This window comes from Xiphophorus maculatus, chromosome 6 (assembly GCF_002775205.1).
Source record: "Xiphophorus maculatus strain JP 163 A chromosome 6, X_maculatus-5.0-male, whole genome shotgun sequence".
Lineage (NCBI taxonomy): Eukaryota > Metazoa > Chordata > Actinopteri > Cyprinodontiformes > Poeciliidae > Xiphophorus > Xiphophorus maculatus.
The window spans coordinates 15,220,267-15,344,305 of NC_036448.1; the positions used below are offsets into that span (position 1 = coordinate 15,220,267).

Here is a 124,039-nt window from a genome sequence, read left to right on the forward strand (position 1 = left end):
TTCATTTCCGTTATATTGCAGCATCAGGTTTGAGAAATCACAGGCATTATTTGACTGATTCATACAGCTGGTAAATGTATTTGCAAAAAGACAACATGTTGGGCAATGTCACAAATGAAATTTTCTGAAAACTCAAGACAATCCTACATGGCATTTCTCACAAACAAAGTCTCTGAGGCAGATTTATTTATTTTATTTTTTTTCACAAATGTATCTTAACAACAAAAAAAGATGACAATGCTGAACTCCCACATGGGAGTCCTGGAAGATTGATTTCCTCTTTCTGTCAAAATGAAAAAAAGTCTACTTTGAAAGATGAAAAGAAATAGGCTCAAACCAAAAAAGTCTGAAACACTTTATTTTCCTTAAGAAAAAAAATGGTGGGTCATTGTGAGGGTTGTGTGCAGGCAAAAATGGGCAAAAAGCTCACCTTGGATTGCAAGAACACCACCAGTAGTATTATACCAATGTCTGTGCGTCTCTGAGGATTTCAAGTGCCGCAAAGGATCCCTGATATTAGAGAACTTTCAGAGAGGGTGTTAGTGTGAAGTGTGAGACAGCGCAGAATGGGATTTAACCTTGACTTTAATAGGGCCTCTTGGGGATGCATGTGTGGGAGCTCACTGCTTTTCTTACTGTTTTTTTTACATAAAAACTTGGAGCACAGTACAGTGGCTCTACACTGCGACAGAAGTAAACGCATTACAGGTCAGCAGCATGTTTAATAGACAGAATGCTCCATTTAAAAGCTGAGTAGATGTTTCTTCCAATCATATCCAATAACACTAAACTATTTTAGTAACAACTACTTTTATCCTTAACTATCATTATGTTCTCTGCAGCACTTTGGGTTTTCACCCCTTTCCCCATTTCTTTCTCTATAGTTTTGAATGTCTTGACCCCACAGTGGACACAGGTCACAGGGTGGTTTAATATTTAAAAATGTTTTCTTTTATGTCGTCTAAAGAACATAGAAAGTGTAAGAAAATATTTGGTCATAATAACCCCAAATCAGTTTTTCTTCTAGGCTGCTTCATATTTCATAGTGTTTCATCAATTTTCTGTAAAAACAGGGGAGATTCGAATAGTTTTCAATTTAGTTCTGCTTGTTTGGGAAGCACCAGTTTATGACAAATTTATTCCAAAGACACTTTTACTAGATAAAAAGGTCCAATTTATATCCAGTTATTCAGAAAAATATAATAAAACCTGTCCAGTTCATACGAGTACAATACATCAGAATGCAGTTTAACCCTCCTGTTATGTTCCGAGACAAATTGACCCGTTTTAAAGTTTAAATTTTTTATTAAATAGTTGGAAGTTTTTTTTCTTTTGCATGAAGCTTTTTATATTTGTCTTAATAGGTGCACATATAAATTGAAAATGTATTCACTTTACACATTTGCACCACCCCCTGCGTCTACTTTTTACATAGATACTGTTCGGGTCAATTTGACCCGGCAGTCAAGTTAAAGTGCAAAAAAAGATTAAAAAATGTCCAATTCTATATGTTTCCTTGTAGCTATGAACCATATTTCACCACACACACACAAACATAACACACCACACACATACATGCACACCCCGACACACACAAGCCCACTTTCTCACTACTCTCTTTACTTCACTAGGAAACGGCGAGAAAGAAGGCGTTCATATGACTTTTGAAGGGAATCTTTTCTGTTCCTGTAGACAAACTCCACCCACACTGAGTGACACTCAGCAGAAGTGGAGGGAAACATAAATACTCTCTGCATGACTCATTTATCTTGATTTTAATCAGCGGGTCCATTTGACCCTGAACAGTATTTGTGTCTCAAGTTCAAATATAAAGATAACCCATTGAAAAAAAAAAAGTGTAATATAAAAAAATTACCATAGATCAATTTCAAGGAAATTATTGTTTTTTTGTGTCTAGGTTTTTATCAGTGGACATAAAAAAAAATGCAAATTCCATTTTTTATGTAAAAATGAGTAAAGGAGTAGGTTGTCATCACTGACCCTTAATTTCTGAGAAATAAAAAAACATCATTGCACAAATAATGATTGGAATGGTTAGTATTGTAGTTAATTACAGATACAAAAATGTTTTGGTGGAATATTTTGGTTTCTGAAACTATTGCATGATTAAACACTCGCCGGGTCAAATTGACCCACGAACATTATTGCTGTACCTCAGAAACGAACATAATAGGAGGGTTAAATTAAATGCAGTACAGTTCAAATTATGTGATAAATACATAGACCTGGCAGTGTTTGTGACCTTGTTGTCTATACGGTGCCTTGCAAGTATCGACATCTCAAAATGACTACAATCACATAAAATCTGAATATAATAATTTGGAATTTGTGATTGTAAGATCTTATAAAAAGTTTGGAAATCCTTGTTGCAAGGCACATTACCAAACCATTTGGTGTTTGCTTGTGATTCCAACACTTTTAATGCCTACAAGCAGATGATGGGTGATCCACAGTGAACTTTGTCTCTGTTCTTAACTGCATCACCGCATAAACAATAAGCTGCAGCCAGCAGAGAGCCAGCAGTCCTAAAGAAGAGCCAATTCTTCATAGGAATCTTTGATGATGAAAGTGTTGAGGGAAAATTAAGCCAGAGAGACTCAGAGAAAAAGGGAAATTAGTCTTTCTCGCCTCTCTAGTTTAATATGTTCTGCATTTTATTGCAAAATGTTGGTACTAAAGTATGAAGCAAAAAATAGTTTTCTTTGCTTCCTCGCTTTTGTTTTTAAACTTTTTTTCTCCTATGATTTGCTTTTTCTTTGTGTGTTGTCCCATGAGATTATTGCATAACACCCAGCCTCAGATGTCATGAAACGTTTCAGAAAAGTATATCTTTAAAATCAGCTAAACTGCCTTCTTGACAATCCACACCCTGAGTGTAGTAAACAGCAGTTTTATTCCTCCAGGAGGAAAGTCTTGACTAAAACCTGGTCATCCTGTGCTGAACCTTTCACTGTTCCACCATTTGCACAAACTTTCTTAGAGCAACCCCCATTACTACACCCCCTTTTCGTTCTCTGTCCCCTATTTTCTTCTAACTCTTTGGATATGTTCCCCTATGATTATAAATAGATTCTAATTAGCTCTTCCAGCCATGGGCAATAGAATTGTTCATCACTGCACTCAGAAGACTTCTTACTTTAAAGCTTGTGTAAAAGCCAAAAGAGTATCAAACCCCCTCAGCTTCAATTTCTTTCTTTTTTTTTCGTAGAGCAGTGATTAATTTTCATCAGTACAGAAAACAATATCTTCCTTGTATTTTGAGAGTAGTCTTAGGTCAACCAGACCAAGTGAGGAATAGTCACACAAACTCAGAAGTTGACATTTAAACCACTTTTTAGTTTAGTCGGTGTCTGATGATCACTTACCTGGTAAATTTAGCTTTTTTTTTCATTTCCTCTCTATGCTTTAATAATTTTAAGTCCAAATTCAGCACTTGCTTATACAAAAAAAAAAAAAATCTATAACCTGATTCACAAAATTTCACATTTTTGATGATGTTCCCAAAATAAACCCCTAGAGATAAGAAGCCTATTAGGCTTAACCATTTTTCCAGGAATATTGTAATATGATCACGCCCACATCTCCACATTACACCAGAGGACAGTCGCCTGTGACGTCTTCTTAATGCTATACTGAGATCTGGTAGGTTTTTTTTTGTTTGGGAGTAATTCAGCTGTAAATACTTGAAAGAAGGAGCAATTCTCAAGATGAGGAAGAGCGTAACAGTAGGCTAAGGCTTCATCTCTGAAGCCCTACTCCTTTCCTCATCTTGTCAGTGCTGACTTCTGTGAGCAGTTTGCACCAGTATCTCATTTTCTCAGTTCATTACACATCAAAATTAGCCTCAAAGTCTCAGTCAGGATTGGGTCCTTCAGCCTCCTACGTAAATAACACAGGCAGTCAGACTAAATGTGCTGCTCTGCAAATTCAAACCAAAAATGCTCTGCTATCTAGCTAATGACTCATCTTCCTGATAATATGCCTTTTTATAATTGCAAAACATCTCGTGTCCCTTGAAATTCTTTGCTTTTTTACATTTCAGCTTTAAATTTTAATGTGTTTCTGTGGGGTTTGTGAGACAGTGTAGCTCATAACAGTGACATCAAAGGAAAATGATACACTTTTCCACATTTCAGGAAAAAAACGGTCTGAAAGGTGAGATATGTTTTCAGTATTGTTTAATGTGACACCGCAAAATACAATCAGGTACAACCATTTGTGTTTATACACATGCCAAGCCTTGCACATGTCACAGAGAACTGTCTGATCCATAATCCAAAACAAGAAAGAGAATCACGCCCAGGTGGGAAAATCTGTTGACAGAAGCATCGTCCCTGCTCTCTACAAGTCTGGCATTCATGAAGAATACCCATAAGCAAGTTTAGATTAAGGTTTAAAAATAAGTCATGTAGTCAGGACAACAACCTGTGGAAGAATGAGTTGTAGCAAAAAGACAACACCGTGGCCCATATACCAGCACTTCACATTACACACACAGTTTCAAATTTGAAACATGGTGGTGATGACAATTTATGTCTCTGGAAAATTCCCCAAAAGGAATTTCAAGTGTAATGTCTGCAAAAGGTGGTTCTCAAGGACACCTCATAAAAAATTTTGATTTTATTTTTGGAAGATTTTCGAAAATTACGTGTTATCAGCAGACTACATGTTCTGCTTTTTGCTGCTCTATATTTTTAAATCCAAATTATATGCATGAAAACTTGCGATTGTAATGTGGAATTCACTGAAAACAATTTTAAGGGGTGCAAAACCTTCTAAATGGAGGGTTTTCACCACATGCTGCTGAAAAGTAGTAATTCAGCTGTTGGCTAGAACTTTGACTGAGAATAGGTAACATTATTCAAATAATTGAGTTAATAAGCAATTGGGACTACTCAAGTATAAACCCTTTTAAGTCTTTATGAGGAGACATTTTCTTCTACCAATGGTCACACCAATAAAAAATACATTTGGGATACAGAAAAATGCGGGCTTAATTGAAAGCATGTTTAACACCAGCTTAAAGGTGTTAAATATGAGACTGGCACCAAGCCTCATAAGTACATATATTTACAGATTTATTAAATATGACCATAAAGATGGAATTGAACAATACATGTTCCTCTACTCACAAAGAGCTTAACCAGCATCTGGTTTCATATTTCTTGACTCCTTTATTATATTATCATCTGTTTAGCAGGCAGCTGGCCTTTTATTCTGCAACTGCCTTTTACCCTACCTTGAGTACCATTAGTATTACATCTCTAAAACACACCCATTATAGAGAAACGTGAACATGGAAAACAATCTGTGGTTTATGAATCTAACATTAACAGAATTTTCTTTCTTGTTTAAGAGCAGATACTCTTTCAAGATGCTACTCTTTCTGTTTGTTACATTTTTGTGCAGTCCACTTAGAGACTTTCATTCTCTCATCCTGTATGTAATGCTGTATTAATAATGTGCTTTTACTGATGCCTTTAAACCATCCTTTCTTATAGAGTGGAATTATGATAGCTTTATTTTGGATTGTCTCTAGTCAAACTAATGCATGCAGTCAAAATACATTTTCATGGGGGCACAGAACAAAAAAAAGGAAAAGACTAAAACACGACAATATCTCTTCCTTTAATATATTAAGTGAGCCAGTTCTGCAGGTTTCAGATCTAAAAGTGTTTTTTTTTTATCCTTGTTAAGATACAACTGTGAAGGTACAAAATGAAATTGGTCCAATTAGTTATGATTTCTGTGTCACCACATATCATCATAAGAAATTGATTTGCCATAATCTCTTCAGCACATATTACAGTAGAGGCCAGGACCAACGCTACAGGGGCTTAGGCCTCTGCTGGCCCTTATCTAGAACTGTCCATGAACACCCGCCAATGAATGAATCAGTGCATTTTAAAACTTTACACCCACATGGTGACTTGCAAGGCCACAAAAATGTGGGCCACTATCCTCACAAAGTATTTCTTTTAATCTCTCAGTCACTGTATTCTTTTAAAAATGTCCTTACTGCTGATGGCCAAAGGGCATCAATTAGTCTCAACAGCTTGAAAAGAGCTGCTTGAGTGTCTACCTATGGTACCTGGGTGTAATGATTGTGATTGTGCTTTAGCATACTGAACTGAAGGGACTTGTTTTTGAAAGCAAAATGTGCTTGCCTGTTATATTTCAAACATGAACAATTGCTTAAATTGACTAAAAGAGTACAAACTCTTTTGGGCACCTGAATTTCAACGAGCAATTGAAATTATTGAAGTACAGCTCAGTAAAAGCAAATTAACTTTAACATCACTGGTCTTTACTAGCTTCTAATTAAGACTGCACAATTTAAGTCTTTAAAATGTCACAAATATTCGCACACATGCCTCTCAAATACGAAAAATATTTCTCTTTTAGACCAGGATCTTAGACCTGGACAGGAAACTGCCTGGCTTAATTTTTCGTATTACATAGCAAAGAGTAATGTGATATAGCTTCTGTTTCAACAGTGGTACAAAGTAGAGTCATACTGCCCTCTGTCTGCTGTGAACCCAAACTGCACTCTAAATATATACAAAAAAAAGTGTTCAGTGTGTTGGTTTAGAAATTAGAACATATTTGAAGCTATATTTATATACAATCACATTTGATATTTTACGTCATATATCCCATTTGGATTTATAGGAGAATTTCACTGCTTTTATTAGTCTATCCTCCTTCAAACTTTGATTCAGAATTGCAGTTTCCTAATCTTCCTTTTTAGTATTTAAACAAGCTCAGTATTAAACTTTGCCATTTTGTGCATTTTTAATGACCCCACTCAGTTGCACATTCCTTTAGAACAGAGTTTACTATTTTTAATAACTGCACATAATTTTATGGTGCAATTTTCCACATACGGCTACTCTTTATCTTGCTTTTATATATCTTATATTATTATCTTCGTGTGAATCTGTATGCTTTGAGTGCCCGTCAGATTTGCTGTTATTGCACCAGACATAATCCCTATTGTACAATAAAAGACATTTCTGTTTTTATTCTTATTTGGACAACTTTGTTTTCTTAATAAATACAATTATTGTAAAAATGCATTTTGTAGTTACTCAAGCTATCTTTGTGTTATATTCAAATTTGTTTGTTTATTTGACACATAAAAGTGTGACTTACTTATACATAAGTAGCAGAGCTTTAATTCTCAGCTTTTACGTCATACACATTGTGTGAAAATGTATACTTCCTTTGGCTTGTGACTTTGCTGCTGACTTTCCCCATTGAGGGCCAACAAAGACTATTTCTATTTTATTCAGTGCAGACTGAATAATTAACTCAGTGGTTGTTAGTGGTGTAAACACACACTACCACACATATCATAACTCAGAAAGTGAGACCAGTATGTCTAGAGTCAAGAAACACTGGTGACCAGCAACTTGCGGATGTGACTAATAGAGTCTGATACACACACCCACACACACACACACCCACACACACAAACACTATTTTGTTATAGGTATGCTCAAAATGAGGGATTGCTGCAAAGTCAATGGCCCAACAAGTAATTTTCCTCTGACTGTGGAGTGCCATGAAACTTTTTTTTTATATATATAAATCGACATTAAATAGTTCACTGAACTGAAATCTTAGTCTTATTAGAAGAATTTATAGCAAGCGCATATTATTACTTTATAGCAAATGAGGCTTGCTTCTTTCTCTAAAAATTATAACATTCATCCATCTTCTTACACCTTTGTCCCTAGTGGGGTAAGGAGATGTGCTGGTGCCTATTTCCAGCAAGACATTTCGGGCAAGAGGCGGGTTACACCCTGGACAGGTCGTCGGTCCATCGCAGGGCAACACAGAGACAGACAGGACAAACAACCATGCATGCACACCAATTAGAAACCAATGAGAAACCAATTAACCTTACAGTCATGTTTTTGGACCGTAGGAGGAAGCTGGAGAAAACCCACGTATTCACAGGGAGAACATGCAAACTTCATGCAGAAAGACCCCAGGCTGGGAATCGAATCCAGGACCTGCTTGCTGCGAGGCAACAGTATTACCAACTGTTCTTGCTAATTGTATTTAATCTATGGTTGAAGAAGCTAGTGAAATAATGTTATTTATTTATTTACTTGCATTTATTTTAAAGGTTATAAAGGTGTACATGTCTACATGAACTTTTTCATATTTTGAAAATATGATAAATTTGCCCCAAGCTCCAATATATTTGAGTATTTTCATAATGTGACTGTAGTGGAAAATCTTAAGACTACTACATGATTATGAGTAAAACAATGCATAACAGTATAATGATATTTGTGTAATGCAGGTGCTCATGAAGCTACTTCTCGGGCCTTGCTATTTCAATAAAGTTATTAAATTGTTTCTTCTATGCACCCTCATGCTGTGCTTGACTCCCCTAGTGAAAGAAGATACGTGTGTTTGCTATCTGTTCTGTAACCAAGTAGATTATCAAACTATGTGAATGGAATGAAACTCTCCCTATAAAACTGTAAGCTGTGTTCTGCTCGAGGCTCTTTCTCCTAACTGCGATCAGTGAGCAGAGACTTCGAACGCTGCAAAGCCTTCGAATAAATACTGATTAAGAATATATTTTTTCTTTGGTTCTTTGGGTTTTGAAACAGTATTTCCTCACTCTTTGTTAAAGAAAAAATTCCACAACATGACCAATGCAAAGTAGTGTACAATTTTGAAGAAAAAAGCTGTTTCTTTTTTTTTTTTACTGAAAAATTTGTCGTGCATTGTAAAATGTAAGTCTGAACTTTGACTTGGTCATTGTAACACAGAAGTATGCTTTGATCAACTACACGATTGTAGCTTTGGCTATGCGTTTAAGGTTCTGGTCCTATTAAAAGGTGAACCTCAAACACAGCCTCAAGTATTTCACTGCCTGCAAAATTCTGCAAATGTTTTTCTTTCGGGATTACCTTGTGCTGTCTCCATACATCCTCTCTAACTCTGACCACCTTCCTTGTCCATTCTGAAAAAAAAATCTGTCTCCACAGCATGATGTTCAGGGACATGTATGGTGGTAATTTTCTGCCACTCATATCGTGAGTGTACTTGTAACGCATCAGTTTGCACTTTTCTTTTTGCCAAGGTAAAATTTTTGAAAAGTTGAGTGGAATGATTTTATGAAGCACTGCGCCTGAAGATGTTATTCAACTACCTTGTATTACCCAGTAGGGGGAGCTCTTAGTTTGGCCTAAAGATACCTAAGCTCAACGCTAAAACAAATTATGTATGTTTGTATTTATAATATTCTTTTCTTCTGGCGTGACTCAAAAAAGAGGTATGTGAGGTTGCGAGGAGCCCATAAAAAGAGTAAAATGAACGTAAATAAACAACACCCTCCGCTCTAGCTCATATTATGTGCAGCTGAAAGCCAACCCCTGGGGACTTTTACGAAAGTTAACCCCTGCATGTACAGAGTATACAGCCTATATATGTCTGCCTGGTTGCAAGCTACCTTTACTTGCAATGCAATGCCTGCTGTGTATGTGCGTGTATGTGTAAGTGTAAGTGTGTGAATGGGGGTTGGGTGTGTAGAGGGGACAGAGAGGAAGAAAAGGCACAAGGGAGCAAGCTGAACCCCAATTTGTTCGTGATTTAAACGTCCATGTTTGTCGCGAAAAAAATAACCCCTTCGTGTTTTATTGTAATCACCAATGCCGACAGTTGGATTCACTTCTGGCAGCTGCTGCTGGAATATTTTTGCATGAGCTGGAGCGTTAACTATTCGCAGTCCAGTTCCGACAAGGGTGAAATCCACAATCCGTCTTTTCATGTTTTCCCATGCCATTATTTTATTTACTAAATGCCCATATCACTCCGCAGGGTCAGAGAGTATTTTGAAGAAATTGTGAAACGGTCTGCTTCCTATTATTTGTTGTCTCGTCTTATCGACAGATGAATACATTTGCTAAATATTTTAAACGCGTATTTTTTGACCATTTAAATCGACCTAAAAATAATCGTCCGGTGTAGTTCTGCTTGGACGAGGTGGGTCTATTTTGTTGGGAGCCTAGGGAGGCTGTGCTTCGGTGCCACTTATCATTAGATATGGCCACCGTTATAGAGTACACCGAAGCGTCATCTTCAACTTGGTTTTGTCATGTTTATTGCTGATATTTCTACTCGGTCCGTGGGGCAGACTGAGTGTCATTTTTAGGGAAGCCAATGTTTGCTTTTGCACATTTTTGGAGCCGGTTGTTACTGCGTGGCAGGCTGGTTACGAGAGTCTTCTAACTGGCCGCTTGGTCCCGCAGCTTGTCGCAGCTGAAGAAAATAGAACCAGTTGCCAAGCCAGCGGTCCGTACCCAACATTTGCTTCAGCCGCAGCCATACTTTCCCCGAGGATTCGCATTTGAAGTTTACGGGAAGCTGGCTCATAGGGCAGCCTGAATTTCGGATTTGAGGGCGTTTTGTATGTTGGTGGAGGAATTGCTGCTGGCCGTAGACTTGGGTGGCTAACAGCAACTAGCTGTATTATAACCCGAACTCGACAGCTGTCATTGGAGAAAGGAAAGTGATCCCCCGCAAATGAGCGAGCCAGCGAAGTGCTTTTCCTTTGGATTTACATCAGCTGATTTTCCATCAAATGGGCAAAGTTGGGAATACCATTGCAACGCTGGGATATAATGATATGTGCTGTGCATTTTTGAGAACTGCAGTGTTGTTTCATTGGAGAGAGGCTAGCTAGCTCCATTAGCTCGCTAGCTTGCTGGCAAATAAAAGTACGACGTTTCATCCCCCCAGTATTTTGGGACATGAAGAGGATAATTCTCTGTCCATAGGACTGGAAGGTAAGATGTAATCTGAACTTTCTTTCCTATCGCTGTTGGCTTGATTTCTGTAATGAATTTTACCTTTTTGAAGTGAGTCTGAGCCAACATCATCATCCTCCAGTCTGATGGAAGGGAGGAGGGGGGATTTGTCGCCGCCTCGGCTTTTCATGACTCAGACTATTGAACGGAACGTTAAATGGAAAGGTTCATTGGTGCTATATAAACCGAAAATGGGGGTTTATTCCGTTTCACACAGTGTAATACATGAACAACCACACACAACAATCCCAAGTTGTCCAAGAGAAGTAGAAATCAGATTTAGCGTCGTTGTGTAATGTAGCATTTTCACTTTTAGAGGGGCATTGTAGTTCTTTGGAACAGTTCCGTTCCATTGAATAGACCGAGCCTTTGTGTGCTGGGCACAATTCCGGATCATTGCCTTCTTTTCGATTGGTCGTTGATTATATGGAAAAAAAAGTTACACGTTATGCTTCCCGTCCTATTCAGAGATGAAGAAAAACGCGTTGGTGTGAAATGTTTTGTTGTGGGTTGTAGTTCGGATGAGTTGGTGAACTATCTTCATCCACTGGTAACCTGTTTGCTCCTTTAGCCTCTTTTCAGAGTTGTCTTCCTGAAGCTAAATCCAATCAGCTGTGTATGGGCGGCTAAGACATGGTGGATCGGTTTATACTTTTGCAATTTTAGTTACATTTGGTCGATGTCAGTGTCTGTTTAGTCTGTATGACCGAGGAAAGGCGACAGAGTTCCTACACAACAGGCTAGCTCTAGCTGTAGTTAGCTCCTGTGCAGCTGCTTTGTGCCCAAGATGTGGGTTAACAAAAGCTAACGTTAGCATGTTTTAATTTGCACCCCTGCTGCCCATAACCGCTCAAAAAAAAGAAAAAATCTATGCATTGCATGTCCCACCACTGCATGTCGGAATGTTCACATCTAGTGTTGTTTTTTGTCTTGACTTCTACTCGAAAATATCTGTAATGCTACCATTTTTGAGAACTGTCTCCATACAGTGCCTCGCCGGGTAGTAACCACCTGTTTCTTAAAACATGTCCATATCAATAATTTTGTAATATGTATATTATACCATAGCAAATCTCAGGTAAAAATATTTCGTAGAGTTTGGCTACTGGTCTAGGCGAGTAGTAGAGGCAAATCCAGCTGTGAAAGATGCTTTGGCTGTGTAATAATTGCTCTTTCAACACTTCTCATTATTATGACTTAATGTCAATAAAATTTTGTTTTCTCTAATGTTTAGTTCTGCGTGATTTTGTCCCATTCATCCGTTTATAATCTAATTTCATATCCACATATTGTCATTTCATCAATTTTCTACATTGTCTTAATTATTGAATCCCTATAAGTGCATATCAGCAAATAAGAATATACTTGAAAAGTTAATTTGTTTTAGTAATTCTATTAAAAAAGAAACAGACTATTTTAACCATTTATTTATATTAGGTTTGATTGTAAAGGCTTAAAGCTAATTAAACCTCGAAATTATAGCTACTCAGAATGCTGGAATATTAAAATCAATTTAAAGAAATGTCTTTAATACAAAAATGTTATGTCATAGCCTACGTAATCATGCAGAAGACTGCTGACCCAACAGTTGTCCAGCTCACTTTCACTGACACCATGTCTATAGATGGTAAGCCACAAAAGATAATTGCCAAAGAAGTTGGCTGTTCAGAGTGCTGTATTTTATATTTTATTGTATACTAGCTTATTGGAAAGTTAAATTGAAGAGAAAAATTTTGGTAGAAAATATTGCACAACCTTGAGACAGAAGTTTTGGAGAGGTTCAGCCAGCACACGCCAGCATTTTCAGGACGTATCCTACATTCCAATCAAGAAATTGTTGCATTCAGCTTCAGAAAGAGTCTTATCTGAACGAAGGAGAAAAAGACCTGAGTTGTTGCAAAGTGGCCCGAAGTCATTCTTTTCAGATTAAAATAAAGAGCAATTTTTTATTATAATTTCAGTTGAAATTTGTGATCCCAGAATCTGAAGGAAGGGAGGCTCAGAATCCATTTTGTCTGAGGTCCAGTGGATAGTTTTTAACTCTGTGATGATTTGGTGATCTGACTGGTGTTGCAGAAGTGCTAGCTGACATTAAAGGAAGCTTGGCTTCCTTAAAACTTCAGCAGAGCTGTAGATTGAAGTTTCCAGAGAAATTAAATTTTTGTTAGCTGTAAAACACAATGAAAAATATCTGAAACGTATTCATTTTAGTTGTCATAAAATTATTCAAATCCCATGTATAATGTAACTTGCCTATATTCAGTACTTTTCCTGAGCACCTTTTATGATATGCAATTTCCATTTATTTTGGTTCTGATTTCTGTTGGGCTAGTCGACACTTATGAAATATGACAGATTATAATCCCATATCTAACCAAAATAGCTCCAAGTGGCCTCAAGCTACTAGAGAATATTTATTGCTGTCAGATAATTACTTTTCCATTATGTAGATTGTAGAAAATCGCTTGAAATCCTTAGTTGTCAAAGTGGGTACACAAAGGACCCCTGTGTTGTACAAACTGGTGTACAGGTGGTATCGAGCATCCCGTTTTAGACTGCTACATTTAATACCCCCACAAAAAGTTGGGTATAAAACAATCAAAATGCATTTGTATGAAATAGCTAAAGGGCAAATGACGTGTACCCTGAAATATTTTTGCCATTGATGTAGAAATGAAACTGTAATTAAATGACTGCTTTTGGTAAAAGTACCAGTTTTATAATAATACGTTATTTAAACAGAAATCTATAACATCAAATGAGTTTTCAAGTGCTTATTGTGCTGCATAGTAGTAGAGTTGCAGAGCTATAAATGGTTGGGTTATTAATGTGGCTAGCTCTTCCGGTAGCCAGCAAACCAACCATCTTGTATGAAAATGGCATTCCATTAAGGAAGGTGATGGATGTCCCTCTATTTGTTTCCACAACTTCACTGTTTCTTTCATAGCTCTGCAGCAACAGGTGGGGCAAGGGTAGCACTGTTATTCCATTCTCCACATAGTGAAAACTACAATCACCCCTATACTTTGTTAAAAAAAAGACTAAACCATTGGAACAATATCTTCAAAATACTTAAGGCATTTAAATCGTACCTCTTTTAAAACCTTTGTGTACTTTTGTAATTGTAATGCATCAATTTACAACACTTTTTGCCACAGCACCTTCAGATGTCTTAAAGTAAAAAAGAAGGGAGTCTTGTCAGAATAAAGTTTAGTGATGAAACAGTGATGAAACTTGAGCTTTAAGTTTTCTTTCAAAATAGTATAAAATCTTGGTTCAGCTAGCAAAGATTGAATTTGTTGTAGTTTCACCATTATGAGAAAAATATTTTTTGCGACAGTAGCCCTTTATTGTTCGCGTTTTGAAAACAGACCCCATTTTTCACAAAATGATTTGGTGGACAGTAACAGTCAAATTTGTACACGTTTCTCCTGTCTGACTTGTGTGTATTGGTTGCTTATTCTTTATATTTATATATTTACAATGCACGAATACTTTAATCTGGAGATATTACATTTTCATAGTTCATGTAGCAATTTTCTTCTGTGTACTTTCTGTCTCCACCAGTGACATCAGAGAATGCATCACAGCTGATGTGTTTAAATAGTGAAACATTTAAATAAAATATTGCTTTATGACTCAACCTAAAACTTTGGTCTTTTTTATATGTAATTGCTCTTTACTAAAAACAATCTTGTTTGGTATGTGCTAGTTATTGGATCAACTTTCGTAAAAAGAATAAAATCTTTTGAGAAAATGTGGTTTGGCAGAAGTTTGAAGCACATTGTTGTATTAAAAGGATGTTAATATGCAAAGACCAGTTTTTTTTTTTAAATTTGTTCTTTTTGTTATTTTTTTGGTTAACCCTGGAAATGGTTCCAAGTACTTTGATTAAACCATGTTCACAGTAAACAAAAAAGTCAAAATATTCAGTCAGCTCTGTCCTTGGGCATTTAACAGCTAATAAAGCATTTTTGTAACTAGTTGCACTATGTCCTTTGGTGATCTGAAAAATGATTAAATGGTTTCAAAAAAGATATTTGAGAAAATTTACAATACTGTGCTGTGCAATAAAGAACATGTTACTCTGTAGTGATTCTGTTTGCACCCAGAAGGTCGGTCTTGTAATCAGGTTTTTTTGAAACCACCTTCATTTCAGTGCAGGCAACTTTGTTTTTTTTTTCCCCCATTTTATTGCACTGACTGTATCTTTGGCAACATATTGAATCGGGCCTCAGATCGTTTTTAGCAAACTAGTAGGGAAGCTGTACTTCAACAAAATTACATCATCTGCTGCAACTCAGCCCCTCACCTGCATCTCACATCCCTTCAAAGTTTGACAAGCTGACGTTTTCATTGTTTGTTTTTTTTTGAGTTAGCATTCTTACTCTACACTCTGTCACAGTACGACAGTGTACAAATTAGTTGCATTTAAAACATTTCAGATAAATCTTTATTTGTATTAAGTAATTCAATTCTGTAAGTAAAATGTATGTATTTACTAAAACACAGTGATATGATAGTCCTATAAAGAGATACTGCCTCAAAACAGTATCTCTATTTTCACATGCCGTCCTCACCTTGAGGTGCCATCATTATTTTGTGGACCAGTCTCTCCTGTAGCAGACTTACCCTTACCTTTCCCCACCCAACATTATGCTACTTATGAAAAATAAATAATGCTAAATAAATAGCACTTTTACTTTAACTCGTCAGTTTCTGTGGCAAAATAAGAAATGTCCGGTGTGGACATGAGACTCCACCAGGCCTACTACATGACAAAGTAAACATGAATTCCAGTCGATTCCATTTTAGAGTCGTTTCTGTATATCTTATTACATTTAGGACATAAAGTAACACTGCCTTAGCAACAGTGTTACGTTTATAATGTTAATGGTTTAGAAAATTTTATTTTAGGCCAAGTTTGGCTTTATTAATGTCAAAAGTAATATTAGTTTGGACTACAGCACAGATTGACAAGATTACATTGTCTGTTTTGTAAAATGAGTTGAATGTACCGTATTCAAAACCTAAATGTGTAGTTTAATTCCATGAATCTATAGCACCAAATTCTATCTTGCAGTACTTTTACTGTAAGTACTGTAAGATAGCAGTACTTATGAGCAGTACATATGATCAGAGTATGATCCTGATCATATTCAGTTATGGAATTAGTTTTACTTTAAATTTAATGTTAAGTAATCTAATTCTAACACGGTCCATATAGTTGCATTGTGATCCAGTTATCTACAGTGCAAATTTTTTTAACGTTTTTTTTTTTTTTTGGCTCAGCCGGCCTTTATTTGAGAGTGGTTAGACAGGAAAGGCTAATGGTAATGAGAGAGGGGGAAGACATGTGGCAAAGGTCATCAGGCCGAGACTCAAATCTTTGTCGTCTGTGTCGAGGACTAAGGCCTCCATATTTGGGTTGTACTTTACTCCTGTGCCTCCACAGCACCCCGATAGTGCAATTTGATCCTAATTATGTAATGGTAAAATTTAAAGTCAACTGATCATAAAGTGCCAATTTTGACTTTGGCAAAAGTCAAAATTAAAGTAAAAAATAAAGTGGCAAAGTTGCCTTTGGTCAGTATGTCCTTTAGCTGCCTGAACTTTCTTTTATATACTTCTGCTCTGGCTACTTTTGTTGACCTCTCTAAGACAAGAGGTCAACCAACATAATTTTGCCTCTTAAGCGTTTCACACATGATGCCAGGATGCGTCATACACTTGGCCTAATTTGAAAGGTGATTTCTGAAAATTGATATTCCTCAAAGTGTAATGTCCTTTTTTAAGAAAGCCATTGTGTGCATCACTGTAAACTTACAATTTAGATTATAGTAACAAACAAATGCAAACATAAGGTTAAAATATATGGGAGAATAATAGTGTATTAAAAAAACCCAACTTCATCGGAAAACTCAGAATTCTGACTTTAATCTCAGAAATCTGACTTTCTGACTTTAATCTCAGAATTCTGACTTTAAAGTCAGAATTCTTTTTTTTTTCGGTGGCCCTAATCCTCTTCCGTACATATGGGACTTTATAGCAAACTGGCTGAACAACTGGGCTCCAAACTTATCAACAGTCTCTTGTGAAACACAGGTTAATGTCGACTAATGTAACATTGCATACTCCTGAAATGCACATTTTCATTTTAAATGTTCTTTAAATAGCTAAAATAAGTATTAAACATTCGAAGCTGGCCATTTTTTTTTCATGCTGAACAAAACTTTGTTGCATTACCAACCTTCAAGACATTAGCCTCATTCATATTTCAGAATAATAAAAAAAAGTCAGCTGAAGACTGCATGCAGATGAACATACACTTATTATTTAAGCATGATTAAAATTAAGTAGGTTTAAGACATTTCTTCTGTTTGGTTGGTTGGTTTTTAAAGGTCATACAGGCCTGGGCAACATTGCTGCCTATGGGATGTTTAAAGACCTAGGACAAATTTGCTACAGGATAACTAATTGCATATCATGGACCTATATCTGAATGTCACTATATGAACAGCTCTGGTAATCATCACAAAAATCAAGTGAATTATTTTGAATAGTACATATTTCTGTAATACAGTATACATTTACTCAAAGTGTTTGAAATGCCAGTTTTTTAAACCCTACATGTTCTATAAATCATTTGAAAACTCACTATCTATGACATAAAGTACATTTCAAGGGAAAAGACAAAAATAAAAAGAACAACATGGGTAATGAAATATTTGTTGAACTGTTAAGTCCCAGACTTTCACTCTTCGAGTCTTGAGCTGTAAGTACCGTAGTAGTAAAATGTTTTTAGCCTAATCAAAAAAAACAAAAAAATCATCTCCTAGTATGGTTTTAGCTCGTATGCATTCTTTATTTAAAGGTTGCAAAGCATCAAAAATAATTGTATTGTACAGTAAAAGTTAGTAAAAATGTATACTGCATTACGTAAATATTATGGCATTGTGAAAGCAGCCATCAAGAATTTAAAAAGTAGAGAAAATAATAGTGACATAAAGAGACATTCTAAAAACTCAAATGTGTCCTGCAGAAAAGCTATTTTTCTAGATTGGGAATTTTAGAGAAATTAAAAAGAAAGCACTAAAGGATTAGCAAGAACTTCTGACTATGTGGTTGATTGTGGTTGACAGCGCTTAGATCCGCCTCCTGGCTCTGATTGGTTGATTCCAGTTAGCACTGGGAGAAAGCAGAGAAGCTAGATTTTTCACAGATTTTCTATCTCATACCATACTACCACAAGGTCACATGGTGACGGTTTCCAAAATATGTAAAAGTTACATACTCCATCTTTAAGAGCATAAAGTTGATCCATTTCCCAAAAGGCTGTTTCTACTGCGCACATTGTCAGTTGAAGCACCAGAAACCTCTAACAAAACATTAATAACAAGCAGAAGGCCTGAGTATTAACCATCATGTGCAGTCTGCTGCCTCCTTCTCTACCACCTGCTATATGTGACATTTGTAATTAACAACTGGAATGTAAGTTTAAGCAAGTACTGTTTTATTAACATTACGTGATTGCAAATATGGTGAAATAAACAGTAATTGCATATGTCAAAGTACATGCTGAAGTACAGCAGCAGTTTTTTTTCTGTTCAAACGCTGGTGTTAAACAAGAAGAAATGTATATTTGCACATTTAGATTTTTTTTTTTACCCCTCCAGGGGGTCTTTTGTGGGCTCTAGTGTCCCTTATATGACAGTAGGCTGACAGGAAACGGGGAAGGAGAGGGGGGAAGACATGCGGCAAATGTCGTCGGGTTCGGGAGTCGAACCCGTGACGGCCGCGTCGAGGACTCAAGGCCTCCAAATATGGGTCGCGCTAACCCCTACGCCACCATGGCACGCCCCCACATTTAGATTTTATAACTTTGTTTCTACTTTGTGCAAATGGATCTGTCTTACACTTCTGCAGGTTTGCCTCCAAAATAAATTTTTACAGAAATTTGTTCAGTACACTGACTGTATTAGATGGCTGTTGTTCCCTCAGTATATTACCCAGCCACACTAGTCGACACTCGATGCTTAGTAACAGAGAATTTGCTCGTCTTCCTGGGATGTAATTAAAACTTCTCTATACTGTTTTATCACACTTGTTTTTACGCCCTTGAATCCAACAATCTCCAACCATTGCGGTCCTCTTATGTGCCATCAATGAGGTGGAGAGCTTCTTCCGTACTATCAAGATGGCAACAGAGCACCCGGGTGTAGGAGTGACGTATTGCGGGAACTGTCTATTCCAAATGGTGTGGCACAAAAACACTGAACATCACTGGAAGTGCACCAAACCCACAGTAAAATATTGTGGTAGCATGTCATCTTTTAGGATCACCTTTGTTTAGGTAGATCTTGATTATTTATATAAAGCAGAAGTTGAACATTGATTTTATTTTGCATCATCTTGCGGGCCAAACATGAACCAAATTCAACAGCGAAATTGCTTCATGAGAGGACATTTGAAGGTTTTAATTGCCTCGTTAAAATTCAGAAGTAAATCTGACCGGAGATCTGTGAGGTCACCTAAAGAGCTGTAGGCAAGAAATGTAAATAACTGTATAGATCAGAGAAACTAATTGCTTCAAGGGTCACCATAAATGTTCAAAATGTTGTCTAATCTGCATATGGATGTTTAAATTAGTGTAATTTTGTCTGCCTTTGGGAAGGGGTACTCCACATATACACTTTAATCTTAAAATTCAAGTATGTACACTCATTCACTTGATACATTTTACTATAAAAAGAAAAAAAAAGATGCACATCCTATGATTTAGCAGCTTATGGAATCAACTTTATGATCTTCACTTTCACATTCCTGTTGAAGTTTCTATTGTCAAGCCCATTTGTCTTGACAGTGTTGCCTCAGTTCATTGAGTTTGTTTATTCATAGCCTCCTGGACATCCAGTCACAGCATTCCTGTCTGGTTTAGTCCTGGACTTTGACTGGACCACTGCAACACCTTGGTTATTTTCTTTTTTCACTCCTATTGTTGTAGATTTGACGCTATTTTTAGAGTCAGAATCTTGTTGCGTGACCCTTTTTAGGCAAGGTTATGTTGTTGAACAGATAATTGTCACTGAGGTGTAGAATACATGCAGGAACTGGTTCACCGTTCTTTGGTTTTAGGGATAAATGCATTTCCACCAACTGGGAAAAGTCCCTTCATGTTCTGATGTTCTTAAAACTACTACCTTTTAATTAATAAACCCGCAGAATGTTTTTTTGTTTGTGTGTTTTATAGCCAATGTTTGTTACATTTCATAGTTGAATTAAAACAAAGTTTGCATGCATTAGTTTTAATATGTTATAGCTCTTGGATATTAAACCAGAAATGGCTAGACCAGATTCCTCAGAAAACAATAAATTGTTATACAGCAAACTAGGAGGTATAATTAATTTATCCAAGTAAAAAAAAAATCTGAGATTAAAATCTATTAAATATATTAGCAAGACCTTGTATATTGAGGAATCAACGCTGAAACTTAAACAATATACTAAAAGTCTAATTGTTGCAGCTTGTTCTCTGTGGTGAAGCTTTTATATTTTGGTTTTTTTACTACTGCTGTCTAGCTTTATGTTTATAGGTTTTCAGATGTTTTAATCTAGATAAATATTTATTAAGTCAAAAAGCGCGACATACTGAAAGCGAAGAGTGGTTTTGGACAACAGAGAAGGTCATTGGGACTCCACTCCCTGCCATCCAGAACATTGCACACAGACGCTGTTTAGCCAGAGCTCACCAGATCCTCTCCGATTCCACCCACCCTCTCCTTGGTTTGTTCATCTAGTTGGCATCTGGCAGGAGTTTCCGCAGCATCCGCTGTAGAACAGCCAGACTCAGAAATGGGTACCTCCCATTGGCCATCATATTGCTCAACACCAATAATTCCCCTGACTAAGACGGTCTGACAAAGCTACGTTATACATATTTAGCAATGCATTGTTTGTATGTATTTATAGGCACACCTGTGATTTTTCTGGGGGGTTTTTCTCAAGGGTCACCATAAATGACCCTTGAGACCCATTTCGTTGCCTATTTCTCTATTGTCTTTCTGCAACAGCAATAAAATAAGTCTGTCTCTGACATCTGTTTAAAAATAATTTTATCTATATTTTTTTAAAGAATCAAAAAGGTAAAACAGAACTGCTTTTAGGTTTGACATTCACCCTTCTTGTTATCTACCTTTAGTTTTACACTCACTCACAGCCTGAAGGAACCACAAACATGTCTCAACATGCATCATGCTGTTTTTTCTAAAATCCTTCATACACCTGTGCTTACTGTGACTTTTATTTTCACAAGAATTGAAAAAAGTTTGGTTCCTCCAACTGTAAGAACATCCACCCCAAATATTGTTGTTACTGTGAGCCTGAATTACTTCTGTAATTTTCACTTGTCAGGCCAGGGATCTGTTGGAGCTGATGAAGCCTAAAATTGTCAGATTTTAGTTGCCAGCTGGTGCATCTCTAGTAAAATTATGTTGCAGTGGTGATGAAAACTGCCTAATTATGTTGACTTTTACACAATGTCTTTTAATGCCAATCATTTACACTCTACCATTATGCTTAAGTGCATCTACTTTAAGGCCTTAATTGCATGTTTGAGATTAGTGTAAAAGCATGAACCAAATCTAATGTTTTACGACAGTCATTAAAAAATATTCACAGTTTTTTGCATCCTCAAAGTAACATTAAAATTTGTGGTGGTGAAAAATTATACAGAGGTAATGCTTCCTGGTTCGTTGGCTTTTGGGGTATTGTGTGGTATGTATTTTCCACACAGTGGCAAAAACATTGCTTTGCTTTAGTATATTGAGGCTTGTATCTGTGTGAATAGATTTATTTTATCTTGTCTTGCTATTTTCTTACATACTATTTGAAATTCCAGTGATTTTCAAGTAGTATATTTAGACCTACGTAGAATTAGGTCTAATTATATGGTATGTTAGCTTCCACTTTCCAATTTTTAAAACCAACTTTACTTCTTATTGTTTCAGAATGTCATCAGAGGATAAAACTGTGGAGACCTCTGACCAGGGACCCTCGCCGTCGTCCAGCAGCGTAGGGACCACGTCCACAGGAAGTCCTGCCAATGCAGACAAGCGACCACGTGGCAGGCCGCGCAAGGATGCTGCTGCGGCCGCCGTCCTACCACAACTACCACCCCTATCAACTGCTAAAAGCAAGAAAAAGTAGGTGTCTATTGTACTACCAGTGTTCAAAGAAGTAACTTTACGTTTAGATCCTCTTAAGAAATGGCTTTCTCATCAAAATGATGGAGCCGCTGTGTCAAATGGAAAAGGAGTTTAGCAGTAGTGTCAATATTTTGTTCAATTGGTGGTTAATTTTGGTTGCATGCCTGGAAGTCTCCCAATTAGTGTGGATAAAGTATTGTTGGAATAGATTCTAGTTCAGATTGACCTATGTTTTATCTATATGTAATTACTCTCATTTTTTCCCTTTCCTATTTCCTATTGGGAATAATAATAGAGGAAATTTTCTTCTGGACAATGTTTTCCATTAAGTCTTGGTTAACCTTTTTTGACAGATATGCAGCACTTCAAATTTCAGGCTTGATCTGACAATAAAGATAGATCGTATTGCACTTATGGGTTGCATAAGTTTGTAATGGGATAAAATAGGTAGCTTTGGAAGAAGCTTTCAAAAATTCATACCGATCTTTGGCAGGTCAACACATTTTGACACACTCTGGATATGCTTGTGATATGAATTTTGAAAGCAAATATACTTTACTGCAGAAAATGTGAAGCTTTTTCTGTGATTTGATGATTTGCATGGCATCAAGAATGTGTAAATATGAGTTCATAAAACTTCATGTGAAAAGTTGTAGCTTCTTTATTTCCAGTAATTCCAGTTTAAATGATTTTCATGGGGTACTGGTAGAGTGTTATGTCTCAGTCTGACTATCATAGCGCACACTATGGACTAGGACTGCTCTGTAAAATGATGCCGTCTAGCTTCTTAACTCCTAAGTCTGTCCTCTCAATCAATCTTAATACCCTGTTCCCAATGGATTGCTTAACCTGTAAGCATGCAGATGATGTGTCAATGGCCCAGTGGAAAGACAACTTTAAACAGAGTTAAGTTGCTTGATCTTGATCATCTGAAAATAAATTGTCATTCAGCAAATATGTACTTGCTTCAGTTCCATTTGTAATGATCACTGTTGCTGTCTTAGTTGGAGACACATTCAGCTCAATGTTCACGTCTGTCCAACCTTCCATTGTCTAAACCTTGTGGTCATGTGGAGCATTAGATTTTGATCTTATCTCAAAGCCATTTTATCTGCAGTTAGGAAACTCACGTCACATTTTAAAATATACAATATGTAACAAGGAGGATGTTGGATATTGTTCTCATAAACCTGGTTGTTGGAAATTACTCGATTTGCCCACGCTTCATCTGCTGACCGGTCCATTTCAGAGCAGCATGATCCTGGTCTGGTTTTCCAGGCAGCACTGTGCTTGCTGGGACTACTTACCACAGCATTATTTTCACCTTTTTTTTTCTCTCCCTGTGGTGGGACTGTGGGGAGGGTGGGGGGGATTTGTGCACGATATAGGATTGAGCCCTAGTCCTGAGTGTTTTTCAGTGAAATAACTGGCAGTCTGAACACTGAAATCTGATGCTTCCAGTGTAGTTACATATAATTACAGCTGAATGTTGTGTGGGAGACTATGTAAAAATATAAAAATATAACCACAGTTTACTACGTTATGGCATACTGTACTGTTTTTTTTTCTTTTATGTGGCAAAATTTGTATTGAGTTAATTTGCAATTAAAATCCATACAGATTACATCCGATAAAAACTAAGGAGGATTTGTGAGCGGTGTGCAAAATGGAAAAACACAGAGGCTATATTAAAACGATGGCAATTGAATCCATAAATATTTGGACATATGTACACAATTATAGCATCAAATGTTAAGATCTAGAAGATCATGATTTTTCACTTTTCTTTTATGAACCTCTGACAAGTTGTTACTACAGCAGGGTCTAGTCATTGTTTGTTTTTACCATGACTATATTGTGATTTTGAGTTCATTTATTTATTTATTTTAATACTCCTTTATTGCGCAAAGCCAATAGTGGTGTTATTTCTTGTTATGAAGCTAGATGTTTTTTTTATTTGGGGGTGAGGGGGCGATTGTCTTTTAAGGCCTGCTTACAATGGTGCACTGGTGGAGGGATTCAACATGGGGCTTATAACAGAATGACATTCCTTATAGAGTCGTAATAGTTGCACTTAAAAAAAAAATTCATGAAGGAAAATTTATCTAGTTTTCTTTGAAGATGGACCTAAAATAATTATTTTTAAGAGCTAATGTGGCATCCTCAGTTTGTGAAATACAAAGCTATATAGACTTGTTCTCAGAAATTACAACTGGAATCTAAATGTTTCTACTCAACAGCCAGTAAAATATGAAACAAGTTTTATAAAAGGTTCTGAGGCTTCTTGCTTTACATTTTGTTTTTGCCACCTTAGAAACATAAAGTCACAGTTATCAATAAGGTGGATATTTTTGTATATGGTCGGCAGAAGACAATAAAACAAATGTACACATATTTTCTCATTTGTAGCCTGTATAACTTACGTCATTTTAGCCTGCAATATTTCACTATCACAAAGGTTGACTCTGAGCACTCTTTAAATTACGCATGCCCTGATGTGCAAATTAAGTCTGATATTGATACCCAATATTAATACTGCTGGTGTGCTGATAACCAGTATTTATATTTGTTGTAATATTAACACTGGCATACAGTGGTGTGAAAAAGTATTTGCCCCCTTCTTGAATTTCTAAATTTATGCATGTCTGTCACATGCAGTACTTTGGATGAAATTGCCATGTATATTCTGACAAAAATTTGATTAACTTTTTAAAGGGGCAGTATTATATAAAATTGACCTTTTTGAGCTTTACATCATGTTATAATGTTATTCCCTCATCAGAAACATGGAGTGTTGCCTAGAATCTTTCATGCATGTTTGAGAAATCCTTTAATCTCTCGTGTCAGCCATTCAGCTTGGGGAAGACCTAGCAACACATTTGAGGATGAAGCTCCTCCTCCGAACTGCAGTTTCTAACCCAAACTTCTTGTCCTCTCTCACGACTCTCCCACTCAGCTCCTTCAGACTATCCAGCCGCAATTGGCAAACACCTGGTGGAACTGTGCATCTGCTGAGCTCATTAAGGAGCTATATCTCAGTTAAACTCTGGTTTAAAAAGTTATTAAAGGGTTAATATAGGAGCGCTGTTGTGATGACTTTCTGAAGGGCCTCTGTCTCTTTATTTATTTATTTGTTTTTTTTAAGAGAGAGGCCCAATTTCAAGGTGTTAGTTGATGAAGTCAATTTTCTTAATTTTGTAACAACTGAAAGTAAAATAGGAAATTGATTGTGCTATGAAATGGTACTCTGGGCCTGGAAAATAAACATTATTTCCCCTCTAATATCTTTCACTGCCATAGAAATATGCTATAGAAATAAATTCGTCAATTTAAATTCAAAAATACTTTATTGGTCCAAAAAGAAAATTAAATGTTATAACTCATTTAATTAAAGAGTTATTGTAGATGGTGATGGTTGTGGGCAGAAAAGATGTTCTGTCTGTGTTACAATGAATTTTAAGATCAACATTAAAATACTAAAATCTTGTTTACCGTAGTTGCCTATTAGTGGTTCTACAATAAATGTTTGAAATAATTTTAACTAAATCTACAATAAAACTGGAAAGAAACTTTAATATACAAGAACATTTTAATGAAATAAAGTTGACTGGTGTGTTTATGTTGGGGAAAGAATTGTGCTTTAAAGGTCACAGAAGGCTAAACGAGCCTCTCAACAGGGGCTAAATGACTTGTCTGTGTGTAATTTTTATTTTATTTTTTTCAGAACAATGGGAGTTTCAACCTCACCAAGATATTCATTTTCAGTGGTATGACTCAAGCTTTTTGGTAATTATGTTTTCAGACAAAGTTTCCTTGAGGCTCCTTCTGTCATTTTTGTGATTAAGGTTTGCTTCCCATGGAAGTCATTTAGAGGGAGGGGTTGATTTGGCGTATAGCCATTTGTGATTTTTCTCTCCAGTGGCACTGAAGATTACCCCACCACCCCCAGTCTTTTCTTTCTCTTAATTCTGCGTATCTTCCTGAGCACATAAGAAACATTCCTTTCACTTGGACTGTTTTGGCTCTCCCCATATATCATGCTAACAGTGGATGATTTTTAGTGTTGTATTTATAATTGTTGTCTCAGTATTCTCACCTTTACCATAAATGGTGTTTCCAGAATTAGCTTGGCTGATTCTTTGGTGGTAGTTGCTGAGGGTATTTGTACTGTTTATTAAGAAGTGCGTTAGTGTGTTAAAATCTAATATGCAAACTGTAGTGCTGTATTGTTGATTAATATACACCTACCTATTCTTTTTTTTGTTTTTTCACTTTCAATTACACTACGACCAGAGTAATCTGTTATGTTACTTTCCTTGATCAACACAAAGTAGTGTACAGTTAGTAAATTAGTTTTGGAAAATTTTCATAAATAAATCTCTTTAAATGTGCTGTGTATTTTATTCACCCTCCTTTTAGTTGTCTACCTCTAAATAAATCTTAGGTCAAGTAATTGCCTTCAGAAGTGACCTGGTTCTTAAATATAGTCCACCCATGTGTAAACTAAGGGTGTATTCACACCAGCCCTGTTTAGTCCGCTTTAGTTAAACTCTAGTTTGTTTGCCTAGAAAATTCAGTTCATTTGGGTTCAGTTGAAGTGAACTCCGGCGCGGTTCGAGTTCATATGTGAAGAGACCGTTCCCAAAGCAGGAAGGTAACTATAGCGCAGGGCATTCTGGTCAAATCAAAACAAAACAAAGCCGTTTGTCTAGCGTTAGTGGGAGAAACGGTTCGTAGTCTTTTACAAAAGTGAAATCTTAGAAAATGATGGCACTCCAATTTTGTTTACATTTCGTGAGGAAGGACGTTGCTCTTATTCTCTTCTTCAGAGGTTTCTGTGTCATTTCCTTCCGAGATACACCGCTACCACAGGCGAGGAAGACAAACAGGTTTTGCAAAAGGTTACATTAGTTTGAAACGGTACTGTGTGAAAGCAAACAGCAATGTCTGAAAATGTATCAAATGTTGGAATTTTGGTCCCTAGTCGAACCTCCCCTTTATTGGGTATGAAACATCCTCAATCATAGCGTAGATGCGTCTGTTCTGCTAAGCCCCAGAGGATTGTTAGAGAATGTTATTGTGCCAACATCATCATGAAGACCATGGAACAGCAGACACCTCAGGGATATGAAGTTGTGGGAAAGTTTAAAACTTTGAACGTCTTACAGATCATTCCTCAATTCATCATCTCAAAGTGCAAAGTGTATGGGTTTTACTTTAAGCCTACCAAAATGTGGCTATTCCTATAAAAAGAACTTAATGGGGCCTCTTCAGAGGAGAAGCCACTTGTGGCTGAAATTATTGAACATGTTATTGAACATAAGTTCTATTGATATTGTTCAAGTGTCAATCACCTTCAGTTACCAGAATAGTTCACTTTTACCTTATATTAATTAGTCAAGTTTGTTGTGAAGGAAGGCAAGTTAGTCAGGTTTTTGGGGCGACTAGTACAATGCAGCACTTTTTTGCTTTGAATTTGAAATGTAAGACCAGTGATCAGATGGATCAAGTGCCTTTATTGAAAGCCTGATTATTTACTGCCAAATGACTGAAATAGAACGGTTCTAAAACGGCACCTTGAGCAAAAGCCTTTGCAAAATGTATTTGATGACATTTTTATCTCAATAACTAGAATTCAAAAAGTTTTTCTGTAGAAATACTTTTTTTGAAACACTTGTGACTTGCTTTATATCTGTTCATAAATAAGAACTGCATGAGTGTGTATTTTAATCACACTCATGCCCACACTCGTGCATTTTAATGTGTGTTTTAAACACACACACATTACTATCTTTTTGCCTACCCAGCTTTGTCGTATTTGTGGTTGTATCTTGGGTGCAGTGCATTATAAATTAATAGAATAATTCTGTTTATAACTAGCTGTGGATTATGCATAAAGGCATCTTTTGATTCTCACAAGTTTCCACTGTGCTGCTGGAAATATTTTATGTGGATACTTTCAGTGGTGGTTTGTGGTGTTTTCTATCTTGTTCATGTTGATGATAACTATTGCATCCCCTGTCACTACTCAGTCTCTGCCTTGCCCTGGGCTCTATTGCCTCCATTAAATCACCTTGGAAACTGTGGCTATATTTAACTAATTCATAACCACACCATCAGCTTCACTTCATTAGCCAACCTTTGTTTTTCTTTTCTTTCCCCTTTTGATTTCCTCTGTTTGTTTGTGTCTCTTCCTTGCTGTAGGGGTCGCACCAGGGGAAGGGTTGTTGTGGATGAGGAGGACAGCATGGATGGTACAGAGATAACGGAGACCACAGACCCTCAGGATGCAGGTAAGACTTTGTAGTCCCCCTTCTTGATCTATTATGCACACATTGGTTTTAATAAGCTTCTACATCCAGGCAGCCCTTTGCCAAGAGTGCATCAAAAAGTGTGTCAGTAAAGGTAGCAGAGTCCCCTCACCAGTACTGTGGTGAGGGGTGAGAACTATGAGTGAGAGCTTTTTCTTAGCACCCCATGCTTCGTCTTTAGGGCTATAATTGAAAGGGTTTAAATGGAACTGCGATGCTGCTTTGGGTGTGCATTTTTTCTTCTCTCTCCACTTCCATCATTCCTCTTGCTCTGAGATTGGCATTGAGGTGCAGTGGGAAAGAGCCCAAGGCTAATGCCCTCTAAAAGCTTTTTAAAATCCCATCAGTCTCCTCAGACCCATTTATGTGCTTTTTTATGTGTACATCACATCACATGACCAGGCCTTCCATTCTCATACATCTTAGTGCTTCGCTGTTCTGTGCCTGAGATATTGGGAAATTCTGAATCTGTGAACTGGCTTGTCTTTTGTTTTACCTCAAACCACAGTCATTTTTTATTTAGCGAACAAAACAGTTGTTTTCTTTTTTTCTTTTCTGTCTGTGGGCTTTAAAAAAATCAAGAACTACAGTGATGTAATAAATAAGAATATATTTGAAAAAGTACATTTATTAGAAAGTGAAATGCATTATAGAGGTTTTTTTTATTCAATGATGTATTTCTAACATTTATTTCTGCTATGTTTTAATGCAGTTTATGAATACCCTAAATTCAGTTTCTCAAAATTTACCCCCTCCACACTAAGCCACAGATGGATTTTGCTCTGGATGCTGGCTGTTCAGAATGCTTAATGCCAGCATAGGCAGGGTTTCCATTAAATAACAATTATCAATGATTGCTTTTAAGCTCAACCAATTGAACTAGATCCCCTCCCTCCCAGATTTCACTAAATCCACGTTGAAATGCTGTTATAGGTGCTGATGTTCTTTGCAGGAAGAGGGGCCCCTAGATCAAATTCTCCTCAAGGTCCCATACAACCTTGGACCGGCCCTGCATGATGAGCTAGACCCGCTGCACTTTGCATCTCCCTGCTGGATACAGAGGGACAAACAGGGAGATTGAATTTATGAGACCGAGCGTTTCCATTTTCTGACTGTTGAGTTTTTAATAAGCGCTACAGAGACTATTTGTTTTGGCTGCTACAGCTTTAAGGAACAAGTTTTTTTTATTTGGAATCACAGCAAGTCCTGGTGTATTTTCTTTAAAAAAATAAAATAAAATCAAGCAACGCTTAGCCTGGCAGTTATAGCTTGGCAGCCCACCAGGCTTATAATACACACGGGGAAACCCTCATAGTAATAGAAAGTTGGGTGGAAGGAAAAAAAAATGCTCCATAAGCAACAGTAATGACTGCATGCGTAAGGGGATCATGAAGGAGAGGCTATTTAAATGTTTGTGGGAGATTCACAAGAGAGTGAGTTTGGCTTGAGTCAGAGATTTAAGAGGCACCACATAGATGTATTCAGGACATGGGCCACAAATCTCACATTCCATGTGTTAAGCTACTCCTGATCCACAGACAGAACCAGAAATGTCTGAACCAGGCTAAAAAGACAAAGGATTGGATCAGTGATTTGGGATGCCATGTTATCTGTTGGTGTTGGCCTACTGTGATTAATCGAGTCCAAAGTCAAACTCAGCCGTCTACTAGGAAATTTAGAAAAATTCATTCTTCCCTCTGCAGACAAGCTCTGTGGAGCTGCTCATTTAATTTCTTGGCAGGGCTTGGTGTGTACCCATGCTGCCAAAAGCCACCGTGCTTGATTGTCCAGATTAAAGTCAAAAGGAGGAAACCAGCCCCAATAATGCAGATGAGCTAAAGGCTGCTATCAAAGTACCCTGGGCTTCCTAAACACTTAAGCTGTGTCAAAGGCTGATCGCCTCTATGTCACCGCATTGATTCTGGAATTCAAGCAGAAGGTGCCCTGACCAAGTGTTGAGTGCATAAGCTGTACAATAGATGAACATAGTTTTACTTTTAAATAAATTACGGAAATAACCTTTTGTTAATATTGTTCTTTATTGAAACGTACCTGTATGTAAAAGATATTTGAATATTAATGTCAAAAACTGTTATCTAGTTTCCTGCACAACTCTTTAACTGTCTTAATTGTTAAGCTATTTAGATGTAGAGATCTTTAAATTGTCAGTGTGAAATTTCACATGATGTCACTGAATGTTTGCTGCATTGACCTAGTTAAATGTTACTTCTAAGTAATAATACAGTTTTTCAGGTTTTTTGAATTGAGTCATTATGCAATGGTAATGAACACGGGATATTGTCAGTCTTGACATGACTTGTGAATAAGCATTACTACTTGAGGAATGTTTGTTTTCTGTGCCTCACTTGTGGGTTAGCTGTAATCAATGCTTGAGGTTTTTACCTCAAATCTGACTTCAGTGCAATTAACCTGCAATAGTATTGGTATGTCTTAATATGTATATTTGTAAACCATGATAAGTTATTAGTAGATATTTGACTAACTAATTTCTTGGTTTTGTTGTTTATTTCCACAGAAACACAAATCCAGCCAGTGGAGACTGTGGAAGTGGAGACCACTGAGGCGCCAGAGGAGGAGAAACGCTCTTCCCCTCTGGCCCAGAGCCCCCCAGCAGAGAGTTCAACAGGACCATCTGTCCCAGCAAGTGGAGAAATCAAAAGCAGGTCAGTAGCACTAAACTTTGCCTGACCCACAGTTAATATTGGTTATATGTATGTGAATAAAAGAAACGTGTAGTTTGTCCAGTGAAGAATATTGGTTTTTGTCTTGCTCGTGTACACACGTGTGGAAGTCATCGGGTGGTGGATGCAGTCTGCTCTTCCCAGGTGTCACTTTGTTAAAGGCTGTAATCAATCTCGTAGCGTGTCTCTACCATTGATGTTAGTGACTGAGGTCAGATCAGCAGCGTCTCCTGGGATCTTATTACCAGCCCAACTTTGTCATTTGAACGATGGCTTTCTTCTTAAGAAATCTGAAACATTTTCATGTCCAGATGTGTGTACGATTATGTTTTTCGGTTCAAAGTGGAAAAAGAGAGCCATTTAAATGCCTTTTTGCCAGAAGTGAGAAAGTTTAAGTTCATGCTGACATGCATTGTTTTGTATTTATTCACAGTAGGTTTACAATTAAACATTAACATTTTCTTGATTTCAGGGAGCGTCTCTGTGCCTTCTGTTACTGTGGTGGTCGTAGCCTTCTGGGTCAGGGGGAACTACAAGTATTCAGCACCACATCTCTGCATGAAACATCTGTCAGCCATAATGGTGAGGAAAGCTCGACAAGCGACGGCAGTGATGGCGACGTAACTGCTCAGCCAAAAACGGCTGTTGACGACACCTCAGGAGAGAAGGAAACCAAGTAAGCCCATCTTCGAAATGTTTTTGTTTAAAAGATTAATCAGAGAGGTAGAAAAATGAACCAAAAACTGTAAGATTTTTGTAAATCTTTAATCTGCCGCTACTGATTTTTGTTAAATTAAGTTTGTGATTTTGAGCTATAGATAAAAAAAAATATCTTTCTATATATGAATTTAAAATATTGTAACATTAAAATGTATGTAGGTACATAAAACTAGATTTTTTGCCAAAGCAACGCAAAGCTACACAGCTGTCTCCCTCTGCATCACTAAAAATATGAAACTATAGTAAAGCCTTATTGATTATTGGACAATAATCAATAATCAAAACCCCAGACCCTTAGTTTTAGCATAATTCCTCAACTTTCCTGAAGACAGATTGACAGAAATTGACTCTTCTAAGGATAAAATTGAATATCCTTGCTATAATATGTTCTTCATTCCTGTTATCTGCTGAAGGTTTTCCACGTTCAAAAAGTAGCAGTCTGAAGAATCTGCTAACACACCATCCATGCCTGAAAGGAAAATTCTGCTTACTTTTCCACTTCAGTTTTGCTTTCAGTTTCACTATGGGAATCACTTCAGCATGACTGGCGATTCCCAAAGTGAAACACCACACTCTGTTATCAAAGAAGCAGGGATTACGCTATGTAACCCTGTGGTCTTCTTCCCTCTGTAACTTCTTCTTCACTGACTATTGTTGTTAGAGAGAGATTGGATCCTCATTTTCCAAATGGCTGGTCACTGCTGTCTCTGACTTTCTTGAACAACAGCCTAGTATATTTGGTGACTTTAATAAACTGAATTCTGGTTTTCTCAGTTCCTGATATTGTCATGAAAGTAGAGTGGTTTGGTCTGGCAGTCTGCCAGGAAGTAGGTACCTTTTATGTTTTTTTTTTTAATTATCATGATGGACAGACACGGTGCAGTTGTAAGAAAGGTGAATATAATTACATAATTAGGCTGTAAACAATAAGGCGTCTTATCATGAGTGTGCAATCTTGTCAAAAACAATCTTTTTAATTATTTATTATTTTGTCTGTTGATTGAAATGAAGGCCCCTTTGAAACGCTAATGCTTTTTCATTTATTTTCTGTGTTGTATAACTTAAAGAAACATCCTTTTTAATCCTTGTATGACTCAGGGCAACCAGACTCTTCATTCACTACAATAGATGGCCTTTTACTTTCCCTCATCTCAGTTTTCTTGTCTCCTTATTTCAGCTTTTGAAAGTCTACGTATAATCATTTCGCTTTGAATGGTTTTAAACTTCCTTTCTGTAATAAATTTCACCTCCTCCTCCCCCCCAGTGGGTCTGAAACCTGCCATGAAGAACCAGACTCTGCCAGTCGATTTTGGGATGAGCTTTCTCACGTCGGCCTTCCACAAGGTCTTAAAGTCCAGTCTCTTTTTGAGTCAGGTAGGATTGGCGATACTGTAACTTACCGTAATTTTTTTGAACCAAGCATTTTATTTTTCCCTGTTAATGAAACTTTGTATTTGAACCCCATTTGATTGCTAGTTTTTGCCTTAGAGGCTTTTATTTTGTATTTTATCACTTGAAATTTTCTAGGGCAATGTTGGGCACATCAGAGTTGTGCCTTGTGGTCTGACGGTGTTTGTGAGGGCGAGGGACAATCTCTTCTTAACGTGGACAGAGCCATTGACTCAGGGAGCACAAAGGTAAGTGGAGGGAGAACATCTGTAGACTAATGGGTGTTAACACCATCTTAATGTGCCAGGGCAGCAGGGAGGGACTGCTTCATTGAGGCACAGAAAAGCGGCTGGATCAGGCTGACTGGTAAAGGTCAGAGAGGCAGCGTGGATCTCTCAGCTGTGAAATGGAAAAGGTCATGCCACTCAGCAGCACACAGCTCTCGTAGCCGGTTGGCTGTGTCTGGTAGCAGTGTTGCTGCTCAAAGTTCTCTGATTGTTTGCAGCCCATCGGTCCAGCAGCTGAATAGCAATTCTGCCACTTGATCTCCACTGCGGCTATTAGTTCACACTCATGGAGTTGGCGGACAATAGAAGATGCTTGAGATTTTGTTGTTTTGCTCTTAAGGCTAAAATCCAGATTCATATTTTTTTCGAGAAATGTTGAAGGATCTAAACCATCCTCCCTTTTTTTTTTTAAAGTCAGTATTAGTCACGATCTTTAGTGAAGCTGGTATAATTATTATGCTTTTGCAGACAAAGACTGTTTTTACAAAACGCTATGTTATTTTTCTTTGTCTCTACAGCACTGTGCATACTGTAAGCGCCTTGGAGCCTCCATTAAGTGCTGTGCAGAAGGATGTGCTCAACTCTACCATTACCCCTGCGCAGGGGCAGCTGGAACATTTCAAGATATTAGAAGTCTTTCACTCCACTGCCCAGAACATATTGAATTGGCAATTCTCAAATGTAAGTTAAGAAATTGCATAATTAGATGAAGAATATCATGTGCTAGATATTTACCGATGTGCCTGTTGTGTTTGGTTTGATAGTTGTAGACGATGTAAATTGCGTGCTGTGCGATAGCCCAGGGGACCTACTAGACCAGCTCTTCTGCACCAGTTGTGGTCTGCATTACCACGGGATGTGCCTGGACATAGCAGTGACCCCTCTAAAAAGGGCAGGTTGGCAATGCCCAGAGTGCAAAATCTGCCAGACATGCAAGTGAGTCACTTTAACCTCCCACCTAAATGAAGCCTTACAAAGAATCTGTCTCTTTCACTGGTGGTCCTTCTTAGTTTCTGCACCGCTCCCAGGCATGATGCACGTTGTTTTGTTTGCCTCTGTGGCTGGTGAAAAACTAACTGAGAAGCTTAATTCATGTAACCTCTGACCTTTATATAAACTGCCCATTGAGGCTTAAGTCTTATATTTGTATAGAAAACCCAAATGTTTTTTTAGTTGTTTAGCACACTTTATCATATCTTGTGCAATAAACTGTCAATTGCACAAGATTCAACATTTTCTGAAATTTTGTATTAACATTAAGCTTGTAAAGAGCCAGCCATTCATTAATGCTAAGTACTGCAAGTTTAGAATAGAAATATCCTCTATTGTCCCGTAGTGGGGAAATTCAGGTGTATCAACAGTAAAGTGATGGGTAAATTGAAACATTTAAATTCACACAAAGAACATAATAACAAAAATTCAGAAATAAGAGGTTCCATAGCAAAGGCACATTTAAAGCATAAGAAAAAAAAAATACTGTGAAGTTACATTCAAATATATTGTAAGAAACGTGAAACCGAATTGGATCATTTAAAAATGAAATGTACAAACGGTGCTTGTATATTTGTGCATAAAAAACAGCAAACTAAAGTGGGCAAAAAATAGGATATAAACACTTTCTGATTCAGTTGTTTAAAAATTTGCAACAGCAGGAATGTAAACAGCTTTTTGAGCTCGTTGGAATCAGTTGCCGCATAGAAGGTCCTGCAAATATCTAAAGCAGTATTTATGTATTCATGTCTTCCAAACTAGTGTTGGCATTTGTCTGTTGTTGTAACTGTTTGTCTTTCGACCTAAAAATCATAACAAAGTGGCACAAACTCACAATGTCCATCCAGATCATGTCTACCTGATTTTAGTGAAGTTTTGAAATATGGCTCGATGAAAGAAAATACTTTGAATATGACAAAAAGTTCTGTTTAGGACGTCTCAAATCTTACACAGTATCACTTCACTCTTTGTTTTCTGTATTTCCTGTAGGAACCCAGGAGAGGACACTAAAATGCTGGTGTGTGACATGTGCGACAAAGGCTACCACACCTTTTGCTTGCAACCGGCTATCGACTCTTTGCCAACCAATGGGTGGAGGTGTAAGGTAGGACTCATCCTAAACTTCTCAGCCCCGGACTGATAAAAAAAAGAAGTTATTTTTAATTGTAACATAACTGTAATGAAAGCAGTGAAACTTGATACACATTGTCAGAGCGGGAAATTATTGTGGTTGATTTAAATTGTTGTTTGTACATAATGGTACTCCATTTTCCTCTTTTTTTTCTTTTTTTTTTCCTTGCAGAGTCATGTTGTGTTCAGTGTGTGTAGATGGGAAGAAAATAAATACACCAAGGCTCTGTTGCTGGGTAGAGTGACTTAGACCCAAAGGAATATGCACATTGTGTGTGAAAGAAATGACTCGGAGCAGCTGATCCCTTAAAGGTTTCAGTTCAGCCTCCGCGCCAAAAGATAGTACAAAGTGTACTTGCATGTACAAGCACAAGTGTTATGTTAGAGTAGGTCACAGAGAAGGAAGCAGCAGGTGAAGAGTTCCCCCACATTTGGCTTCTATGCTTGACTCAGCACAGAACCATGCAGCTAACACAAATCGTTGATGCTCACATCTCCTCAGCATGAGCGCCTGTCTCCATATGTGTGTCAGTTTTGTTCTGAGTTGTGTGGTCTTTCTGACATACAGATCGGAGAAAAAAAAGTAATCTTTCCGGTTTATTGCTGGAAAGATGCTGTGTCCTCTGATGTTGTCTTTGTTGAATTGAGTTGCAGAATCTTTTCTTTAGAAAGAAAGAAAAAAACATTGTTGAGCTGTGTGGGTAGTTGGTCTTATAAACTGCAAACTCAGTTGTGTGATTGTACATGTCATGAATAAGCTATAAATAGATGTTAAAAAGAAATTAGTTGATGTTTTTTAGAAAATATTTTCCAACCAAATTTTCTGAGAAACTTCTTATTTTCATCATTGGCCCATCTTGCATATCAAATTTAACATAGAGGCTTAAAATCTGTGCGATACCTATTTGAGTTTAAAATGTACAGTATCTTGTCTACATATTCACACTTTCATGTTTAGATTCCTCATTCTCATGGACAATAGCAAAAAATGCTATGCCTCATTCCCAAGCTTTAACTCCAATTTTCCTGAAAAGGTTTTATTATAAACAATTATTGCAGGTTTAAAACAGCAGCATGTTGCTGTTCCCTATTTTCAGTCTTTCTGTCAACTAGTCTGTATTTTTTTATGTAGTGCTTTTAAGTGAAATAAATGGTTAAGATTCAGCATGAAGCCAAAACAAATGGAAATTAAACTATTGATATAATTAAGGTAGAGTTAGGATTAAATAATCCTTGCAGATATTTATTAATGAAATGATCCCTCTATTTTTTTTTTGTACTATACTTGTTCTAAATCGCTCTAGCATATTATGCCACTTTCTCCACAGAACTGCAGGGTTTGCATCCAGTGTGGAACACGAACCAGTGGACAATGGCACCACACCAGTCTGTTATGTGAGAACTGTGTCCAAAACCAGGACCCCGCTCTGTGCTGTCCAGTGTGCTCCTGCATCCTGGACCCCGAGCGTCACAAAGACTTACTACTTTGCCAGACTTGTAAAAGGTAAGAAAAAAAAGTGCTTAGCCTTTTGCTTACTATTTGTGTTATAGAAATATTTGTTGAACAATCCTGTGAATTCCTTTGCACTCCTGTCAGATGGCTACACCTGGAATGTGAGCGTCAGAACTCAGGCCATGGAGAAATCCACCCCAGGGAGGACTATGTTTGCTCCAACTGCAGGTCTCCTGCTGCAGAGCGGGCGCTGGAGGCAGAGGACATGGATATTGGCCCAGAGCTCAGTCCTCAACCAGCCCCCATGCACATAGACTCTGAGACTGGCCTACCGCCGGCTCAAAAGCACAAAGACCTTGAACCTGGCGTTCAGCTGTCCCCTGAAATGCACAATGATCCCAAACCGGAATTACTCGCTGTTCCATTGCACTCTGATCCAGAGCATGCTCAAGCCACCGTCCAGGAGGAGAAGTTGCCCATGCCAGACCAAAAGCCTGGTGGGTCTTTGTTCAAAAGATTATACACACTTTAGTCTCTGATCCTCTCTAACTTTTTCTCCCTTTCTCTTTGTTGATCAAATAATCTTGAATTCGTAGAAGATAAGCCCCAAAATTGCTGTGTTTTTGAATATGTTGAACAATGGCTGCATCATACATCAAGCTTCAGCTTGTGTGATTGAAAATGAAACCCAGGGTTTGTGGTTGAGAATTCAGAATTCAAGAACGGCTGGCCACAGAGGTATAGTTCAGAGAAATGGTTTGCCATACCAGCCTACACTTTAAAATCGGTGTTAACGAAGTTGTGTGAAAGTTACTGTTCATGAAGATAAAAGAATTGAAAGGAGAGTTGTGTACCGCAGCAGCACAGAAAGAAACACTCTCTTATTTTCAAGGAAACATTTGAGTGTTCTCACACTACCATATGGTGTCCCACTAATAGCAGATTAAAACAGTGTTGTTCTTCATAATTCTCTGATTTTAAATTACTTTAAAAGGACCTATTATGTACAATTCAATTATTTTACTTCCTTTATGGTCTCTACTGCTTCTAGAAACAATCCTAGTGCTTAGAAATCAACTAGCCATTTTCTGGCAATAAAGTAATGTTTTTGGTGTCTGGAAAGTGAGCCATTTAATAGACCTCCCAATACTCATGTCTGTCAGTGGGCACTTTTCTGTTTCCTATGAACACAAGCAGAGCTAGTCAGCTAGTTTTACCGCTGTATGCGCTGTACAATGGCTGCTGAAAAAGCAAGTGCTTTGTTGTTGACTTGTTCAGTCCTTGATGGTTGTGCAGGAGCCCCCACTCATTCTGGATCTGACTCAGGGTCTAAGATGTACAGCTGTACAATTGTACATCTGTCTGCAGCCATTTTCATGTGTCTAAAGTGCGAGTGTAAACAGAGTTTACGCTTCCACTGCTGCTATGTGGCCAAAAGTGATTTATTTACAAAAGAGACAGGAGGCCCTTAAACAGCTCATTATAAACGGAGGTCAAAAAGAGTGAAATTATGTGAGAATGATTTTGTGAAAAAATGTAATGTTTTGTATAACCTGTAGGTCTATCCTAACTTGTTTAAAAGGAAGTGTGATAGGTTCCCTTTAATGTGTAGGTATGTTGGGATGGATTGCCTTTGAGCAAGAATGAAAGATTTGTTTTCTGTATTAATTTAAGAAATGTATGTAGGTAATAAATGTCAAAAGTGTAGATTTCAGTAAAACCACTAAGTAGTTTTTCATTAAAGTAAAGTCTACCTGTATTGTACTAGATAATGACATTTGATAAACCTAGCTTATAATTTTGGGAAACTGACCAGACTGTCAAGATTTATACTTTTTTATTGACTTGTACATGGATGTGCAATTTTTGTTAGAAACCCATATATCCATAATCTTATTTGCACCAAGAATCATTTCAGAGTTCCACTCATTCCAAAACTAAGACCAACACCTATGGTTCAACAGCACATTGCACTGCAATCTGGTCCAAGTGAGGTCAGCCAGGACTACAGTGCAAAGTTCCTCCCCAAATATGTACAGCAAGCTAGGTTAGGGATGCCAGTGGCAGCCCGCTATACTGCCCACTCTTGTTGAGGCAGCCCACTCAACTGACTGTAGAGAATGGATGAGAGTATTATGATTGTATCACTGATCCCCTGTCTGCTAACCTGCCTTGAAGCAATGCTGGCTCATTCATTACTACTCACACAGTCTGTCTGCTTGTTTTGCACACTAGGCACAGATGCTCACTCTTTTTCTACTTCTGGTCATTTACAATCCCCTAATTAGATTTGGCTGGAAAAGCACAGCTTTCCCCACTTTTAAAAAAGATATGTTATGTCTGTTTGGGCCATCTTAATTAAGGAGGGTTTATTTTGCAAGTGTTTATCACACTTGTGAGTGTAGAGCTCGTTCAGCCAGATGAATTGACCAGTCCGTCACATCAACTGTCTCCTTCCTCAAGCTCCTTGGTTTGCTGTAATTTTGGCCCATTCCTCCTCACAGAAATGGTGCCACTGAGCAGGGTTTGCATGCTACCTTGTTCACACACACACCTTTTAAACTCTGCCCCTAAATTTTCTATGGGATTGAATTCAGGGCTCCAAGTCATTAACTTTGTTGTTTCTAAGCCATTTTCTAATTAATTTAGTGGGGTTTGGAGTCATTGTCTGTTTGGAAGAAGCATTTGTGCAAAGCTTTAACTTCCTAACTGATGCCTTAAAATGTTGCTTTAATGTCTCCACACACTTTCCTTATGAAAAACACCCATACAACATGATGCTACAGCTCCTGTCCTTCACAGTCAGAATGGCATTCTCAGGATTTCAAGCTTCACCATTTTTCTTTTGTTTTGGCCAAATACGTCACAGGACTTGTCTCCAAAAGTTAATGTCTTTGTGTCTCAGTGGATTCATAAAAGTAATCAAGTTTTTTTATGTTCAGTATGCCATAATAGCTTGCTTCTTTCTATGTGACCTTCCATATAGGTACATGATTAATAATGTGAACAATGACTGTTGTCAGCTACAGCCAACATCTTTTGTTTTTTTGTTCTGGGGATTCAAAGAGTCTCTGGGACTCGGAACACGACTCCTCAAACTTTAAGATGGCGGATCATTGTGTTTATTCTTGCATAATTGCTGGAATAGATAAACATGGCAACTTCAAGTATCTGGATGTTTGTATCCAAGGATGAACCGGAGTTGTGGAGTCACACATTTCCCTACCTAATCCCGGCTGGTTGCTTTTCATTTTTCCGTGATGTCACACAAGAAAGTGGTGTATTTGAGGTGTTGCTTTAAAACACATTAAAATGTGCCTCCAAATTACTGTTGTGGTTTTGAATTAGTCCTAGCACAAAGTCATAAAATCATAATATCAGCTAGGCTTTCTCAAATTGTTTAAAAGTATGGACGTGTTACTGTATGTAATCTCCTGACAATTAGCAAATAGGAAAAGTTGTATGACAACATTTAAAACAGAACGATCTACAACAAAACATTCTTTTGCTATTACTGCACTGAAATCCGTGATGTTGTGATGACCGTTGCCATTTGCTATATTGCGTAGTTCTACTTTAGGCCACACTTTCTTGTAATAGTCTGCAAAGTTTATTTTATATTAATCTGCTTAATAACACAGCAGGCTCGTCAGACTGTAGCAACAACATCACAGAGCGTAAATGGTGTATTTTGATGTTCTATTTTATCTTTACTGTTTACCAGCAGCCAATATTTATATACTTGATGCTCTCTAGAAACAGCTTTCTGGTATTCTTACTGACAGATAAGAGAAAAGGGTACAACTGTTTAAATAGCTATTTGTGTTCTCTTTATCTGTGCAGTAAGATTTAAGTAACTGAATCAATGCTTTAGACTAATTTAAATATTGTTTGTATCAGATGTAATCAACTAGCAGTGTAATTTTAACTAAGAGATACTACTGTTATTACTCACAATGTAAAAGTCTGATTCCCACTCATGCAAACCTCAGTTGTATCGCTATAGATGGAATTTAGTATGACATTAAACAAGATAACAGCTGCAATTATAACTCATCTGGCATACACCCAAATGGGTACTTTAATAAAATTCTTTATTTGAGCTGTTTGACTGCCAGATTTAGCACCGCTCCAGGTTAATCGATGTTTAATAGATGCTATTAAATCTGCCCTGCATGTGCAAGTTGGTCCTGAGTTTAGGATTTTTTTTTTTGCAGAGTTTTAGTTATGTAATAATCTAAACTGTTTAGTTTGCTTATTCAGTGAGTAAAAAAATATTGGAAAGAGTTCATTACAATGAATGTGTGTTCAGCGTGGTCAATAGCTGATGGCAAGAGATGGTTGTAGGCCCATCTTCCTAATTTACTTTCCGGCATGAGCACCGGATGAGCACCTGCAAGCTGCACAGTCATGAGCCCAGAGCACACAGACCCTGGGATGTTGGTTGTCATGGTTACTCCCTTCCCTGGCATTGATGCGTAGCAGGTGCATGCGTGTGTCAGGATCAGTGTGACATGGGAACTTGTGGATTGAAATAGTGGGTGCCTCCTTAAGACTAGGCTGTCTGTACTGTCAGATGCTGTCTGGCAGAATATTGGCTCGATGTGTGGATCCCTGATAGCCAGGGAATACTGGTTCTATTCATACAGCACAAGTTAAAGGAATTGATAGCTTTTAAACAAAACAGACATGGGACATAAAAACAAAACTAGAGTAAGGGCATAGTAGTCACCAATTTGTTAAAAAGCAAAACAATGATTTCAAGTGCATACTGACCAGTAGTCCCCTAGTAGCAACCAGTTGCATGGTAGTTGCTTCTGTCTGAGGTAGTTTTTATCTTGTTTTTCATTTTTACTTTTCTATTGGTTATTGTGGGTGTTATCCATCTCCTTAGGATTCTTGACAATAACAATTAGACCTACACCGATCAGCGATTTTGTGCTAGATTTCTGATTGCTGTTTTTGTAAAGCTCTGATGGACTAAAATCCATTTTGAGTTCTCTTTAAGAACTACAGAGAATAATAGTGTTACAGTAAGGATAAATTAAGAATTCTGTGATTAATTACTTGCGTTGAGATCTCAGTGATTTTATAGTGCCTGAGAGCAGTCAGTGTTGTGCAGGATTTCACTAATATTTCAGAACAAAGATGAAAAAATGTAAGAATTATTGTTTTATAAGTTTTTCAGCAACGTGTATCAAATAGCTACCTTAAACACAGCAACAACTTCCACATTAAGGAGTCCTGCTACCAGAACAATTTGGTACCTCCAGCATGAGGTGCTTTCACTGATTGGAAAATAATTGGATTTTTAGTGTTCGGCCTGCGGATCATTCATCAGGGCTGGTTAAGGCAGTGAAAACCTAAAACAATTCCTTTCATTAGCTTGCTTGTTGATGATTTTCTACAATATGCTATTATCCTGTCGCTGAAGTATTTTTGTAAACTAATAAGTGTGTTCCCGTTTCTCTCTCTTTAGAAGCCCAAGGAGGAGCAGATGCTGTTGAGATGCAGGGTACTGAACCTTCTGTCAACAAAATTACAGCAGAATTCAACCCAGGTTTGTACATTTTGATTTAATTTATTGCAAACATAACTGATTTTACAGTTGAAAGTGTTGCTAGTTTCCATGCCCCTCAATTTTCTTTTATTTGTAAATACTATGTTGGATACATTTATGTTCTTAACACCAACTTTTGTTTACTCTTTTACAGAAACAAAACCAGCAGCTAGACCCCAGCTCACGTCCACAGAAAGTTCTGCGTCATTGTCATCTCCGAGCCAGGAACCCTTTCTTGTCCAGCAGCCCATTGAGGCGCTACAGACGCAGGATATCACATTGCTAATCAAGCCAGCAAATACAGAGGCCTGCCCTGAGCAGGGCACGGTCGACCCCAGCACAAAGGATTTTAAGGCCATCATCTCAACCACCAAAGAACCAAGTACTACATCAGTAACTTTCATGGAACAACAAATGGAAGTCGCACTACACCAAACTTCAAGTATGGATGTAGTGAAGGCTTCTTTCTTGGAAACTGCTCCTAAACAACCTAACAAAAACACAAATGAGGGTGTATTTCACATGAACTTGGCAGAGACTGTTAAGCCTTCAACTTCTAGTAGATCAGAGGAGATGAACTCTACACTGGACAGCAAGCCCAATGTGTTATTTCCTGGTTTGTCTTTAGAGGAGAAACCCGTCAAAACAGCTGTGGAGAGATTGGCCGAAATGGTCTCCTCTCCCTCACACTCTTCTCCTCTAGCCAGAGGGATGCCTCTCAGAGACCCGTCACAGACCCAGATCCTACCCACGCTGAGTGACCACAGCAGTATAATACCAACAACAAACCTCATACCGTTCACGCCGAAGATTGGCATGGGAAAACCGGCCATCACAAAGAGGAAGTTTTCTCCCGGGAGGCCTCGGGTCAAACAGGTATGACGCCAAACTGCTAATCGTTGAGATTACTACCATTCATTGGCACAGTGGGAATCACTCTACCTGATACACTGTGGCAATTCAGATAAAAATTCATTGCAATTTTAATAGGTATCTGCAGCTAATTCACTACCTCTTTGTGTGTTACCTGTGGGTCATGCTCTTTGAAACATGATTAAGAGTTTTTCTGTCACTGGTTTCTGTGTGATTGAAGTAGCTTCAGGCTTGGGATAAGAACTTGTTTGTTTCTGTCTATAACATTATTTTACCTCTTACAGTGGCCTACACAAGTAAAGCACGAAAGTGGCTATTTTTCTACTCCCTTTGTAACACTGCGTTCAAAACTATTCGAAAAGGGCAGTCTTTTTTTCTTTTTGTAAATCCCCAAAGGAGATGGAGGTTTTGTGGATTGAAGATATTTTGCTAACATTCCCTACTGGTATCCACCTCAAACATCATCATTATCTGTCTCTCTATTCATCTCATGATCATGTCATAAACATGCATTGTGTCATTGTCCGACTTAGGATGAACATCCATTAATTCAGAAACAGCAGTAGTAATTACTTTTATTATTTACATAATATATTATGAGTGGCTGAGGGAGATTAAACACCAAATATTCAGATTATTTTGATATTGGAGTCCTAAGTCTGCCTCATACAGAACGTAGAATTTTCTCAAAAAATATTTGGAATTGAATTGTGCCATCGGCTGCTTATATGTTATAAATGACGCAAGTGCAAGAGAGCTAGTTGAATAAAGGTTTTTTTTTTCTAGCGGTAGTATATCTTAACTCTGAAATAAGCATTACAGGGCTCAAATTAATTTACTACACCCAGTATGGGAAAATCTTTTCTAAAAAGCATAAATCAGACTCTTCAGTCAAGCATGGCTAATGCGCTGATGTTTTGCTGTGCGAATGCAGCTGCTTGTTTGACAGCATGCCAAACATATGATTGCCATAAAGACATGTAACAGGTCTATTTCCCACCCTTTTCTACTTTATAATGCCACGCTAATGCTAATAAATTCTTCTATGCAAACTGCAACTAACACATTTGCTTGTCCAAGTTTTGCTCTTTAAACTAGGCGCATGGAAAATGAGGATTAGCTTTAACTCATATCACTTAATAACTTGTAGATGTTCTGGCTTGTAAGATCCTTCCTTAAATGAATGTGTATCGACTTAATCTAAAGTTACTACATGAGAACCTCACCACATTTCTTTAACATCTTTCTTTGTATGTTTTGGTTTCTTTGCCGGCTTTGTTTTTAAGTTGCTGCATTTTGTCGCCCTTCTCCCTCCCTCCTCTCTCTCTCACTCTCTCTCACCCTCTCACCATCCCTTCTTACCTTAGGGTGCATGGAGCCCCCATAGCAGTGTGTGCTCACCCTATTCCTGGTCACCAGACCAGCCAGAGGGTTGGGACCCAAGGACCAGGCAGTCTTATGGCAGCCCCAGTTGGAGCATCAGAGTGGTAAATACAGTGGCTCACCAGAGATGACAGGGCAGCAGCTGCCCTCTCTGACCGTTTTTATTGTGATGCTCGCTCTCTGAGTATTCCTGAGCTTCACTGGTCTATAATGCAGCCAACAATAAATGATGATGTACACTTTGGAGTAAGAAAAGGCATAAGAAATTTTGTTTACTAAAAATGTGAGGAAGAAGATTTAAAATATTTGTCATATTGGAGTTGAATTCAGTGAACAAGAGTATTAGGTTTTTCACAAAATATTATATAATCACTTTAGCACTGAATTCAGACTGCTTTTGTCAACTATACACTGTTGTGTTTTCTGTAATTCCTTTTTGAACAAGTGTAAAGAGTAATACACTCATTACGTATCTCTACTCAGCATTGAGGGGGGGGGAAATACCGTTGTGTCATGCTACTGACAAAACCAGAAAAGTCATTGTTACGGTTATAATAATTACCGTAACATTATTTGTCATGTTGATACAAAGGCAGGAGCAAAAGTAACTTATGAATATCAATTCAAAATTATTTTACATTTCAGGTGCTGACTGCACAGAATTTTTTTCCTGTGTACTATACTAGACCTTATAGTCTATATAGCACAAATATATGAAGTATGTATTAGTTTCTGTTTGGGCTACCTACTTAAGTAGCCAGTCTTCTGCTGGCTGCTTAGCAAGCATGCTCTGCTCATACCTTGCCAAGTGTGGTTTAATCATTTTTTGTATTATCTATAACAGTCAGATTTTTTTTCCAAACAGCCATGTTGACATTTTTCTTAAAGTTGGTAAATCTGTTGGCGTCTTCATTCAGCACAGCTGCCTGGCAATGTGCAGCAACAGGTGGGACAGGGCAGTGCTGTGTTGCTAGTGTTTCATACAGCTTGAGAAAACCTTAAGGCCTTTTTTTAATTAAAGTGTTTAACTGTAAGAATGGTACAACATTTTTGGTGGATTTTAGACGGTTTCATTTTTAACCTTTTACCAAAGCCCTTGTGAGAGTTCCAGTTCAGGGTTAAATGAAATCGGGTTGTCAAAAAGAGCATTTGAACTATGTGGCCAATAATGTTTTTTAGGAAAGATTTTTAGGAGATTCAAGCAGATGGAAGTTTACAGTCATGTCAAACTTTCAAACCACTGTGGAAAATCTGCCAAAGGCATTGTGCAACCTGTTCAGGAAGAACCTGCCTTCACTTTCTTAATTGCTCTGTATTATGAAGTCACTTTCTAACAGACATGTAGATCGAGGAACTTCAGACAACCGAGATTCAACAACAACAAAAAAGATTATCAGCATTACATATGCATTCATTTATGGTGTGTTACGTAGCCACTTTTTGCTAAATGTTAGAAAAATACTGTGTTAACTATGATTTAAATTTTTATTCATTCGTGGCTTCTGCATAATGTTGAAGGATATATCTTGAGCTTCCTTGTACCTTAAATTTGATACGCTTTAAAACACATTGCTTTTACGGCCAGAATGTGTTCAATGTACAGTTTAGTGGTGGAAATGAATGATGTTTCTGGTAATTTGGGGAACAATATGGACAGAGCTTGCTTTTGAGGTTTGTCTACCTGTGAAGTTATGCAGGCTTGACTTGTTGCAACAGCTTTCCCTTCGGTGATCATGTCAGGGAAAAGGGATGTTGAGTCGTCAGTGGGAGCCCAAAGTGCAATAAGAGTGTTGGTCTATTTTACTACTGAATACAAATGACGGTTAACGGTCACCCAGTATTCATTCAAATTGTTGTTTGCAAGAATTTTGATTGTCGTTTCTAACAGTTTAAAACCACAAACTAGAAAAAGAAATCACCTAGCAATGGTTGCCTTCTCATGTGACTTACTCACTCTTAACTCAGTTTTTTTTTTTTTTTTTTGTCAGACCTAACTCCTACAGAAAACCAGCAGTTCAATCTGAGGACTGAGATGACAATAGAAGAACGTTGATTTTATGTCAGATAAACTATTTTTGCTGTTTTGACTCGTTATCCTGCTAAAAGACCATTTTCAGTTTCTGGCAGAGGACACCAGATTTTATTTGAAATTCTGCTTTAGAGGCCATTATGTCATTAGATATGGTGTGTATGAGATTATGTCAATATAATGAAAAGACGGTATTTATGCTAAAATTTAATGTAAAAATTAATTTACCTATAAGCATGACTGATTTAGTCAAAACGGATACATGATTATAATAATGGATGTAGCATTTATTTTAGTTCCACATAGATTGAATGTGTTGATGTTCACTGTGATTAAAAGGTGGATTAGAGGTTTCATGTACTTATATGTGATTTGCCTTTTTTCCTAAGAGAAAGTACATAGTGTTAGAAGAATAGCGCAAATTATAGGTTTAACGCTTGCTAAATCTAGTAGAACATTTGTAAACAAGTGTGCTTATTATTATGTGCTCTGCTATTTTACCTTACAGAATAACACTACCAGCTATTTTTTTCTGGTTAATTAGCCAGAGTGGGCTTATTAGTCTAACTTAACTGAGTTTGCTTAGCTTCCTTCCTTCCTTCTTCCTCCTTTCTTTCCACTCTTCCTCCTTTTCTTTATTTTCCCCCTTCTTTTTTTGTTTACTTTCATATATAATGACCAGCTACTGTAGAGAGACCTCCACAGACTCATGGTGAACCTTAGTAGTTTATTGTAACAAATGGCCATAAAGGGCTGAGGGCAGAAACATAGATTTTGTTTTTTTTAAACATCCGTTGTTCCTACACAATATTGTTTACATGTAGCATGCTGTGTAGGAACAATGGCTTTGATATATTGTGAAGATCCAGTAAATATTTTGCAGTTCTAATTTGAAGAACAGTTGCTGCCTTCATTTTTATTGAATGCAGAAGCACAGAGTGGTGTCAAGCTAAAATTAGGTTTGCTTTCTTGGAACCATACAATATGTAATATCAGTGTTTAATATTGATTTAAATGTGTCACCCATCATAAATAAATTTTGTTTTTATCCCCTCACCATGACATTCACATCACTCGTGAACCATTATTGCCTCAGTCAATCTGTGAAATGTGTAATTTTAGCATGCAGTGCAAATATGTATTGAAGAAGTGTCCAGTCGCTCCTTTGTCCCGTCAATGACTGAATTCTCAGTATAACAATTTGCATATATAATGCTGTCCGAGTTTGACAAACCTCAGTAGTTACAATGCATAGTCTCTTAAATTAACTAGAAATTGAGCTGTTTAGCTAAGAAATTGTATATTTTTTTGTCTAGCAAATCTTCTGCAGAAGAAGCATCCTGGTTAATATTTGCACCTTTAGCTAAACGAATTGGGCATTCAGCATCCAAAAAGGTGTTTCAGAAAAGAAGCAGACTTTGCAATCAGACCGAGCTTGGGACTGTCGTTTTGAGTTTGTATGACGATGAATTATAATTGCATGGTTTGACTGAATTGGCCATTTTATTTTATTTTTTCATCTGCAGGGTCGAGGATCAGGCTTTCCTGGTAGGAGGAGGCCGAGAGGAGCAGGACTGTCGGGCAGAGCTGGACGGGGCAGAGCCAGAGGGAAAAACGGAGTGAGTCCCAGCATCAACCCTGGGGTATGATCTTTACGAGATTGTTTAAATACTTAGTTCAGCAAACGATAGCTATTTTATGAGCAGTGATGATGTTCATATCAAAGGTTGTGCATGTACTGCACAGTTTTATTTGACAGTGGTAAAATATTTTTAAAGCCTGTGCCCTCCCATTTATATGTAAATTTTTTGTGTTTTTTTTTTCTTCCTTCTTATTTGCAGATCACTGCAATGGAAACACAATACCCACTCAAAGAAGAGGAGGAAAATGCGATGCACAACACTGTCGTAATTTTCTCCAGCAATGACAGTTTCACGCTAAAACAGGTTTGTATTTGTGCCCATCTTTTTTGTGCTCATTCTGATTTTCATTTGAAATTCCTGACCATGAATTTCAATATTCACGCTAAATGGCCTCATAATAAATTGTTTGCTTAAAAGTTTGGCCTCTGGAGTTTATTTTTTTTTCCCAACAGCACACTAGAAATAATCAAAATTGTTTTACTCTAACCTCTGAAACTTACTGGCACAACTCGGTCATTGCACTGAAATCAGTTTACTCACATCTGTCTTCCCTTAAAGGACATGTGCGTGGTTTGTGGGAGTTTTGGTCTCGGTGCAGAGGGACGTCTATTGGCCTGTGTACAGTGTGGCCAGTGCTACCATCCCTTCTGTGTCGGTATAAAGGTATAGTTTTTTTTCCCTCTTTCATCTACTTCCTTGTTACTCTCTCCTTGTTGTTCTGCCTTACCTTTCTTTTTGCCTTGTTTCCCTTCTGTTTACTTCCTCACGCCCTCATGTCTTGACTACTTTCCTTCAATGTCTTTCCTTCCTTGTTTTTGTCCTTCCATATTTGACTTCTATCTCTGGTTGATTTGAACTTCCATCCCTTTCTTAATAGAGAACTTCCTATTTTCTATAGGATAAAGATCTTAAAAGACAACTTGCTGGGCAGAAACTACATTTCCCATGTCTGTTACTGCTTTACTGTTTACAGATCACCAAGGTGGTGCTCAGTAAAGGCTGGCGATGTCTTGAGTGTACGGTGTGTGAGGCTTGTGGGCAAGCCACAGATCCTGGCCGCTTGTTGCTGTGTGACGACTGCGACATCAGCTATCACACATACTGTCTGGACCCTCCTCTGCAGAATGTTCCTAAGGACAGCTGGAAGTGCAAGTGGTGAGTAACTCTTTGATCATTGTGCTCTAATGGGCTTCAAGCAGTAAATCTTTTAAATTAGAATTGAACTGGTGCCTTGCAGAGTCACATTCCTGAACTTCACTCTTTCCCAATTTATGACTTTTTTTGTGGTGCTTTCTTTAAGGCTAAACAAAATAATTGTTTAATTTAAAATATGTGACCTCATATTGTTTTTTTGTTTTTATCTCTATTCTCTTTGGACTAAATAACCATTGTATTTCTCCCATCTCCTGCAGGTGTGTGTCCTGCACTCAGTGTGGTGCAACCACTCCAGGACTGAGGTGTGACTGGCAAAATAATTACACACAGTGTGCTCCCTGTGCCAGTCTTACATCATGCCCAGTCTGCCTGGTGGACTACAGCGAGGGCACCATCATTGTTCAGTGCCGCCAGTGTGACAGGTCTGTGTTGTTCCTGCAGAACTGTCATGGAAGGAATGCAGAACCCTGACTAACTCTCTGGAAACTATCTGAAATTTTCCTCTCTGCAGATGGTTTCATGCTTCTTGTCAAAATCTTCATTCAGAAGATGATGTAGAAAAGGCGGCAGAGAGCAGCTTCGACTGCACGATGTGCCGAACATTTAAGACCACAAAAGGTGGGAGAGTTGTGATTTAGCACAATGGTTTTTTTTTTATTAAAGCAAATATGTTGTGTTTTTATTGCCACATGTTTAATAATTATCTTGTTAAATTACTGAACTGCTTGTGTGCTTTTGGTTCTGCTGCAGTTATAACAAAGACAAGAGAGATCACTGAGCCACTACTTGTGACACAGACATTTTCCAAAGCTAAAGATTTTGGTAAGTTTAAAGCAATCCAAAAGAGATGCATGTTTATTTTTGAAGTATTTAACCTTTTTTGCTGTTTTTCTGTTCAGATCTGTCTCGGACCTACACCCAGGATGGTGTTTGTTTGACAGAGTCAGGACTTTGTCAGCTCCAGAGCTTGTCTGCTGCTGCGTCACGACGACGGAAACCCAAACCAAAGCTAAAGCTGAAGATCATTAACCAGAACAGCGTGGCAGTGCTTCAGGCCCCCATGGACCCTCTTTCAGAAATGTCTCGAGACGAAGACATGGAGGACAACAGAGGTATCTATGATCTCATACAACCTGTATGTAATCCTGTTGTACCGACCCATTTTAGGAAATTAAATATCTTCAAAAATTTGGATATTTTGGTAATTCAAATAAAGAATTTAATCTTAAGGTTTCTTCCACTGAGAGGCATACATTTCAATTGTTTATTTCTGTTCATTCATAGCTTGTAAATAAAGAAGATCCATGACTTGGTGTCTAGCAAAAATAGAACATTATAGAAAACAGAGAAGCTATTTTTTAATACAGAAATATTGGCCTAATGACCAGTATGTCTATGTATTGCATCAGTGTGTTGTGACATGGAACACACTGATGCACTGCCATGCTGTTATGGAGGCCCAGGTACCTTTAATAGCAACTTTCAGTTTATTTTGAGTATTGGTTCTGGTGTCTCAAATCTTCCTCGTGACGGGAGTCCTCAGGTTCTCTATGATGTTAAAGTCTGATGAGTTTCTGGCCAATCAAGCATAATGATATTGTAGTCATTAAAGCAAGTAAGTATTAGTATTACTGACAGCGGAGGCAGGTGCTGAGTTCTTCTGAAAAATAAAATCAGTTTCCGCAAAGCTGACCACAAAAGCTGTGGGAAACACAAAGCTTTGTGGTAAATAGCTACACTGTCTTTGGATTAGGCAAAACGCAGTGGTGTTGAAATCATCACTGCCTGTTGAAACATCATAAATTTAAACGTCTGATAGCAACTTGGAATCCATACCTCCCTAATTTCACTTTGTTTTCAAATGAAGGTAAAATTTACTTTCACTCGAGGAGGACAGTGGAGCTCTGTGCATGTTTTCTCTGCTACATGAGTGGCTTAACAAAAGGAACTTGGCCATTGTACTCTGTTTGTTGTTAAGGTTCTGATTTCACCCACAAGTCCACACCTTATGAATTTCTCAGAAACTCTTAGAGTTTTGCTTCCCAGTCCTCATGTTGCGAAATCTGTTGCTTGTGCAACTTTTTGCCCAAGTTTTTCCTTCCACTCAACTTTCCATTAATATGTTCATAAAGCACACTGTGAACAGCCAGCTTCTTTAGTAATAACCTTGTGGTGTTGGTAACTATCTGCTTGACAAATGTTCAACTAGCAATAACCATTGTGTGAAATAATCACGTGATAAAAGCAGCTGATATATTAGCATGTGCTCAATGTAACTAATTTAAATTTCACTTGTTTACTATAGTAGTCTTTGGTCTATTTTGATCAGTGTACATTTAATAGAAAGATATTCACTCTTGGAACTTGTGCAGTTGAAGTTCAATCAGGCGAATATCTTGCTTTAGAGAATGGGGTTTGGATGAAACTGACCCCGTTACTGTTTTGAGGGGCCTGACTGAGGTGTTCTCAGCTGCTGGGCTGTCACTAATCATCTCTTCTCTACCTCTTACAGAGGCGGAGCTCCTTGATTGCGAGACAAAGTCTGACTCAAGCCTGGAGCGAGAGCCAGCGGAAGATGACTCCAAAGGGGCCGACGGCGTCAAGAAGAGGAAGAGGAAACCGTACCGACCGGGTAGGGCACCTGATCCAAGGAGACAGCTCTCCTGAAGCATAAAATGGTGCAGTACATGCCCAGCGTTGTAGCTGCAGAGATGTGCTGCCATCTCACGGCCTCAGATGCACAGAGGGCTCTGTCTGGTGTTTTCAAGCCTGCATTATTTTGCCACTTAACAGAGACAGAGAAAGGCTAGGCTTTAAACTAGTCAGCCTCACTTTTGAAATGGCAAATTGCACTTAAATCTAAGTTTGCAAGTAAATCTATTTTCTTATCAGGCATTGGGGGGTTCATGGTCCGTCAAAGAAGCCGGCCAGGCCAAGGTCCAAGCAAAGCAAAGCGATCCCTCTGCAGAAAAGATTCGTCTGGCTCTGTGTCAGAGAATCCCATCTGTAAAGATGAAGGTCAGTGCACCAAAACTATGCATATAATTTAAATTTGTGTCGTTGAACTCAGAAATTTCTAAAATAATGTTTTGTTTTCAGGTTGGACAGAAGCCCAGCCAAATACTCCTTTGGATGAGACGCCCTCTGGACAAGAGGTCCCAGAAAAGATAAAGAAGCGCTACAGGAAGAAGAAGACCAAACTGGAAGAAGCTTTTCCAGCCTATCTGCAGGTCAGTAATCTGGACTGTGTAATGGTTTATTTAAAAAAATGGTTATATCTACCACTTATCTTTGTATTACATATGTATATATTAATCTTTTAAATATATAATATATTTATATTCTCCAGTTGCATAAGGTGGACGGTAGAGCCACATGTTCTCATTCTATGTTATTGTGCACTGCTGGTCAGCTGACTTCTCAGGCTTTTCCCTGCTCACAGTAAATGTACGTTTGGCTGTTAACGATATTTACGATTCATAACATGTAGAGGACTGGCTTGGAATGTCAAGCTGCAGCAACCAGCACTGTTTTTAATCTGCAGCATGTCTGTTAAACAGCAAACTGTAGAAAGCCTTACTAATGAAGAAGCTATCAGTTTATATGCCTGGCCAGTATTAATTTTGACTGCACATTTTTAAATTCTACTCGCCCTGTTTTTGACTAAAATCAAATTTCATTTCGGTTTATAATTTTAGTTTTTGAAATGCTTAATTTGAGCGTGGCTAGTCATTTTAGTTGTTAGTCTAATTCTTTTCAATTAACTCTTTATATATTTCAATCTGTTACAAGTAAGTGTCATAATTGTGGACTGTTATGCAGTACAAAGAAAGGTTTACTTTGGTCCCAAAAGCTACTTTCTTAACTTATGTTGCCTGACCTGGATTTTATGTCCTGTCTTACTTGTATCTATTCTGTCCAAGTTTTTGTCCAACATTTCCAGATTAATGTTGAAAAACGTATCACATTTTGCACAAAGGCCTTTTGAACCTGCTAAATTTAGCTGGTGTTCATGTACAAGGCTCCTACACAGTCTCACAAAGTCTAGACAAGTTTGAATATTTACTGCCCCATTTTTCAGATCTTATGGGAAATAAGTTATTTGAGTGTGGAATGATGTTGGAATTTCCATGTTTCCATATTTCTGTATTGGAACTACATAAAAATATAGATGATGATGATGATGATGATTATTATAACTGTAATAATCCATACATAATTGTCGTGGCAGAGATAATGTTGCTTTTGTGTTCCTCAATAAAATCAAGTAGTTCATTCATTTTTTGGGAAATACATTAAACAACGGTAGTTTTTCTTAACTCAAGATTATCATTGTGTGAGAATCTCTGTATCTTGTTTATGCCTCCATGTAGCCAGAGTTGGATTTCATATCATTAATCTGTTTTTTAATGGAAATGGTTTTCAGTTGTAGTTTAATGTGCGTGTAATATGGAATGTGTTGCTAAAATAAGCAACGCATTCCATATTATGTGAGTTTTAGTATGTGAATTAGATAAAATCGGTATTTTAATGTTAGTGAATTTAATGTTTGTTTTCCTTTTCAAATGTACAGTTTTATGGAAAAAAGTCAGTCTGTTTTGAGCTATGTCTTTCTGAAAATTGTTCTTTCACCCCTGGGAAAGGCAGGGAAAGCATAGTAAGTTGCATTGAAACTACTTGCCAGTATGCACTTTATCCCCCTCTGTGGGCTTTTTGGAAAAGATGGAACATCATAAAGTATCTCTGAGTAGAATATGCTTGTCTACTATCATAACTTTTTTAATGGTTCCTTTCTTTCTTGTGAATTGACATACAAAGGCTTAACTGTAGATGGCTGCTTGTCCCCAGCCAGTATCTTAGTGTCACTTTGTGTTGCCCAAAACCTCGATAGGTGATGTGCATTAAGCCAGTGGTGGCTGTCACTGCCACTCTTTATCCCACCACATTAAGGAGAAAACCTAAAAGTCTTACACAGTGAAGCAGATTCCATTAATTATTGAGATAACACGTCGAGCTTTACCGTCTCAGTGCAGCAGTGAGCACTGTTCCATGTTGCAGAGGATAGCTGGGATGTTGCTGATTAGTGGAGGCTGATCCTGAGGGGTCAGAACCATGTGACTGTTGGTTTGGAGGAAGGCTCTCCAAAGTGCAGCCTGGGGGTAGATGTGTCATATGCAGCCTTTGACCACAATTCAAAAATGATCCAAGTTTACCCCACTACCACAAATGGTTGAGGCAGATATATGTATAGGTTTTAGGGTGAATCTTTTCCCTGATGCGGGGGCTTTCGGAAACGACGCAAATTCAAATGTTCTTCAAATTGTAAATGCAGGCTACAAGACAAAGTATTCATTTTTTATTAAAATATCAATGAATACATTTTTATAATTTCATTTTTGTGGTCCATATATATTTTCTACTTGACCTGCTTGCTAAAAAGTGTGCTGCGTCTAGAGTTTCAGTTCAGTTGTCAAGGGCCGTCATTGTGTATTGCAGTACAGCAGAACAATGTTTGTTACTTTCTTCTTATACTGACCAGGAAAAAAATGGTGCTGATCTTTTTACCTTAGTTTTACTTCTATTGTGCCACATTTATTAATCTTTTTTCCAGCTATTTTTCTGTTTTGTATTGTCAGTCTCATCTTTTTAAATAATCATTTGCCTCTTATGGTATTTATCGTCGTCGACATGGCATTGACTTGTCCTGTTTGTTGTCTTTCTCAGGAGGCTTTCTTTGGTAAGGACTTACTGGACAAAAGCAAGCAGAGTAGACAGCAGGGGGTCGAATCAGGCTTGCTGGAGGACGGGCAAAGCTACGTGGAGAGGAAGCAGCCCACTGCAGGCTTCTTGGATTCAACATCAGACCCGCTGCTAACTGCATCAGCAGCATCCATTTCCTCCAGGCCGGCAGCACCACGTATGTATAAACAATAATTTTGTTCCAAGTGATTAGTTCTGATGTAATTCACGCAGTGAATGCAATGTTGTAGGATAAATATTGAATATATCAAGAAAATGGTTTGTTTTTGATTACAAATTCCTCTCCTCTGTTCCTAAATACACGGCATTCCAAAATTACTTATAACGCTTGAACTTATTTCATTTTATTGCATCATGACCACACACTTTAATGTACTTTATTGGGATTTTATTTGCTCAACCAACTAATGCATAATTTGAAGTGGAAATGAAACACGATTAAATGTTTTCTTACAAAGTGATTGTGGAACCACCTTTCACTGCAGTTACAATTTCAAGTTTTTACCAGCTTTGCACATGTGAAGAAGGAATGTTTCTTTTTTGTTATTTGCGAGAAAGCTCAAGGTCACTCAGGTACAAAGCTTGTGTCAAATTCACATTAGATTTACTTCTGGACTTTGACTGAGCTGCTGTCACCCATAGCTCTGTGTGGATGTTTACCTGTGCTGTACTGGTGGAACATAAAGCCCAGTTTTTAAGTGTTTTGAAGCTGTTGATATGCTGTCTTCCAAGATTTGCCTCCCATTAAATGGGTCCAATTTCTCCCCCTCACATGCCCCCTTTACAAAACCATCCCCTCTCCATGATTCTGCCACCTTCAGTGTGGGGATATTTAGAATAATATGCAGGGTTATTTTCCTCCACACAGGCATTTTGCTGTTATGCCAGCAAAATGCCTGGCATAACAGCATAACAGCTGGCATTTTGCTGCTCTTATGCCAGCAAAATGTTATGCTGGCATTTTGCTGGCAAAGTTGAATTTTGGTCTGTTCTGACCAAAGCATCTGGTTAATCATCTGTAGAGTTAGGTGAACAGTCATTACTTGGAGGTCTACAGTTGGGCTAACCTGTGTCCATTTTCGAATCATATATCAGTTGGTTTTCTGTGGAATCATGAAAGTTTGGGATGTTATTTGATAGCCTAACCCTGCCTTATATTTGTCCACTTTTCCATTGACCTTCTTTCTGTGTTTCCTGATCTCTGTGATGCTGTTGGATCCCCAATGACCAAATGCCAAGTTTCAGAGGCCTTCAAATAACAGCTGGATATATGCTAAGATTTATAATAATTAATAAATTATTGGTAATAATTTACCAAATTGGTTGAACTGGATTTTTTTATGATATCAAAGAATAGGGAGCTGAATACAAATGCGCTCATAACTTTTCCAATTTTTATTTATTTGTTTTCTTTTTATTTAAAACAATTTTTTTCTATTTTTCAAAATAATACATTACCTTATTTTGCTCCACCAGATAAAATCCCAGTAAAATACATTTGAGTTTGTTGTTCTAATGTGACTTTCTTTATTTATTTTAATGGGTGATGTAAAAAAAAACAACAACAACAACAACAAAAACTAGCTTTTTGTACAGAACATGAAGCTAGAAACCAAAATGAACATTTGTCTAAAAGAAAATAAAAGCTCTCCTGTCACGGAGCTTTTATTCAGTTTTGGTTTTTTACTTCGTTTCTTTTTTTTTCTGAGAATAAATTATTACTTAGTCAAGAATAGAGAATGTTTGTCTTTTTAGACTGTTACTTAAAGGTTTCTCTACATGCAAAAATGAAGAGCAATTTTTGAGCAGACAATAGTTGAAACAACCTTAATTTTATGGTAGCATTTAAGTAGTAACTTTTTGCAAGGAACAGAAATTAAGATGATCATGTTTCTACTGTTTTTTTAATCTTGTGGACTTTACCAAAGGATGCTTGATGGTACTGAATTCCAACTGAAGCTTTTTTATTATTATTTTAAGTGATCCCCTTTCAGTCTTGATCTATCCACCACCATTTTGAAAAATTATGACTTGATTTCAATCATTTTAACTGAAGCTGTTAACTCCTTTTGTCAACATGTGTGACTCGCTGTTTCAGTAGAGCTCAGCCATCTATCTTCAACCTATTTTGTATTTTATATCATTTTTATGATATAAAATACAATATCTCAGTCAAATATTGTTATGACCTCTTTTGGGGGAAAACGGCTTTTGAAAATTTGAGTTCATCCAAGGTTTAATCAACAACAAGTTCTACATGTGACGTGACAACAAGCAGCTCAAGATCCCTCATGTCAGTTCATCATCATTTATTATTTGTGACACTTTGGTTTTCCTTTTTTTTTCCTTTTATTTCTTTTCCTTCATCTGCAGAGACGACAGAGGAACCATTAGTTGATCTAGCTGATGTTCTTAACACTGGTGCAGACATCTTGGGAGTGCTCGGAAAGCCAAGCGGTGACTCTGGTGCGTCAAATATCTCAGAGGCAGTGACAGTGACAGAATATATTATTGGTCACCTATGATGGGTTTATGTAATCCTCTACTACTTATTATATGTAAATATACTCAGGGAACATGTTTATTTTACTTTCTTCACCTTTGTGATTTTCTTTATTGCCTCATTTTAATTGTTTGTTTTGGTTTTTATATTTTTGTTTAGTTTATTCTGTCTTCACCATTTTATTTTACTTGGTTTTGGGTTCTTGTAGGTCTTGATTTTTGCCCGTTCAAGGTTGACAGCTCACCTCCTCCTTTTGGTAAGGGTGCTTTGGCCTCCAGTTCTCTGCTTTAGTGCATTTCTCCTGCAGTGTGTGTCTCTGTTTTGGGTGTGCATGTTTAAATATTACAGTGACACCGTACCTAGCTTTTCTTTTTTTCCTCTCTCTCTCAGCCATTTCAGATTGCAATAACACTCATGAGCTGCTAGTATCTGTCTAACACACCTTTAGTTTTTGCCCAAATGTATTTGGTGTGCCAGTCTTTGTGATCGTGAGCCTTCAAATATTCTCTCATGAATTCATATCTGGCTCAAAGAAGATTTCTTCAAAATGGGGGAAAAAAACTGACAAGGGTGTCCTAGCATTCAAAAATGAGCAGTCTAGAGAGTGAAGAAGGGCCTTGACAAACGTTCTTAGTTTCTGAATGCAGTAAAAGGCCTCTATCTTCATGCCTTTGGCTTCCTGACAAAAAGCTATGCAGTACATTTTGTGGGCTATTTATGGAATTAAAATTGTGGCAATCTCTAATTTTAAGCGCTCCTGTGAGTTACAGTGCATAAATTCATTATGCAAGTTTTATTAAATGATTTTCAAAACCAATCTTTTCATCACATGAAAAGTGTTAAGATGTTTTGTAAAAACCAAGCTCGACTTTTAAATTGTTTAGTTTCAATTGCCTTTCTACTTAAACAAGTTCTCATGCATTGACTCATTTAAAAGCAACACCTGTGGTGACTTTTTTTCCCTTTGTGTTGCATCTTTCTTTGTTTGTCTGTCTGTGTTTCCACAGCTGGACTGGACATTGGGCCACTTGCAGATGGCTCCCCAGTAGCGCCCCAGTCTCAGACTGGCCGAAGGACGCCTCGAACCATCCCAGAAGAACCCCTGGACGGCATTCTTAGTCCGGAGCTAGACAAGATGGTCACTGATGGTCAGTGGGAAAACACACAATTGATAATTAGAAACCTTCCACATCAAACTGAGTCTAATCAGGATTTTTCTGTCAGATAAATTTCTGAGACTAAAAAAATATCATAAGTTCATTAGCACTGGCAGCTTTTCTTCCTTAAGATGCTTTCTAATCTTATGGCTTGAAAGGCTCTTTGAAATGTGGATCTATGAATTGTGAATTTGACATTTGAAAATAACATTAGCATCACTATAACCTCTAAACCAACCATAACCATATTAGTGGTTAGCATAGTTTCTATTTCAAAAACAGCTGCTTTTGTGTGTTCATTTTACACAGGGTAGACATTTACTTTAACTCTGAAATTTCATAAACACTTGCAGTATTTGATTCATAAAATCTTTAGTGACAAGTTGAATAATGATGTTTTATGATTTTGCTTCCTTTTCAGAATCAATTCTCAGCAAATTTTACAAAATTCCAGGTTGGTACTTTAACATTTTTGCCCACCTACATGTGCAGTTCAGGGTTTAGCAAAGAAAGAGAACCAAAACAAATCAATGTTATAATATTATTAATATATTTATAGTAAGTTATTTCTCAGACACAAAGTAGGTAATGAGTTTGAAGAATAGACTAGAAATTTTACTTGATGATCTTTTAGATTAGGTATATTACTGGTATGCGCAACATTGTGTTTGCCACACTGTTCCAGAGCTGGAGGGCAAGGATGTGGAAGATCTCTTCACTGCAGTCCTTAGCCCGAGCACGAGCCAACCACCTCCACCACAGGTGCCTCACCCTCAGGTCCCAGGACCCCTCAGTTCTACACCTGGCACTGGTATGCCTCATCATAATGCAGGTACGCTATCCAGTCATCTTGTATTTATTTGAATGTAAGGATCACATAAAGGTTTTTAAAACAATAAATGCTTCATATTTGTGTCTATTGTGTGTGTAGGTAACCCAATGTTTCCAAGGATGCCAATGATCAATGGTATGAGGGGACCAAACCCACGCTTCCCTGCAAATCCCGCAACAGGACCTTGCATCCCAGAAAATTTTTCCCCTCTGAACCGTATGCCTTTCACTGACAATCCAAGGTAACAAAAGCTTGCTATTAATAAAGTTCTTATTTTGTTGTCTCTGACATTGAATGATATTTCTTGAGCTGATGTTCTTTTTGTTGCAGGGATCGTAAATTTAATCAGATGGCCAGAGAGGCAGTTGGTCCTTGGCCAACTTCTACCCATGGCCCTGGCCCTGGCCCTCCACCTCCCGGGTCTTTGCCTGATGGGGAAACTGAAGCCATGTCAAACGCCCAAAGGAGCACACTCAAGTGGGAGAAGGAGGAAACGCTAGGGGAGCTTGCCACTGTTGCGCCCGTCCTATATACAAATATCAATTTCCCCAACCTTAAAGAAGAATATCCAGGTTAGTAGTTGTTTCAGAAGCTTTAATTTATCTTTCCAGATTTATTTATTTATTTTTTCAGTTTCTTTTATTTGAGCATGTTTTGCTACTGCATTATTTAATTTGCATTTAATTTCTTTGTTCTTCCAACAGATTGGTCTACAAGAGTAAAGCAAATTGCTAAACTTTGGAGGAAAGCTAGCTCACAAGACAGGGCCCCATATGTGGTAAAATCCCTTTCCTGTCTCTGGCCTTCTGGTTTTTGACAGTGCAGTGAATAATCCAGTCAAACCTTTTAGACTCTTTAGAAGAGACCAATAAAACTGCTTATCTTCAGCATAAGTAAATTGCTAGATTTTTGGAATAGTTTACCCTGATAATTAAGACTGTGCTTTATCTAGTGCATTTACCTTCACGATTTCAGACTTTTGAGGTTTGAATAGAGAAACTGCTGTAAATGTCTCTTAGCGACCGTATGTTTCTACTGACCTTGAAGGCGTTTCATACTCACCTTTATAGCTGAGGATTTAAAGTAGATTTCTGTAATTTTGCAAATTGTCTAAAGGTGTTCAGCTCCAATATTCAAGAGCCAGAATCCCGCATGTTTGAGATGTAATCCATTCACATAGCACATTGCCATAGCAGATTTAAATGGCTGAATTGAGCAGAGTCTGTGGTTAATAAACCAATAATTTGAATGAAGTGTGTTGAACCAAGGACACATCCAAAACACGCAGGACACTGGCTTCTGATGCCTGAAGTGGAAAGTGGATAGTTTCAAGCAGAGAAAGTATGCTTCCTTTTTTATGAGCTATTTGTCCTGTCATCTATAAAAAGCAAAATGACATGTTGACAGTCATTGCCTCTCACTATCTTACTGAATTTTAAATATCTTTTGGAAAAAATATTGTCATAAAAAATTTGATTTATGCTAGTTCTGGTATTTAACTACTAATGTTAATTTAATCTATAATTGTGAGAACAGGGATCAGATGTATTATGCAGCCCTTACTTAGAAGTCAATGTTAAAAACTTCACATTAATCTTTATTTTTAGTATAAATGGACAGTGGTGCATACACTAGGATGTTGATGTAGACACCCAAACAGAGAAACTGCATCACTTACTTTTAAAATAAGTTGCTTCTTCCAATAAAAGTAGGTGTTCAGTTTCACATGTTAAATTCCCACTTCATGCGGTTTAATTTCAGATATTCTTATAACCACCACAGGGTTAGTCCTGCCCTATACAGTCCTGGACATGTATAGGGCAGGATCCAGCCCTACAGACTGTTAAAGCCCCAATGTGGTTTACAATAAAAGGTTATAGTATGTAAGTCTAACACATTATGCCTGCCAAAAGGGTGTCACTTTAGGCAGCCATGTTGGTCAATAGGGGCTCATAATCCTGCTGATTTTATTAAATATATTGGAATATAAATGCTAATCTGTAATGTGATGTTTTATATTAATACTAAGAAATATATAGACTGCTGAATCTGAGATATAAAACATATTTGTGATTATCTTAAGTAAAGAATATCTGCACAACCCAGAAAAACTCATACACAATGATCAGGTATATAATGGTTTTATAATGGCAATGCTTGATGCAAAATTGAGCTGCAAATTTTCAGAGGTGTGTGTAGACCAGGAGTGATACATGAAATGGTATTTGTAACCTTTGCTTGAAGCATTGCTTATTTTGTTTAGACAGCAAGCAAATTAAAGTGTTCAAAAGAACTACCTCCTGTTTTATTTAGCATTTATTAATCTGAATAGCAATGTCAATTTAGTGTCTTTGCTCGTCTATGGTTGTTAACAAAAACAATGAAAGAAAAAATAGCCATAGTTTGGTGGAAAACTATATAAAACTTCAAAGAAAAAGCAAACATCCTTTTTCTTTTTAGGTAAAGAACATTTTAGTAAAGACCTACTATATCTAAAATTACTACTGTACAACATTGAAACTGGTTTTTAAAACACTTTTATTGTGTGAACCATATCATTGTGCTTTAATTTATATACAATTTACACATTTTCTACAGAAAATTGTTTTGTCAGACCCATAGTTATGAAATACTTATGTGACGCCTGCATTTGTCAATGTGATTGATTTTGCTGTTTAGCAAAAGGCAAGAGACAACCGAGCAGCCCTGCGCATCAACAAAGTCCAGATGTCGAATGAGACGGTGAAGAGGCATCATCCGCAGCAACATCCCCCTGAGGTGTTTGATCCCAACATACCACTAGACACAGATCTCCTCTTTAAAGACCCTTTGAAACCAAAAGAGTCAGAGCATGAACAAGAGTGGAAGTTTAGACAGGTAAGAGTGTATGCAATGAAGTCAGAGAATGCAGCGCCAGGTCCACTTTATATAAAGACAGCTAAGAAGTGGTCGTTTATTAACGCTTCCTAAACATCTGCACTATCCTTCGCATTAACCGTGATGACATTGGTGGTTAGTAGGTCCAGTTCATTCTTGGCATGAGAATAAATTCTGCATCTTTGTTGAAATCTAATCTCTCCTTATCTCTCTCTCTGTGTTCTGTCTTGACAGCAAATGAGGCAGAAAAGCAAGCAACAGGCCAAGATTGAAGCTACCCAGAAATTGGAGCAAGTAAAAAATGAACAACTCCAGCAACAGCAGCAACAACAGCAACAACAGACAACCAGTCAATCAGAGGGAGATGGTACCAACAGTGGTAACCAGAGTCCAGCCTCTCAGCCCAGTAATGGCAGCTCCTCCCCGATGCAGCAGTTAAACTCAAAAGAAACTTTTGCACGGCCGCAACTACAAGCAAACCCAACATCTTGTTCTTCAGAGGATGTTTTTGTGCGACCGCCCCCTCCCCCTCCATCTGGTCCATCGTCCCAGCCTCAGTCTCCGCAAGTTTTCTCACCAGGGTCGTCTGGTTCTGGACCATCTTCTCCATGGGACCCATATGCCAAAATGGTAGGGACCCCAAGACCACCGCCTCTCGGACCAAATTCATGTCGCAGAATGTCTGTGGAGTCAGGTAAATCACCCACCTCTTTGACAGAACCGCAAGACAGAGGAAGACCCTCTCCAGCACATGAATCATTTGGTTCTCCTACATCAGTGTGCAATGACCCTTATGCCAAACCTCCTGATACACCCAGACCTACGGGAGAAATGGATCCCTTTCTGAAACCCATAGGACCACCCAGGGGCAGTCAAGCGGCTCAAGGAAGATCCCCAATGGGTTCTCCTGGCAGAGACCCATACTCAAGGCCCATGATAAGAAATGATGCCTATCAGCGCATGGCCCAGAATAGGATGATTTTGTCTGACCCTTACTCAAGGCCTCTAATTGCACCAATACCTGGAAGTAATGAATCTGGAGCTGTTCCTCTCTTTAAAACACCAATGCCCCCTCCTCAGGCTCAGGATGCCTTCAACCGACCAGGTCAACATCCCACTGACAGATTCTCCCAAAATCAACCAAACGACCCATATGCACATCCTCCGCATACCCCAAGACCATCAGCAAATGACAGTTTCACCAGTCCACCTAGAATGGGTCAGCATCACCCTCAGGGGCACCCATTTTCTCAGTCAGGACCAGTTCCTCAAATGTCTAGAAATCCTTATGCACATGCACCATCCACACCCAGGCCAGATCATTTTACTTATGACCCCTTTGCCCAGTCCCCTGGTCCCAACAAGCCAGGTCCAGACCCTTTTTCTCAGCCTGCAGGAAACCAGCGTTCCATGAATGAACACAGCATTCAACCTCGACCATTTTTTGAAACATATGCTCGACCACCAGGCACCCCACGTCCTCATGACAACTACGTCCAGTCATCAAACTCGTCCAGTCCGTCCTCCGACCCTTACTCACAGGCTCCTGCTACTCCTCGTCCCAGTGGGATGAACCAGTTTGCTCATAAGCCCCACATTGGACAACGAATGTCCCCTTCCCACTCAATGGATCCTTTTGCTCATCCACCAGGTACTCCACGGCCCTCTGTGGGAGAAAGATTCTCTAAGTCACCAGGTAGCCAAAGGGGGCCAGTAGAAGCATTTGCTAGTACACCTGGACCATCTAGGATAGGAAGTAATGACATGTTTTCACAGCCAGGGGCCCACAGAACAATGGTTAACGATCCTTATGCCCAACCTCCAGGGACCCCAAGGCCTGGTTCTGATGTGCATAACAGACCTATGGTAAGACCAGGAGTAGGCCAAGATCCCTTTTCACCTCCTCAAACCAGGCTTCGAGAGCAGTTTCCTCATCCAGACTCTCTCACACCAAAACACCCTGGAGTTTCTGAAGATGGATTTGGCCAATCACCTTCCACAAGACTCAGTCAGACTCCTGGGCATGACCCATTTGAACAAGTGCCCATGGCGCCTTGTCCACAGTCAACAGAGAAAATGGAAATAAAAGATCAGACAATTGTGGGGAACAGTGGAGCGGGCCCTCAAGATCCCACCCAAATGCCAAGCAACCCACAAATGCCTGCTTCATCTTCTGAATCACAAGGTGTGGCTCTTGCTGAGACGGAGGAGAGACTAAAACAGGTACCCCAGAACTGAAACCCTCCAGAAAAAATACTTTTTTCTTCTGACACATACAGAAAACCAGCTCCTGCTGTTGTAGCGTTATCTAATTTATTGTTATCAGGACTGATGAGGTGACTCTACAGCAAGTACTGGTTGTCTCTTTGATTTGCTCAACCCTGCAGCTACATGGTCAATTTCATAATGAATAAGTATCCATGGAGATTATTGTAGATTTGGATTATAATGTATTTGGTGAAGATGTGTTAAACCCTTCAAATCTTTCATTGCGGTTGCATAATCTCACATTGGAAAATTGAGGGAAAAAAATGTTGATTTGTATTTATTCAGTGGAGGAAAAATTAAATGATTAATAGTTTTTAATAAAGTCAGACAACTATCACAATTTTTGATACATATTCTCTTAATGCTTTGTGCAGCCCCTTTTTTATAATAAGACAGCAGATATTCTTCTGCTGTAACATTTCACAAGTTGGGGCTTGCAAAGACTGGGTTAGGAATTCTGATAGTCTTGGAAGAAGGTTGATTTTCTGTTTTTTGACCATTTTGAAAGACCCAGTCATGCATTTTCAGTTTATTGGCTTAGAACACCATCATTTTTTGCCATCCATTCTGTTTCCTGTTTGGAAGAGGAAAGGAGCCACACAGGCACTGCCTTCCAACATGCTTTTCTACTGAGGGACAAGATGCTTTTGTGCAGAGGGCCATGAAGGGCTTTTCTACTCTCTTCTGTGTTTCACACCAAACCCAGCTGGAGTGCTTGTTGTAGAAAAGCTCCATCATTGTTTCTTCATTCAAGATAAATCCCAGCAGAGTTTAGTAAACTCCACATTTTCATACTTGATAGTAAGACATGAAATGCCTTCTTCTGGTATCACTCGCAAAGACCTGGATGCATTTAATTGACCTCTAATAATTGATATGGAGACTTGGTGACCCCCAAGTTGCCACTTTTAGCTCTAGTACCCTATACTCTTGCCCAATGTGTTCAATGATGAGAGAAATATGGGTCTTCATCCAGTTTTATTGTTACTAGCAAAAAGAAATAAGCCTCTCATGTTTCCTAGCAACCAAAGCGGAACTCCTTCCACCTTATTATTAGAAAAAGAGCATGTTTGGTTAGCTAGTTTTACCCTCTGTATGCACTGTACAATGGCTGCTGGAAAAGACAAGTGCTTTATTGTTATCATTCAGAAACAACTGGTACATCCTTGATGGTTGTGCTGGAGGCTCCACTTCTACTTCTGAGTCTGACTCGGGGTGAAAGATCTCCAGTTGTATAATTGTAGATCTTTTTGCAGCCATTTTCACATGTATAAAGTGCAAGTTTGAGTTGGGGAGCGTTACCAGCAGCAGCTTATTTGCATAAGTGAAAGAGGCTCTAAAACAGCTAATTCTGAAAGGAGCTCAAAATAGACAGAACTGAGCAGGTAAAAAATATCATGACATGAGAATGATTTTGTAGAAAAAAAATGTAAGAAACCTGTTTACTTTAGCCTTTAGAGCTACCCAACTTGCTTCGTTGGGTAGCTCTAGAGGTCCCTTTAAAGGCTGAACTTAAAAATATTTTTTTACTGCTATTTTAAGGTAGTTTTTAGTGGCATAAACAATTTTCTGAAGACGTACCTTTTCTGCAGTGAATAAATGTTCTCAAATTAAAAGTTGGATTTTGCTTTGTTATACTTTTAAAAATATTTTTGCCAATAAATTATCTCTATCTTTGAAAAAAAATCCATTGTCAAAATGTTTTTTCTTTTCTTAATGTAAGTTTTGTTCTTTAGATCTTTTTACTTGCCCGTTTGCTTGACCTTAACAAACAGAAAATGTGGAAAAATATCCACAATAGAAAATGGCAATGCTGTATATACCAAGAATGAAATATATATGCATTGAAAAATTTCTTTGAACATTTCATGTCCTAGTAATGCTTTTTATTTTCCTCTGTTCTGTAGCGACAACGAATTAGAGAGCTAATCCTCAAGCAACAGCAACAGAGGACTGCCAACCGACAGGAGAGGGGCCCTCAGGATCCTGCTGGCAACTTAACCCCGGGAACACCACGACCTTGGCCCCACGAGGGCCCTGGTCAACAAGGGGAAATGTTCAACAGGCCTCCTCCACCCTATCCTGGACAAGGACCCATGAGAGGGCCAATACGATTTCCTGGAAATTTTCCAGGGGATCAGCGAGTCTGCTTCCCTAATGACGGGCAAATCCAGCGGGCACCACATCCTGGAGATCCTAATTTAAGACATCAGGGACCAAGGTTTGAGTTGCATTTTTTTTGTGCTTAGTTTTTTAAGAGTTTTTTTCAAAATCCAATTTCCACATCCAAGCTTACACTTTTATTTATCTTTCAACCTTTTTAGGTTTGGATTTCCACCTGCAGCTTTAGGTCCTCATGGCCCTCAAGAGTTCTTCCTCAGAGGGGAACACCCAATGCAGGAAGTCCCTTCACAGATGAGAATGCCCATGCCCACCGACATGACAAAAGGCATGGGAGGAAGCCCTATGGGTATGCCTCACCACTGCCCACCACGCAGCGTGCCTATGCAGCAACACAACATAATGGGTCAGCATTTCATCGAGCTGCGTCACAGAGCTGTAGAAAATAGGCCGCGCATGCAGTTTCCACCTGGCGCCATGCAAGGAGGCATGGACCCTAATCTCCAGGGTCCGAGGCTGCCAAGCTTTCCTGGACCACATGACTCCAGGTTCCCTTTGAATCAGGGGCCTAAAATGGTGGACTCTCTTCCCGGTCAGTCTGGCCACTTGCACCTGTCTGCCAGTTTGGACAATCTTCATCAGCAAACCCAGATGCCAGGAATAAGTGCCATCAAACAAGCTCCTCTAATGAGATCAATGAGCCAACCTGCTTCAAATGAGACCCAGAATATGACGTCATCCATCATCCTCTCTGCACCCCCTGCTGGACAGTCTGAGGCTGTCTCAGTGACTAACAGTGAAGCGGTGGAAGAGAAACTAGATGCAGAAGACTCGGCAGTCAAAGATCTTGAGGATGTGGAGGTCAAAGATCTGGTTGATGCTGATTTAGAAAATCTTAATTTGGATCCAGAGGATGGTAAAGACCTGGATCTAGAGACAAATGACCTACACCTTGATGACTTTCTAACATCTGGCAAATTTGACATAATTGCATACACAGACCCCGACTTGGATGATATCAAGAAAGACATGTTCAATGAAGAACTGGATCTCAGTGATCCCATGGATGATAACGCTGAAGCTACGGACATTCCTAAAAGTGCAATCCCTGAAACTGAGCCTTCATCTAGCTCAGCATCTGCTCCGTCAAAGTCAGAGTCCACAGGTGAGCAATCCACCTCTGAACTTAAGCCGGAAGTACCTGGGAGTCACAGCTCTGACTCTGTGGCACGAGATCAGGAAATTAAAACGGAGGTCAAAGACTGTCAAGGGCCGCCTGACCAAGACCAGCAACGACCTGAAAACCCCTCATCGCAGCAGGGGGTGCTCTCTGACTCCACCCCAGTCCTTTCTAGTTTACTCATTAAACAGCAGCCTGAAGAGCAGTCATTAAATCCAATCATTGACTCTGTCAGTCAGGGAGGTAACCTCATGGCCCAACAGAACCCAGCCGGTGATAATCGGCATACCTCTGCGCTTACAGTGAGTCAAACGATAGCAGACACGGCCACTGCAGGACAACTATCTGCTTCTGACTTTGGAGCCGACCAACAAGTTGGAGTAGACCAGACTGGTCTAAGTCAAGCCCAGCAGACTGTGTTGAACCAGAATTTGGGTCAGCACAGCCAGCAACAGCGTCCTCTCCTGCTGGAGGAGCAGCCCCTCCTGTTGCAGGACCTCCTTGACCAGGAAAGGCAAGAACAACAGCAGCAGCGTCAGATGCAAGCCATGATCCGACAACGTTCCAGTGACGCCTTCTTCCCCAACATTGGTAGGGTCTCCGCCAACCCTTGTAGGATTTTGTGTTAGACACGGTGTGCTTTGATTACATCTGACTGTGCATTTACTTGGCAGATTTCGATGCAATCACTGACCCCATTATGAAGGCCAAGATGGTTGCCTTAAAAGGTATCAATAAAGTCATGGTTCAGAACAACATGGGGATGGCTCCAATAGTGATGAACAGGTAAAGGCCACTGATTTTACACAGTAATAATATTCATACTGAAATCGAAATAATTACAGGTGTGTCTAAATAAATAAAAAAATCTTTAAAGGATTAAGTCAGTTCAAACATTTTAGCTTGTGTTTTATTACACAGAGTGAGATATTTAAATCCCATATAGAATTCTCAAAAAAGTTACTTTCAATTGAAAGGAGGACAACTAACCAAGGATGTAAAGAGATCTTTTTGATATAAAAACCTCTCCATATTTCTGGTTTTGCTGAGTTTCACTTTTTGAATTCAGCTATCAAATAAATATATTTTTCAATGATGCTCCAATATAAGATGCACCTGTACTTCATACTAGTAAATATGTTACTCTCACAAGGAGATATTCAATAATTTGCATTACCTGCTTAATAATACTACATCCTCCAGCATTAAAATGAGAACATTAACAAGCATTTTATGATAACCTTGTTTCACAGATTCCCTCCCGGTCCTGCACCACCTTGTCCTGAGAGCACACCTGTCCCTCCACAAGTCATTGGACCGGTAATTAACAATTTTCTGAAGAAAATATCAGAAGTTTGTGTTGTCAGTATAATAATATCTTTGTCAATGTTTGTATCAGGATGGCAAATTGACCCAAGTACCAAGACCAAATCCTCCAAACTTTGGACCAGGATTTGTCAGTAAGTTTTCCAAAGACTTTTTTTTTGTTAAGCATCAGTTTTCTGAAGATATGTTATGACTGTAAATGTATAGATATTTGTTTTTTCTGCTGTCAAGTTTGCTAAGAAAACATCCATCTTTCTTCCATCAGACAACCCTCAGAGGGCTCAGTACGAGGAGTGGCTTCAGGAGACTCAGCAACTACTTCAAATGCAGCAAAAGTTTCTAGAAGAGAAGATCGGAGCTCACAGAAAGTCAAAGAAAGCCCTGTCTGCCAAGCAGAGAACTGCTAAGAAGGCAGGCAGAGAGTTCCCTGAGGAGGATGCTGAGCAGCTCAAACATGTCACAGAGCAGCAGGGTGTAGTGCAGAAGCAACTGGAGCAGGTAAATGCAAGGCTTGATGAGCTCCACCACTGAGTTCTGTGTGACCTTTATATGCAAGTAGCCATCAGCATAAATATGTTTATCTGTAAGCAAAGCATTTAATTGTCAAAGAAGGGATATCATTTATCCAGTACAGCTGCAGTGTCTTTCTGTCAAACCTGTAAAGAAGAAACACAGAATAATTCAAACAGAAAAGCATATACAGTAGTATGTCTCTCCTGGAAATGTTAGTGAGTTCAAAATTCCATATAGAGTAATAAAAAACTCCTATCCAACAGTAAGAACTGAAAACATCTATAACATGTATATTTAACACCCAGGATTTCTGCACAGTCTTCAAATGGTCAAAGTATAGAATTTGATTTTATTATTTCCAGGTCTGGAAAAAGTGTTTTCAGACTTTGTCCCATTGAAGACAAGGAATCTAAACTGGTTGCAGCAATTAAAGTTGCCACACCTCCCTCTAATACAGCAGCTCACGAGTTTCAGTTCTGACCAATCTCTTATACATTTTCTTTTTAAAGTATGTTCAATTATCTATGCATTAATCTGTCTGTCCATCCACCAATTTCAGTCCATTTAACTTTCCATCCATTCAGTCAACCTTCCAGTTTCTATCAAGCAACTTACCCTTCAGTCTGTTCATCTGCTCATCCATCCATCCCTCATTTCAGAATATTTATCACTGATTCATCCATGTCTCAGGCTAGTCATCTGTCCATTCACCCATTCTGTCCAACTGTGACTACATCTATTATTTCTTTCTCTCTATCTTTTAAATCACTGTCCATCCTTTCCTTCATACATCTCTCCAACAGCTATTCATGTGTTCATTCTTATTTGTATTCATTCACATGTCCATCTGCCATGAACATTCACTTGTTTTTTTCATCTTTCTGTCCATTTATTTATCTACCCTTTTTTAGAGTCTTGGGTTTATGTAGGTTTAATCTCTTTATACAATATCTAAATCCTTCAAAAATATTGTAGTCTGGCAAACTTTACCAGTCTTACTTAAGTGTATATTTCACAATTTGTGTCATATTTATACTTATACTGCAGTGTTTATAATGAATACTTTTTAAATTAAATATTAACCAGACATTGACAGAAATCTCAAAATATTTGAGATTTTTTAGAAGTCTGAAGCACAATGTAGGGAACTCTGAATCCTTATCACGCTGATGAAACCGTTTTCATCTTTCATCAGATTCGCAAGCAGCAAAAAGAGCACGCTGAGCTTATCGAGGAGTACAGAGTGAAACAGCAGCAGAACAACATGACCCCCATCATGCCCGCTATTCACTCAGCGACGGGCAATCACGGCATGGTTCCTGGCGGCCCACCAATGGTCCAGCCTCCCATGAACCCCGTGATGCAGATGCCTCTTCACCCTGGCCAACCAAACGCAGCACCACGCATGTCGAACCCTCCGACGGGCTGGCATTCTGGGGCTACAATGCCTCTGGGTGGACCGGGGATGCCTCCCATGATGCCCCCTCAGGTAGCTGCTGCAGGTTCAGCTCAGCCCCTTCAAATACCAGTGGGTAGCATCTCTCAGCACTCACAGATGCCCGTTGAGCCCCAAGGCACACCTGCCCCGCCAGGTGCAGTTAAACCGATGCAGGCAGGTGGTGTGAAGTTTGACGACAACAACCCCTTCAGCGAAGGTTTCCAGGAGCGCGAGAGGCGGGAGAGGCTCAGGGAACAGCAGGAGAGGCAGCGCGTGCAGCTCATGCAGGAAGTGGAGCGTCAGAGAGCTCTGAAGCATCGCATGGAAATGGAGCAGCAAGGGATGATGGCCCCAGATGGCAGCGGTGCACCTCTCGCTCAGATGCCGTTTTTCAATTCTGAGCTGCCACAAGACTTCATGCAACCTCAGAGGCCCCCACTGCAGCAACCACAACAACTTGGACCGATGTTTCCCCAGCAGCAGGCCATGCAGCGCAGCTTGGGCTCACCGCCTGGAACGTTCATTCAGGGTGACCGAAGACCAATGATGGGCAATGGAATGATGCCCCCGGACATGGGGCCAGGTTTAGGGCCAGACGGTGTCGCCATACCTAACTTCCCCCACGCTCAGCCAAGGCCCCGCCAGTTCAGCGGACCAGGAATGATGCCTCAGATGCCCCTTGAGGGTCCTCCGTTTGATTCTGCCACACCGCTTCCATCCAACTTTCCAGGCTCAGGTCAATCTCTTATCCAACTTTACTCCAACATCATTCCAGATGAAAAAGGGAAAAAGAAAAGAAACCGCAAAAAGAAGAAAGATGATGATGCAGATTCAGTCAAGACACCTTCGACTCCACACTCGGACCTCACAGCCCCCCTAACGCCATGCGTCTCTGACACCTCCTCGACCCCTACCAGAAACACCCACGTCTTTGGCGATCAGGACCTGTCCAGGTCTCCATTACTGGGGTCTTCCACGCCCAGCCATTCAGAGCTGGAGAGGCAGCTTTCTGGTGGACAGTCTGGTCATCCCACTCCAGCATCAGACGTGTCGAGGACACAGGCTCAGGAGCACGAGAGGATCCTCCGTAACATAAAGCTGGAGCAGACTGATGCCGCTGAATGTGATGGGTCCTTCAACTCAGAGATGAACTCTGTGAAGGAAGAAAGGAACAAAGGGAACATGTCTCCATTCCCCACTGGACAGAGTCCAAACAAGGGAGAGGCTGGCAATGAGCTGCTGAAACACCTGCTGAAGAACAAGAACACACCTCCACCTGGCCTGTCACAGCAGAGGTCAGAGGACAGTCTGCGCTCAGAGGAGGAGGAGGCCACCGACTGCAAAACCCTGCTGAGGCAAAGCTCCATGGACAGCAACGGGGTCAGTGTTTGTTTACCCTATAGTTATAGAGAACAGATCAACACAGTGAACAATAGGCAGACAAAGGTTTTACCAATATTTTACATAAATCCGAACTACAAACTTATATTAGAGTTTTATGCGACATGGAACATAAGCAAAAACCAGAGGTCAGATTTGGTACTTTGCCTCTTTGTGTGATTTAAATGAAATTGAAATGTACTTTTTGTTTCATTGTCCTTTATATATGATTCTTAGAAATTGAGATTTCTTTTACATGGATGATGAAGATAAACTACACTATTTTAGTATTACAGTTTCAGTTACCTCAATATCTTTCAAAAGTTTGGCGTCTTCAGAAGAGGACATTTTATGTTTGAAAGATGTTGATGTTGGTCTCTGTCTGCATCTTTGAATGTGTTTGTGTGTCTTATAAGAACCTTTTACGGTGTATAGCACAAAAGAAATAAATTATACTTTTAATGCAACTATTTTTATTTTCCAAATTCAGGCCTATTCTGACGGAACCTCTGAGTTTCCTGGCTCTCTGCTTCCTGAACAAGACAAGAAGAAAGGGAGGAACAAGAGACCACCAAAGGGAGGAGAGAAGCCTACTCGCTACAAGAAGAGAAAGAAGGAAGGAGATGACAGGCAGCTGATCCATTCAGGTCCTGACGCCGTTATGACACAAATCAAACAAGTAAGACTGCTTTACTGTTTTCTTTCTTCTAGTCACATTTTTATCAAACAGCTGAAAAAAAAGTTTTGAATTTGCATTTTTAAAGAATCAGAAAATAATTGAAACGTTTATTGATTTTAGTAAAACTTCCATAGATTAATTGCTTACAAAGTGGCATGTTTAATTTAAAATATGCCTTTCTGGTAATTTTGACGAATATGGCTTAGCTTTATGAAAATCCACAAATTAGTTTTCAGGCATATGTTTAATATGTTGGGTTGTAGTTTAAAGAATGCTAACTCCAGCTGCCACCGACTTCTTCCTCAAGAACTGTAAACAACAAAACGTGAACAAAAAAAGGTAATTGCAAAAGCAGCTTTCTGTTCACATTGCTGTATCTGATAGAAAGTTGACTTGCAGGGAAAACTATATCTAAATGAGTTTGCTGTGTTTTCAGTAAAACTTTGTTGTTTTTTAAAATAACTACCGGTAAATACACAGTTCCCATGTCCATTGTTATCTTTAATCTCACAATTGTTTTGTTTCTTTGTCTTCACACAGCAGCTTTCCCTGCTGCCCCTCATGGAACCATTGATTGGAGTGAACTTTGCCCATTTTGCTCCCTACGGCAGCGGCCAGCTCAATGGAGAAAACCTTTTGTCTGGTACTTTTGGCAGCGCCTCACTGGATGGAGTCTCAGATTATTACTCCCAATTGGCCTATAAGGTGAGTATTCATTACTGTAGAAAAATTGCAAGATACAAGAGTTTGTGTTCAGTGCATCAGCATAACGTATGCTGATTTTGCATTGGTTGTGAATCTGCAGCAGAATAACTTGAGCAATCCACCAACACCACCGGCGTCTCTCCCTCCAACCCCACCACCTGTGAATCGACAGAAAATGATCAATGGTTTTGCTACGACTGAAGAGCTGGCCAGCAAAGCTGCTGCCATGGGTAAACATTTAGCAGCACGTAGCTACATTTATGAAGACAACTACATCACAGTTCACCATTTGCACCAGTTGTATATTTGCACAGTGGACAACAAACGTATTCATACAACTTGAACATATTCACATTTTATCAAATTGCAACCACAATTGTCAGTGTATTTACATGCTGAGGTGGTACATAATTTAGAAGTGTAAGGAAAAATAAATGTCTTTTACTAAATATTTTACAAATATAAAATGGTATAATGAATATGAAAGGTTTTATATTCATACTTGGAATCTTTCACTACAGTTACAGCAGCATATCCTTGGGGGTAATCATCAGTCTTGCACGTCTAGAGAAAAATCATCTCTTCACCTTTGTGAAAAAATAAATGCTTAATTTGTTTTTCCTTTTTCTCCAATTACTTTACTGTTAACTAATAATGCTTTCAGTATGGCTATCTAAGTTTTTTTTCTATTGATTTCCAGTTTCCAAAGGTCTGGTGCCCAAGCCACTCCACGTCCCATTTAGAGCTGAGGAAGATCTTTTAGCCCGGGCCATCGCTCAAGGACCCAAAACTGTGGATGTTCCAGCTTCTCTTCCCACCCCTCCTCATAACAACCAGGAGGAGCTCAGGTATTGAATCAATAACAGTAATTTATAAGTGGATCATTCGCTTCGGCTGTATGGTTTTTGACTGTTACTTTCTTTTGTGATACCAGTAATAGAGGACAGGAACCGTGCAAGGACAGGGATTCACCTGACAGCTTTGTTCCCTCCTCATCTCCTGAGAGCGTGGTTGGCATGGAGATCAGTCGCTACCCAGACCTGTCTCTGGTGAAGGAAGAGCCACCATCCCCGTGCTTGTCTCCCGTGCTCCCCATGCTGCCTGCCCCTGACGGGAAAGGTGAACACCCACAACATCCTACATAATTCAATCAAATATAATTTATTACCTCATAATTAATTAGAATTTATGAGGTAGTTTTAACACTGAACTCAAGCTTCTAAGCCATTTTGTGCAGTTTGTTTTTTATCTGGACCTAGTTACATTCATTTTTCTGTTGTTGTTTTTCACTCTTCAGGGTCAGAGATCAAACTGCAGGACATCAAGACTGAACCTTCTTCAATGTTCTTTGGCTCCCCCTTTGGCCCCATGTCTAATGACTCCAAACAAGGGCTGGTTTCTGTTGCTATCACACTGAGACCAGCTGCAGCTGAGGTAAGCTGACTGTATGGCTGCTTCAGCTAAAATATTATCATCAGATCTAGTCATAATCTGCTTAGATGATGATCACAAACTCATTGGTCAGAATTGAAGTTCCAGTCTTTTGGAGTTTAGAGACCATAGATAGGGATAAAATTATAATTTCAGGGTTAGTGTGACGTTTCAAAACAAATATGTATATTTATTAAAATATTTTATGATTCTTACAAGATAAAATGATTTAAATTTGATTGTATGTATGCATGCCTCTTTCTTAGAACATCACAGGTGTGGTAGCGGCCATTTCAGACCTCCTGTGTGTGAAGATCCCCAGCAGCTATGAGGTCAGCAGCACCCCGGACAGGCCTCCTCTATCTATGGCCCCTCGCATGGGTCCCCATGGGATGGAGCCGCGGCCTCCCATGTTCTTCCACGGACCAGGGGACCACACCGTGCTCCACGGCCGGCCCGGACAGATGATGCGTCCCACCGGGCCACAGGGAATGATGCAGCAGCAGCCACATCCTTTCCATTTCCATCCCAACAGCCCAGGTGAGAGAGTGAAACCAAATTAAACAATGAGTGTTGCTGAGAGTGCTGTAATTGAAATGTCATTTCTAATTTAGCTGTACATAATGAGACTGTGTGGAAGAATGCAGCAGTCGCTTCTCTGTGTGTAGGTTTTTTTTCTTCTTTTAAACCCGAAGGTGATTCAATTTTGTTTATTTCTAAGCGGGACTTGTTGTGCGCAGAGTAGTCAAACAAGTTCAAACATTTTCAATTAAATATGATTTGAATGAATTGCAGCTGTAACGGTTTGCACTGCTTTCTTGTCCTGAAAGTTTTTTCTTTTTTTCTTTTTTTTTGACATGTTGATTTTATGTAAGTCTTTCCTACATAACGCAAACAGTGCCAAGAAGAAGTATACTCACATTAAACATTAGATTAAATTTCATCATTTTGATGTACTTGAACAATTTTAAATGGAATGATTGTGACAATAATTTAAGCAATAATTATGGTGGACTTCTGTAAATCCGCAAACTCAGAGTTGTATGAAGTCTCTGACCTTCTTCTAGAGAAACCTGGCCCTTTTTGTGGTAAGCAGCAAACTCTTGGCACAATTCGGTCTGGATAATTGACCACTTTTCTCATTAGAAATAATAGAGCTCACTGAAAATGACTTCTTGAAACAGACCTGCTTTTAAAGCATAGTCAGCACATTTTAAAAGGTTTGAAGTGTAAGCCATTTCAGCAGCTTAAAATGACCGCAACAGAACTACTTCTGTTATGCGTTTATGATAATTATTCTGTTGGAGTTAGTTCTACTTGTAAGAAAATAAACCTTCGGCACTATGCCACCACCATGCTTAGAACGTTCATCTCGACTCCTTCAAATGTTTTTGTCATAGTGACAGAATAGATCCATATGTTCTTGCAGCTCCGGGTGACTGTGAGTCAGAAAGTTATGGGTTTGATTCCATCTTTTTCTCTACTAAATGTTGATGAGCACTTGGGCAAGTTGCCTACCGTTCTGCATGTTGATGTATGAACATAGAATAGAAGAGAACAGTATATATACATACTAATCCATACCGTCTCTGCTGTTAATAAATATTGGTGCCAGAATGCATTTTTAAGAATCAATATTTATTGCCTCAGGTGCTGCTGTAGCTCGAGGAGCTGACCATAAGACTCCTGGCAGTGCTGGATGTAAACCTCACTGGTGTTGCCACTGTAAAGTGGTAGTTCTGGGAAATGGAGTTCAGAAAGCCATCAAAGATCTCCCTGCTCGCATGAAGGTACCAAACAAACTCTCATCCTACACAAAATATGCATAATGTATCAAAAATGAACCTTCAAACTTGTTCAGTGCTGCGGCATGTAGTTAACTTTAAATGTTTTTTTTCCCTCCCTTTTCCGGTGATAAATTTAATACGTATATCATGCTTGCTTTTGAAACTCAGAGGTGCTCTCTGGGTTAATAATATATCCTTCTGGCAATCAAACACTTGATTGAGATTTCAGCTCTCAGATAGAAAAAAAATAACCTCAAAAGGCGGCTTCACATTGATTTTTTTTTTTTTTTTTTTAAGAGCTGAATGTACTGTAGATGGTCTAAGGGAACATTTATTGACCATGCAAGCTTCATTGAATCTAAAATATTATCTGCTTTCATACTGAAGGCCAACATCTCTGCAGTAATACTGAACATATTATTTTATATTATTAGTCCTGCCTGCTGAAGTTAAATTGGTCTCAGATCTGTTGGCTGGGTAAAGTATTCAATTTCTTCATTTTTTTTTGCTTTTTATTAGGAATATGAAGGCTGTTTGAGACCGAATGAAAATCTGGTCTTCTGTAGTCAAAACTGTTTCCTTCTCTACTGTTCCTCCTCGTCCCATCAGTCCAGACCCACCACAGAGGCAAAGGTTTGTATCGTTCTAACCCATGCAGTTTAAACCTGTGTGGTCCAAGTAACAACTGTTTACTGTATTTTCTCTGACATTTTCAGGAGTCTATGTCCCTTCTTCCTGCCTCTGACCAAAGCGAGAGCTTTTGCAAAACTCAGCATCAGTACAACAACAACATGTCCTCGCTGGACGTTCATTGCCTCGCCCAGCTTCAGCCCAAAATGTCTCCTCCATCTACTCCGCCCATCCCATTCCCTACAGCTGGAGAAACACCCAAGTCTGAGACCAAAGCTGACGCCCTTAAGGTGACAGTGAAGCTTAAGGCCCGGCCAAGGTCCCACGATGGTTGGCACCAGGGAAAGAGACAGAAAGGTCTCCGCTGGAGAAAGTGGAGTGTTCAGGTGGTTTTACCGCCGAGAATGAATTCACAGCTTCCAGAGGAAGATAAGATTGACGAGCTTCTGAAGAAACTAGGAGCATCCCTGCGCCCTCCGTCTTTGCTCAAAGATAAGAGGCGGTGCTGTTTCTGTCATCAGTTTGGAGACGGGATCACTGATGGGCCAGCCAGGCTGCTAAATCTAGACCTTGACGTATGGGTTCACCTAAACTGTGCTCTATGGTCAACTGAGGTGTATGAGACGCAAGCTGGCGCCCTCATCAACGTGGAGCTCGCGCTGCGCCGCGGTCAGACGATACGCTGCGCCTACTGCCAGCAAACCGGTGCCACCAGCGGCTGCCACCGCCTGCGCTGTACCAACGTCTATCATTTCACCTGTGCTCTGCAAGCCCAGTGCACCTTCTTCAAAGACAAGACCATGCTCTGTCATGCCCATAGACCCCGGGGAACAGCAGGGCAAGCCTTGGAGCACGAGCTGCGCTGCTTTGCTGTGTTCCGACGCGTCTATGTTCAAAGAGACGAAGTGCGACAGATTGCCACGGCTGTGCAGCAGCCAGAGTTGGGTTACACATTTCGAGTAGGGAGCTTGGTGTTGCACGCGATAGGACAACTCACCCCGTTACAGATGTCTGCCTTCCATTCACCGACCACCATCTTTCCCATCGGCTACGAGGCTTGTCGCATTTACTGGAGCATGCGCCATGGGAACCGCCGTTGTCGCTATGTCTGTTCAGTTGAAGACAATGACGGGTTTCCAGAATTTACAATCAGAGTCGTTGAACAAGGCTACCAAGACTTGATCCTGACGGACACCTCTCCTAAAGGTAAGGAAAGCATCATTTTCTGGACTTTTTTTCTGAGTTTTGTTTGTTCCTAAGCAGTTTGTGTTTATTTAAATTAGGAGTTTGGGATAAAGTGCTTGGTCCAGTTTCTGACAAAAGAGCAGAGTCTGGCACTCTGAGGCTCTTCCCTGTATATCTGAAAGGAGAGGATCTGTTTGGACTCACAGTCCCCGCAGTCACCAGAATTACTGAATCGGTTTGTAACTAAATTTGTGTTCCTGTTGCTTTAAGAGTTAAAAATATTGGCAAACATCTAAACTATATCCTTCATCCTTGTGCTGCTTCGCTCCAGCTCCCAGGAGTGGAGGCATGTTTCAGGTACTCTTTCCGTTACGGGCGCAACCCTCTTGTGGAATTACCTCTCATGTTCAATCCAGCGGGGTGTGCACGCGTAGAACCCAGAACAAGCTCCTCCCACACTTCACTGGTGATAAGGTAACTAAGTAATTTAGCTTCTATGCCTGTTTGAAATTAAAGAAATGAAAGAGAACTTTCAGTTATATCTTTGAAGTATGTGTGTCTCTTTTCATGCATTTCCGTACAGAATAGTGGATACACAATGAGACCAAGGGTGTGAAATTTGCTTTTGCATTACTTTTCTTGTTACATCACCATCAACTGGTCATCTTAAATAAAATTTCAAATCTCTCTCAGTGCCCCCAAGTGGTCAGACATTCATCTACCAAATCAGTCAGTCAGAAAGTAGGTCAAGCTGTCAATTTCAAGCATCCAACATGCCAAGGTTAGTGGATTCTGAGCAGTTAGAATACAGTGCCAAATGCCTTGTAAGCATCGTTTCCCAGTGCCAAGCAGTCATTCCACATCACTGAAACAAAAAAGGATGACACACAACATTGTAATAAAGTAAGGAAATTGTATTTCCAGCAAATGTTCAGAGTGATTCCGGTAAGTTATGTGAACCACACCCATCTGTTGAGGGGGAAAAATACAAGTGTTATAGAAGCTGAAGTGTAGGAAAAATAAAGGGTGCTAAAGGTAGTAATTTAAGGCTCCAACTTATTTTAGTTATAAAAAACGTTTAAAATGTCAGCATACTAATAGCACGGTAGCTAAAGTTAATGAGCAGTTGCTGATTTTCGTAAATTTTTATAGAAGAAAATAATTATTGTGATCACAATAAATGTTGCTGGCTAACTTCAAAATGATCAGAAGCTGTTTGGGATTATAGCTTTTTCTTTCCGCCATGCCACCATCATTAAATATATTATTAACATATAATTAAATCAAATTAATGAGTGCTGTTTAGTGGTACAGTCACTCTACCTAATTTAACTATCAAGTAGGCTATTTCTGTCAGCCTGAAATAGCCTATTGACAATGGATAAAGTTACATTTTATAGCAGTGATTGTGTTTATGTACCTCTGTCTGCAGTGACTGCTTTATTTCCTGAAAGACAGGCCAATTTAATACTTGTTTTTATAACTATTGTGATAAATGCCATCACATTGATAACATTGGAGTGTTGACAATGTTGGCAATTCATGGCCATCATTGCAATGAATTGCAATGTTGCAACATTGCAATTGTATTTTAAAAGTAAATTGGCTGAAATAGAAAGTGTGCAGTACTTGAATGCCAAATAAACATATGAGAATACCAACAGAATCACAATAGTATGAATGCTTTACAAGATGAACTCAATGAAGCAAAATTGTAGCATTGCCGTTAATATGTCTCCTTTTTCTCACTTTGCCTCAAAATGCAGACCTCAACCACAGGTTGTGTCCAGCAGCAGTGCCAGGTCTAATCAAAATGTGGCGCAAGGAGAAGGTGGTGTTCCTCACAGCAAGACTCCAGTTGTGCACCCCAGGTCCTCCCAGTACCGCTGGATGAAGAGCGAGTGGAGAAGTAATGTGTATTTGGCTTGCTCCCGCATCCAGGTGACTGAACTACAATTCATTGAAGCTTCTGGTATTAAAAGGCTTTAGGGCTTTTGCAAGGTCTTTAAATTTACAGGTTTCCTGCACCGTCTTGAATTGCTTTTACAAGTTTACAGATCTGGATAAGTGACTAAAGAAAGACAATAGATAATGTTAAAAGTTTTAAATCTATAGACTTTGTTATTCTGGTATCCAAACTGTAAAATTTCTATAGAATAAGGACACTTACGTTGTTTTTTAATTTTTAATTTACAAAATAAAAAAAATAAAAATAAATGCATTGACCAAGTTTTACTGTAGGCCCCTTCTTTGAATATTTAGGCAATTACATAATCCACTGCTAGCTTATAAATGTATCTTTAACAAGGCTGGCTGGAGAACAATTATTTGAATACTTGGTTAAAAAACAATCAAAAATAATGCTTAACATTTTTGTATGCATGTGAAGTAGGTAACGTTGGTGTACTAGCTCTGATCTCAGATACCAGAATTGAAAAGCATTGTTGCGTTGACATAGTTACATACATCTTACTTTAAATAGAAAATATCTTAAATATAATTTTTAAATATTGTTTTTTTGTATTGTAATAAACACCTAAAGACATAATGTAACATAATGCTAACATGATATCTACACAGGGACTGGGGCTGTTTGCTGCTAGAGACATCGAAAAGCAAACCATGGTGATCGAGTACAATGGAACTGTCCTCCGAAATGAGGTCGCCATCAGGAAGGCAAAGGTTTACAGATCTCAGGTAAAAAAAAAAAAAAAACGACATAATTAAGTCGCATTTTGCCTTAATCTTTAATTGAAAATAACAGTTAATTTTCATATTCCCGTACAGAACCGAGCAGTGTTCATGTTCCGCATCGACAGCGAGCATGTTGTGGATGCCACTCAAAGTGGAGGGCTTGCAAGGTCTGAAATTTATCAAACTATATTGATGTAGCTGTAAATCAAAAACATGTTAGTTTTTTTACCTGTTTTTGTTTGATATTAGATTTTTGATGAGTCACTGTACATTTGTGTGTGTGTCTGAATTACAATTTCAAAATTAGAGACAGTTAAAGTTGATGTTGCTAAAGTTTTGCCCTAAATGTGGTTGTAGCTGTACAGTAGGCGTGCTCCAACAGCAGGAGCCATTTCCAGTGAACAAAGTAGTTTACTAGGCTGCTATTTTAACCTGGTTGTTTCAGCTGCTGGAACCAGAGCCAAATCAGGTTGCCGTGGTAGTAATTAACCCTGAAAACATCCCTGACTAGGTGGCAGTTTGCAAACACAACATTAAACCCATTCAGTCATACTTAATATCAGTATTTTACAAAGGTCTTCATTAAAATAGAGTAAGAAAAATTACTACATTTATTGGAAATATTCTTTTCATGAAGTGTGGACTTCTACTTTAGGTTTACTATGGTGACAGAGTGTAAACATGCTCATTTAAGCCTGTGTGTAATTTATGCTTCTTCTTTTTTAGATGTGCAAATTACAAGAAATCTATAAATATTTAAAAGTTCATCTGTCTTTAGAGTGATCTGAATTCTGTTTCAAAGTGTGACCACTGAGAAATAATCACATCATTGCGTGTAGCGCACGGGTTACAATCTCAGCTGCAATTTTCTCTCTTGTGCTCTAAAAGCAGCTGGAAAAGCTCAGGTTTAAGCAGTGGGTTTTAGGAACTTACATGCACCATATTTATCAAACCCTTCATGACATTATTGTAGACAGTTTATAGGTCATTCTTTGTTTGCTTCCTCTGTAAAGCATAGCTTGAATTAATTGTCACCACAAATCGTGCTGATTTATCTCATGAGTGTAACATTAAACTTTATCTGAGGTTAGAACATCTTTAAATACATCTCTGTTGGCTAATGTGTGCTGCGTACTGCTGGGAGTGGTGATCTCTTCTTGCTTGTAACACAAACTAATGTTTCCACGCACTGAAAACAGGTGGTTTCAATTGTACTCCCTATAAAAACTCTCCATTAAGGTTCAAATAAAAAAGTCAGTATTTTCCAGGTCTTAAGTACGGATAAGAACGGAAAAACATTTGTATTTGCAGACCTTAGACTCTACTCCACTACCCTCCTCCTGTTCTAATTTCATATTTAAAACCTACCCACTGAAAATGATCTTCCATTTGTGGAGTTTTTATTTTAATATTAGCAAATACTTGTAAAGGGCGGGGAGCTTGAAAGGTTGGAGAAGTGTGGAGTTCTCATGTGAAGATGCTTTAGGATCTGTGTAAAAACAAAATTTTTTATTTTTTTTTTTTATTGTTCCTTAGATACATCAACCATTCTTGCGCCCCTAACTGTGTCGCTGAGGTGGTTACATTTGAGAGAGGCTACAAAATCATTATCAGCTGTAATCGCAGAGTTGAAAAAGGAGAAGAGGTGAGTATCCAAAAGCTGCTGCACGAATACAGTGCTAAAGCTCAATAACAAATTTCCCTACCTTGTTTTTCAGCTGTGTTTTGACTATCAGTTCGACGCCATCGAAGGCCAGCACAAGATTGCTTGCCATTGCCGAGCTCCTGAGTGCAGGAAGTGGATTAATTGAGCTAAACATCAAAACCATTCCTTGCTTGAGTGAGTGAGTGTCATGATCTCTGCACAGAGGAAAAAGAAAAGCTCCACGCTGCAGTCGATGTAACAAAATAAAAAAATTAATAAAAAAATCAACAGAAGGGTTGAAGGCTAGTTCATGAGGATTATGGGATGGGGGAAAAAAACTTGTCTGGAGGAGGAGAAATCCAACACGGTAGCAGGATGTGACTTGTGCCATATGTAAAAGAGGCTTTTGTCGTTCCCAAGGCCTCCATCTGTCTGTATGTATCTGCTCGTATATTTGTGGTGTACATGGAGGTGCAGAATCCACCAGCGAATGAGAAAGCACTGTGCAGGGTGCGGCCTTACTGCTAACTAAGGGCAGGCCCTTTTTGTTATATAATAATGTATGCCGTTAGACTAAATGTAGACATCACTGATTGAGGAATGTACAGCAATGAATACCGTGAAGGGAATATTAACTTGCACTAAAAAAAAAAAAAGAAAAGAAACAAAAACATACACACAGAAAAACTTTTAAATACTTGATTCCATGAGTCAGTTGTATCATAGGTCTCCGTCATGTGATTTGTGTGGAATTTGAGAGGTTTTGTATTTATTACTGAGTGAGTGAATTTTATTCTCAAAATGATGAGATTGAGTTAAAGAAGGCTATTGTTTTTGAAGATTGAAGATGACATGCTGTTACTTTTGTACAAATGTATATAAAGAAAACTATAGGAATAACCGACCAAATACTACCTTAACCTTCTTGATGTTTGGGTGTTTTTAAAATCGTTTCTTTTTTCTGTTTGTTTTTATTTGTCATTGAAATTTATTTAAGATGGACGTTATTTCAGTTTGAGAGTATATATTATGATTATTCTGTACAGAATTTGTAAAATAACCACAATAATTCACAAAGTATTTTTGTTGTATTAAAAGTAAGGTATTGTAGCGTAGTGTTTTTTGTGACTTACACATACTTTGACCACTCGAAAGAAATATTTTTGTTGACTAACGAGTTATCAGTTACAGAATCGAGAAAAAAAAAAGGATCGCCGTGATCTGTTTGCTGTTAATCAGGTCTGATTTTAAAGAACTGTGAATTAGGAGTTACAACCCCCCCAAAACAACAGCTTTTTAACTTTTTATCTTAAACAGGAGCAGCAAAGTGTTTTTACTTTACTTTTTCGGGGGGGAAAGGTGCAAACATATAATCATGTAACGTAGATGAACCAGTGTGCGACAGAGAGAATTGTATGTGGAACCAACGGTCGTTCTACCTTTTCTTGGACAGAAACGGAGTTCTGCTTAATCAAAAATATTTCTTATACTGACACTTCACAAGTCACATGCTTAGAAACAGACGAGTTTTTGCGTGCACAATTTCAAGTCGACTGTAAAATTTTGCAGACAGTCTTAGAACTTGTAATGTATATGGCATGTATTTTTTTAACTTTCTGAAAACTCAATTGTATATATTTTCTCAATGAATGGTTGTAACAAAATTGTTTCTTGGATATTTTTCTTCTCTTGTATGATATTACATTATCCTGCCAGTGTGTTTGTGCTACATTTTCTTGGTCGTGTAAAGTAGTCAAGATTTTTTTTTTTCTTCTTTTTGTTGTTTATTTTTGAAAATGCCTTTTGAAGTGTACAGAGTACGAGGTTTGGATTTTGTGGAATTGAATTTAGAAACATTTACAAAAATAAACTATTTTACATGTTACAAGTTGTGTATCTGTTTTTAGGGGGCTCACTTTTAGGACCTGTCTATTGCTCATAAGTCGCTGGTTCTCCGGATGAATTGTAAGTGAATCAAAAATCATTTTCATACCACATTAGAATTTAAATTATTTGAAATTATTCTCTTAAATCTCAAAAACAAGGCTTGAATAATTGAGATTAATAACACAAGAATTTTCATAAGGATTCATTGCTAAATTCTGTTGATTATTCTCATCTACATATATTCAATCCAGAGAAGAAAATTTGTCTGAGTTGCAATAGGTTTGCTTGAGATTGAACACCTTAAAAACCAGGATTGTTGATGTTAGAAAGTCCAGGATATTGTCTAAAATGTTTAGAGACTAGAACATGGGAACACAGACCCTGAGTTTTCCAAGAATTGGATACCAAACCACTGACTTGACTGGAAAAGACCTGCATCAGCCTCTGAGGTTTCACATCCTTATATGAAACCTCAGAGGCTGAGTAAGTGTACGTATTAAACACTGAAGAGCTCCATACTTGAACTCCAGAAATGCATCATTAATGACCAAAAGCACAAGAAAATTCAGCTTCTGTTTGCTCACAGCCATATAAATAAGCCAGAGAGATCTTGGGGATTCCTTTTTGCAGCACAATGAGTCAATACTGAAGCTTTTTTGTCAATAAATCAGAGGTTGCTTGTAGGAGGAAGAATAAAGAACGTGCTGAAAAGATCACACTGCGTACAGTGAAGTATGTTGGTGGTCAGTGATCCTCTGTGACTGGAAACCTGCAGCATGAGAGGCAATTCAATCAAGTATCAGAAAGTTTTATGTGCTTGTTCCATTTTAAAAGTATGTCTTTTGCTGAAATATGAGCTCCATAGAGAACTTTTGTGTTTGTAATTTAAAATAAAAAAAGACAGAAAATACAAGGTTTTGACATGAAAACCAACCAAGGTTTAAAAAAAAGCAACAGCAAACATACAGTTATGCAATAAAAAGGAAAAACATAAAATGGAATTAATTGCATCTTTGTTAATTGTGCTCTCTGCAGTGAATCTAACCTTAAAATCTAGCCTTGATGTTTCCTGCATGGCCACGTGATCTAATGAATATCTGAGTCATACTGACATCTGTTGGTGGGGAATTACATTAGACTCGGGCGGTGTTATGTCAAAATTAGTTTCCGTCAAAACCAATTTTCCTGGCGGTGTGTCCTAGGTTTTGCCTCAGTAGATGTATATAAAAAAACTTTGAAAAGAAACACACATATTTTAATAAAAGCGCTTCAAACTACTACTTCTTCACAGTCTTACTCTATTAAGGGTTAAATTTGCTTAAAACGTTAAAGACATGGTCCATTTTGATTCACCGACAGGTGAATGAGCGTCTGAGCCTAAATGTTACAAAAACACGATTCCTACCTCAGCTTTCATTAAAAAGGCTGCTTGTGTTCTTTTTGGAATCAGGCCCGGAAACACAGCAGGGAGCGCATTTCCTCTGGGTGACAGATTTCACCAGAACACCTGTAAACAATGTGGCGTTTGAGGTGCGCCCTGCCTCTTTTTCACGGCCGAGCCTACTTCCTGGTGGACGAGGCTGCTCCTCGCTTGGTGTTGTCGTAGTAAAGAGTAGAGGGGGCAGCTGAAGTCACAGTAGGCACGGCTGACTGAGGCTCGGCTGTCGAAAACAACCATTTGGTTACTTAGTTCGGAAGAGTTCATCACACATTTTTGTTTTGCTTTTTTAAAAACAACGAGGAGGAAAATGGGAAGCACGTTGATGGAGTCCAGCAAGGCGAGCTCAAAGAAAATGCCAAAAAAGAAGAAAGGTCTCCGGATCAACATGCCAGTAAGTCAGTGGAGGATTAGCCAGTTTGTTTTTATTGCTATTTTAAAAATATATACTTTCAATGAAGTTTTTTATTTGAACTTTTAGGTGTTGTGCTTTTTTTTCCCAGCTGCGTTCCGCCTCTGAGTAACGTCTTCCAAGTTCATCAGTTTATTTGCTTTCACTAAATATGTTTCTAATCTGTGTGAAAACGTAGCCTCGGTTTGTGCAGAAGCATTGCTGCATTGCTTGACTATTTCATTAAGGCATTTCTAACTTGTAGGTTGAACTGCAACTGCAAGCATTTATTGTGATGTCACTGCAGGCAACTCCCACTGTGGAGCTTCAATTGTTTACATGTGCAAATAAAATGCAGGTTGTTTTTTTTTTATGTTTTTGCTTTGTCCCAAACATGCATGGAATTTTCCAGGACGTGATGAGGAAACCTATCCGTGCTTGTTTTAGTGTTTTGAATGCGATCGTTAGAATACAAAAACAAAACAATTGTCGAAAGGATTGTTGTTTCAAAATACAATATATTAATTTGAAATACTAACCTTTTTTTTGTATTTGAAAACGGATTATTAGAAATTTTATTTTAATTTGAGATCAGATTTAATTATTAGATTTTCTTTTCATGTGTCACATTTAAAAAAAAAAAGACTACATCAAAATAAAAAGGAGAGGAGAAAAAATGGCAAGTTTTTCAGGTTTTACCACAGGGACAGTTAACATTTGAGCCCTATGTAAAAGAAACAAAACAAAATAAAACAAAACAACGCTCTTCTCTGCCGTATATGGGCAGTGACGTCACGGAGTGAAGAACGTACTTTTAAGTTGTGTACAGGTTGTCTGGAAATGCTTCTCTCCTTGTTGGTGATTTCATGTTATTATTTGAAATATAAAAACAAAGGCAAAACAAATTTTAATTCCTCTTCATCGCTAATGACTACAAACTCCCCAAACCCCTCAAAAATAAAATAATCCCTTGTTATTTTGTATGTCATTTTCTGATGATTAAAAAAAAACACAGTTCCCAAAATAAGAACACTAAAGGTTACTTTATTTGAAGTTTTTTTTCTTTTTATACATCTTCTCCAGTTTAGAGCTTATACACTATGACCAATGATACCTGCGGACTTTGTTTATTTTCATTTTATTAGCCGAGGTTGATACACAGATATTACTTATCAGTTTTTACAGTTGCTATCTCAGACTGTGGGGATAAGCAGAAGTAATTGTCGTTAATTATTATTATTTTTTTACTATTTGCACTTGTCTGGTGCTGAAGCGGAAAACGTTCCAGTGCGTTGTAATGTTATGAATGTGACACTCAGATGCAACATATTGGAGTTACACAGTGCTGTGTGAACGTTTACACCCTCAAGTTGGACAAGGAATAAAAGAAAACAACTTATAATTGCCAGCCAGTTAAAACTTTGTAACAAAGCTGCTTCTTTGCCGCATGATGTCTCAGCTAAAGAGAGTAACACCTAAACCTTTGCATTTTTTTTTGCAAAGGTTTCCACAGTGATTGCAAACACTCCACCCTCAGGTCTAGATCTATTCTGTAGAAAAACAGGCTGTGTTGCCAATGAGCACATCATGTTACATGCTGAGACATGCACTTTATTTACTCTGCTGTATTTTCAGGAAGCTGACACACAAATCTCTGCTCTGTGCAGGACTTTGGTGATTTTACTGCCCCTAAATTGGAGACCAGTGCCTCAACCAAAAGTGGCCTTCAGAAGGTACATTTAATCCTGTTTCTGACACGCTTTATAAATCACTTTCCAACTGTTTGTTTGCTCTAGTTTGCACTTTTCTTGCCCTCTCCCGCCGATGATTTATGGCGTCTGTTTTGATGTGTTTGTTTGGCTTTGAACAAATTAACATGGATTTGGAAGAGCAGGATGTTACACTAGGTTGTCTTCTTTTTCTGCCAACTCACTTTGGCTTACAGTAACATCACGCCCACAGTGTCCAGGCGCAACTCGAGCGCATACAGCACATTGATTTTTTTTTTTTGGTAAACGAAAAGCAGCCCCATCCATGCTGTCTGCTTCTATTCATCATTAGAATAACCATTCACTGTACCTGAAGATGCATATTGTAATTTTATCTGTAGAATATTTGTGCAGCAGAGATAAAACTTTGTGCTGGCTTGTATTTGATGAGTGCTGAAGATTATCAAGGCTAAACCCTGATAGCTGGTTTGCTTGCTTTAACAAGCTCTTGCACAATATGAGGTTGAGATTTGTTGGCAAATAGGAAAGATGGGTGTGCGCTCGCTCATTCCTCCAGTTTGCCAAATGATTGGGTCAGACTGAAATGTGCCCATGAACCAAACAAACATAACAAAATTGCCCTTCCCTATTCTTAAACCATCTACATGTTTATTTCCTCCAGGACAGCAATAATACCAGGTTCATTAAAAGTAATTTTTTTTTTTCCACATACCGCATTAAAACTTTAATGTTGCACTTGAGATCTCTGAGTATTTTAATGTGCCAGTGTATCAGGGCCAACAAATGGTTAAATGAGTTGTTGTTGGTTCATTCAGTGCAGGCAGGAGGCAGTGGTAGGAGGAGGAGGCGCTCTCTGTCTCCTGGTCGACTGGCTTCCCCTTCTCATGTTTTGTTTTCGTCTCTGCACAGCAAATAGTGAAGGGTTTCTCCATCTGTTTATGTGTTACTGACCTTGTGAAGGAAAACTTAAAAAAAAAAAGAAGCTAGACTGAAATGTAATGTTTATACAGTTTAACTCTATTGTCGAATTAGAGTGCTGTTTTGTTTTTAAAAAAATGTATCGACTATCCAGCCATTTTATTTAATTAATAGCTTGATTACCCAAATAGTCATTCGCCCAATAACATTTAGGCTTGTAGAAGTAATGAATATGGCTTAAAGTTCCCCCAGAGCACGAGAATGAGGAAGAAAGGGTATTAAGTGATTCTGAATGCGTCACAATTGTCGGTGCCAGATGGGCTTGTCTGAAATGTTCAGAAACTGCTGATTTCCTGGGACTTTTTTATGCACAAAAAATCTCTGAAGTTTACAGGAAGTCAGCCTCAAAAAATACAATACAATTTTGTTGGTGAAAATGCCTTTTTGGTTTTAAAGGTTGGAGAAAAATGAGTCGAGATACAAAATGAAACAGTTGCTGAAACAGCCACTCAATACATTCTAGGTACACAGAATACCATCTCTGATTTATCAACTAGTTGAACTTCCCACAAGGGTGTCAAGCTCCGGTCCTAAAGGGCCCTTGTCCTGCCACTTTTAGAGGTGTCCTTAGTCCGACAAATTGTTTTTCAGATTTAAAATAAAGAAAATCGAATAGGCCGCAAATAAACAAGATGGAGTCTTCACTGAGAGAACTTCAAGATGGCCATCTTTTAGTGCTCCTTTGATAAAGTGAAGGACATCACTTTGATTAGTTCTAAGCCTGATCAGATGAATGCAATGTGATTATCGGTACCTGATAAACGTAAATGTGCCGTCACCTTCATCTTGTTGTCAGTTTGTCCTGACTCCATTATTTTCCGTGGTTATTTCCAAATCATACCTACAGGAGGCAGCTTAAAGAAGGGCTTTACTTGGATGTTATGTCTGGTTGCTCCAAGTCAAGCAGAGGCTGTTTACAGATTAGAAAGTAGATCTTAGCTTATTCTGTCTGTCCTCAGCTGCAGGAGAGATAACATTGGCTTGAAAGAAAACATGTTTATGTGTATAAAGTGAAATGACAAAAGTCAGCCTTGCAGGTGCTGCAAATCTTTCATTAGTCTATCTTATTTTACCAACAAGTGGGCAATATTCTTGGAAAACATAACATGAGTACATCGTTCAGGGTTATTACTACAAGTATATCACAGCTTCAGTGTTCTGCAAATACCAACAAACCCCTAAGCCTCTATTTTTTTACCCTCTGGTCATCAGACAGCACTACAATAAAGATAGACATAATTATGTTTTTTGGTGCTGAATGGAAAGTCTCAAGTACACTGCAAACCAGCGTTGCCAAACATAGGTTCTCAAAATAGCCAGAAACTGAACTCATTTTTATTGCATAAAGTTAAACTATAAACAAAACTCTATTAAGATGAGGTTTACTAGATGTTCAGATAGTTTAATATGAGCTCAAGTAATGTTTTTCTTGTTTGTTTTTGTACAAATGACAATTAGGAAAGTGTGGCATGCATTTGTATTCAGCCTCCATAAGTCAACACTAGAACCACTAGAGTTACAGATGTAAGTCTTCAGGGTATGTCTAGATCAGCTTTGCTCAGACTGAAATTTTTGCTCTCTCATCTTTGCAAAGTATCTTAAACATAGAAAGATTAGATCCAGGTCTGGTCTGGCATTTCTAGCCTTATATTTCTTATGCAAACCATTCTTTTGTAGCTCTGGCTGTAGATTTAAGGTCCTTGGTTTGTTGGACTGTGAATCTTCACCACAGTGTCAAATCTTTTGCTTCGTTTTCTGTCAAGGTTTCCTTGTATTTACCTCATCCCCACAGCATAATGCTGCCACCACCATTCAGCTGGGAATGGTGTGTTTGGTGGAGTTAGATTCTCCACTACACAGCATTTTGCATCTTGGACAAAAAGTTGAATTTTGGTCTTTTCCAACCAGGAAATCTCTCTTCACATGTTTTCTGTTTCTCTGAAATAATATTGTTTTAACTGAGATTTCTTTCACAGAATCCTTCTTTTTGTCACTATTGACTAAAACCCATATTTACTAGTAGTTGTTAAGTTGACAGGTTAACTTAACCTGTCAACTTAACAGCTTAACTGTTAAGTTGACAGGTTACATGTAACTAATAGTTATATGTAGCTCCTCCAGAGCCGCCATGAGCCTCTTGGCTGCTTTTCTGATTAATGTTCTCCTTGTCCAGCCTGTCAGTTTTGATGGACAGAAATGTATTTATGCTACACTTTTTCCCTCTTTTGGACTGAACAGTGCTCTTTCAGATGTTCGAATCTATATGTCTTCAGAACTTTATCCCTGCTCTGTTTACTGTGCTCTTTGTTCATCATGATGCTGTTTATTCCCTAATGTTCTTTAACAAACCTCCGATGTCTTCATAAAACAGTTGGATTTATACTGAGATTAAATGAGACGGTGATAGATTGTTGGGCTTGTCATAATACCAAGTTTTCTGGTCGATTAGTTGCTCGAGTAATTGTTGCAGTTAAGGATAATGTTGTTTTGAGAAATGGTTCAAGTAACAAATTCATTATGGCATAATAATGCAAGTTCAGCTTACAAAAACAGCAGTAAACATTAATTTTGTAAAGAACCCTTAACACTGGAATTGGAAGATATTTTAAATATCCAAAATAAAACACAACAATAACCTTAATGAAAACAGGAATAAAAACCACACACAACCAAAATCATAAATAAAATAGACTCTGATGTTTCTAAACAAAATTGTCCTTCAAAAAATGATAAGAATGGAAATTTTCAAGCTTGTTTCAATTTATTATACAATTAATTATTGTATAATAGCCTTTTACAACAGGCTGACAGACTAGTGTTACTTTGTGCATTTGTGTATATGTCAGTAGTAATATTTGCATCCAATATCTAAAGTGTTTAACACTACCTCTTTCACAATCTGAGAATCTGGGCTTTATTACAAGTTTCACATGGGACTGAGATTTGTACACAGCTTTTTATGAGGCACCATTAGCTGTTACAGTGTAGCTGTCTAAACAAAAGCCTGTGTAAAAAGGAGAAGTGACTCAAAATGTGCCATCAGCAGACCTTGTTTCACAATAAATCTTTTCCTGACTCTTGCTTTCTACACTTTTGTCCTTTACTTTGCTGTTTCTGTACCGAGCAGCTCTGCAGCCTCTCACTCATAATGAAGCACACATTCACTTAAGTGCAATAGAATAAAGCTGTCTCTTCTTTTATTGTCTCTCAGGGGGATCGTCTCATCCGCTCAGCCAGCCCCACAAAAGGGGTTTCTGCGAAGAACCCGGCCAGCACCCCCTCAACGCCCCACTCTGCTCCGGTGTCATCAAAGGCCGTTTCAACGTCACCCAAAACCATTTTCCCCTATCCCTCCCATCAGAACGCCTCGCCCAAGTCCCCCCATCGCCTCAGCTTCAGTGGCATCTTCCGGTCCAATTCCACATCGACGAGCATCAAAATTTTCTCCAGAACCAGGAGAGGTAAGTGGATAAGTCACAATCGTAATGAAGGCTCTGCTTGCTCATTAAATGGCACATTCTTATCTTTATAACTCTGAAAGCAAAACACTGATTTTATGAAGGAGAAAAAGCAGTGAAAAGGAAGTTCGACTCGAGTGGGGAAACTTGCGTTACATTATTTGGGTTTCCTGCACTGGTTAAAGCCACATCCAGGTCCCTGTGCTGCTTGTGATAGAGGTTATGCAGAACATGTCTGCCTTTGTCTACTATGCACTGCTCGACATCGTGGCGCAGACTTGAAAGAGGAAACGTCCACCTCGAAGAAGAAGAAGAAGAATAAAACCACTTCTTTTCACTGTGGTTCTCTGCAGCTAAGCAATCTCATGACGGATAACCTGTGGAGAGATTTTCCGTGTTATTGTCATCAACAGTTTTTCTCTAGGAAAAAGGAATTGGTTTGTCTTTGCTGTTTGAAGGCCAGTTTGTTTTATGAAGTTTGGCATCTCAACCATTGGAGGCCTGCCAAAGTGCATTCACCAGCTACTACTGCAGCTCATTAGGGCATAATCAAAAAAACGGGGAGAAATGAGACCGAGTAGGTAGAACAAGGCCCTGCTTTATGAAGCACAGACCTAACTGGCAGACTTTAAGCTTTCGTGTCTCCATGCATTTGCGGGTTTATCGTTACATAACAGTTAACAGCCTTGTCTTCATGGAAACAGCCCTGCTGGAAGCTTCATCAAACAGCTACACAAATGAGTCATGCGTTTTTTTGGCGCGCACATGAACCCATTCTTCTGTGTTTCCTCGCAGAGGGTCAGTTTGGCAGAGACTGGTGGAACATCTCAGCTCGGGCCAAACCTTATCATGCTCAGCTTCCTCTGGAGAATGGCATCGATCGTAAAACAAACCAAAAAATAAATAAATAAATTAACACAACAAGAACACACTGCAGCTGATTCACTCCTCCAAAGGGACCAGCTTGGGTTTATTAGTGTGATTTGCTTTGAGACGCAGCTTAATCTCTGAATGATCAGTGGAAAGTGAAATTTAAACTGAATGTCAAAGACCGAGTGAGTGCTCATTTCAAAATGTCTCTCTACATTGCTTTGAAAAACTATTCACATCCCTTAAATTCTTCCACATTTTGTTAGTTTACAGCCACAAACTTCAGTGTATTTCACTGCAGTTTTATGTGATAGACCAACAGGACGTAGTGCGTAACCATGATGTGCATGATTAAAATATTTTTCTGATTTAAAAATCTGAAAAGTGTGGTGTGTGTTTGTACTCCGGCTCCCTGAGTGAATTGGACAGATGTATAATGCAGTTAGAGGTACAAACAAGTCTTTTGCCATTTGTCTCTACAGACTATGCTAGAGACTGAAATTTGTGTTTCTTATCTCTGTGAAATGTCTCTAAGCCAGTCAGATTGAATGGAGAGGAGGAATTACCGACATTAAATTTTAGGTAATTTAAAAATTCTGAATTGAATTTTTAGGCCTGGACCTAAACGAGACCATTAAAGAATTTCCTAAGTATTGAGATCTCCATCCAGGTTATCGGCTCTAATCAGCTTCCCTATCTCTCCTGAAGAAGAACGTCCATCCCCACAGCATGATGCTGCCATCACCCAGTTTCATCAAAGAGATTATTTCATGGGGATTTTTCTTGTTAGATTTTTTTTAACCACACAGCATTTTTGCTTGTTGGCTAAAGAGTTCAGTCATGGTTGATCGTCTTCTTTCACATTAACTTTGTCCCCTGCTTAAGTTTTTAACTTATGTGCTTCCGAACTGGTCCTCTCATGGCTTTTCTACAATATTGGCCTTTTTTCTTTCTACTGTTTTGTAAATGGCAGATTTATAAAGTAAGTAGTAGTTGTCATAGCAACAGATTTTCCTGTCTGAGTTGTGAATTTCTCCTGGACCTCATGTTACCATTGGCCCCCTGCCTGCTTCACTGACCAAAACTCTCCTTGCCTGACTGGTTAATTCAGGTGTTGTCATTTTTTGGGAGGTTTTACACTCCAAACATTTTCCATGTTCAGAGGATGGATAGAACGGTGACGTTCAGAGTTTGGGGTTTTAAACTTCTCCACAGCCTTCTTCCTAAGCTGACTGCTCTCTTCCCTGTTCTTAGCCCTTCACAGAATGGCTGGATTTATTCTGAGATAAAAAAGTGGGACTCTGGTTTCTATTTAGGTGATTTCTCTTTACATTTGGTTGAATGTTTTATTTATTTAAAAGTAGCAGAGTAAAGTGAGGCAGCATATAACACCCTGGCACATTAGAAAATGTTTCCTTTCCCTTCTGCCTCATAATTATGTACTACTTTGTTTCAGTCTACCCTACACCATCCCAATAATAGATTGTCACTTGTGTCTGTAACAAGGCAAAATGCGGAAAAGCTCAGGAAATTCTTTTCCAAGTAATTGAAAATCAAGTGGAAGTTTCTGTTGATGCTTTGCTTTCACCACAAGGGGGCGCTGATAGCAAAGTCACATTCATAAGTTCTCTCTCCAGATTGCTATGGCACCTCCTCTTAACACCACAGAAGTTTTTTTGTTTTTTTTCCAAGCTCCAGAGTTTGCATCTTTTTCACATGCCACTCAACAGACAACAGCATTGTTTTTGATATGTTTGCATCTATTCAAATATGACCAGAATGTTGCTCCATTCTAGTATGTTTCTAAATATGTTTTCCCCGTCGCCTGGACATTGTCAGCCTCTTGCTGCTGTTGCTCTTCTATCGCCTTATCTGGAAGTGACCAGACTCTCAGGAGCTCCCTTCTCAGCCATGTACAGTTTCCCCCCCTTTTCTCTCCCTTTTGGTTGCCAATGTGCCTTTTGTTGTCAGTAAATAAAGCAACTGGGTAGCTTTGACCTTCTTCGTTCTTGCACGCCAGTCCTTACAAGGTATTATTGTGCTTTAGCTAAGGAGAAATCTCTCCCACAATAAAACATTACTTTTCTTGTGGATTTAATATCTGCATAGCTTTTATATTTACTAGGAGTGTAATAAAATCCTAAAAGCATAAATCATTGATTAGATTTGAGCTCCAAAGTCATGTTGGCTGTTCACCCCTTGCATAACATGTTAATTGAAATCTATACTTGCCCAGTTTGAACTATTATGATCAGTTGTGGGGGATCAGTAGAGGGTAGGGGAGGGCACTAGTATTGAACGGCAGCTTTCTGATCAGCTGACAGAGCATGGGATGTCCTGCTGTCGTCATCTGACAGGGGGGCTGGTCTCAGCAGTCTTAAAGGTCAGGTTACAGACACCGAACCGCACAACTGTCCCCGAGCTGGGCAACCGCATTGTGTTAAACTGCAAGATCAGATGAATGCGTTTACCCCCTGACGCAGCCTGACGAAGTGACCTCACGTGATGACTGAGCGAAGCAGATGTTCCTGTGCTGAATTTACTCCGTGAGGAAGAGGTAGGGCGGGGAGACGGCCTGCCTCAGCCAATCGGCAGGGATTTTTGTGTGGACTCGCCTCCTTTTACAGCAGTGGAGCGACTTGCTATATTAGAGAGATGCCACCCACAGCTGCACCTGACAATTTACAGCGCTAGCACCTCTGACAGAGAAGGAGAGGCACCCTGATCTGAGCATCACTCTGGCTCTCTGGAATTTACAGCTTTCACATTCTTGTCTTTTATTTTGAATTCATGACCTGCATACCGCCTCCTGCTGGCTCAGCACTTACTTTTTTTTCCTCCTCCTTATTTGCTGTTCACGCCATCTTATATGTTGGAGAGTTTCTCTAATTAATTCCATCAATCATCATTTTTACTAATCTGGATTTATTCTCAACGAACAAACAAACAGAGCAAAAAACAAAGTAAATGGAGTGACTTTCACTTGGGGCGGTTTTCAGAGTGTGTTCCCATCGTGATGCGGATGGTCATGACCACACTGAGTCTTGAGCCAACCACCCACTGCTTTCCATGAAGCGGTTTGGCAGCCTAAGGAGGAGCAAGAAACGAAAAGAGCAGGATGGGCTAGAAGGGAGGCATCCGTCCGAGGCTTCGGGTCTGGCCGGTAACGTTCAACACTCCTCGCTTGTCTCACCTATGATAGGATTTCCAGCTTTCTTAGACACTTTTTTTCTTGTTCTAGTGAGACTCTCATGTCACGAGAATACATTTTGCATTAAGTATTCTTAACATTGAACATCAGGGTTGCTGTTCATTTGTTAAAGTTTTATAAACTGTCATTCAGCTTTAACTAAGTCTGCCGTTATGTTTCTGTATTTGGCATCAGTAGAACTGCTGCAGTGTAAGTCAGCAGTGAGCTACAATGTCTTAAATGTAGTTTAAGGACTCACTGATGCAAACGAATTCTGTTTTGTTATTAATGTTTCTGTTTTATCTTTGTGTTTATTAATCTAGATTATAGGGACTAAGAACTGTATTAGCTGAAAGAACCAGAGTACAGAGCTACAGACTACAAAATAACCAGCAACATCAATATCTCAACGGAAACTATTTGGAGTCATTATCTGGAAATCTACTTTTAAGCACAACAAGAATAGATGCACACAGATCGTACTCAATGTTGCAACATTTGAAAGTGAAATCTTTTATCTTTGAGGGGCTTGTCGTTTTAGTTTGATTGACGCTTTGCTAAAAAAAAAAAAACTAGGCCTGCCTCAGTCTGGATGCAACATGCAAGACCTTTTAGTTGTCAGCTTTTGTTTGTTTTTTCTGACACAGGTGTAACATGTTTTTGTATGCTGGTCAAACTGAGTAATGCTGAAATAACTTTCACACAAAGTTACAGCAAACCTCTTCTTGTAATCACGCTAACCTGGTTCAGTTTCTCTATCTTATTGCCATTTAGAAAAGACAAGAGGGCTGCAGGTTGTATAGGTAATGAATGCTATTCATGATCACCATTATAGCAACACATAGAGTTGAGGCACCACTGGTGCAGCTAATCTTTAATTTCACGCGTGCCGCCATGCATCTGCATCAGCAAACACAGTACTGGGACACGAGCTTATGGAGTTACGGCTATGTGCGCGGTCCAGGCAGGCAGCAGTTTTTTTGCTGCAGAGTTCATATTAAATATACCTTTTGTACTTTTTTGGATTATATACTATAGCCAGCATTGTAGGATTTTGATAGAACGATACAAACTGAAATCAATTAATCCGTTTTCTAGCGCCAGAGTAATTTATAGCTACTCTACTTCTTCTCCCTTCAATGTCATTTTTTTTTTCTGTCCTGTTATCCGAGGGGAATTCGGAATAGCTGCTCCACTTGGAGCGCGTCACTAAAATGGAGTATAAGCTGTCACATCGAGATGAAGTAGATGTTTTTGGGTAAAGCAGCCTGCATCATGTTTTTCTTGCACATTTGGATATTTAATAATAATTTGAATGATACTTGAAAAGTGGAAGTAGTATAAATAATAATAAAAAACTGACTTAAGGACCTATTGAAATGTTCTATAAATTGCAAACCACAAAATTCCAGCCTCTGTTTCGGCAAAAGGCAGGAAAATGACTGTATTTGTGACTATATTTCCAACTTCAAATGGCTAAAATTGCATATCACATCATGTGCACATGAATGCATGCTAAGATTAAAAGAATCCTAGACTTGTACCAGGTTATGAGGCTCCTAAAAATGTTTTAAAAAGGTGAAATTAGGAATAATCAACTCTGTTGATATTAACCTGCTTGGTTGTACAACCAGAAAGAGACTAGGCAAGTTAAACTCTGATGGAAGTTCTGCTGGGAGAAAACTTTTGCTCTCTGAGAAAAACACAAGACTGAAGTTTGCCAGAAAAAACATTGACAAAGTCCAGGACTTCTGGAATAAAGTTCTATGGACGGATGAGTTTGAAACTTAATTACTTGGACACCAGAACAGAGATATTTGGCAGATTCCAAATCCAGTTTTCCAGAAAAAAAACTCCTATCTATCGTAAATCATTAAGGTGGAAGTGTTATGGTTCAGAGATGCTTTACTGCAGCAGAATCTGATCAGCTCACCATCATAAATTCCACCATGAGGTCTTAATGTGTATCAGAGAGTTTTTGAGAAAAAAGCGACCATCTCTGCAGCATGACAATGACTCAAGACAAGTACTAGTTAATCCACCAAGCTCTGGCTGAGAATTAAGAGATGGAAAGCCCTGGATTGGCAGAATCAAAGCCCAGATATCCACAGATATTCTGGGATTACTTGAAATGGGCTGTACAACCCCTGAAACATCTCACAGCAGAAAGTGAGGAGCAGGGAAAATGTTCCCAAGTGTCTCATTTTGGTTTTGCACAGCCAAGCCACCATCATGTTATAACAGGATGTCGTAACATCTTTTAGAGATTAAACAAAAAAATTAGACATTGATATGTTAAAAAAATTTGTAAAAAACCCCAAAAAACAGAATAGTTAATGGGGTGCCCCAGTTTTTATTTCACATAACTATATGTGGGGAATATCACCTCCAATAGATTGTTTCCCACATCAACCGGTCTCAAATAACTCTCATAGCTTTTGAATGAAGTTTATCTTTTATGAAGTTAATTCATTTGAAGAGTTTTTTTTCTCTGACATTTCCAGGGAGTTTGAACTGCAATCACGAAGGAAAGGGAAGAGATGTCTTAGAATCCTTCCAGATTAATATTTATTTAAAGAACAGTCTAGTGGTCTCTTGACAAGTGGTTCTCACCATCCTCTTTTTCCAGCGCTGCTGACAGAGGAATCTCTGCACAGCTGTTTAATCTGCCCTGATGTTCATTGTGGGCGAAACAGAGTTGGTTTATCTCTCATGGCGTTTGATGATTTTCCACCTTGAATTGCTCCAAAGAAAAATTAGACAAAGGAAAAAAAAGGCCTTCAAGAGAAGACGAACAAAGCAAAATAGACTTTGCTGGATTTTTTTTTTTTTTTTTGAGAAATATATAGCAACCAAGTCTTAAACAAGTCAGTGAGGCTTGATAAATCTGATTTGTTGAGGCTGTTTTCTGGTGTCTCACTGTCAATGCCATTAATTAGCAGTGTCATAGAAGTCACCTCATCAGGATGTCATCAGACAATGATCACCTTGGAGTTTCATGAATGTGTTTTCATAGAATTATTACTCAGTCAAGGCCAAAATCCAGCCTATTTTTGCAAATCCTATTTACTTTTCAGAGAAGAAACAGTTCCAAGCCTCAAGATAACAGTATCTTTCTGGCAGAAGGCAGAGGTCTAATTCAAGGTGTAAGGGATACACAGAATTTCTAAGAAACAGAACCAAGGAATGCTCTCATTTCAAAAGCTTGCTGTGCTCTAAATTAATAGATGATTAACTTTAGGAAATATTGACATGCATCTAATTAAGCACTTATCACAGCGGCTACAATGTCATGCACACTGCGTGATTTAACAAACAGAAATGTTATCTGTGGATTAAAAGATTTTTTCACCTCAATCCAATGTCACGATCAACGTCGTCTTTATAAGACCTGATCAGAGCATTAAATCTGCAAAAATTCACATCTTTATCACCCTACAAATTTCATAAATTTTGACAAGGTAAATATTCAGCATTGGATCTTAGAAGGATTTTTCATGGACTTAATTAAAAGAAAACAAAATGTTTATCCGTTGTGATCTGTTGTTCTTTTTCTATTATCAGAGAATCTGACACAGCTGCAGATTACTTTAACATAATAGAACAATGGAACAGCTGTGTGGAAAGTCAGAAAAGCCTCCCTTATTTTGAGAGACTAGTTTCTTGCTTTATTTTGGCTCAGCCAGGAGGAGAGAGGCACAGAATCCACATTGCGTAAAGTCCAGTGAGATGTTTGCACAATCTATGATGGTTTAGAATGCCATGTCATCTGCTGGTGTTGGTCCACTGTGTTTTCTGAAGTCTGCAGTCAATGCAGCTGTCTACTAGGAAATTCTAGAGAACTTCACACTTTCATCTGATGATAAGCCATAAGTAGTTGCTAATTTTATTTTCCAGCAAGAGTTGACACCTGTCCACACTGCCAAAGGTACCGGAAGCTGGTTCAATAGCCAGTGTGTTCCTGTTCTTGATTGGCCAGCAAAACTCCTCTAATCTGAGACCCATAGAAGATCTATAGGCGGTTATCATTAGGAAGATGAGAGACAAGAGAGTCAGTAAAGCAGATGACCTGAAGGCACCTATCAAAGCAATCTGGGCTTTCACTACACCTTTGCAGTGTGCAGAAGACAAGAAATATTGTCTTCTTGACTCGACACCACTTCAGTCCTTTGATCCAGAGCCCCGGCACTGCAGAATCAGAACCTCCTATTGTTAGCCAGCATCCTTTGGGATTTCATCTTCTGCATGTGAAAATTAATTGTGGCCTATCAGAAAGCATCTTGGTACTTCTTAGTAATGCTGTTTTGGCTTTTTAAGTGATTATTTAAAATCTGGTTATGATACTGTTTTTATATTTATGTTTATTCTAATATGGGGAAGTGATTTAGTGTAGCTGACATATGACTATAAATTATTAGTAAATAAGCCACAGGAAACCCTCCTGTCTTTGCCCCAGTTTTAACTAGTGCATAGAACAGCTGAGATTCATAGTGCAACATTGCTGCAGAAGTTTGCTCACTGAGTCACAGATAAACGACTGAAGGCAACTTTAGTTGCCTCAGTACTGGACTGTGTTCAGATGGTAAGTTTCATATTGCTCCAAGAGTCAGGACTGTTCAAGGGCTGAGAGGATCCACTTTTATTGGTGTTACACTAACACATCGTTGCTTTAAAATGTGTTAATACAGCCTGGGTACAGACCAATGCAAAACTGCAACCAAGTTGGATTTTGTGATTTAAATTGGAGCTGCGAAAGACTTTAAGACAATAACATTCATTAATAGTTTTGTTCAGAGATAATTTGCTTTTTCGATTGCAATTTTTGTACTGTTTATTGTCAAAATAGCTCAGGAATATTATTTTGTAAGAAAATGATTTGAGAATTTTTTCTATTTGATTTGCTTTACTAAAATAATTGTGGCAGAACAGTAAATTGCTGCCAGAATGATTATAATCTCGTTTAAGGACCTTTTCTAGTCCATCTAAGCATCCAAACATTTTTTTCCCTCATTAATATAATCAACTTTCCATATGTTTGAGAAGCTGAAATAATGTGCTCATCTGTATTAGGTAGACTTTGCTGTTAGTCTACCTAATTAACAGCCAACATTAACGCATAACACCTTGGTTTGATTTAATTTTTTTTTATTTTTCAACCTTAAAAATCATTATCGGGTCTTCTTTTGTTTTTCTATACAGTTGTGTCGGAATTGATCTCCCCTTTGATAACTTTATAGTTAAATTAGATGGGTTTTTTTTGCTTTGGTTCAGGATGAATTCTTTGCAGCAATGCATCCATGTCCCATTTCCCGGCTGGTGCCTAACTGTCCTCTATTACCCAGACAGATGAGAGGGCTCGCAGGCCCGCTGTTATCTGCTCCTGTGGAATGTGCCTCAGCAGCGTGGCTAAAAAAAGACGGCTGCACAGCGGAAGCTGGGCACACCAAAGAGGCCTGCTGAGCGCCAACTAAATGTCAAGAGATAGTGTTAGAGGGGAAAATAATCAGGGTCTGCTTTAACTAAAATGTTTCACGACTTAATATTATGATGTTTAAGTTTGTGTCTAAATATTATTTTAAGCCGCTCTCTTTTACGGTACAGAAACTTAAGATGTTGCCTAAACTCACTAATATCCAAGTGTTTAAAGCGTGTATATCTGTCATAATTAAATAAAACTAAACTCCCCTTCTTCATTAAAACGGTTTCCTTCAAAATTCAGGGCTAAGAGATTGTAATGTGAACCATGTAGCCCACGTCGCAGCTTATTGTCTGGTCTCAGAAATATGTCACGGGGGAGCACCCGTAGCAACGTGAGGGTCGCATGTCGCCCCACGCAGGCTTGCCAGGCCTGACGTGAAAGAGCATGCAGGCTGTCATGTGATAAACGTCCCCAATCTGACGAAGCCGCTGCGTCACAGACAGCTGACCGTTACATGGGAATTTAAAGTCGCTCTCTCAACAACAGGAGGCAGCATCTCCCCCTGTCGTGATTTATGCTCAGTTAATCCATTGTTGATCGCTTTTTTGTTACATCACTCGCTTGCATTTGTTTATGACCTGACCTTTGAACTCCCAAAAGCAGATTTTTCATGAAAACAATCAGGAGGATGCAGGTTTCAACAGCTGCTAGTACACTGTAGTGTTGATGTCTTAAAGAAAAACATTGCAGGTAATCAGTTTGCTAAGGCACATTATAAACATTTTATTTCTGCTAAAATCATTTAGACAACAATTATAGTTGTGGCACAATGTTATTTTCCAAACCGAAAAGAATTTTAGTATTGATAAAAAATTAGTAGCGTTTTAAAATAGAAAGTTAATATTGACCCAGATCTGTCATCCAAAGCCTAATTAAAACTGTATTTAAAAAACATAAATATTTTTATTTAACAATGTTTGAGTTCTGCTGAATTAGACTGAGGTATGAAAAATCAGCTGTGGATACATGGCGACTCAGGAGAAAAAGGTATATAAAGGAGATCTTAAAAAACTTGGGGGAAAAAAAGATTTTACTAAAAACTAAAAAAAAAAATAGTTTAACATTTGTTTTAAGCAGATAGGTTGACCAAAGTAGACATTTAAATTGTTCAGACTTAGTTAAAGCTTATGTAAAATTTATTGGTTCTGTAAGAAAAAAGCAAAACTTAATCAGAACAGTTGTCAAATATTGCAGAGAAAGAAAATACACCAATAGCGCCAACTTGTGGTCAAGTAGAGATTTTATGACTTGCTTTTGCAGAAGATTGTGAGGGTAGCTTGATTTATAAAAAAAGACTCATTTTTACCGAAGTCCATTCTGAGCCTGCAAGCGTTTATGTCGGTTCCTTCTGATTATTTTTGGTTTACAGATAATGAAAGCAGATGATGGAACTGTTAGAAAGCATGATTTGCTCTTTTCAAGGTAGAATTTTTTTTGTAATGCCCATGTTGTAACCTACACAGTAATGGGGAAAAACTGCTGCCTGAACAAATGTCCAACTGATATTGACACCTTCCTCAAGGACGGTAAGCCTTAAGAAAATGGCCATTCACAGAGTGCTATTCCTACTATACTTACAGAAAGTTGAGTGACATCTCAGCAGAGCCACTTGCTGCTCACCTGCATTGTTGCTTTAATTCATCCATGAGCAATATTCAGCCTTCTTTGCCTTTGAACTGTCTTCTGATATTTATGCAATTTGGAACAATTCCATACACAGAAATGAGGTGCCCCTTTCTTTTAAACATCTAGTTTACGTGAACATGATGTCAGGGGTACAGAGGTTGTGTCCAATCATGTTTACTTCAGAAACCTTATTACTGCATTGCTTATTTATATTCTTCCTGTTTTGGTTGAAATTATTCATTAGGTCTTTCTTCAATCTTATAGGCAGAGGGGAGCACCGATTGCTGTTTTCTGGCCAAAACCTAAATTTTTGGTCTGAAATGTCACTAAATATAGCAAGAAAATCGCTGTGTTAGCAATAGCAGGGTGACTATTGTTAACTGCAAATGTGTAGAAATAACCTGGTAGGTTGTTCTGTCAGTCAAACCTCTCTCAAAGCAGAAGAGGAGAGTGGTTTATTTTAGACCTTTGCTGAGGTAGATAAGATTGGTGGATAATATCGGCTTCACATGCAAGTGAAGCATGTGGAACCCAAAATTGAGGTAAATCAGTTAGTCGATAAATCGGTGCAGTAATTCTTAGGTATAGTATTTAGATAATTGATGGCCTTCCTGGTCATGATGGAAGCACCTCTGCAATGCATGTCTACATTGTCAGCCAGCCTTGTTTAATGGAATAAAATGGGTACAAATGTAAAGAAAGAAAAGATAAGATGACTTATCTGTTGTGAACCTTATCTCTCTCTGCAGCTTCTGGGCACGCCACACCTCCCACCACTCCAACCCAGGCATTGAGCCAACCTGTGTTCAGCCAGGGGGCCCAGCAGCAAAGCGGCCCCAGCCCAGAACGCCTGGAGCCCGGTATCCGAGCCCGCTTCCTCTTCACGCCCCCGGACACAGGACAGCGCCTTAGCCTTCCCTACACCAAGCCCCCGATCCCATCAACCAGTCCTGTGCCACCCATCTCTACCTCACAACATGTGAGTCATGCTAATGACTAATGACTTTGTGAAGTAAAATTAATACTTCACAAAGTCTGTCTTTTATCTGTTCTATGAAGCAGAATTATTTTGTAATTATCTGTGACACCCAAAGGCCAAAACTAAAATCAGATGGCAAGGACTCTTTTGTAAGTTTTGGGGAAATCAGCTCGAGATAAATGCAGTAATTATCCTACATGGGTCATGGGATGTTTACTCTAACTGTTTTCCCTTTTGGATACACAACAGCAGCCTTAAATGCTTCCTGTCTATGACTCATGCGCTTCTTTCCTCAGACTCATAAAAGTTTATTTGGTCAGTGGTGGCGGTGAAATCCGCCAATGCAAATCTCAAGCTCTGTTACTTGAGAGCAGTTCAAGCGAGAGGCATCTGTTGACAAACAGGACACCTTGTGACTGTTTGTCATGGCATGACAAACAGTCATGAGATGTTCCGCTTAGTTTTTCCCTAGCTATGAAGGGGACACAGTATACCTGTGGTAGAAGGGGCTTTGTTCTTACGAGCAAAACTAATGCTGAACATCACGCTGAACACATCAGCCCTATGCTGACATATGTTGGTGTCAGCTTCATGCTGTGGGCATACCTTTCCTCAGCATAGTCTAGGAAGGAAGTCATAGTTGACTGAAAGATGGATAGTTAAACTCAGAATAATACAGCAATAAAACCAGTTAGTCTGAGACATGCAGCCAATCGTAATGTGTTAGACTGGCTGAAAGTACATATTCAGAGATATTCTGCATTAAATCTATTTCACAAAGAATTGGTAGAAACATACCCCAAAGGTTTTTGTGGTTGTAATTCTTGCAAAAGGGTTCCTGAATACAGATGTTTTTTATTTTTATTTTTGCATTTATTGGAATACTTTGGGGTTTTCTATGTCATAAAACTGACGGCATGTTGTCAGAACTACATGTTCAGCGTGACTACATGTGAAAACGTCCAAGGCTTTAAAACAGTTACAATGTGCTCTCTTCTTTTCTCAGGCTGAGTTAGCTTTAAGGTATAATCAGATTCCGGCAGTTTGACACAGTATTTCATATCTTATCTCCTTTGGCTAAAGAGGAATTACTGATAACTCTTGTGGCTTTAGAATAAATAATTATCTAAAAATTTGTCTCAACCCATCCGCCTGTAGTGATGGTGGATTCCAGCCAACCAAGGTGAATCAATATTTAACTACTAACTGTGGTGGAGAGGAGAAACAGCGCCCTCTCCACCACATAGTGGACAGACAGCGGAGCACCTTCTCACATAGGCTGCTCCAGCTCCGCTGTCGTAGGGACAGATACAGGAAATCCTTCCTGCCACATGCCATCTCACTGTACAATAAAAGCTAAATCATTGTTCTGCACTAATCAGTCCAATTTTGCACAACTGCACTGTGGCACACTTGCTGTACATATATTTACATATACATACTGTTTCTGCATTTTTTGAATCTTTGCAAGGACTGCTCTAAGCTGCTTTTTATATTGACAGCATGTTATATTTTATTTTTATTTTTATTTTGTCTACAATTGCTACTCAGTGCTGGTTGTTGTGTGTCTTGTCTCTATGCTGCTGTAACTGCGAAGTAATTTCCCTGCTGGGATGAATAAAGTAATTCTATTCTATTCTATTCTATTCTATTCTATTCTAACGCCTAAAGACTTGTGGTTCCTCTCTGCTGCCTCAAAAAATCTTAATGTTATGTTATAATTCACCTTTCGTCATTTTAAACTTTAGGTGCAATTCGCTGAATGGGTGTGTGCCTCCTAGAGGCTTGCTGTAGTACAAAGCAGGCCACATGCCTGGCGTGGTGCAGCGGGATCTGATTTATGACAGTGCAGGGGGAGATTTTGGCTGGAGAAGTGCTGTGTCATCAGTACAGAGCACCGCTGGGGAGACTGTGGAGCATCCCAAAGCAGGTGTGGTAGCTCCCCTCTCCCTCCTGCTGCAGAGAGTTGTTGTGAAAGTGCTTGGCAGCACATAGGGTGGAAAAACGTGCATTAACAAGCAGACTTTGCCTATGCTAATCTCGCAGCATGACGCAGCATATATCCAGCTGGGACCTGGAAGAGATCTAATTAACCCACTTTGTATTACACGATGTCATAACTATGCTATCGGGAAGATGTTTCGTAGATCTAGGTCGTGTTTGTTTCAAGTAATGAACGCTTGATGAGGCATCCCCAGCTTCTTGCTGCTAGGCAACGGGAAGGATTTCCTAATATGGTGAGGCAGCCAGGTTGTCGTGCATGGAGGGGCGTGTCGTCAGAGCGCGGAGCTTCCTGCTTTTTCCACCCGCCTCGTCCTTCGCTCGTTTCCATTTGGTGAGCTCCCTTTGACTTTTTACGCGTTGGACGACGTCTAAAGATCGTTTGTTGTGTCGGCGTTTAATTTACACGCGTCTCTGTAAACAGTAGCGGCCCCGCACCCGCTCCCCGCTGCACCAAATAGATCAGGACCGATCCACTGCGTGTTGTTCAAGAGGGGGTGTGTTTGCTCAAAACATTATGCGCCGCTGAAGATGTATGTTTTTGCCAGGCTGTCTGCTTGTACTTGGCACACTTGGGGGTATCTTTGAGGCAATAGACGCCTCTCAGCTGTCTTGCTCTTGCTGGGAGCTTTTTTTTTTTTCCTCAGTCGGTTTGATCTACCATAAGCTGCAGGGAGGGAGAGTCGGCGTCAGCCTGCTGCTCACTACCAATTTACTGCAAAGTTTTTTGGCTGTGCGCTGAGCCGCTGCCGCGCTCCTCACTCCCAACTTCTTTCCTGTTTTCTCCCACAGGTCTACGGCTTATTCGAAGGTATGCTGGAGAAACTTGAACTAGATGATGATGGTGAGTGTCTCGCTGAGCCTGCGCTGCTCTCCATTTAACGCCGTAAATCTTTGCTTTAACGCGGTGCGAAAGTGTTGGGATCTGGCAGGTATTGCAGTTGTTTCCAGTTTCATGTGTTGGTCCAGGCTTAAAAGGAAAGGATCTTAACGCGAATAATATTGTAAATCGTCTGTTCAGAATTGTTTACGATATATTTTTTACACTGTACGTTGAAGTTTTAAAGATACTAACTAGTTATTTTATGTACAGATTTAGACTTCCAATACAAACGCATCTGGGTAAGAAAACATACGGCGTTCACTTACAAGATTTTACAAAACCAACATGGAAATAACACCAAGTTCTTATGTGTGCCAATGACATCACTAGAGGCAGAATTAAGATCAGCTGGTATTGGTAAACACTAAAGCGGATGAATGACTGGACTTATTTCCACTTCGTTCTGAAAGATTTGAGCTGCAAGGTGTTAACCCTTGCAAGTATGAGTCATGGCTTGGTGGGTTAGAAGATTTGACAGGACAGGGGCAATGCATGCAGTTTGAACAATTATTTAGCTTACACAAACTTCAGACACATTCAATAAATTAGAATACTATTGAAAAGTCTTTTTTTTCCCCAGGATCTTTATCACTAAGTGAAACACTTTTATATAGATGAATTAAACACCAAATGTTTGAAAGCCTTTATTTCTGTAAAGTCATCTAATTATGGCTTTTTGTCCACATTTGATGAAAACATAACCTTTTGAATTAGATTATTACATCAGAACAATAAAAGAAAAACATTTTAATACAGAAATGTATCCTTAGTTAAAAAAAAAAAAAGTTTAATACCTGGTGAAAGATTTCCGAAGGCTGCTTTTAAATCAACAGAACGAGTCTCATCAGAGCTCATATTCTAATTTATTGAATATAAATGTACTTAAGGAGAGATTAAGCACAGTCAACCTAACTCAAGCCTGACCTAACTAAGTCAGGCTTGAGTCGGGTTGATTATTTTCAGCAGAAATAGCAGTGGATGCAGCAGTCCTACATCAAGCCTGGGCATTTCTGTCTCCCCTATTCTTCCCTGGCAATGTCAGATTTTCCCAGCATCCATGCAGGATTCTCACATCATATGGCTAAAGCCTTTAGCTGCAGCCATGCACAATACAAGTAATCTCTTAAGAATGAAGAGTTTGATATGAAAACAAGAAAAATGCAAATGTACATAATAAAAGTAACACTAATCAGATGCTATATGCCTTATTATGTCACAATAGGCACAGGTGTTTGTAAGCTTATCTTTCAAGTGATATATTTAAGCTGATATACAACAAAAGTAGCAAAACAAGAAGAAACCCAGCTGTAAAACATTCTACATGTGACCATCAAGTTATATCTACAGTTTTGTTGTTACAGAAAAAGCTTGACTAGTACCATTTTTAAAATAGAATTTAAGCACCGTCAAAGGAGCTAGGAAGAATGTATTACTGAACTGAAGTAATACAAATAAGGGAGTATATTATAGGACTGCTTACATTTAAAATTTTTTCATGAAATAGAAAAGTCTTAACTTTGACAAAATGTCTTACAATCTCGTAAAATGAAAAAACCTTCATTAAAAAATGTTAACTTCTGTCATTTATTCACTTTAGTAGCTTTATGTGAGATCATCAAATATTGAAAAACAATTTTAATGTTGCTCGCTCTCACTGCTAAGACACTGAGACCCCACACAAGGACTTTTTCTTCCCAAGATTTTCCACTGTTTGTTTGTTGTTGACATTTAAAGCAGTGGGTAATTATCAGTAAGCCGGAGCAGGGAAGTGGCTGTAAGTGGTCCGTTTGCTGGTAATGGCTGTTTTGTGTGTGTTTGTGTGTGTGTGTGTGTGTGTGTGTGTGTGCATGCGTCGTTTCCAAGCTGTCATTACGCATTCCTCAGGAGATTTTACCTTACTTACAAAGTATTTTTCTTTCAGCTGCTGAACCCGAGAGTGATATTTACATGCGCTTTATGAAATCCCACAAGTGCTACGACATCGTCCCCACAAGCTCCAAGCTGGTCGTGTTTGACACTGCGCTTCAAGTTAGTATATTTTTCTCCCGACTTGAAACGCATACTCTAAGCCCCATAAATACCAGTTCGGTTTCCATTGCTTTGAAGTTTTGTTTTGGGAATAAAAACAGACTTCCGTGTTTAGTTAATGTACAACAAAATGCAGTGAGTTGACCTTAGAGCATTTTCTGTTAAATGTTTCGCTGTATTGCCATGAAGCTGTTAAACAGTAATCCAAGGAGAGTAGGACCTCATTGACTTGTCAATCTTTAACCGCTGAGAGTTGAGATTGCCTATCTGAAGGTGTTGGAAGATCAACCCAAAGACATAAAAAACGCAATTCTTGTGTCCTCAAGACCAAAAACTATGTTTCAGCCCCAAGTCTTTGACTATTTAATTTGCCATTTTTTTGTTTGTTTTTATGATTAATTTTGTCATGATGCACTCACATTTTTACATTAAACGTTTATTACATTGAACAGTTGCTCTTTTTACTTTAATAACAGAATGGGTAGATAAGTTTTTGGTTAGTTTGTTTTCCTGAAATTGGCAGAAAATCTTGAATGTCCTTACACAAGTTGGTGACCTTAAACTCAACCATCCTTGGGTTGTGAAGCAGAACAATGATCCATTGCAGAGCAGCAAGTCCATTTCTAGTGGCTCAACATAAGGGTTTGTAGCGACATAATCAAAGTCTGGACTTGATTGTTCAAAAATCTTCCACCAAGCAATTCTGAAAAGAAAACTGAACCAGGATTCCTCCAGAAAGAGATAACAGACCCAATGCCAGTACTCTGAACACTTGATTGAAGTTGCTGATGTTAAGGGTGGAAGAGCCATTGTCTGTTGTTTTTAGTGAGCAGATTCTTTTTTCAAATAGGTCCAGGCTGGTTTGGAAAAGAAGAATTATAATCCCTCACAAACTAAAATAATTCTGAACAACCTCCTGTTTTTAAATGATATTTAGTCACATGACCAAATCTTCGAGCTGGAAGGAGATTAAACAAAATTGCTTTACATCATTTGAGCTCAACCTGAAAACAGGTTCTTTTCATACCTGAAACTAATAAAATGACAAAGAGATGAAGTGACCAGCATGTGGCATATGTGTGTTTGGCAGTGTGTTTATATTAGATAATTAACCTTTATCATTTCTTGGCAGGTTAAGAAGGCATTCTTTGCCTTGGTGGCTAACGGTGTGCGAGCTGCTCCTCTATGGGACACAGAGAAGCAAAGCTTTGTGGGTAAGTACAATGAAATGTGTCAACTAGGGCTGTTGTAAACCGGCATTTTAGTAATCGAGTAATCTATCGATTATTCTTGCGATTAATGGAGTAATCGGACAAAAAAAAGATAAAGTAAAACATTGGTAAACCTAACATAACAGCAGTGTTACTATCGCATATCAACATCAGTCCAATTTTTCACAGTTGAGCTTCCCTAACAATAACTTTTCTGTAGTTTAGAAAATTAACCTGTAACAATAGCAGCTCACTTTCCAAGTTAACCTGAAGAAAAGTTATACAAAAATCTGAAATTATATTCAATTCAATAATAAAGAGGCAGGATCACAAATAAGCTTATAAAAAATGTCTATACTTCAGCTTTTTGTTTATGTATTCATCTTCATTCAATTTAATAGATGAACTCTCACCTTGCCCAGACATCTATCGCTTTTGTGTTTATGTTAGCGACGGGATTTGACACCTTTGTTCGTCACACAAAGAAACATCTACCAGCTACATGCCGCCACGATGTGCTTCGCCACCCATTTGTTGAGACCGGGCTGATATGAAATAAATTTTCCGGTTCGTCCGGCTACAGTGAACAGTCTATCCGCTCACCTGTATAAATACACCTGCAGCGCTCTCCCGTGCTGTTCGCTCTGAATCGGCCACCAGGCAGCAGCTCCAGGAGGAGAAAAGACTACCGTACTCCAGGCATCCTGCCAGTCATTTTAAGGATGCTTATTGGTCCCCCGAAAAACGACCGTGACATTATCATCAATCAATAAAATCCTCCCAGGCCGAACTTGAAAACTGGACGTTATGCTGCTGACGCTTAGCTTTCGTCAACAACTCAGGCGGAAGTGAGAGCGCTGCGCAACGCAAGTAATAACCCGGCCGGAACATGGTGCTCTAAATAATTTTAATAGAATTTGGCGAAGTTTCGAGGCAGATAAATTTTCCTCGAGGAATTTTAATAATCGAGGTACTCGAATCACTCGAGGAATCTCTTCAGCCCTAGTGTCAACAGACTCGCATTAAACTGTGTTTAAATGATTTAGGGTATTAAATTAAATTAGAAAAAAATGTTCTACTTTTTGTTCATGCCTCGTCAACGGATACAGTGTGTTTAGCTCTTTTAATTTGTTGGATGCAGACAGTAGAGTGCAGTAGTTAAATGTAAAGGATAGATGGTTTTATGCCTTTAGGCCTATATTTTATTTACGCCTCATTGTGATCTCTTAATTATGTCCTTTTACTGACACGGAAAATGTCATTGCTGTTCTGGTTTTCCATAAATAAACAACGAGGCTGTGCTGTGTGTTAGCAGTCATGTCTGGCAGAGCATGTCTCCTTATTGAGTAGAGAACATTAAAGCTATCCCAAGCTATTAAAGCGCAGAGATGACTCATTTATATCGAGGGTAGAAATGTCAAAGAAGCATCTTTGCCTGTTCTCCGGAATCAAAAGAGGAGCCAGTTGTGAATTGAGTTTGAGCTCTGCTGCCTGTGATGAATAATGAATGTCAAGTCAATGTGAGAATAAAGCAAAAAGGGGAACCAGCGCTGTGCTGAACAAACCACGCCCACTTTCCAGCTGCATGATGCCTGCAGGCGTTCCTCTGAGGTGTTTATTGACTTGATCTGTTTTCACTGCAGGAATGCTGACAATCACAGATTTCATCATCATTCTGCACAGATACTATAAGTCGCCAATGGTGAGTTTATTCAACATATATTTAAATATTACTTTTTGGTTACTTTTTTCTAAGACTGAGATTGGTTTGTTTTTCTTAGGTGCAAATTTATGAGTTGGAGGAACACAAGCTTGAAACATGGAGAGGCAAGTATCTCTAAGTGTTAACGCATGCTTACAGTAGTGCTTACTTCTGATCTTTGTGGGGTTTAATAATCCAGTATTTGCCTCATTCTTTCCTCAGAGGTTTATCTTCAAGCAACGTTTAAACCTCTTGTGAACATATCACCAGATGCAAGGTTTTCTAAAATCCTGTTAAACGTCACACACTGTTTTTATTCTGAACCTCTTGATTGTTGCTCTCATGACACGTTTCTTTGTTTTCCGCTTTTGCAGTCTGTTTGATGCAGTGTACACCCTCATCAAAAATAAAATTCACCGCCTGCCTGTCATCGACCCTGTTACAGGGAATGCACTTTATATTCTCACACACAAGAGGATCCTAAAGTTCCTCCAACTGTTTGTGAGTTCAGAAATTTTCTAAGTCATCGTATTATGTTTAGATGAATTTACAAGATTATAATCTGTAAGGCCTAATTAGTTGAAATGTAAACATTCAAGTTTTTCCTCATTTTTATATGCTTGGTTCCCCCTTGTGGTCAATGTGGGAATTGATCAAAAGTCTTTAGATTCATCCTGGCATATCAGAATATTGAGTTAATTCTTCTTAGTTATTCATTAAACAGAGACCTCTCTATTTCCCTCTCTCTCTTTAGATATATAATATGAAACATGTATCAATGCCTTTCACGTTGCAGTAAAGTGACTTTTCAAGAAACTAAATTTTTGAAGTGTGTGTTTAAAATTCCCAGGTGTGTGAAATGCCAAAGCCAGCGTTCATGAAGCAGACTCTAGGTGAGCTCGGCATCGGGACGTACCATGAAATCGCTTTCATCCACCCAGACACGCCTATTATTAAAGCCCTCAACATCTTCGTGGAGAGACGGGTGTCTGCTTTGCCTGTGGTGGATGACTCGGGTAAAATCACAATGAACCATCACAAAAAATCCCTTTCTGTTATTAATAATTCAAGGTTTTACCTTAATTTTGGTTTTGTTTTTTTTGTCTTGCAGGCAAAGTTGTGGATATTTATTCCAAGTTTGACGTGATTGTAAGTTTACACATTTTGTTTTTGAAGAAATACATAGTTCTCCATGCTGACCCGCTTCTGTTCTTGCGTCGTAATTGTGTCTGCGTGCAGAACTTGGCCGCAGAGAAGACGTACAATAACCTGGACATCACAGTGACGCAGGCTCTGAAACATCGCTCGCAGTACTTCGAAGGAGTTGTTAAGTGCCACAAAATGGAAACAATGGAGACCATTGTGGACAGAATAGTCAAAGCAGAAGTGAGACACAAAGACCTGTTTGTGCATTTAGCCACTCAGGAACACCCTGAGGACTGATTCCAGCTGCATCTCTCGTGTTTTTTCCAGGTTCATCGGCTGGTGGTGGTTGATGAGCGCTCCAGTATCGAGGGCATCGTTTCCCTTTCAGACATCCTCCAGGCACTGGTGCTCAGCCCAGCAGGTATAGATGCTCAGCATTGGTAGCTCTAATCCCCCCCCCTTCTCTCTCAATGACCCGGACACTGAGCTTCCCCTACCCACCAATCCTCTAACCCTGCCCCAGGTAGGAATAGCACCTGTTTACCTCGTGGCTGATCATAGCCCGCAGAAGGCATGATGTTTGTCCTCTTCTGGATTATACTTTCTGCACCAGTGCTTGTTTACACAGAAATCAACTCTCTGCACTTTACTAAAACATACAGCAGGAAAGAGCTCTGCTAGTTCTTCACCTGGTAAATAACTATTCCTCGTGTTTAAAATTCAGCTCCTGGAGGTTTTGGCTTGTACTGTCCATGGCTGCGTTTTGCTTATTGCAGACGGCTCTTTGATGTGAAGCATGTTTGGTATTGATGTGCTTGGGTAGAAAATAACAAGCTAGCTGAGTTTTAACCAGCTCTACAGGGCAGCTCTGGGTCTGGGCCTTAAACCCCCAACAGATCCGAATTGGTGGGATGCACTTCGAAGAAAACCTTCGCACAGGCACTCATTAATTCATAAATTTGACACGGTATCCATCGACTGTTCTTACAACCTACTGCAGTGTTTGGGCCTCCACTAAGAGAGAAAGGTTTGGTGTAATCAGACCTAATGTACAGTGTTATTGCTTACCTTTTAAATGTATTAATATCTTTCATCTATTATGGTTGTGTTTTTAAAATTTGACTCCTCTATAAACATTGTTTTCTTATCTTGGGTTTAGTGGAAACATATTGAGTCTTTCATTGTTGTTTGGATTTTAATTTCCATATACCAGAACCAGCAACATTTGGGAAACCTCTAGCCATGTTTCCCTTTCTCTCATATATTTTTTACGAAGTAGTAGTTGGTAGTTTTCAGAATCCATTTTAAAGCCCACTCCCCAAATATGCCTTTACACTGCATCTGCCACAGTTAAAGACTGACTAGGTTGGCTGAAAACAGCCCCAGGGTGGTAATGTTTATTGCCCTGAAGCTTTAGGGTGGAGTTTTTTTGAAGGAGGGTTGTAACATTTCTGATTGGTTGCATTTTTCAACATATTTTAAATGAGATGTCTGCTTTTGGTTGTCTCAGCAGCCAGAGGGAGCAGAGCCCAAGGAATATAATATTGCTACCTTGTTAGAATATTTTAGCAAATTTATCTTCCAAAACACATAAAGAAAAGTATAATCCTTTAGGAATGTGCAGAATGAATATAAATATAATGTGATGCAGTTTCACAGAGTAACAGATGTGAAAGAATCAGAAGTCCAGGTTTTAATCCTGATCTGAGCTTCAATTCCTCTTAAATTCCTTACAAATCCATCAGAAAGTTCATGAAATGCATAAACCAGTCAGAGTTTGGAGTGACTTCACCCACATTATAGAAGTTAATTGTTTTATTGCTGAAAATCGCAGGGTTTTATTATCATGTAGCGACACACAAACTGCAACACTCTAGCTAGGCATTGGCTGCAAAGGAGTAACACTTGTAGTCGAGGCCCAATTTACATGAACCCAGGGGGTTGGAGGGTTAAGGTGTTCTGGGTAATAAAGTCCCAGCTGATAAAATTCAGGGTCGCTTAACTCAATCATGTCTTCTCTCCACAAAGGCCTGGTTTTGCAGAACCCTACCCTGTTTATTTGTGCAGAAACATGTTGCCCAAACAAAAAAAAGGGACCAAACAAGTAATTTCCCCAAAAACACAAGGAACAAAAAGCTTATTCCAGTTTCTAAATTTCAAAATGTCTTCAGCATCCAGATGATGTTCTGAGAGAAGTCAGACCACCACGTGTTAAATCTAATCCATGCCACATCTGTCAGCCACCGTTGTGACAATGTTACTCTAGTGGTTTTAATGTTTTGCCTGACTGGTGTGTCTAACATTTAAATGCATAATAGTTTTGACATCCTGTTGCACGATTCCTACAGAACTCTTAATTTGTGAAAACAAGTTTTAACTGTTTACAAAAAGATTCCTGACGCAGTGATTAATGACTTTACTCTGCTGTTATCTTTGCAGATGCCTGTAAGGAGGAGAATCTTACTGAATGAGTTTGTGGTGCATCAGCTTTTGTAATGGAAGTGAGTGAACGTACAGTTAAAGGTTGATCGTGTGAAGCCGGTGTGGAAGTCCTGGAGACCGTCACCATCAGCGGGACTGTAGAGCGGCTCTGAAAGGCCTGATGCAGCTGAGTGAAGTGGATTTTTTTTGTTTTGTTTTGGGGTTTTTTGCACTGAGGAATGAGTTTTCTTTTTTTCTTCCAGTTTGTTTAAACACTGATCAGATGCATTAAAGATATATTATAAAAGTATATGCAAACACATACAGATGAATACCATATGGGGAAGTGGAGGGTGTTTTCTGATGGATCTGGGCTTTAACTAGTTACAGTCATGTAGCTCTCATCAGATTTAAAGTCACATTTCATACTTCAGTATCTGTAAAGCAACTCCTTTCAGTTGTAAAGCTATATTTCTACCCACAGAGATTGGACGACTGCTGTCATTAGGAGAATAATGGCCAGGGCCAACATAACATCGCTCAATGCCCAATTATTCGTGCCTTTTTGCGTCCCTCGCACCCCACTTCACTGTGGTCCTTTTGAGTTTACGGTTTCAAATGAAAGCTGTAGTTTCAGCATGTTGCTGCAATAAAGAAAAACACAGCTGACATTTTCAACCCCACGCGCCAGAGGCTGTCTTTCATTTAGTTGGGTTATTAAAAAACTTGTTCGAAAGAAAGGATTTCTGGAAGATCAGACAAGAAGAGGAAGCATAACATTTTTGGAGCATTGGTTTGGTTTCTCGAGGTCGGCATGACTTCAGAGTGCTTTTTTTTTGTAATGGAAATATAAGATTAAAAATGTATTTTTAGGGGTTTAAAGACATTTTTACAGTGCATCCCCAGTTTGAAGGCTTCACACAAACATGTGGAGCTGCTTGTGTGTTTCATCTGGATTTTAACAGAACTCATCTCCATCTTTTGTAAATGAGATTGTTCTCAGAAACCATGTCACAGAAAGCTTTATTTTTATGAATGTGTTAAGTCGAAAGATAGTTCAGTTTTAATGTTGTTTTTGTAAATATATTGTGGCAATATGTCTAATTCAGAGAAACTTTGTATTGAATCAACATGTACTGTAAATGTGCAAAGCATGACAAACTACACTTCAGCAGAATGAATGTTCTTTGTTTTACTTTTTCTATTTTTCTGGCTGCAGAAAAATAAACAGACACTGAATGTACTCTAAAGCTGAGTCATTTTCCTACATCACTGATTTCTGCATTTAGAAATTTGAAATCCTTGGTAGCGTCGCAAGGTCTTCTGGACAACATCAGTCTATGTATTTTATCTATGCTTAACCTTATAGTGTTGCGGTGGTGGACTGGTGTCTGTCTCCTGCATTCAGACTAAGTATTATAGAGGTACTATAATAAAGAAAAAGAAAATTGACATCAAATGTGTACAAACTTTCATCCCTAAAAAGTACAATCTTTTTCTTTGAAATGAAATTGAAAATAATTTGAATAGTACTCTGTAGTTTTGAAGGCCCTTTATTTTTATGCATACATTTTAACCAAACCCGACTAAATTATTTTGTACATATTTTTGCGTACAGTCATCTGCGCCAATAAGTAGCCAAATCAATAACTTAAGCCTTTTATGTTGAGAAACATTTAACCAGCCTCCAAAAACTAATGGAGACACACGTCATGCTGTGTGTTATCAGAGTTTTCTCTTTTCACAGCTTGAACACGGTTTAGGTGTTGATGCCAGGGAGCTGGAGCTGGCAGACACCCTACACAGACTTTCCCCCCTCAGTCATCTCTCTCCTGCCGATTATGATGTGAAATCAGGATCCTCATCTCTCTCTCAGAGCCAGCGCTTCGCCAGCTACAGACAGCAGAGAAGTCTTTACCAAAACGTAAGCCGCTGAGCTCTCAGCCCTCCTCGTGGCATGTAGCCCTCCAGATTATACCAAGGATTGGCGGCTATTATGCTGGGGCTGTTAAACAGACAATATTTATTTCAATTCAACAAGTTAAATTGTACCATTTTTTTCCATCCATCCATCCATCCATCTTCTTCCGCTTATCCGAGGTCGGGTCGCGGGGGTAGCAGCTTCAGAAGGGAGGCCCAGACTTCCCTCTCCCCAGCCACTTCTTCTAGCTCCTCCGGGGGAATCCCGAGGCGTTCCCAGGCCAGCCGAGAGACATAGTCCCTCCAGCGTGTCCTGGGTCTTCCCCGGGGCCTCCTCCCGGTGGGACGTGCCCGGAACACCTCACCAGGGAGGCGTCCAGGAGGCATCCTGACCAGATGCCTGAGCCACCTCAACTGGCTCCTCTCGATGTGAAGGAGCAGCGGCTCTACTCTGAGTCCCTCCCGGATGACTGAGCTTCTCACCCTATCTCTAAGGGAGAGCCCAGCCACCCTACGGAGAAAACCCATTTCGGCCGCTTGTATCCGCGATCTCGTTCTTTCGGTCATGACCCAAAGCTCATGACCATAGATGAGGGTGGGAACGTAGATCGACCGGTAAATCGAGAGCTTCGCTTTTTGGCTCAGCTCTCTCTTCACCACGACGGACCGGTACAGCGCCCGCTTGACAGCAGACGCTGCGCCAATCCGCCTGTCGATCTCCCGCTCCCTTCTTCCCCCATTCGTGAACAAGATCCCGAGATACTTAAACTCCTCCACTTGGGGCAGGACACCCCCCCTGACCCGGAGAAGGCACTCTACCCTTTTCCGGCTCAAGACCATGGCCTCGGATTTGGAGGCACTGATCCCCATCCCGGCCGCTTCACACTCGGCTGCGAACCGCTCCAGCGAGAGCTGCAGATCACGATCTGATGAAGCCAAAAGGACCACATCGTCTGCGAAAAGCAGAGATGAGATCCTAAGGCCACCAAATCGGACCCCCTCAACACCTTGGCTGCGCCTAGAAATTCTGTCCATGAAAGTGATGAACAGAATCGGTGACAAAGGGCAGCCCTGGCGGAGTCCAACTCTCACCGGAAACGAGCCCGACTTACTGCCGGCAATGCGGACCAGACTCTGACACCGGTCATACAGGGACCTGACAGCCCGTATCAAAGGGCCCGGTACCCCATACTCCCGGAGAACCCCCCACAGGGCTCCCCGAGGGACACGGTCGAACGCCTTCTCCAAGTCCACAAAACACATGTAGACTGGTTGGGCGAACTCCCATGCACCCTCCAGGACCCTGCCGAGGGTGTAGAGCTGGTCCAGTGTTCCACGACCAGGACGAAAACCACACTGCTCTTCCTGGATCCGAGGTTCGACTATCCGACGGACCCTCCTCTCCAGGACCCCTGAATAGACCTTGCCAGGGAGGCTTAAGAGTGTGACCCCTCTATAATTGGAGCACACCCTCCGGTCCCCCTTTTTGAACAGGGGGACCACCACCCCAGTCTGCCAATCCAGGGGAACTGCCCCCGATGTCCATGCGACATTGCAGAGTCGCGTCAACCAACACAACCCCACAACATCCAGAGCCTTAAGGAACTCCGGGCGGATCTCATCCACCCCCGGGGCCTTGCCACCGAGGAGCTTTTTAACCACCTCGGTGACCTCGTCCCCAGAGATTGGAGAGCCCAACCCAGAGTCCCCAGGCTCCGCTTCCTCAGTGGAAGGCATGTTGGTGGGATTGAGGAGGTCTTCGAAGTACTCCGCCCACCGGCCCACAACGTCCCGAGTAGAGGTCAGCAGCACACCATCCCCACTATAAACAGTGTTGGTGCTGCACCGCTTCCCCCCCCCTGAGACGCCGGATGGTGGACCATTTTTTTTCTACAAATATGTTATAGAATTCTGATGGTTGCATGAAATATAAGGTTTTCAGGTGTCACGTGGCATAGTGGTTAAGAGTGGCTGTCAATCAGGTGTTCTGGAACATGGATACATCTAAAATAAGCAAGGCAGTGATTCCTGTGAATGGGAATTGAGAAACTGGTTTAGACATATAATGCTAACTACTAGCTAGACCAGGGGTGGGCAATCCTGGTCCTCGAGGGCCGGTGTCCTGCAACTCTTAGATGTCTCCCTGATTCAACACCCTTGAATCCAATAGCTGAATCACCTCCTAAGTGCAGTCAAGTTCTCCAGAGTCCTGCTAATAACCACATTATTTGACTCAGGTGTGTTGAAGTAGAGATGCATCTAAAATTTGCAGGAGACCAGCCCTCAAGGCCTGGAGCTGCCCACCCCTGAGCTAGACACACTAATTAGACATATATTTGAACTACTTCTGTTTATTTAAGCTTTTTCATATTTGTTTGGAGAAGTCCAAACCTCAGGGTTGGCGGTTTGGTTTAACACGGGACCCAGAACCCGCTGGGGGTTCAAATCCTTCTTCCAACTAATACAAAGCTAATTCTGACTTCTTCCAACTTACTTAACTGCATTCGATTGTTTTCAATTTAAAATGTATTTGTCAAAACAACGCTGACGCATTTAAATCCTTAACTTGTTTATCTACGTTTTTGTATTACAGTTTCTGAAGTTCTTCACAAAACCTAACTCTTCCTCCATGTTCCTGCTGTTTTGATGGACGTGTGTTTAATGTGCCTAAGAGTAATTCTCCAGTGACAGATGAATTCTGTTGAACTTTTAGATTTTTCCATTGTTTTTTTCTTCCTTCCTTGTTTTAAACACAGACAGTTATCTGTAATTTATGCTCTGAAAAGATTGCATGATAAAGTAAGCTCTGGATGCACAGTTTTACCCTGGTAAGGAATATCAATAGGTTCTGCTCAAGATAAATTGAGCAGGAACTCAAAGTTTGGGTTTTTACCAACCCAGATGACAAGAAAAAAATTTTTTTCACATGAAGACAGAAAATTCCTTGTATGGATCCTGTCTGGCAACCTTAAAGATTGGTGCATGTTTAGACTATGCTTTTAACAGTGCCAAGCTGACTGTATATGCTGAATAAAAATAAGCAAAACATTTATGAAGTTTTTGTCATAATTTACTCTATCCTAATGCGAACAATGCAAGTGTTCGCATCGAATAGGCTTCAAAAAAGAACTGATAGTTTGTGAGTCTAAAACAAACAACTTTCATAGACTAGTGTAAGAATTTAAACCAAATTATTTAGCCCATCATGTATTTTAAAAGAATAAAAGGGTTTGTAACCTATGGGAGAAAAGAAGCTGAACAGATAAATTTAGGTTGCATAAAGTTGAAACTCATTCTAAATGCTGCAGGGAAAAAAAAGGCTTCATATTAATTCTATTTTCTGTTTGTGATCTAATATAATTGATGGTTCTTGTGAGGCAATACTTTAGATTTACACGTAAAATTGTAATATTATTGCACCTTTAAACATATAAATTGGTGTTTCAGAAGGAAAAGGCAGGGACCTCTGGTACAAAGGAAGACTGTAACCATGATCTTAAATTAGGATATGAGACTTTTTTTTTAATATGAAGACTAAACCTCAACATATTGAAATGACTAAGTTGCTAGTTAAGATCCTATTTTAACATCTTATTCTAGCTAGCAATTTAGTTTCATACTTGCAGAACTTTTATCTCACTACATTTTAAGCAATTTGTGACTTAAAAGCAAAGGTTTCTACAGTGAATTCATGTTGGCCAACCTGACAATTATCAGTTTAGGTAACAATAGCATTTTAGCTTACAAGCTAAAGCTTCCATGTTAGATTTAACACATTGTCAACGTCCTAGTGATAGCCCTCTTGCTTATGTTAGCATTTTAGCAGATTTTCATTTACTATTAACTGATACTTTGCTATTTGCATATTACATTAATTAATTTACTTGGACCACATTAGAGTGATGGCGTGAGGGATAACTTTTTTGCTAAAATGATAAACTGACTAAATTTAGTCAATGTTAGGCAACATGCTAGTCATAGTCAGCATGCTAGTGACAGCATTTCATCTAACATCTAACAAGTTTTGGCTAAGGTTAAGAATACACGGATTATGGTTGGACATAAATGCAGTTACTAAATTTTATGGAAGTCAATACAAAGTCATAATAGGAAAAAAATGCAAGCTTGTGTGTGTGTGTGTGTGTGTGTGTGCACGTGTGTGTAGCAGCAGCCACAAGGTGACACTGTAGTACACACCTTCAGCAGCTAAACTTGCCTCTGTAGCTGATCCTGTCTTGGTATAGGAAAACATCTTTCGCTTTCAGTTTACATTTCAGTATTATTTTAATGACTTTCAAGTTGTGTGTTGGCGTGTCTTAAACCTATGTAAAGAAATTTGCACAGGAAGTTTTTAAAGCTGTTAATTTGGCCTCTAAATGAGGAGGGAGCGAGGATCTGATGGACTACCAAATGAGGGGTAAAACTGGACCAGGCTTCCTCCTGACAATCTGCTTTGATCTCCCAATCTCCCCTGTGATATCGAGCTCTGGGAAAGCCTCCTTCACACCTTGTAGCCCTAAAGCAGAAGAGGCAGGGATGGGAGGGGAGCAGAGGGGAGGGGGGCAGCTTCTCTGCAACCTCCACATCTTCCTCGTCTTCACTGCCCATCTTTTTCACTTTCTATACCCAGACATTCACCATCCACACCCACACCGGACTCGCTTTTGAAAGTCCAGGACCTGATTTAAAATTCTTCTTCAGAGCAAGTCATGCATTTTATATGCATGGTGAGAGCTGGAGAGGAGGTGGAGGAGGGATGGAAGGCGGGAGAGGGGCGTCTTCACTCCAAATGAACTTTCCTCTGCTGTTGGTCTCCTCGGGGATATTTCTGCGCACACACACACACGCACACACACATCCATCACAGTTTTTTCCAATCTCTGCTTGGCCCTCATTTTCTTGTG

General features: G+C 39.0%; 2 protein-coding genes across 12 annotated transcripts; both read left to right on the top strand.

The window, feature by feature from the left end:
* The first annotated feature begins 10,092 nt into the window (after positions 1-10,092).
* On the top strand, positions 10,093-85,682 carry kmt2c (lysine methyltransferase 2C). 8 transcript variants are annotated; one of them, XM_023335885.1, is made up of 61 exons: positions 10,093-10,835; positions 21,863-22,057; positions 28,265-28,353; positions 30,908-31,055; positions 31,546-31,749; positions 33,058-33,167; positions 33,321-33,430; positions 33,988-34,150; positions 34,234-34,405; positions 35,450-35,564; positions 36,919-37,094; positions 37,188-37,540; positions 42,523-42,603; positions 42,758-43,479; positions 44,844-44,963; positions 48,415-48,531; positions 48,730-48,834; positions 49,090-49,194; positions 49,505-49,686; positions 49,944-50,108; positions 50,198-50,304; positions 50,437-50,508; positions 50,586-50,798; positions 52,199-52,318; positions 52,579-52,704; positions 52,786-52,916; positions 55,411-55,603; positions 57,820-57,912; positions 58,158-58,205; positions 58,957-59,097; positions 59,528-59,560; positions 59,792-59,938; positions 60,038-60,179; positions 60,269-60,510; positions 60,643-60,716; positions 62,618-62,815; positions 63,050-65,038; positions 66,991-67,304; positions 67,408-68,975; positions 69,059-69,170; positions 69,638-69,704; positions 69,784-69,844; positions 69,976-70,208; positions 71,419-73,041; positions 73,532-73,720; positions 74,261-74,425; positions 74,526-74,655; positions 75,126-75,273; positions 75,360-75,544; positions 75,723-75,859; positions 76,123-76,396; positions 77,507-77,646; positions 78,163-78,276; positions 78,360-79,479; positions 79,557-79,693; positions 79,790-79,932; positions 81,225-81,399; positions 82,039-82,155; positions 82,246-82,319; positions 83,689-83,797; positions 83,871-85,682. In XM_023335885.1, the coding sequence occupies exons 2-61, from the start codon at positions 21,864-21,866 to the stop codon at positions 83,961-83,963; spliced, it is 14,928 nt and encodes a 4,975-aa protein (XP_023191653.1). In that variant the 5' UTR covers positions 10,093-10,835; position 21,863; the 3' UTR covers positions 83,964-85,682. The 8 variants fall into 8 exon arrangements, with proteins under 8 accessions (XP_023191653.1, XP_023191654.1, XP_023191656.1 ...); XM_023335886.1 differs by having other exon boundaries at positions 74,529-74,655; XM_023335888.1 differs by having other exon boundaries at positions 74,264-74,425.
* Positions 85,683-87,251: 1,569 nt separating this feature from the next.
* LOC102222841 (5'-AMP-activated protein kinase subunit gamma-2-like) lies at positions 87,252-118,583 on the top strand. 4 transcript variants are annotated; one of them, XM_023335481.1, is made up of 16 exons: positions 87,252-87,516; positions 89,181-89,246; positions 93,433-93,682; positions 105,594-105,823; positions 108,617-108,668; positions 110,629-110,735; positions 111,868-111,949; positions 113,590-113,648; positions 113,728-113,773; positions 113,871-113,925; positions 114,023-114,149; positions 114,499-114,664; positions 114,760-114,797; positions 114,888-115,034; positions 115,122-115,215; positions 117,234-118,577. In XM_023335481.1, exons 1-16 carry the CDS (start codon positions 87,433-87,435, stop codon positions 117,263-117,265), a joined length of 1,635 nt encoding a protein of 544 aa, XP_023191249.1. In that variant the 5' UTR covers positions 87,252-87,432; the 3' UTR covers positions 117,266-118,577. The 4 variants fall into 4 exon arrangements, with proteins under 4 accessions (XP_023191249.1, XP_023191250.1, XP_005796153.2 ...); XM_023335482.1 differs by lacking the exon at positions 89,181-89,246; XM_005796096.3 differs by lacking the exons at positions 87,252-87,516; positions 89,181-89,246; positions 93,433-93,682 and adding an exon at positions 97,012-97,712 and having other exon boundaries at positions 117,234-118,583.
* Positions 118,584-124,039: the final 5,456 nt, after the last annotated feature.

What these genes read in the sequence shown, in the direction of transcription:
- kmt2c (XM_023335885.1), top strand. Translation starts at nt 21,864, where the DNA reads ATGTCATCAGAGGATAAAACTGTGGAGACCTCTGACCAGGGACCCTCG. An exon ending in TCAGGAGAGAAGGAAACCAA is followed by an intron (nt 31,750 to 33,057) that starts GTAAGCCCATCT and finishes CCTCCCCCCCAG; the next exon opens with TGGGTCTGAAACCTGCCATG. An exon ending in AACAACCAGGAGGAGCTCAG is followed by an intron (nt 75,274 to 75,359) that starts GTATTGAATCAA and finishes TTGTGATACCAG; the next exon opens with TAATAGAGGACAGGAACCGT.
- LOC102222841 (XM_023335481.1), top strand. Translation starts at nt 87,433, where the DNA reads ATGGGAAGCACGTTGATGGAGTCCAGCAAGGCGAGCTCAAAGAAAATG. An exon ending in ACTTGAACTAGATGATGATG is followed by an intron (nt 108,669 to 110,628) that starts GTGAGTGTCTCG and finishes TTTTTCTTTCAG; the next exon opens with CTGCTGAACCCGAGAGTGAT. An exon ending in TAAAGTTCCTCCAACTGTTT is followed by an intron (nt 114,150 to 114,498) that starts GTGAGTTCAGAA and finishes TAAAATTCCCAG; the next exon opens with GTGTGTGAAATGCCAAAGCC.